Source organism: Tyto alba, unplaced genomic scaffold (genome assembly GCF_018691265.1).
Source record: "Tyto alba isolate M040663 unplaced genomic scaffold, T.alba_DEE_v4.0 Super-Scaffold_6, whole genome shotgun sequence".
NCBI classification, from domain to species: domain Eukaryota; kingdom Metazoa; phylum Chordata; class Aves; order Strigiformes; family Tytonidae; genus Tyto; species Tyto alba.
This window is the reverse complement of record NW_024881327.1, coordinates 46,910,712-47,054,890: the sequence shown is the minus strand read 5'-3', so window position 1 is coordinate 47,054,890 and position 144,179 is coordinate 46,910,712. Positions and strand designations below refer to the sequence as shown.

Below are 144,179 nucleotides of genomic sequence, written 5' to 3'. Positions count from 1 at the left end.
CCGCACTGCCAAAGGAAGCTGCATCCTTCCAGTGCTTGGATGAGGACTCTGCTCACCGTCACGGGAAGCCTCTGCATCTTGGCAAACACACCACAGAGCATGACAGTACATGCAACAGCACTTTTAAAACCTCTTTTTCCATGGGATCAAAAAAAAAAAAAAAACCAAAACATTGCAGCCTGATTTCTGAGAAACTAGGGAAGATCTCTGCAGTGTTGGTCTGGAGGATGGATCAGAGTGGGGTGCCCAAAACCATCAGCATGAGCAAAGGCACCTGCGCTATCCTGCTCTCAGGGCTGCACATCCTTTGCAAACCACTCCTGAGAGCCCACCTTGGACCACCTGGGGACAGCAACAGTTGTTGGGAAGCAGCTGGGGATGTTGCAGCACCAGCATCTTCCAACATACAAAATATAGCCTCAGGCTGCACTGTCGCACCCTGGATTTCTCCATGGAGCATCTAGGGATGTGTTTGGATAAAAGATACTGTTGAAAATAAATCTTGCTTTACAACTGTTTTTATTCTTGGCAATGGGTGGGCCATTGGAAAAGGGACTGTTAGAAAACAAATCTGAATCTGTATTGTTGGCCAAGGCATAAAATGATTCTCCAAAATAAAGCATAAAACTTGTTAACAAGCAAAGCACACTATCAGATTCAATGGCAACAGGAGCACACAAAAAAATATTAAAACCTGCTCCAGGCACTCTGAATGCAGCCCTTATGAACTAGACCCTTTCCAGAGATGTCATTTTATTTCTTTCCCATTTTTAAGGGCTTTGTTTTATTTTTAGCAGCAATCCTGTTTTTTCCTTTTTCTGATATTTTTCTGTAAATAATAATTGGTTCCTTTGTGGCAGCATTTCCACATTGGCAATGGTGTGTAGTGCTTTCTTGGAGGTGGCAAGAAAAAAGGGAGTGATTTGTTTCAATGGGTTATTGTTGAGCGAATGCAAATATCTGCAGCCACTGGAGCAAATAGGAGCAGGGGATTAGGCGCAGGAAGCTGGCTGAGTGGCATAGGCCATCTGTCCTGGTCCTGAGAAAAGAGGAATCTCGTTTGCAGTGTATGTTAATTAGTTAGCTGATTGGCTCAGCTGTCACCTTTGCAGAGTGAAAGCACACAGGCACAATTAAATTCATGTCCATATATGTTTATCAAAGCACATGTTTTTAGATGGCCTTGGTTTTTAGGTGTAATTTTGTCTTCTCAGGGACCAAGAGGATTCTTTGCCATTGTGCCCACAAATGGAGGGGAAGAAAAAAGGAAGAAAGAAAAAAGAAAGAAGAAAGAAAATACCTTAATTAAAACATGATCTGGATTGTTTGCTGAAGCGTCTCTGGTCGCATTCTTTAATGCACTTGAAATTACCCATTTGCATCAATAGGCATTAGCTGAATTTATTTCCATTCAAATGTATTCCCTTGATGTTTCTACAGAAGGTGGTAGGTTTGGAAATACATGTATGGCAAGTTTGGGCTCCTACGGTGCCTCCATTCGAACACAATGTCAATATCCTACACTTAAAAGGGACCCGTTAGTTAAAGTAAAACACTCCCTGGTTTGGGGTGGGTTTTGTTTTTGTTTTCATTACATTGACATCTCCAAGGCAGCATCCACAGTAACTTTCCTTGGGAAGAAGTTGTCCGCTTGCAAGCCCCAGGGAGTTATTTCCCATGGTGTCATTTCAATTATTTTTGATTTATTTGTTTACTGTCTTCCAGTCCTTGTCAATGCACAATGGGCCACGTCTCCCGCTCCACAGGCACACGGGGCCCTGCCTGCGGGGTTTCGGGATGCTGCAGAGTGCCGTAGGAGCCACGAACATCTGCCCGGTCACTCGCACGCTTTAGGGGTTTACGTAGAGAGGGCAGGCGAGGGGAGAGGGCAGGTCGGGGGCGAGGGATCCTCCCTGGTTGGGGACACCGGCATTGACCTTCACACAGAGGCATGAAAGAGCTGCAGACGCTCCCTGTCCCAGGCTGGAGGAGCAGCCAGGGAGCCGGTCTCCTGAGGCTGCTTTGCAGCAGTAGAAGATTTTTTTTCCTTACTGGCCTTGGAGGAGAAACCTGTCACTCAGCCCACTTGGCTCAGGCAAGTCCTGGGGAGAGGAGCTGCCTCAAAATGCTCCATCCCAGTGCCATCAGGCTGCGTTCACAGCCCCAGCTTCCCAGAGAAAAACCCATCCTGCCCTTCCCATCTTCTGGCAGTGTCTGGCCATGGCTCCTCAGGCTACCAAACCAGCCAAGGGCCATGTCTTCATGCGCTGGGGAGGTGCTGGGCTCCTCGCCTGTTTGTGTCTGCCTGCAGGGACTCCCCATAATCCAACAAGGCAGGGAGGGAAAATAAAACACCAGGAACTCCTGTTACTGAAGAAGAAAAAAAAAAAAAAAAAAAGAAAAAAAAAGAAAAAGCATTCAGAAGCAGAGAGGACATGTTTATATCCAAAATCACAGCTCCTAATTGTGAGCCACGTAAAAGAAAGACCCATCTCTATGATAGGGGCTCACATCCTGCCCAGGGATAATGCACTCTGTGTGCAGCCCAGGGTGAGGAGGAGCAGGGGTATGGGGGTATCTGCATGGTGATAGGGCTGCTTCCAGCTGATGGGCCATTTTAAAACCCAGCATGTCTGAATGCTCATCTCTGCAGAAATGAGACATCTCCAGTGTGCACACAAACTGATAAAACATGTAGCAGACTCCAGGTAAATATATGTAATACCTTCTCATCCTGTTTCATAGGGCTCACACCCTCTACCTGCTGAGGGCTCCCTCCCTCCCTCCTTCCCTTCCATCCTTCCGTCCTTCCTTCCTTGGGCACAGACTTCCAGCCATATGATGCCTCTCTGTCCTACTGGAAAGGTGATAGTTGGGTTGGGTGAACCCACTCTCAGAAATGCTGAATCTCACCAGCAGAGACACCTAAGAAATGTCACCAGTTTGGCCTTTGATGGGTGACACAGGCTGTCTTGGAAGTATGTTCAGCCCCTGGCAGAGTAAATTAAACACATACACGTCTCACCATGTTACTCTTTTATGTGAATCATGGGTCCTGGCCAATTATGATATTTCCTAATACCTTTCATTGGCATCATACTTTTACAGGTTGTGTGTGTAAACATGTGTCTTCTTCCTTTTTAAAACAAAGCACTAAATCAGTTATATTTATAGAGGATCAGCAGATGGCCAGAAAGCTGCAGGAAGATATATATTTGTCAGGTTTATAAATCTGAAAGGGGAGTTTAAGCAAAACTCTACAGCACTTGATGCAATTAATTTTTGGAATGGTATTTTGTCTCTGCAAAATTATCCCAGGCCTTCAGTGCACAAAGGGTGCAAGGAGTTACATGGGTGCCATAATGGCAGCATCTAAGTGCTCCTGGGGTGTCCTCGCAGCCCCCAAGGGAGGCATAGTGCTGCTCTCCTCACAAAACAGAGGGAAAAGAACTGGGCTGCTCAGGCCTGTGCTGAGGATCCCACAGCAAAGAGAGAAACTGAATATGGGCCAGAATTTGGGTTCAGTGTGACACAGGAGACATGGGACGAGCACAGCCCTTTCCATGCACCCTACACCATGTACTCATGGCTGGAGTGGCGCATCCGTGCTGACTTTATGGTATTTCACTCACTGGCTCTTCTGAATACTAGTGAACATCCCATGCCTTTGCAGGGGCTTCAGGGAAGCCTGTGAGAAGCCCCAGTGTGACAATAAATAGGAAAGCTTGTGAGGCTCAGGGGGGTAGACACAACTTGTGACTGTGGTCCACCAGCAAGGAAGAGGTAGGATCCCTGTAGAAGCGAGCAGATGTGCTCCTAACACGGTCCCAGAAATGGCTCAACTAATGCAAGACCCGAGTTACCCCTTTTTTCTTTAAACGCTTTGCAAAATGTATCCAGAGATTCATGTCACAGCACTGCTGTGTTTTCTCTCATGTACTAGATTAATTATAACCAGTTTTACTCACTTCCACTACTGGAGACATAGGGTCTGACTAAACAGGGCTTAAAAAATGCATATATTGTATTAGCAAAGATTGTCAAAAGTCATAATTAAGACAGGTAAAAGCTGTGCATTAACATCAGCCTATCAGAGTAATCCCTGGGAGTTTCCCCTCAGGAACACAGCAGGTGTGAAAATATAACTTATCCCCTCTACAGGAGGCTTTAGGATGCATTAATTGAAATGTTTTTAAAATACACTTTTCCTTATAATTTAAACCAGCTTGCTGCATCAACCTGCTTTGGAGTTACAGTTTTTACAAGCAGAGGGTCCAAGATGCTGTTTTACGAAGGGATTTAATGCACAGCAGAGCATGGGATGACGAGTCTGTTCAGCCATTGGAGGTGGGAGATGTCCTGTGCCAGCAAGCTCCGAGCACCCACTGGTCCTTCCTTGCAATTCCACTGGGGAGGAATGGTAATTGTGTGTCCAAAAAAAGCCAGTCCTCCATGGTCATTAGTCTTAATTACACTATTACTTGATTCAGGACTACCACAAAATTAGCCTGATTTGCCACTGCCTTACGTAGATGTTTATACCAGCACAAATTGAGTGCTAAGTGGGTGTAAATCAATACCAACCCCTGAGCAGAGATTTCTGTCATGGCAGTGTTTTACATTCAATTTCTGTAGCAGTAAAGGATACCATATACAACAGTGGAAAATTAGCTTCTCCCTCTTTAATTTTACCTGCGAGACCCCTAAGACGGGGAGCGGTCCCCACTTGCCAGAACACTCCCAGCAGTGAACCTCATATACCTACACACGGTTTTCCTTGAAAATCCTTGCTACTTCACTTTTTTCATCCTCAGCCCTCACATTTCCAACAGTAAGTGATAGCTCTGCACCTCCCAGGTCATTTGTCTCCCACAGAGATTGGCAATGATCCGTACTTCATTTAAGAGCCGCCTCGTAACAGCTAGAGTTTTCCTCTGAAAAAATAAATAAAACTCCTTTCCCCACCCCTTGGAGAAAAATCCTCCCCAAAACCCAGTGAGAATCAAAGCTGAACTATCCAGGAAACCTTTTCCTTAAAAAGGACCAGTGAAGTTATTTTGGAAGACAACTGCCAGAGGTACTGTGAGAACATTGATATCCAAAGCTGTCACAATATTTGACCCTCAGAAAATAGGAATGTCCATCCCTTGGGTAAACCGGGATAATATTAAACGGGGAGAGGGAAAGAAAACACTTGTTGTCTTTCGGAAGAGGGACGCAGAGCTGCAGCAGCGCTCCTCGGCCAAGCGTGCAGGCAACGCTGAGATCAAAAGCCGAGCTTCAAGTGCTTCCAGTCAGGAGCCTTTCATCTGCAGCTCTGCAAGTGTTTAGAGATGAAAGTCCTAGAGTTTCACTGGGAGTGACGAAAAACATTCCTTATGACCTCGCTTGAAAGCGTGGCTGTCTGCAGAACGGATTTATATTTGGGGTTTGTGCTCTTTTTTCTTTTTTTCCCCATCCCTAAGACTTAAATTATACATGCTGGGCCAAACGCAGAGGTAGGCCAGCTGCAGGCAAAGGAGATGGTGGTGGGACACAGGGTCTGCTCCACCAGCTGCGGGTTGCAACCCCAGCCCCTTTCACCAGACATGTGCAGGTAAGGTGGTCTTATTCCCCCCAAAAAGAGGGTCTTGGATTTAATCTACTTCTGTTGCAGGTCTACTACAAAGACATGTGGCTGTCTTCCGGGAAGCAGCTGGAGAAAGAGGCGACCAGACCACGGCTGCTGCGGAAAGCATCGGGTATGCAACTATTCAGCGAATTCTCACAAATGATGGTTCTGTTCTCAGAAATCAGGATCACTCAGCATACACTTCACAAACAGGGAAAAAAAAAGGCAGGGGGGGGATAAATTCATGGGATAATTTATTCACGATGAATAATTCAACCAGCAGAAGTGACTACTCCAAAGATCGGGTCAAAAGTTGAGTACTTGAATAAATGAATTGCCCTTTCACAAATATAAAAAGCAGAAATCTCAATATTTATCATTTGCAGACACACAAATATTCCAGAACAACATTTTCTAATGAAGTGGGGAGGGGTGTTAATAATAAATTCTATTGATAAAAGGAGTTAGAAAAGCAAATAATAACTGACTGGAACATGTTTATATATGAAAAGTGACTTTTCAAACAAACTGTCAACAGTGGGCTGCATTATAAGACTATTAGGAAATAGGAACTCTGTAAATAACTTGCCTACCCTGGCAACTACTGAACCTACTGCCAGTAAATAAGCATTACACTGGAGCATGAACCAAGCTGTCACAAGCTCAGAGACATATGGCAAAAGCGCAAGCAGAGAGGCTCGAGATCCACAGCTGAGACCAGACATGAAGCTGATCAAGGCAAAAAAATATGAACCATTGGAGACCTTTCTCAGTGTCACACCCCTAGGGAAGTCTCACCCCCCCCCGGCTGGGCATGAGATGGGTTTTGCAGCCGCTGCTGCCCAAGGACTCTAATGTGCAGCCCGGGCAGTGTCCCTGCACAGCTGCGAGAGTCCCCACCACAGGGCGACCAGAGACTCCTACCTCCAACCCAGTGAGCGTGGCCACCATATCCATTTCACCAGGATCAGCCACCTCTAGGCTGATTCTGGTTAGGACAGACACGTGTGAAGCTCTCAGCTGTGACATGCCTGTCCCATCCACTGCCTCTCTGCAGTAAGATGCCCATGGAGGCTTGCTGTGCTTTTTGAAAAGATGCTGTCCACAGCTGCTCCAGGATTTATTCCCACAGGGGTCCAGACTGGCACTGCTAGATGCTGTCGTAACACGAGTAGATGCTGAGATCCCCCTGCATGATCTGGAGTCTCTCCTCATGACGTTTCATTATTGGCCTGCTTGCTATACCATTGTGGCAAACCTGCTGTTTTCCAGTAATTAAGAGGGGCAGATCAATATAGAGGTAGGAGCTGATCTGGGTGCATCAACACATTTCACCCAAGTTACTGCCAGTCAGGCTTGCTCATGGCTGATCTAAGCCATGGCAGGAATTCATCATTCCTGAGGAGTCCTCTGCCACCTTGCTGGCAGCAGTAATTGAACTTCAGACAAACAAGGGGAATTTGATCCAGTGCAATTTGGACTGACCAAAATTAGGGTGCAGGTCCTATGTCTTGGCTTAATCCAGTCTTGAAGTCAGGCCTTGAGATCACATCTGGAAACACAAAACCACTGGCTGGAGAGTGAAATTCAATTTTTCCTTACACTGGGTATAGCTGTAGTGAGCAGAGCACTCAGCAGAGATCATTCTCTAGCACACTGGGCACAGGAAAAATGATGTGAGGCACCAACAACCCAAAAAGGGGGAAGGATGTTGATGAGAGACAGAGGCATAGCTACATAGGGTTGGAGCTGAGGTGCTATTTTCCTTTTACAGTGGAGGTACAGACTAAAAACACCCCAAACACCACCTTTCTATGACATCCTTCACCTGCCCTGAAGAACAGACAACTCCAGCTGCCCCTGAAAACCAGCTTGGTGTTACTGAACTACAAAGAACTGTGAAACACTGCCCGGATGGTTTGACAATGCAGGCAACGTTTATAGCCTGGAGCAGGACAGAGAAGCAGCTCTGCTGGAACAGGGAGCCTGGGAAGGCCAGCGTGCTGAGCATCACTTCGCTCTGAGGTGAAGCCCTGCCTGTTGTGACAAGCCATGGGCCATGCAGTGACTTGGTGGCCAAGGTAGGACTCTCACCCCACTGCTTTGGGGTCCCCATCCTCTTGCTGTAATTGGAGTGCAGCCTCTCCATCTGACCACTGACCCAGGCTGAAAGTTGGCTGGATTGGATTTTTTTAAAATTTGTATTCTATTTCTGGGGGGAAAAAAAAAAAAAAAAAAAAAAAAAAAAAAGGGCCGTTTTCAACTTGGCAATGGGAATAACAAGCACATGAGTACAAGAGCTGACAGCCTTAATTTGTGGTTACATTTCTACAACTTCATCTCAACAAGGATTCTGGGCGCAGGGGAGGCAAATAGTGCTCCTACACTATAAAAGAGGTACAGGGGGGAAGAATGTGGTCCAGCAATTATAGAAATGGTCTGGAGTCAGAAGGACTCCACTACGAGCAATTAAAAGGAAAATTAACTGTAAGAAAAGTTTTCTTACGGTTTTATAGCTAAACCTACAAATAGAAGAAATACTGTACAGTTGAACTCCAACAAACAAGCATGCCTGATTTTAATGAGCAAAATAAAGGGCTTGTTTTATGGGATATGTAATATAATAGTCCCATGGTAAGGGAGCCTATTCCTCCATTGCTCTGCACTGCATACAGTTATTCCAAGTGGTGTGAAGTGGGTATAAAATGCTACTGAAACCAAATTTCTTCCTTGCATCCTCCTTCAGTCATATCCTACACCCCTTGAATACATGTGTGCACCACTGTGCTGTGTGCAAATCAGCAGATTAAAGAAAAAGGACTAGTACTGTGGTTAGGAAAGAGGGGAAGAGAAGGAGGGAGGTTCTGGGTTCACCACCTTGCCACAAACTTCCTGCATGATCCTGGCTGAGTCACTTAATTTTGGCAGAAGGTGGGATGGCAGGGCTCTGACAGAGGTCCAGAGGTCCAAATCACTGGTGAAGATGGGGCTGGTGGATTATAAAGCACCCGTGCTGTGGCTGAGCCATGCATCTTCCCACTTGCTGCCACTTAAATGCCTCTGTGGAGCTGTAACTCTGCTCTCAGGGATGAAATACCAGTCCCTGTCCTTGCAGTCATGTTGTGTGCCTACAGCCATCCCAGCAGTCAACAGCACAACAGGGCTGGCACCAGATCTTGCAGGCGAACTTTGCTGTTATTGTGGCAAAAGATACTGATGTCTATAACTATAGAGACAAAAATCTGCCAGCAGCAAGGGTGCAGCCTCAAAATTTCCCCGGGGGAGCTGCAGATGGTTGGGGTCTGCCTGCACACTAGCAAGGACCAGGGATGTCTTGTTTTTCCACACATATGAGGAGCACACAGCACCATCACACACAATACAGCCTCATCCCCTGCATCACACACACCCCTGCACTCACTGAGCCCTCTCTCACACCAGAGTAAAAAAAGCCAAACTACGCTTATTCTCTCCCACCACTGCCACCACCCTTTGCCCCACAGACTAATCTGTTCTTACTTGCCCAAACTTACTGAAATAAAAAGGCAACTTGGTGTTTATAAATGCAAAAGAAAATATATTACTTGTTTGCCAAGGAAAAGGTCTTAAGGCTATATAGCAAAAATTATTTCCAGTTGACTCCTTCCACCCCATCAGTTTCAAAGAACCAATGCGTTGGCTACTTTGTTGCTTTATAAAAAGAAAAAAAATCCTTAGTTTTTTTATTCTCCTTCTGGTATTTCATGTCATTCTTCTTGTGGGCAAGAACAGAGAAGGGGCAATACCAGCACAGAGAAAAAGGGAGAAAGGTTTGACCAGCATCTGTGTATGAGTGAAAACAGTAATCTTCAAAGCTGGCTTTTGTCTCTTGTAGCCCCTACGATATGAGACAGTGATCTCACTGAGGGTCATGCTCCTTCTCCTTCTTTTACCTCCATTTTGGGTGTTGCCATGAGAGGCTGCCCTGTTTAGAGGCATAACCCAGGGTTGCACCCCTCAGGACATAACACATGGCAAACCTTGATGTGATGCTCATGAGCATCCCGGACTTTGCCTTCCAAGGTGGTGACATTACAGGGCCTTTTATCCAAAAGATGGACTTGGCCACACAGCGAAGCCAAATCAGCTCCAAACAGATTGCACCGGAGGGTCTGAGGGCCACAAAGCTTGTGGAAATGGGTTAAACAAAATTACTCACCACCTCATTTGTCCTACATCTGCCATCAGCAGCACGCTTCTTGCAATTTATATTGAACCACAAATATCTCCCACTTGCGTCTGGGTCTGTGGCTGGTGTTGATGAAGCGCATGTTGTGCCAGGTTGCAAACCACGTGGCACCTTCTGCCAAGCAGCATCTGGCTCTACTGGAATGATCCCATCTTCTGCAATCAGCCAACAGAACTTGATGTCGAAATGCGCTACGCCAACAAACCTGCTGGAGTTATTAGTCCTCAGGAATTTCTCAGTGATACCAAGCAACGATCTCACCAACTGCATCACCCTTCCTACATCCCCGCGGAGCTCCTTGCTTTGAGCTAGTGAGCAAGTCATCTTCTCTACCAGGTTTACTGGAGGCTTGGATTGATGAAAAGGTGGACAGGAAGGCAACATCAATTTGGCACTAACCTCCCAGCACAAGGGAAAAGCTATTTTGTTGTAATGGTTACAACAGAGGTTTTAAAGGCAGGGCTATCTACTGCCCATGTCCTGGGCTGACAGAAAGTCCATCTCGGGGTACCCAGCTGCTCTTCCCTCCCTCATTTGTGTCACAGCAGCATCCAGAACTGGTTCTCAAAGGTACCACAGGGCATTTTTTTTTTTTTTTTGACTAACTGCAAGTACACCAGAAATCAAAGATTTTGGAAGATGAAGTTCCTTGCAAATTCAGGGTGATCTGAGCTAATAGTTTCAGCTGGGGGGAGTAGGGGGGGGAGCGGGGAAGGAAAGAAAGAGAAAAGAGTGGGAGGGGAATTCTGAAAAAATTTCGAAACACATTGTTTCAACATCTTCTAAACAAAATGGACTGCTTTTTTTTTTTTTTCTGAAATACCAAAATATTTCATTTCAACATTTTCACATTCATGTCTCAAAACAGCTTTCTTGTTTTACAAAGGAATATAAATTAAAAGAAAACAAAGTGAAATTAAAAGGTTAATAAATACAATAAAACATTTTGGGTTTGAACTGAAGAAAATATTTGGGGTTGACCCTACAGGAATCTTTTCCTTTTTTTTATCCCTGTTTGTCAAGAAAACCCAAATAATTTGTTTTGGTTTGGCCTGAAGCAATTTATTTATCATTCTTGGAACCTGAAATGTCATTGTTTACCTAGATCAACTCATCAGCTCCCTGGCACCCTTTTCTTGGGGGAATTAGGAAGATCAAGGGGATTAAGAGAGACCACATTGAGTTGGCTGTGAGGAGGGTTGCTTTGGGGTCTGGGCTTTTTGATCCCAGTCAGGGTGGTTAGGTACTGTGGTACCCACAGTGCCCTCAGGACACAAACCAGATGTGGGGAGAGGTGAGATCTTTTATTAGGCCAAAATAAAAGATCTAATAAAAGATATTATCTGTACCCACAAGACTTACCTTGCCTGGATGTTGAGGCACAGTCACTGCTAAAGCACAGCTCTGTCCTGAAGGGCATTGTAGCATCCTGACTGATAGATTTTAGGAGTTTTGGAAAGAAAATCAGGAGGGCCAGGTTTCATGGCTTGCCCTCTGTTTGGGAGAAAAGGCAGTGAAAATCATCCCTGTCCATACACGAGAGATGTCATACAAGCACAGGGATCATGTGGAGGCCCCAGAATTGGGACTGGCCCCAGGTTGTACTCCTCATTGTGTCATGCCAGGGGCTCCTGCATACGTGCTATTGATTTTGGTTGCGTAATGCTGAGCTGTAAGACCTCATCAGCTGCTACTCATTACACAGGCACAGCCCTTCTTGAATAGAAACCATAGCAGAAAATAGATCTTGGGATGTAAAACCTGACATCTTGAATTAATAAACCAAGCGACAGCATTCTTGTTTAGAGTCTGAGGGTGGCCTGTTCTGAACTTGCCTTTTTTTATACCAGATGAGTCTAACCTCAGAGCCAGGATGACTCCAGCAAGTATCATTACCCTAAAGCAAAGAACATGACTCAAGCCTAGGAGTGCTAGAGTCGCTACAAAGCACCCAAGCAGGGGACACCGCGTCTGATTCTGCCATCTGTCCAGACCCATTGACTCCCTGATGATCTCCTCAGTCCCAACAACAGCAATCACAAAGGGTGTGATTCTGGGCTGCAGTCAGACTGTTTTCTCACATGTGATTTCCTAACTAGGGAAGTGCCTTGGAAAACCCCAGTCACTAGAAAGAGACAGAAAATAAACAAAGAAACCACCCTCCTCCACCTACCCCATTACCAAACAAGTTTCACTTCTGAAAGCAGGATGGACTTGTCCCATATCATGTACACCTCTCTGTTAACACCAGACTAAAGGAAGGCATAGTCTGAAGTGGTTTTCATCCAAAGAGCAGGCATAAAGACACAAGACCTTTGGAAGCACCAGCATCTCCTGGTGAGGCTGTAACAAAACACCAGCTCCAACACAGAAGTTGCATCTTCTTTGCTGCTCTGCTTTAACTCAACTAAGGAAGAGAAATAATTTGCCCATAGGTAGGTAGATGCCCAGTCACACCTTTCAGAGCATACTTGGCACACAGAAAGGCTGCAGGAATGAACACCCATTGCGTCCCTGACCCAGAGCCATGTAAAGGAGAGGGACAATGTCAACTGCTTTCATTAAGCAATGGAGGGACTGGAGAAAGGACTCATTGACCTTTCAAAGTCTTTTACAACCCAAACTTTTTACAGTTTCATATACCTGTTTCATTAAGACATGGGTTTGGAGAGATTGGGGTTTTATGACAGATCTGCTGCATGCGCCCAGGCAGGACTTCCAACCTCACCCCACCTTTCCAAAACCATGATAATGTGTATTGACAGACCCATTCATGTCAGTGAGTTACTTAGATAATGGTGCTGGAGACACTGAAGTATCTGGCTGGCCAGCAGGTATGGACAATTTGCAGGTATAACCTGAGAAGACACTAGTGTGACTTAAATACACCTTGTCACTGTCCCTAGCCTGCCCATATCTCATCTTCATCAGTGCATTCACTGACAACAGCGAGGTCTTCTCCTGCAGCTCCTTTTGCAGTTTCTCATGCTCTCTCTGCACCGTGCCAGAATCGCCCTTCCACAGACTCTTTCAAAGGCAGTGGGCAGTGTAAGTGCCTTTCTCACCTACTCAGTGGGAGGGAAGAAACCAAATACAAGAGATAAAAACTCACCCTATGCAGCAGCCTGACTTAAGCGTTCTGTCACCAGGTTCTGTCTATTTATTCTTTGTCAGCTCTTTCTACTTGCTCCATCTTTCCTCACATATTTCAAATCTGCATCTAATTCAAGTTTTACATCCATTTATTTTCTTAATACTTTTATTCCCCTGAACCGTGCTTTTATGGTGGGTAGCTGCCGTTGCAAGCACAGTGCTGAAATAAGGCACTTATTGGCTGCAGCTCTAGGGATTTTAACCGGATATCTGCCTTTGTTTAAATTAAGTAAATCAGGATGTTTCCTAAACACCATAATCATAGAAGTTTAGACTTCTACTGAATCAACTTTTTGACCTAAAGCCAGCAATGTTTCAGTCAAGGACATTCCCTGGATGTATTCAGGGAGTCTGAAAATCCCCTTCATCAGGTGCCAGTAGCTCTGAGACTCGCCCTGCCAGGGACAGCACCCCTGCTCCCTTTGGAGGGGGTGTCTACCCCTATAAAGTGACTACTCGAAGACAAACTTGTAGTCACTCAAAACTGAGTGAGATACATGCCACGATTCAAATGCGTTTTTTGATTCAAGACGGTAGTTTATGTACTTTGAGACATACTCACTAATGCTTCCTGATGAAAACAAATCTGCAGTGGTGGTGGGGTACAACTTTAGACAGCACTATAGACAGTGCTTCGATACGGGGTTTGACAGAGCCGTGGGCTGATGGATGTTGTATTCCTGAGTACCTCTTCCTACAGAAATGTTTTACCTTCAGTTTTTATTAGGTGAGGAGTTTCCACAGTGCTTAAAGTTAGTCATGATAGTGAACTTGAAGTAAAACAAAGATTTCAGCACTCTTTCTTACACAGATATCTTTCTGAAAGCAAAGAAGTTAAGCATACGTCTTCCATAAGCAAGAACAAATGGCAGATGGACAAATATTCCAAGCAGATTCATGGACTCCAAAGACTGGAGAACCCCAAAAGCCTTTAAAGGATCTGTGCATCCTCAGACTTGTATTTTTATTTTCTTCTGAAGAAAGCCAGATGTAGTCCATGGGCACCCAAATGAATTGGAAAGTAGCAGTGTACCCAAAGGAAACAGACTGCTGTAAATATCAGTTACTGGGGGAAGAGGGAAGGTGAGTAATTTCTATCAGAAATTGGTCCAATTATTGTAAATTCTGACAAAAGCTAAATGCACAATAAACTATGGTGGTTCCCAGTACTGAGATTCTATGAGCCAGCAGGAGCTTTGCTGTCCTTCAGCCACAAGCCACCAACAAAGAAAACAGAAACTGCTGATGAAATTAATAATTAATTGTCTTAATTAAACAACTGAAAAAAAAAAAAGCTTTGTAATCAAATATCCACTTTCCTTTTGTTAAGAAAAGCTAACACGTTTGCAACACAGGGTTTGGAGAAGAACAATCTCTCAAGGTCAGATTTAGATTGCTTGAACTGATTCCCATTTGAGGCTTTGAGGTCCTTAACTCAGTTGTTCCCATGGGAGAGAGACTCACCTCCAAATGTTACTGCAGCTATACTCTTCCAGCTTCTTTCCCTAAAGTCAGCTGGTCTATTTAAGGAAAGAGATGCTTCTCTGTATGACTGATGTTAGTAAAACATGACCAGCAGTACTGACTGTGACACATCTGTAGAGGTCACTGTCTTTGAAGGCCTTGTTAAATACTCTTTATTTGCCCGAGCTAATGTCATTGTGGTGATTCACCCTGTTTCTCTATGCCAGCAAAATGAATGAGCATCGTTAATGTTTTATATCAAGGTGCAGTGTGCGTAGTCAAATGCCTTCACACGGGCACTGACGTCACATGAGGATGTTTTCCTTCACCTCCCCTCCTTGGCATTGCCCAGGACTTCAGCAGGAGAAAAAGCATACATAGATGCAACACAGGCCTTATGTGGCTCAGAACCAGTACCCTACATCACTTAGATTTTACTAGCAGTGCATTTTTTTTAGATGAAAGCTGTACTGACATATAAGCAGAGCTCAAAATGTTGTCCAGATCAGCAAAAAAAGGAGGTTAAATAATTAGCTATAAAAAAAGAAAACTTAAAAAGAAGCCAGGTAGTACCTAACTCAATGTGATATTAGAAAGCAAAGGAATCTATGTGAGGCAATTTACATATTTGGCAGCAATATGCAGCTCAGTAGGAATGTCTGGAAGGAAATCACATCCACAGTCAGTACAGCAGTGTTAACCAAGATTTGAGCCTCCAAAATCTACAGCTTAAAGTTCCATCACTCAAGCTCCAGTTCATACGTTATTCCCATGTTAACAAACAGGAAAAACAAAAACAAAAACAAAAACAGCAAACCTCTGAAGGTCCAGAGAACCAGCTAAATGACTTTGGATGCAAACTTCTCAGGAAGAATGATGTATCTGATTAAATGAACTTATTGCAGACAGTGCAGAACTTGATCAAAGGCTCCTCTACAGTTGGGATAACCTGCAGACATACCTTGAAGCAGCTTTAAACATTGCACCAAAAGCAGGCTAACCAAGCAGCACAGTGGAGTAACTACCCACGTACTTACCCCTTCTTTGAGTGTGTTTTGCCACTATTTTGAAACTGTACCTGCTGCTAAAGATATATGGTCTGGATAGATCTGCTCTGCGTTATGGCCACAACAGTGATGGCAGAATGGACTCTTAATCAGATCCGAGTCTCCAGCATCACCCAGTAAGGGAGAAGCACACAGCAGATATGTGCTAAAAATGAAAGCAGAGCATCTGCAGAAGTCATCCTGCCACCAGGCAACTGGAAGAAAACACCGATAGGGATGGCTACAGGCCACTCATCAAAGCAAGCTGGGAGGGAACACTTATGGGGTTTAAGCAACTCTGAGAACATGCAAAGAGCAGCTCAAGCTAGACAGGGATGACCAAGAAGTTGCCTTACATGCCTGATGGTGAGGAAAGCATCCAAGTTCAGATTCTTCAAAGTCTTGTAAGTGGGTAAGCAGAAGCGCTGAAGACAAAAGGAAATAATTAATTTTTCAGCTTGTTTCCACTACTATCCTTCAGTGCCTTCAGAGCTAAAACTAAGTGACTGAAATTCAGCTGGGTAAACACAAACCAAACCAAAACCAGCCTGCTTTTTGAAAATATCACCACTAGCTGCTCATTTGCAACTAGTTTGACACCAGAGCCTATGCTGTGAGAGTGTAAAACCTGCTGGACCTCCAAGGACATGTCTGCATGGATGCAGACACGCTTCCAGCTGCTGGAGCAGCCTGCCTGGTCCTGCTCACCATATCCCTCCAGATGGATGCAGCCACAGCTGAGAGCAAAGGGCTGCCCCAGCACTGCTCTGCCCGATGGCCCTTGAGTAAACCCGCTTTGCTTTCAAGGGCAAATGCCATATCTTTTCTTTCACCTCTTTAATCTTATCAGTACTGCCTAAACCTGGTCTAACAGGCCATCCAAAGGACAGTGATTGCCTCAGGCGTGGACATGCAACTGGAGAGAGACTGCCAAGTATGCAGATGGTTGTTATCTGCAACAGCATTGCTGTGCAACAGGCTGAGCCGGGACTCTCCCGCCATCTCCTAAGGAAGAGCAGAGCATGCCCCAAGAGTGTGGTGTTTCTGTCCTTCAGCCTTTTGAATTTGGCCTCTGCAGAGGCTGCCTTTGATCAGAGCATCACCAAAGCCTTGCCAGATTAAATTCCACCAAGCAGATCCTCAGCTGTGGTAAATCAGCGCTGCTCCCCTAGGGTGGATGAGACTTATGGTGTAACTCCCCCCAACCCCTGTGGAGGATCCAGCTCTGTCTTTCATCCAGATCAGGCATTAGTGATAAATACAGCTAGTTTCGAATGCCTTTGTCTGTCTTGCTGGAAGAATGCTGATTGTGAAACGGGAATTTACAATGCTAACAAAATCTTGAGGAAAGGCTGCAGAGCAAATGACTGCAAACAAACAAGACCAAACCCTCTCCTCACTTAGAAGATTCACAGCATCCCGGGGGAAGTCATAGCAGGGAGATAGAGATTGACAATGTTTGAACCCTCCTCTCCTCTTCATGGGGAAGATCTGTGGGCAAAGAGCACCTGATGCTGCAGAGCAATTGCTGGCTGCTTTACTAGACCCCGAAGCATCAAACACCAATGCTGGCTCCAGCCCAGGATGGAGTTTTTGCACCATAACGGTTTGATGCCTGCACTGTTTTCTCCTCACATTTGCTATGACTTTGGACACAATCCTTGCCTTTCTTCTAAACTCTGGTACTCCCTTGGCGCCTTGCACCGCCAAAGTATAGCGTTGCATTGGTGGGTGGAAATAATCCCCTGTAAGGAATATGTTAGCAGAGACCCCCACTCCATCTGCCCACTCAGTTTCTCCCTGTTTTCTTGCACCTTCTCTCATTTCTGAGAAACTCACCCTCGGCTCAGTTCCTCTGCCTGCAATGTCTTTCATCTGGAATTAAAAATAGAGTTGGTACAGGCAATTTATAAACTCATTGTGAATATGAAGAGGTGAGAGGTGAAAACTGACTTTCCACCAATTCTGGACCAAATTGCCTGGAGCCCATTTCTTGTATTTTCTGCCCAAGTGAAAAAGCCATATTCAGTTTGGGGGAAAAGATGGGTTAGCTTTCATTGCCTTTTCACAGAACTGCAGTTCTCAGGCATTCTCTTCAAGGTTTTAGCACTCTCAGGAAGTAAAAATTATAATACAGACCAAGGTGGGAAACAGAAAACAGCAGGTACCAAATCAAGTACCCCGAAAGTAATACCAGGTGATTTTGGCAAGGCAAGGTCCCTCCTTTTTAGAGGCCACCTGCTTTTTCTGCAGACCTCAGCATGGATCTCTCATACCTCTTACCCCAGATCCTCTCTCATAACAGTCCTCAAGATGCCCCTATGCTCCCCACTGCCACGGGGCAGGTAATGCCCACCAGCATTGTTTTTTCCCCAAACAACATCAAGTCTTCTAACTTGGATTTGCCAGTGGTGACCTGTGGTGTCAGAGCACAGCCAGCTCCCAAAGTACAGAGGCTTTATATAAACAAAGGTACATCTGCAGACACGACAATGGCACAACCTTTTTATTCCCTTTCACGTGGGTCATCACAAATGCACAGGTGAGGTTGAGACATTTCAAATACAGGCTGGGAAGAAGACTGAGTGCAACAGAATAAAAGGAGCCAGAATAAGGACAAGTGGTTATTGTGCACAATAACCAAAGGAAAAATAACGTTTTTCAGTCTTCCTCCATCAAGTATCTTTGACAAGGAAACAGTTAAAGTCCAAACCTTTATCTTTTCTTTTCCCCAAATAAGTGTCACAGTCTCTTAGCAGAATGAATTTCGCCCTGCAAATTTCACTGACCCCACTCAGTTAAATTCACAGATCTTTTAAAGTTTTCCAACATCATCAGGCAAAAAAAATAAACACATACGTTGTTAAAAGCGCTGCAAGACACTGTTTGATTTGGGGAATTTTCCTTATTTCACTCTCAGGCCCAAGCATATGGTTAGCATTTCGGTGTCCATCGACAGCCGGGGACCGGCTGGAGGTGGGATTGCCCCAGCTCTGCTCAACAATCACCGGCCATCGCTGAGGCTCCCTGGACACAAACAACGAAGCAGCTGTTTCTCAAAGAACACTGAAAACCCTTCAACCACCTGCAAAACACACAGCGTAACATCAGCAGGAGATCACTAAAGGAAACAGCCTCCTCAATTTGACACTGATCAGAAAGGGAATCCAGAGAACTGGAAGAAAAGAAGGGGAAAGAGCAAGGAATAGAGATGTCAAATTACTATTTGTTGCCTTTCAGACCAGTGTTGGACTGAAATCATGGCCCTAAGCTGCCGTTTCCAACTAGATGAGCCATTGGAAATGTGGCCATGCTGTTTGATTAGTGTAATTCATGTTTTTACAGCAGTTGCCCACACAGATTCCCAGAGCAGGGTGGGCTCAGATCAGCATCCAGGCAGCTTTCCTCCTGGACACGGCAGAGCAGGTACACCCAGCTTCAGGGGCAACCCTCCATGGATGGAAACGATGCTCCAGAGCTTAAGTATTCCCAGGTGAAACATAATTTCCTTTAGGTATATCCTGTATTTTCACTTGCAGGTAGGCTTTGCTTTTGCTTTCAGCTGGGTGGTTCATTATGATAAGCTACAACATCTTATTTTAAATTGTGCTTATTACCAGTTTGACACATTACGCTAATATTTATTTTTCAAATAATTCCATGAAAGGCTTTATTGATACAATTGAAATGGATATTAACTTAATGTTTGGCCTTATCAGGACCAATATTCACCAGGTTTCTTAAATCTGTCCAAGGCTGCTTACAAAAGGAACATTTTTCAAAGCTGCAGTGAAGTAGAAGCAAATAGAATATATTTCACATGTTGTGAGAGACCAAGAGAACTAAAATTTAAACAGCTTAGCACAAGTCCATTTTCTAACACCAAACTCACGAATGCTCTTCTCATTTTTCTGAACGAAATATTCTTCCTGCAAAATGATCCATAACCAGCCATTTGTCAGACTTCAGACCTTCCAGTAATGCTTACAATTTCCTGAAAAGTCAACATTTATTTTCAAGTGGCTGAGTCAGGCCACAGGTAATTTATTGGCTGAAATCAAAACATGAAGTGAGGCATTTTGAAAGCTAATGTGTAACTCTGGATGAAACCCATAGTGCCACAATGTGTTTTAGATAGCAGTAATATTTATGACCAAGGATTGTCATCATTTGTTGTGTTTATGTCTCAAATACTGTGTTATGTCATACAGTCCTGCATAGTCAAACCCGACGTTTTCATTTCAGAATCGTTTCACGGCGTATGGTGAAAAAAATGTGTGAAATATAAGTAGCATACTTTAGTCATCTAGCATGTCTCTCCATCAACCTTATCTTTCTTATCTTTAAAGAAAACTATAATTGGATAATCTTTACTTAATGTAAACTTCTAAAAGCTGGAAGCCATTTCAAGATTACACAGATTAACTGTGGCTACCTGTGAGAACATGCTTCAACATTTCTGTGAATTCAGGGTGGATAAAATCAAGTGTCTCCAGTATTTATGAAACTATTTTGGCAAAGAAAAGATTGGAAATTTGTCACACAGCCTTCAAGAAAAAATGATAACTTTTCTGTAATGTCCTTGTCTTTCTTATTACCTTATGAACCAGCCAGTTAGCTGAAAGCAAATAGTGGTTTTAATTTTCTGTTGGTTTGCAGACACAGTACTGTCTGGCTCCCCGGTTAACTTTAGCACTGTCAGCTGCAGAAAGGAATATATTTTCAGAGTTCAGATCATTTGATTTTGGTATACTTTTTACATGTACAGATACTCCTTGCTATCTAGCTGCACAGCTGCCTGCAGAGAAATGAGCCTGACAGTGGATTATCCCCCCTTCCACTGTGCAGTAAGATACAAACTATTACAAATATTTTCATATTTCTATGGTTTGAGGCATCAACAGCCACAGAGAAAATATGCCCTTTTCAACCAAGTTCCTACTTGTGTTCTCAATTGAAAGAGGAGCTAATATATTCCTGGCAATAAGCAACTCTTTTGTCTTACCATGGCATATGATTAATACTACTCCTGAATTTTGGGGAAGGACACACATTTGCTGTCACAATCGAGTGACTCGTAGAAACCAGAGTGGATACAGCACCCGCCTGCTTGTTGTTGTCTCTGAAGTGCTCAGCTTTGCAGTTTTCCTCCCAGAAAATGAGGTTTGCGCTCCAGCACTAGTCTAGAAAGATTTCTGAGATCTGCACTGTTTGCACGCTGTCTCCCATAAGCCCACCATGAGCAATTAAGAAGCAATTATGAAGCAATTTCTGAGTAAACTACATTAAGCCTTTTGGCAATTATTGCTATTTTCCTGATTCGTTTAATCTCTTTTCTCCCCTCATTGCATCAAGTTCAGAAACTAATGACTAAGAGGAGTAACTTGATTTTGTCCATTAATGTTAGTTCCCAGTTACTGTCATAGTTACACTCCACATTGGGATATCATTAAATAATCGAAAATACCTAAACAATATTTAGATTCAGCCTTGGAGCAAACCTCTGTCCCCACTAACTAGCAGGTCCACAGATTCCAGACACTATAGAGACTGAAGTAGACAGTTTGTATAAATATATAGCAAAAAAAAAAATCATATTTAGTTACAGAAGAATAAGTATATAGTAGTTTTCAATCAGTTTCACTGTAGTTTGTGGGTGTCTGGGTACACTGACTTCTTCTGAATGGTCTAGAAAACTTAACAAGAAAAATAACCCTATTGTCAGTAGGCTTCAATTTAACTATAGAAGGGGCTGAAGCTCTGCTGGAAAAAATGTGGATGTCTGCAAATGAAAAAGATTGAAAACCACTGACTGAAAACCACTGGCTTTTTTTTTTTAAGGAAGACTGGAGCTACACTGTAAAAAATCCCTTCGGAAATAGCTCTTTACTTTTCACTAGTACTGAAGATACATTTGTGATTTGCAAAGAAATTGCCATCATGGGACTTGGACTTGATCGTTCCAACTTGAGATATTTTATGATTCTGTAATCTTTCAGATTTAAAGGTGATGCACAAATGTGAAATAGCCGTCTGTGTGAAACGGAGGGTGCAGACCCTGACCTCAGGCAAGGTGGTGGTTTAGACAAACAAAACCTTCAGCCACCTTGGGCCATCTCCCACCTTGGACCACCTCCAGCACTTCCAGCCAGTGCTCGTGGGCCAAGGGGAATCCTGTTTCTCTCTCCACCCCCACAGCAAAGTCTTGAAGCCCCCCTTCCGTCCACAGAGAGCAACACCAGAGGCTGCGAAAATGGAGTGGGCACTTCCCCCCTTCAGCAGCTGAGCATCCAGAATCCTTCCGTTATCAGCAGAGAGACAGGCACCATCAGGAGCAACTAAAGTTCAATAAGTCATATTTTGGAGGCGTCTAGCTCTCTCCATTGACCATAGGGACAGCCCAGGTCCATTAGATTCCTAACTCAGGTGGTTTTCTAACTTCATTTGAAGTTATGTGGGTTTTACAACCTAAGTAGAAATGGGTGACAAAGCGTTGCAGAAGCAGGAGATGCTCAAAGAGGGTGGGGAGTTTCTAAAGTCATGCAGTTAATGGCAAATCTGGGGGTAAACGTTGGGTCTTCTCCATAAATAAAAACCTTTGACCAGTCGGTGAATCTTTTACAAGGTGCTGAATATCAGCGGTACCTGGCATCCAGTGTTTCCAAATGCTTATTAATGATTTATCTGGTCTATTGACCTAAAGCAAAATTAGCTGTGAAAAGAATGGCAAAGCCATGCAGGCCTTGCAGGGCTGATTCTCAACAATTATCTGTACCCCAGCACTTTTCTGGACATGTTTTAAATGACTTCAGGTTTTCTTTCAGAACATATAGAACTGACCTGTGTTAAAAGTATACACAAAAAAACTGGGGCAAAATGCAACAGAGGAGGGGGAACATAACCAAGTTCTGGAAAAATGCATTGTGAGTAATTTCTTCATATAAAAGGATAATAAAGAAGAGAATTTCTATCCCAGGACGAACTCCCAGCACTGAGTTCACTTCTCTTCTAAGAAGCCTGCAGGTAGTTTGTCCAGTTTAGGAAGAAAGCTCTCACATTTATTCAAAATATTCATTTTCCCATCTCCCCCAGTGCCACCAGGACCACCGCCCGCCCCTGCCCACCGCAGCATCCCAGCTCAGCAGGCATTCCTCATTGCAAACTGCGCTATAACTTGAACAATCAATTCTCTCCCTAGGAAAGAGGCTGCTAGAGCATCGCAGTGTTCCTGGAATGTTTGGAAATACTTGTCAAAACATGACTCCAGTTTCATTGTTAGTTCTATTAACATTCAAACATTTCCCTTGTTGATTAAAGGCATTGGCTCCATGCAGCAACTTAAAGTCAATATCTACCTGCCTCCTATCCAATTTCTTATGTAACTGCTGCTTTCCACACCACAAACGTTTTTTTCTTAATGATGAATGAAATGATTTATGCCACAATTACTACGTAGAGGCCTTTCAGGGCTGACAGAGGCCAAACCTCCCTGACCACAGGTTGCATTCTTCATGATGTTTGATCTGGACATCCAGCACACTGCATGAGGGGAATCACATTTCTGCAAAAGCACAAGATCCCTGAGGTAGTTATCACTTTATTATGACAGAGCTGGACATGGTCCCACAAGACAAGCTGCAGACCAGGAGTTGTTATTTGGGAAGGCAGTTCACCTTCCCGGGCTTTGAAGCAACTGATTGTACCATAGGGATAACACTTAACTATCCCCTACAGAGTTATCTCTGTTTATAAAGTATCCTGAGACCCTCAATTGCTTTTCTGCTACAAAGCTGCTGGACGTGCACATGGGATCTGGAATACATATGTATGCTGCTTCTTGTTTTGAAGGCCAGTAACAGCCACCCAATTGTGTAACATGTCCTGTATATTTAATACACCGATATTATATCCACCTACCCTATCTCTGCAGCAGAACCTACCCAGAGTGAAGCCTGCTCTGTGCTCTTTGGAAAAATAAAACTACCACAGGAATTGCAAGAAGATAGCCATACAAATCAGGCTCTAGATGTGTCTGGGCTGGTGTCAGACGCAGCACTGTGTCAGCACTGGCTTACGGGAGCATGCAGGCTGTATTAAAGCAGAATTAAGAACTTGTCCCCATATTTGAGCCTTCCCCTGAACCAAGACAGCGTGCCACTGAGCAAGATATTGCCTAAAAGTCGTAGTAATAACGCCCTAACACTGACTCAAATTCTGCCATCCCTAACAGAGGAAAGGCCTCAGCTTGTATTTATTTTAGGATAAATAAATTTTCTGAAAGCTCCCATGATGCTCACTACGCATCCCTCTGCCCTCAGAGTGGGGAAGAGCAGGGGAAAAGGCCCTGGAGAAAGGAGGATAAGGATGTGTCCAGGACCTGGGGAGGAGTCTGACGTGTGACATCTCTGAAGGGCTGAAGACAAGGGGTATTTCTGTGTCCCCCTGCTGTAGATGGGCAGCTGGGGTGGACAGGTAGCGGCAAGCAGTCAGTACCCTTTGGTAATCTCTGGTCGCATCCAAGGGAGAAGACTTTAAGTACAGCCATCAGGCTCCCAGAAACTCATCTTGGCAGCGTGTGGCTTCTCCTCACAGCTATCAGCCTGCACAGGCTAGGGGGGGATTAAACAGGTTGCACCTCCAATTGAAATGCCCCCCAAAGTAAGGCGTACTGCTTCATCCACAAGTGCAACGCTCCAGCCCGTTTGCTTGAAATGTCCTACATGGTGATGGCATGAATAGGTCTGGCAGGCAGAAGTGATCTCTGTCTCCTCTCCAGGCTCCAGAGCATTGTCTTGGTTTACTCCAAGGACAGGGAACACCCAGCCTGTGTTGGCGGTCAGTGGCACCTCCGAGAGCTTCTCGTGACCCCAGTGCAGTCCCCCAGCTGCGCACACGGCTGCTGTGCTGAGTCAGCATTATTTCAAGGTCTGATTTTAAACCTTTGCTTCTCACACCCTCCACAGGCTCTTTCCAGTTTGTTTTGGGTTTGTTTTTTTTTTGTTGTTTTTTTTTTTTTGTTTGTTTTTTGTTTTTGTTTGTTTGTTTGTTTTGTTTTGTTTTGTTTTTGGTTTTTTTTTTTGTTTTGTTTTTTTTTTTTCCTCTCTGCTTTCTCCAGTCATCTACTTCATTCTCCAGGCTGCCAAATTCTGTTACCTCTGCCAGCACCTCCCTGTATGTAGCTCTCCAGAAGAGCCTCGTTGTGTCTCTCCAGCTCACTCATTCCTTCTTATTTCACTTCAAATCAAACAACTCAGCTCTTGCAGAGCCCTCTTACTCCTCGTCTGTCTGTGCTGTTAGGTGGGAAACAAATCCCACAGGTCGAGGTTGTGTTGCAACCAGCTCACTGAGGGTGCAGGCACAGAGAGAGCCTTCACAGGGTGGCTTAATCTCTCACAGTGTTTACCCTGATACTCATTTGGATCCTTAATCTTAGCAACACCAACTATCGGCTTGAAATTCAATAAACCTGCCTGGAATTGCAGTCCTTTGGGCTGGCTAGCTAATAAAAAACGGTTTAGCCATTTCAGTGTACCTTATTGATATAAACTGACAGTGACATGAGCTCTGGATAACATACCCCAGCATCTGCATCCACCGATGCTATTTAACCTTTGGATGCAAAGAGCGGACAGTTTGGGCTTCTACTCATGCACATGACACTGATATCTGAACCAATATTTCAATTCAGTCTCATGTGAACTTGTACAGTTCGTGAGGCTGAAAGAACAGCTTGTTACAGCACTGTGGGGCTGCAACACTCTTTCTGGCTCATAAGCTGGCTAACAAGTCCCATTTTTGATAAGGAATATTTGGCCATATTTATTGTGTGTACCTAACCTGATATGATTCAGAAACTCATGTGACCGCATCTCTAATCAAACTTGACAGCATATTAAAATTTGAATTAAAGTTTCACCTACTTCATTGTTTTGCTCCAACTCAGTGTTGATTCGGGAACTGCTTTCTGCCTGCTAAGGAAGCAAGTTCTGTGAGGATAGAGATGTACGGAGGTACCAGTCTCCAGTATCATTTTTGCAAGATCTTTACTGGGCTCCGCTGTCGGCTTTGGTAAATGCGACAGCTCAGATGTGCAGGCGAGTGCCTTGCAACGCTGCACCAGAGAGGCTGCGGGGAGAAAAGAAGAGGCTCATGCCACCGCACATCCCACACTCCCTTCCAGCAATATCACCAAAGGTGACTCATGAGAAGCCTCGGCCCCAAGGGCTTTCGGACAGGCACCTTACAGCCTGTCCCATCCTCATCTTCTGGATGGAGAGGCAGAAGGGACTCAAAGCATTCGCTCCTGGAGACGATTTTGCCGACAGCAGCCTGTGTTTAGCTTATTTTGAGACTATCAACAAGTTGCACTTTCAGAGAGAGAGATGAGCAGCCTCCCTCCCAGGCAGGGCTTTGGAGAAGCATGAAGAGAGAGAGGGGTTTTAGCAATGCCAATGCCCCCAGGGCATGCAAGGCCCCCCAAAACCTTCCCAGGACAGCTGCTGTCAGTGGCTGAGCCCCCAGCGGGGTCCGGGCAGATGGAGATGCCGTGGGAGCATGACAGTGACAGGCTTGGACACTGAGAGCACTGCTGACCATGTTGTCGGAAAAGGGCAGCCATTCACCATCCCTGAGCTGCTGAAAGGGGTTTGATTTTCATCACTGACAGCTCGGGATATTAAGGGGATAAACAAATACGAAGTTCTGGGAAGGGAATGTTTATAAAGGGTAAAAGGAGAACAAACACATCGGCACTGAGACTATCCCTGCACGAAGGGGAGTGGATTCTCCCAGCTTGAGGGGGAAGGAAAACTTTGGGGCTAATTTGTGGCTTATGGCATAGTAGTCCTAAAATAAATGCATTTGTGTTGTGCGGGGTTTACTAGTATATGTACATGGATTTTTTTGATAGTAAGGAAGTGGCTGAGACACAGTCCAGAGCCGTAGTTTTTGCTGCACAGCACTACATCCTGAGCTCTGTTACAGTGGCCACCGCAGTGACAAAGCAGCATCAGAAAATCCGCACTTAATCAGGTCTGTGCTCCTCAGCCCCACGTGAGTTTGCTGCACCAGAGGTTAATAAATGGGAAACCTAAAAATATCCCACTCTAGGGAAAACTGCAAACCTTGAAGTCCTTCATACAGGACTATCTCAATACCCCTTTGATTTCCTGTTGTAAAGGGCTTCCAAATGTTATAAGCTTTTAGTTTTCCTCCAAATGAAAACCACTTCAAAACCATTAAAGGGCTGAGCTGACTTGATCTGAGATGCAGACCTTTAAATCTCCCAGCAACCTTAAAATTCCCCAGGTTCAGATCGGCCATTTCCACCCTATCACCCCACTCGAGGAGTAACGCCAAAAGCGTTTGCCTTCACCCAGCACGGAGGAACAGTCGTTGTGGCGCTTCTGAAACACAGTCACAGTGCGAGAAACCCTGAATTCTCACTTAGGCTTCTATTTCAGCTGTGGGCTTAGGAAGGCTCCTGATCCTCCTTCGCTGCTCTCATCTTGTAAAATGGGGAGCATAACAGTAACAATAATGGGTGTTGCTCCTACCCTGCTGACTTTACGTGAGATCAGAATTTGGCCCTGCTTTTGCAAAAAGTCATCTTCAAAAGAATGACGGAAACAGCTCCCCATGCAGTCTTATAATTATGCCGCTGCTGTTGTCTTTATTTTTATCGATTTTCTGGCACCTCCAGCCCAGCAGTTGTGAGAGCAAACATCACGCAGTTTGACATGCCACCAAGCCATCTCTGTGACGGTGAAATAACCACATTTTATTTATACATCTGCTTTTCCCCCCATGGTTTTCATTTAAACCGATGGTGTCACTGGCGAGGGTCTCCGCTGACATGTAGGATTTCCTTGCAGCAGCCCTGTCTCAATGCTTCCCCACACAATGCGACGGTATTGAGATGTCAGAGTCTCTGTGCCTGATAAAGGTGTCAAGACAGATCCCGGTCGCTGCGACAACAGCATGAACTCCGAGCCTGCCACGGCAGCCACGAGCGATCCCCACCGCACACCCTCGCCGAAAGCCAGACCCCCGCGCTTCCCCCGGCTCTCTGCACATTTCTCCGAGCTGAACAACCTCAGCCTGACTGTTCCGCAGGTTGGGTTTTTTGGGGCCCCCCTACGCGGAGCACTGTCAGCTCTGATAATACTTGCATCTATTTTCAGTGAAAGAGCTGCTACGTCAAGGGGGATTAAAGCAGAGCTGTGACTTCTCTGTACGAGGCAGCTCGGATCGCTTGTCAGCAAGAACTGATGCATGTCACTTAGGCAGCTCGGCCATGTTGGGGGGCTCTGAGATGACCAAAGTATCCCAAACCGTAACTGTGATAGTGACTAGATCATTGCAATCGTAACTTGATACAAGTGACATTTAATCAGATTTTATTAAAGTAGCTAGTCTAGTTAGCGGCAGCAAACACGCAGAGCCCGTGGAGGCTGCGATTACTCCCATCAATAAAACACAGCGATTCTGAGTGGTGAGTGAAGTCAGGGTTCTCGAAGCTGGTTGCACGCTGGTGGCTTCGCTTTGGGGTACAGCGTGGGAACCCCGCCGGGGCAGCGGGGGGGGGGGGTTGGGGGGGGGTGTGCGCTGCCCGCTCGCTGTGCGAGCCCTCGGGCTGAGCCGCAGTGCCACACGCCGCTTCCCTGCTGCCCCCGGCCCACGGACCCCCCCCCCCCCCCAACCCCCCCGGCCTCCTGTCAGAAAGCGCGCTGTTAGCGGGCCAGAGCAAGGAAACACGCGGGTGCGTGTCGCGGCACACGGTGCCACTCCGGAGCCGCAGCGGGAGCGCGGCCGCGGGGTTCTGAGCCAACTTGAAGCTCACAGACGTGAGAAAAGGGTGCCTGCTTCACCCCAGGGGCCGGGCGGGAGAGCGCAGCAGCCCCCGGCCGCCCCCTTCCCTCCTCCCGCGGGGACCGTCCCCCCCCCCCCCCCCGCGCAGCGGCGGGGCCGGGCGCGGAGCGGCGCGGGCGGGGCGGGGCGGCCCGGCCCGGCGGGCGGGGACAGCGCGGCCGCCCCGCTCCGCGCCCGCGCCGCGCCGAGCAGACGCAGGAGCGCCGCGGCGGCGGCGGGAGGGCGGGCGGCGGCTCCGCGGGCGCGCTCGCTGCCTCCCTCCATGCGCGGTGCGCGGCCGGCCGCGGGGCTTGCGCAGGTAGGCGCCCCGCCGCCGCTCCGCGCCCGGGCTGCGCGTGTCCCCTTGCGCTTTTTTACCCCCCCCACCCCCCCTAACTTTTTTTTTTTTGTCCATTCGACCACTATTTTTCCTTTTTATTATTACTCTTTTTCCTTTTTCCTCCCCCGTCGCGGCACCAGGGGCGGTGGGGGGGGGTTCCTCCCCTCCCTCCCTGAGCGCCTCTCTCCCTCTCCCGGCAGCGCGGCGGCGGAGCGGAGCGGTGAGCGGCGGCAGCATGCGGCTGGGGGATGCCTGAGGCGGGCGGTGCGGCGGCGGCCCTGCCCCGGCGCCGCGCCGGAGGCATGCGGGCGGCCTGGGGCTCCGTCTGGTGCCTGTGCCTGGCGGCGGCCGTCGGCGGGCTGCCGGCGGGGCGGCGGGGCGGCGGGGCGGCGGCGGAGAGGAGCGGCGGGCAGCCGGCAGGTAAGGCTGCGCGGCCGCGCAACACGTGTTCCGCGCTGTGGAGTTGGTGGGGGGGGGGGGGAACCGAGTTTAGCGCTGTGATCTTCCCCCCCCCCGCCTCCGGGTTTTGCGGGGTAAAAGGGGGGTGCGGCTGGAAACCGCCGGAGCCGGCTTTTTGGTGCGGGAGGTGGGAAGGCGGCAGGGAGCGGGGCCGGGGGGCGGCGGCGGCTGGGCCGGGGGGGGGGGGGGGACTCGCCTCTCACCGCGGCTCGGGCAAGCCGCAGAGGCGGCCAGGAGGGAAAAAAACCGTTTTAAGACGATCCCGGTCTCCCAGGAGTTCTCTCCCAGCGGCTGCAGCACTCCGGGTTTGACCCCGTGGCTGTGTTTGCAAGAACGGGTGGGGAAGGGAAGGTGCCTCCGTACGTGGTAGCGCGCATCTTGAGCGCACCGTCCGAAACACTCTGGCTGTGCGTGTTCGAGCGGGGAAAGTAAGGAAGGGCCGTTTTTAGATCCGCATCTTGGGAGAAAAACCGGAGTTGTGACAACTCCAGGTGGGCACACGCTGCATCGCAACTTAAGAACCGGGGCTGTGCTGAGAGGGGACCTGCATTTCAGGGAGGGCAGTGAAGATCTCCCCACAAGTGGCAGCACTGCAGTTGCATGTGAAAAAAAGTTAACACGTCAGACAAAAGCTGTTGGGTTTTTGGTGGGGGGTGTTTTTTTGGTGGTTTTTGTTTTTGTTTTGTTTTTAATACTATGTGACGGGTTTGAAACATTGTATCTCTCTGATACGCTTCAGCTGCTACCTGAATCTCTGTTTATTTTTCAAAGCTCCTTAATGGAAGGGAGCCCCCTCGCAGCCCCCAGTCTTTGGGCTTGCATGTACCCAGCAGAAAGTTTCCATTGTTCAGGAAAGGGTTTGAAGCCTGTTTGCCAAAAAAGTGACAGGGGAATAAATGGGCTTCGTGGAGGCTGGGGGGTGGGGGCATTACTTTCATACCCCTTTTGGTTAAAGCTATAAATCACACCGGGGGTTGGTTTTGTTTTCAAGAAAGTCCTAATAAAACACCAGATTCTTAGTGTAACTCGTTTGGCTCATTTTTCACAGCCAAAAGAATTGATTTATGGGGCAACATCTCAGCGACTTGGTCAGAGCAGATGAGGTCGGTGCGCGGGAGGAAGCGAGCAGCCTGTGCTGGTCACAGGGGTGGGAAGAGGCAGAAGCGAAGTGTCCCCAGTTGTCCCTGGTTTAGCCTGGAGTACATATTGGCGCTGTCACTTCGGGCACAGTTGAACCCACGGGGGTGGGGAGCCACCTCGATGGTCCCCTGGGTTTCCACCCGCCCCTTCAGCCTGTAGCTTGGGGTTGGTGATGTGTTCAGGTGGTGCTAAACCCTTCCCGGGGCTCTTAAGACACCTTTGCAAGTTAAGGCTTTAGGATGCTGTTCGAATTGTAGCGTTCTCAGGGGTCACACTGAGGGAAACGTTCCTCCGGCGATGTCTGTGAGCTGAAGCAATGGGTTGGGAGTTTCAGGGGCTCTGGTGGAAATCGTCAGGACAGGCTCTCTTACCGCTCTGTCAGCTTTCTCCAAAGCCAAGGCGTCCCTGTCAGAGCCCCCCATGCTCCCCGGGAGCAGGGGTTGGCCCTGAGCGGAGGGCTCCCGTTAACCCCCTCACCCAGCCGTGCCTCCAAGGGTTGCCCCGTCACCTTGAGCTGCTGGAGGCTCCCGGGTCGGGGGGCTGTGAGGGCAGGGGGGGCTTGGCGATGCCGGTGGCTCTGCCACCACCAACCACGTGCGCGGGGAAGCGTGAAGCCGGTGCTGCTCGCCCGGCTCCGCGCCGAAGCCAGCGGCCCCGCCAGCACAGGGGCACCCGCTGCCCGTCCGACCTGGGGGGGGAAAGGTTATGCAAAAGAAACTGTAAAGAATATAAACCTTCAGAGCCAAGTAAAAACACATTTTACTTTTTCAGTCTTTTTGAATTGAATGGTAAAAAGCAAATTCTTTCTCCTAGTCAAATGGGCCATGGGGTATTGGCTCATTACTGAGGGTTGTTGTTCGCTGGGCTTTGCATTTACAGTCTAAGGCCTTATTTTCCATAAAGGGGCTTGGAAGGATTTTTCCCCAGTGATCTAATTCTCCACACGGGGCTGTGAAGGCTATAACAGCTACTGCTTTGTGCCTATACTCAGCTACATAAAACACACATTGAAGGGAGGCATTCTCGAGGTATGTGTATGTTTGCTAATATGAATACTCACTATTAGCGGAGGTGGAGGGGGTGCAGGTTTTAACATCTCCGCAGGGAGGTGTTCGGCTGTTGGCAGGAAGGAGGCAGATGGCGGGGCTGTTGCTGAATAGAAGCTAAACTAAAAACACCAGGGGCCTCATCTGGGCTGAGTTTCTCTTCTCTCCTTTTCTTGGGGCTGCCGCAGGAAGAACAATGTCAAATTTTGCCCCCCCCCCTTTTTTTTTTTTTTTTTTTTTTATGAATGAAAGTAGAGAGGCGAGGCAGGATTGAATGTGTATGTCATTCAGGGGCTATGACAGAGATGATTAGGGAGGTCAGTGAACTCCTTTGCAGTCTTGAGCATGCGGTCACTCTATTCAGCAGCAACAGAATAGACATCAATATAAAAAAGCCCGTCCAATTTGCATTAGTATTCAGATAAAGATATTACTTCGTACGATTTGTGAATGTCAAGTAACACTGGCTGTTTTCTTAGAGAGCAGACCAACTGAAACAGCAGCATTTCGGTTTTAAAAGCTTCTGATAACTGGCCTGTCTCCTGTAGCTGGTGTGTATGTGTCTGTCTGCATATGGTATACGTGAAAAAGGGAATCTCTGGACTTCTTAGGATTTGTTTTCTGCTATTTAGCTGCTAAAGATGTCTCTGTTCATTGAAAGACTTGTACAGCGAGCTGGTAACATTTGAGTAGGTTTGTGTGGGAAGGGGAGAGCTCTTCCAGTCTGTCAGAAGCAAGAACCAAAGTTGCCTTGTGCAGCCCTGGAGTCAGATTGTCACCCAGAGTTACTGCACAGGCAGTTTTCAAGCCGAAAGAACGGCAACGGGGCCACTTCAGGATTTTGCTTAAGTTGAACAGCAGGGCATGTACCAATTCCTGTGACTTTTCTGCTCGGAAAGAACTGGTGATGCACTGGTTGAGATGTTTTTCTTCATGCAGCTGATGGCAACTGGGCTCTTGTAGCCTTTCAGCATGTGCCTAGCGAGGGGTCCGAGGTGTAGGGCCCGGTGATCCGTGCCGCTTTGCTTTGCGTATCTGAGCATTTCAAAGTTCACTCTGAAATTATTAAGGGTACTGAAGTGAGTGACAAATGGCACTGACCATTGCTGGAGCTGGCCTCCAGATTTATGCATTAAAACTCTCTAAAGAAAGTGCCTCTTACATATTGATGGTGCTTCCTGCTTTGTGCCTGAGACCAGAAACACTTTAGATTCAGTGGGCAGCTATGAGTGATACAGTTTTGAGGTTAAAAGTTGATCCATTTGTTCTTATTAACAGCAGCAGTGTAAAAAGCTAATTAAGTCCTTAATGCTGAAACTAGCATATTTTACTGAGCAAGAAAATAAGAGGACGAAGCAAAGGATGATGAAATACGGCTTCTTTTTTTAAAAAATAATCTATTTCTTACCTAGCAAATAGCGAACTAGAAAGTCTGTTCCAGTGCAGAGATGGACTCGTTAATGTGCTCGTTACTAGCTGTGTAACGTCTCGTCTTCTACACATATTGACAAGGGTCACTTCAATTAAGTCTGAGGGTTTTTTTCTTTTAATTAAGACTTTATTAACAACCACTGAGCAGTGAATGTGATGAAAGTAAATCTGAAAATTGTGTAGCAAAGTGTTGATCTGCTAATTAAATCATGCAATTAAAGTAAGCCACTCTGACCAGCACGTTAACTTTTATGACTCCCTCCAACAAATCTTCAGTGCTGTTCGGGGAAAGTGTACCTGTCCTGAAGCCTGCCTGAGCGTGGTTTTTGAAGTTAAGCGAACACTAAAGAAGTCTTGATTGCTGCATCCCCACTGTATCTGGACTGTTTCCATCCACCGGGACACAGTCTGCTGCCTGGACAAAGCTGAAATTTTGCTTGAAGCTGGAGGATGACTTTTTTTCCCTCTATAAGGCTGGGAAACAAGATGTTTCCTCTAAAAATAGGTCAATAAAAGTGTACTTTCATATCCAACTGTATGCCTAGAAAGCTGTCCTCCCTGAAAACTTACTACGTACATCTGCTATTTCACTTAGAGACCTTAAAAGATAGGGAGTAAGGCCAGTTAGTAACATTTCCAGTTTACAAAAGCACATGACCAAGGTGTTTCTGACAGTGATCTGTCAGCTGGCACACAGAGCTGTGACTGAAGGCAATAGCTGAACCTTAATTTCATCTAAGTTTAGGGCATGGCCAGCTGGTAGGTTTTTCTGGCTGGTCACTGAAGTGTGTAGGATCCAGTGCAAGATCCTGGGCATGAGCCCTCAGGCTTCAGAATAGGCAGAGAAATGACTGTGTTGTCCTCATGATTTAGCTTTTGTCAGTTTGTAGAATATATGGGGTAGACCCAGCAGGAATATTACAAATTCAGATACTTCTGCTAAAAATACAGGTGAAATTCTCTCTGCAGTTCGGTGACTTTTTCCCAGCGAGGCTGAACCTGATACACAGACGGTCAATTAAGCCGACTTTTATTTTTATTCTGTTTCCTCATTTGAACAGACTTTTCTCTATTTCCTAGTGTGCTACATGCTTGTAACTTTTCCTAGGTCCTGGGGGCTTGTCTGGCTTTGCATACCTGTTTCTTCTGGTTTTTCTGACCTTTCAAAAAAAACCCACCAGCTTGAGATTGCCTGCTGACTCAGCAGCCTCTAAGCTATTTGATAGCGTGTTCATATGTAGCTGTTTCAGTGTTTGCCATTTAATCTCTGTTAATACTAGTTAGTTAATTAACTTTATTCTCCTCCATGTACCAGGCTAGATACCAGAGAGGATAGTGGCTTGGTAAAAATAATTTGACTTTACATCGTTGGTTTTTGTTTTTTCGGTTTTTGTTTTTTTCAGCAAATGGGACTGCAGTTCAGTAAAGCCATTCATGGCATGTGAAAGCAGGCAGCCTGGGCTGTTAGGAGGAGTAAAACCAATAGCACCCCCTATGCAAACGCTGGGCTAAAGCCGTGTCTGAAGACATGTATGATGCCAAAAGCACCTTAAAATACCTTTTTGCACCCTGACTTTTTTCCCTTGGCCTCCTACATAGCTTGGCAGTTTACTGTTTGCCCCTCTTTTGGCTGTTTATCTGGTGATCTTGTAAAAAAAATATAGTACTTTTCCTCAGAAGTAGTGCTGACTGTCCTGGTGCCCCTTTCCGATACACTCACAGCTCAGGTTGCCAAGTGCCGTAGATATGATTTAAAGCCCTGGATGTGTGAAGAAGGGCTTTTATTCCTGCGATGAATGTGGTATTCCTGGTGTGCTTACCCCTAAAGTATCTGTTCCTTGGCTTGAATGACCAGGAAGTTTCTGTAATATCAAAAGCAAACAAGAACTGTGAGATATGAGCTGAGTAAAACCTTTGGTAAACTTAGTAGTTAAAATGTGAAAGGTAATCAGATGTAAACCTGCCCTGTTATTGTGATAGGCTATCTGGGGGGTTGTCACGTTCAGGTGGATAGGGACTAGCCAGGTAATTTTTTTTTTTTTTTTTTTTTGCTGTGACACTCAGTTTACACAATGTATCAAAGTCTTTTTTTTTTTTTTTTTTAAGAATAGCAGCACAGTCAAGTGAGAAAACATTTCTCCAGTAACTGCTTCAGTTTCAGACGTGTTCATCTGAAAACAGGTGTGGTATTTATTGTGGAGGGGGAGTTAGGTCTTGTGTGCTGGCCTTGCTTTCTCAAATCCAGAAAGCAGGGAAAGATAAAGAGTTGGTTAAATGAAAAGGTTATATTAAAACTTGGAAGGAGATTTCTTTATCACGCAGAACTGTATGCAAAACAATTACCATGTGCTCACACGTTCAGCATCTTTGAGATTTTGGAGTTGTGCCATTTCTGCAGGTTGCGAGGGGTTAAAAGTATTAATGACTCAGAAGTGAGAAGGGTTCCAAGTTTTCGGGTGAGGAAAGGACGCACCCTAGGATCTCTCTGCGAGCAAGGGAAGCTCTGCAGGCTGTGGTGCGGGCTGGAGCTGCTCTTCCCCGGGGACGCTGCTGCACAAGGACATCGGTGTCGGTGTTTGCACCCAGGGCTTGTACGGTGAGCTGTGGAACTACCTGTCAGGCTGACACATGGCAGCGTGTTGGTTTTGGTTTGGGTTTTTTTTTGCCCTCTTTTTACCCAAGGAGCCATGCTATTGCTGTGTCTTAGTTTGAGTATAAGGGGCTTAGGGAAAGGAGGTAACAGGCAACCATGGTGCACCTTGACCTGTCAGAGGCCCGCAAGGGTGGCTTCCCAACTCCTGCTGTTTGATACCTGATGAAAGTATTTGTCGGCTTATCTTCATTTAATGCTTTTGCCCTGGAAAGTGGAGTGGTTTGTAGTTGTGCCTTTATGGCATCAAACTGCCTTGTGCTGTTCCCAAGGAATCTCACTACAGTATTTCAGCCGATGTAGTTAAATCAGTAAAGCTTTGGAGGCCACATCACTGCTAGGTTGTACAGATTGGGCTAGTACCCAGAAGTAATGGAGCTGAAGCATTTAGGAGTTGACCTGGGGCAAGCTGGGTGTAGGGGAGTCAGCAAAATAGCTGGGTATTGCTTAGGGGCCAAACCTTGTGGTGGTTATGCGGTGCGTAGGTGAGTTCTCACTGATGCCAAGAGAGAGGAGCGATGCAAAGTAGCAGGCAAGAAGTGAAGAACTTTACTGTCGTAGAGCTCTGGGGAGGGTGCCAAGGACGAGAGGATCTCTGAGGCTCCTCTCACAAAATGCAGGCAGCACCTGGCCTCTGTGGAGATGGGGTGCAGACACGATCCCCATAGCTGGACCCACGTCCCAGGAGCTGTCTGGTCCCGTGTTGCTTGTGGCAGCTCTGCAGAGGGACCTACTGGGGGGTTTCATCGTGGTGTGGGGCAGAGGAGATCAGGTGAAGCCCTGAAGGTGTTTTTGCTCTGGGCTTCACAGGGTACCGCGGGGTAACTTCGCAGGGTAACTTCGTCACCCTGGATTGACAACTCATCCCCTCTTACTTGCTCCCCCAGGGGAAAGCAAAATACCCATCTATGAAGGTTTGTTTTTTTTTTTTTGAGGAAAAGGGAGCTACAGGAGACGTTCCTAGATCCAAATGATGAGACCAGCCTTTATCAACCTTGAGCTTTCCCTGTCAAAAAACTGAAAAGCTCCCAAGAATTGGATTTTTGATTTTACTTTGATGCTTGGCAGAGCTTGTAAAGATCCTTCATGGCAAGTTTGGCTCCCGGTTTGGAGGGTTGTTGCTTTGTTTGGGGGTTTTGCCATTCTCTGCTGCTTGTAGTCCTGTGAAAATAATGAGGTCCTGATCTTGCGCCTATTGAATCCTAAGCAAAAAAGCCCCCATTGATTTCCAAGGGAGCAGGCTGAAGCCCTTCACAGATCGTGGTGGGAGCAGCTATTTAGCATAAGCAGGGATTGTTTGGAAAGTTTTCTAATGACCCAAACATTTTAACAAGCAGAGGAAACTCAGGGAGTAAAAGGGCTCCCAGGTTTGGGGGTGGGGAGATGCTCACAGGGGCGATCCCTGGAGCTGGCTTTCTGTGACCTCCCATTCCTCTCAACCTGCTGTAACGCAGACCTTCGCTTCCCACCATGGTTTTCGTCACTCCAGCTTTGACGCAAGTTGGCGGCAGCATCGCAGCCCCAGTGTGAGTGCCGGAGGCGACGGTGACGGCCACCGCCCGGGCCCCTCCGTGACTCTGGTGTGAGTCCCACGTGGAGCTGAACCGCTGAACCCAGCCACCATCCCCTCGTGCCCCATCCCCTCGTGCCCCATCCCCTCGTGCCCCATCCCCTCGTGCCCCATCCCCTCGTGCCCCATCCCCTCGTGCCCCATCCCCTCGTGCCCCATCCCCTCGTGCCCCATCCCCTCGTGCCCCATCCTCGTTGCCATCGTATCAGTGTCGGCCGGCATTAGCCTCCAGCGCCGTGAGCTGCAAGCCGCACAATGTGCTGGGGAAAGTGTTAATAATCCCCCGCGGGGGTCCGCAGGCGAGCCAGGGTCTTTCCCGGCACTTCGTGGGCAGGCAGAACAGGAAAAAAAAAAAATTTCTCAGAGGGTTTGGGGGGTTTTTTTCATATCCACCACCTTTCACGTGCAAGACTCAAGAGCAAGAAATTCCCTCCCAGCAAAATATTTCAGCAGCTTGTTCGGAGACTGTGGGTCTTGAATTAACCAGTGAATTGATTTTTACTTAAAATTTTTTGACTTCTCTATATAGATTCCCCCAGGCAAGCATTTTGTTTCTAACAGCAGGATCTGTGCAAGGTGAGCATGCTGATTTCCCAAGATGTGCTTTGGGAGATGGGGGTATCGGAGCTAAAAGTGAAGACGAGAAACCAGTTGCAATGGGAAGATTAGGGAGTTAAGAGTGTGCCCTGACAATTAGCATGTGCAGCCACAGATAAATCTTCCATGAGCCTGTCTTTAATTAAAGAATGATTGGAATTAGGCATAGTACCATCTCTTCTGATCTGTATCATGTGTATCTGTACAAATAAAGCATTTTTGGGGAGGGAGAAGAGAAAACCACCAGATTTTAATCTTCCTTTGGTAGTCGATATGTCTGCCTTTTGAAAGGGCATATTTCTCCCTGTTTTAGAGTACCCAGGCTTGTTGACAGTAAACAACTGTCACTTGGCAGTTTATGAAAGAAGAAGAATGTTTAAGAAAGCATGTCCAGTTTAAATAGTTATGTTAATAGGCTGGAGTGTCCTGCAGAAGTGGAGGGGCTGGTAAATGGACGTGCATAAATTATATTTACTACGTGAGAGATGAACTGTGAGTGAATGCAGTTGGAAAAAAAGAAAATTAAAAATACATTAATTTTTACAACCAGTGTGTTATGCATGATTTTGCAGCTCTGTGAAAGTTTTGTTTTTTGTTTTTGTTGGTTTTTTTTTTTCCCCCAGGGAAGACTCAGCCTCTTTTTTGCAGTGTGCAGTGGGTTGGGCCCGGAGAGGCCCCTGGGGTGGGATGAGCCCAGGGCTGGGAGCCCAGCACTCCCACTGACCAGCCCTAATGCTGCTTCACGCTCCACCGGCAGCACTTAGACCTTGCAGCTGCCCTGACGTGTCCTTAGCCTTTGCTTTGCAGGGGTGATCAGAAGAGGAGACTGCAAGGAAACTCTGCCTCCCAATTTGTGAACTGATTAATTACAGAAAGGAAAAAAAAAAAAAAAAAAAGTAGTAAGAAACAGCAGATGGTGTCCTCTCTGCATCCCTGCCCAAAGTTGCTACAAATCCATCACCCACCTTCTTCTGAGTTAAACACTCATGTAGTGAGTGATGAGCAAGTGTAAAGCATTTATTCCCGCTCAGCCCAAAGGCATCAGTGTTAAAAGTAAAATGAGTGAGGGCCTGGTGTTAGGCACTTCAAATCTGTAACTAAGCATAAAAATAAGTTTCAGAGTTTCCAGGCTCCTGATTTCCTGTCTTAGAAACAAGAGTATAAGCTGCTATTGGCGGGTGCTGATATTAATCTTGAATATACTGGGTAAAGGCACCCTCCTGCACCCACAGCTCCCATCCTAGCTGGGATACAATATATATACAGTAAATATTATGGAGTTTAAATTAATACAGTATAGATTCTGTGTTACAGATACTCCACCTTTCTTTCAGCCTTGGGCGTCTTAGAGGTAGGCACCTTGGCAGCAGTACCCTCTCTTGACATTTCAGGTAGAGCAGAGAGCTACAGTAGCAAATGGGAACCCTCAAGAGTATGGACAAAAGGGTCATACTTAATTTTATTTATTATTTTTTTTTTTGCCAGTGATTTAAATAGTATTGCCATTATTTGGACAGGAAGGCAAAGGAAACCCAAACCTGAAGCCTTCTGCTGCAGAAATGCTTTGCGATCAGTCAAGACAAAAAGGAAAATAACTCTTAGAATGTGTTTATTGAGTTGTACTGGGACTCCAACCTGTGTATTATTTAGTGAAAGAATGAGATTTCTGCCTCATTTTTATATGTAGGCATGCTGGCACCTTGGGATTTGAGAAGGCAGTGGGCTTCTCCTCTGAGGGAGATCTTCATGCAGGAATGGGAACCACAGAGGTGGCCTGGAGTGGGGGACAGCAGGGGTGCACATTTGCCCCGTCTCCATCAGTGTAAGGGCAAAAAGGGGCAGGTTTGTACCCACCTCTCTGGTTTCGGCAGTGGATCGCTACCTGAGAGACTGGGCTGCCCGCCTGACCCTGGATCTGGTGACCGCGCACAATGTAAATCCTTCCTGCGAGGAGCCGTCTATGCTTTCTGAACAAGGTCATCTTATGGGTGGAATGTGTTAGTCCTGGCAAAAAGGGCCTGAAAGCTCCTCAGGTGCTTTCAAAGTGCATGTAAATGTTTGAAGTGGAGACTTTCTCCCCCTTGCTCCCGTTGCATAGCAAATGAGGTGTGGACAAGCAGTGCAGTCTTTGCAGGAATAACTTCAGCGGGTGCTCAAGCCTGGCCCTTTTGGGCATGAGAAGGAGCAGTAGGAGGAGCAATGTGTGGTGTTTTGGGGCAGGGAGGAAGAGGAGACAACCCTGAATTAGCCACCCACCCTCAGAAAGAGAGTGGAAGGGCCAGGATGCCGCAGGCAGCTCTTGCACCATTTATGGGTGTATACATCAATGTGGATAAATAGCTGTAAATATGTGGGGAGGTTGTCCAACTTTGTGTCTTCACTATCGGTGCAAGGTGGTGGTTCATCCACCCATCCCATTCCAGGGAGTGTGGCAGGAGCTTAGCTTTGGTGCCTGGTTTTCAGGCAAATCCAGCCCTTAGGTGGCCACTGGGCTCAGTTTTTATCATCCACGTTTTCTGTCTGCCGGAGAAGGGTGGCCGTGTTCTTTCTGCCTTGGCTTTCCCGTTGCAATGACCATCCCTGCTGTCACAACAGCGTCCATCTCGCTCAGATGCTTGGGTCCTTGTTCTCAGAGAGAAAGAGGTTTTAGAAGTGTTTCTGGTGGAGGAAGGAAGGGCAAAGCTAGGAAAATCAGACTGTGGAGGATGGGGCAGGTGTCCAAAAGTGTCTGTGGAAGGTCCCTGGCTCATACAGGTAAGACCATCCATGCTCAGTTGCAGGACCCTGGAAATGTCCCTTTGCAGAGGGTCTGTATTTCCTTATGGCAGCATTAAAATAGCTGTGTACAGAGGTGTGTAACCTGCCTCATGGAGTTACTGGAGCCTGACGTAGTACAGTTTGTAGAAGATGATTATTTGGGAGCATTAAAACTGCTTGAAGGGAGTGGGAACTGAGACACGCATGACTTCCTTGAACTCTCTCTTAATTTATTACGTTCAGTCCAAAACCTGCCGTAATAGATATGGTTGCAGGAGACCATTAAAAGGTCCATTCTGGTGAACCTGATGCCCTGCTGTTGCTGCTGGAAATGATAAACTGCTGTGTTCGGGTCGGATGGTATGCGATGCCCTGTGTGTGTGCGCGTATGCATGGAAGCCGGTAAGTCCTGCTAATTTAGGGATTGTTTTCCAAGTCTGTTTTCTATAACTCTGTAGACTTAATACAAATAAAGAACCGACTAAGTTTCCTGTGAGAAGCATAGAACAAACGTGAAGCGTGGGATTTGAATGCAGAAAGGTGAAAACACAAATGTATACAGAAACAGCAAGTCAAACAAGCTGAAAAAATATTGTAAGGTTGATTTAACAGAGCAGTGAACTCAAAGCTGTCTAATCCCTTTAGCAGCCTTCTTTAAAGAGGAGAAATAAAAGAATTTTTGACATCTACTTTTTTTTTGCCATCTCTCCCAACTCCTTCTAATAATGCTGAAGGATAAGACTCGAGTTTAGCACAAGGACAAAGTGTTGCAGCTTTAGTTAGATGTACTTTCTAAATAACAAATTCTGTGTTTGTCATTTGCGACTTTAATTTAAAGTGGATCAGCCTTCCCAAAAGGAGGTTACTGTTAAACTTCTCCAACTTGGGTACCTGGCACCTAAATCTTGCCTGAGGCACTGAAATAACAGGCTTGGTTTTGAAAGATGCTGAGCCAGGCCAGGCTCTGCATTTAAATCGCTTAAGCACTCTCAAATCTGGCTATTCATTTTGATGCCTAGATATGGATTTCTGGGCTTAATCACCAACCTTTGCATTTCAAATGTTTGACCTTTGTTTTCTTTACTAAGTATGCAGACAGAGTGGCCCCCAAATTATTTTTTTTTCCTTTTACACAGCTGAAAACAGCTAGCAGAGAAGACTTCTGCATCTTATTACTGAGAAATAGGGATCTCTGAAAAATACCATTTTATGTAACTCAAGGGAAACTTACAAAAAAGGGGAATATTTACTTACTGTTATTCACGTGAACATGATCCATCATATATCTAAAACCCACAATCCGTTGGAAAAAAATCCACCCAAACTACCCTAAACCTTTGCCCTCTCTTAATCCGTGTACAGGAGGGTTGTTTTTTTTTTTTTTTTTTTCAGTTGTGTTTCCCCCCTCCCTGAAATAGGGCAATTGATAGGCTCATAAACAAATACCAAACATTAAGTCCTAATCTCCATATAGAGGACCCTGACCCTTTTTATGGAGAGAGAGGGTAGAAGGAGGAAACAGGGCCAGGAGTTTGAGGTTTAATGCTTATTAAAGTTTTAGTGGGTGGGAAAATGCAATCAATAAATTTTGTTTAATGCCTCGAAACTGGTGTTAGTTTTCACTAGCTACACTGGAGAGTAGTTTTCATTTTGAAACTAGGACACTCGTAGTTGGAATGACAATTAATGTGGAGTGAATATGGTCCCAGTTGGAAGCCGATTTTTTGAATAGCATGGAAACTCCCCCCACCTCCCCGCCTTGGCTCCGGAGTGGGGTAGCTTCCGTTTTTAATTAGTGAACCAGGCAAAATTTAGCTTATTGTGTCTTTCTGCTCCTTTGGCCCAGTGGATAGCTTGGATTTCTCCATCTTGCTGTCATGAGGCTGTTCTTTTTATTTTTTTTCTTCAGTTTTGGTTCGGGAAGGAAAGGGGGGCTTCAGGATACTTAGGATTAAAGTCATTGTTCGGGGGTATTTGCAGCCAGCTGCCTGCATTAAATGAAGATTAGAGGAGCACACATTAAAAGTGCAAGGGAAATGGAGAGGAGCTGGGATTTGGGAGCTGCATAGCTGTGAACCAAAGGGGAAAGGTTGGGGCTTTATGGCAAATTTTTTCTGATGCCATGTGATCTCAAAGCCCACTTCAGAAAAGCATCACAAGTACCAGAAAGGCATCACAAGTAATTGCCAGGGCCAGGCCTGCCTGGGAATTGTGAAGGCACCATTAGTCTTTGCATCCTTTTAAAAGTTCCCCTGAGGGAAACCTAAACTTCTAGGCCTGGTGTACTTCTGGATTGCTTAAAAATTCATCTATAAGAACACTTAAGAGGTAGTGAACATTTTGCTAGAATTCACTAAATAACTGAAAATGCACCCTGGAGTTCAAGTCTCCTGAATTAATGAATTTTTGAAGGATTTTAGGAAGGAAATGAGGGTGTAGAGGAGGAGCCCAGAAAAAGTAACCCAGAAGAATTCTTCAGCAATGTGTACTTATTCTTTTAAGGATTTATAAGAAAGCTTTAAAATATTTCCAAATATTCAGTTTCTTTCCTTTCTTATGCTTTGTGAAGCACTCATTTGTGTACTCTGTTGTTCTTGTTACAAACTTTGCTAATTGCTTAGTGTGCATCACCTACAAAATCCTGGTGGTAACCTGGTCCAGCGAAGCAGGAGGGATGGCGTGGTGCACTGATGCTGAGGAGCACAGGTTGCTCAGGGCCTCCACAGTCTAGCAGGACCTAATCCTGCTCCGATGGAGGCTGGGGACAAGCTTTGCCCAGTCCGTTGGGATGCTGGGAAGCCTCAGTCTCTGCCTCAGTTTCCATAGCTGTCTCCAGTGGCTTTGGAAAGGCGTTGCGGCGGTTGGTTGCTTGCGGCAACAGTGAGTTTTTTTGGACTTCCTCAAGCATGAGGAGCAGTAATATAAAGGATCAGCCATTTTGTGGTGTGATCTGTCTGTCGGGATCAAGCCGGGATGCCCCTGCTGTGGCGTGCGAAAGCTGGGGCCAAGTTGGCCACTGTTCTTCAGAGGCAACAAGAGGCAGACACCGAAAGGATGACAACCTGTTGGCACCGTCTCTTGCGCTCCAGCTAGGATCAGCCCCGTGGGTGTCCCATCACTCTGCCTGGAGCAGGGGGTGGTCCGGGTTGACCATCTTTGACCACTCTGGTTGGGTGAACTGGGCTGTGTGACATGTGGGCAAACCAGCTGCAACAATGCACTTGCCCACGTGCCGGGCTGGGACTGGTGTCATCCCCGCCACGAGCGTGGGCTGCTGAGATCTGATACAGCTCATTGCTGCCCTCCTCTTGAGTAAAGCACAAAGGCCTCAGCAACTGGGAGAGCACAAACCATCTACATGGGCATCCTTGAGGTGCTTCAGTACGAGGCAGGAGCCCTCACAGGACACATGGGGCAGCACAGCCCAGGGGCCCTCTCCGCTGCTTCTTGTCTTTAGGGACCATTGATGAATTGGAGAACATTTCATATCAGTTCTTTTATTTGTGTTTGTTGTTTTGGTTTTTTTGTTTGTTTGTTTTTGGTTTTGTTTTTTTTGGTTTTTTTAAAAGTGCAGAACTGTAAGATAGATAGATATGCGTTGTGGTTGCTTCCCTCTTCTGTGTTTTGAGTGGGGAATCAAGGAAAGTGTTTGATTGCAGAGTGTGGCCAGATTTTAAGGAAAACTCCTCATCACTGCCTGTTACTTTAAGCCAGCAAAGCCCCAGCTGAAGGCTGTTTTTGGGGCAGCAACCAAAGCTTTGTGTCTCTTGGGGTTTACATTCCCATTTTTGTTAGGTGTAGCCAGGAGACCCCTTTGATTTGTTCTCTGGTTTTGTTTTTTACCTCCTCAGGGCTTTCCAAGTGGCACAGGGAAATCCTCCTGGCCAAAGTGTTTTTGTAACTATTTGAGCTTTGTGATGATTTATTTCTTCTTCTAACTCTCAGCATCTGAATTGGGTGATCTGAGAAAACAGTCCATTAAAAGGAGGATACTGTAGAGTCCTGATGAATCCTGTTTTCTACTTGGCCGGTAGAACAGAAAGCTAATTGCCAGTAGTAAATCCATTCAAAGGAGGGCTGGAGGGAGGGAGAAAAGCTAATATTCCTCCTTGAATGCCATTTAATCTCTGAAACCTTTCATGCAGATGTAAATTAGGATTTGCACAACAGAGTCAACAGTTGCTCCGTAGATAAGGCAGATTTGCAACATCTGCTTTTCCATTCTAGAAGCTCCTCCAAAGTCGCTGCTGGGGACAGCCAAGCCAAACACTAGAGATTTTTTTTTTTCTTTCCATAATCTCTTGTTTATGAAAAAAACTGCGTATGACAGAACTAAACCTGATTATTGTTCTGCTAATTCTCTAGGAAAAAAATTTGCTTTCCTCTTAACACTGACATGAAAAAAACCCCACTGTGTGGTAATACAGTTGTTATCATCTTTGGAAGAAATGTTGTCTGGTAACAATTGCATAGGCCACTGCCGTGGTAATACAGTATAAACAGTTTACCTTGCATTATTACTAGGAAAGCTATTTTAAGCTTTTCCAGGAGAACTACCTCCCAGCAAACATGCACACTAGGTGAAAGATAAAGTGACACCTTCAAATGATGGAGGCAAACTGTTTTCAGATGGGTTTCTTGAAGGTACGTTTCTTGATCACAGTTTAGGCTTTTACAGAAGCAACCAGATTTTTTTTTTTTTTTTTGCTGAGGTATGAGCCCCATTGAGCAGGGGAGATAACCACAGCTGAACACCGCTTTGGGAAATTATGTTACTTTGGCAAAGCATCCCATGCTGCTGTGATTGCCAGAGTGAGCCCCTTCTTCTCAGGATGTCTGTAGCCTCACACTGGCAGATGTGCTCTGAGGAGGGTTCTTGACCTTGGAGGGGGAGGAAAGGAGGGAGAAGAGAGAAGACAGCATATATATTTTACATAATACCTGAAATTATATATATATAAAACATAATATATTATATGCATAAAATATACATAAAATACTATATTTAGTATATTTAGCATTTATTTTATATCTTATATTTTGTTATGGAAACTGGTGATGGTGGCAGGACCGTAGCCAGGCAGGGATGGACCGACACTGGCACCATCATGACTGCTGCAGGAAGGAGAGGAAGCTTTCCCTTGCACGAAGCACTGTCAAAAATACATATATAAGAAATACCCCGTCAGCTCCCCACAGTGCAGTGAGGATATGCAGTGACTTTAGTGAGCTCCTTTGCTTCGGGGGCTGCTCCCTTGATCTTATCTGCCCTGAAAAGGCAGGTACTTGGGTAAACAGGCGATCCCACGATCTTATCGTGCCCACCTCTCACCGGGGCTGCTGTAATTGCTGCAGGGCCTGGGACTGGTCTGGTGGTTTTCAGAATCCCCCCAGGGCCCGTCTGCCTCTCTGGGGACATGGAGAGAACAGGGACAGGGCAGGGTGCTCACGGGGAGGTGGCACTGGGGCTGCTTGTCAACCCTCCCAGCTGCTTTTTAAATTAAGGCAGGTCGCAAATGAAGAGCATTAAGCAAGAAAAATGTTTGATTTCCCACCTGGGCAACAGGGTTTGCTCTTCCCAGTGCAGAAGTCCCAAGATGAGATGGGGAAGTAGCCCCGTTCCACGAGCAGCCATTTCCTAGGGAGTGGGAAGAACACTGTTGGGGAGCTGGATAATACTATGGGCTCCTATCAACATGGGTGGGACACTTATTTAGCATAAAGCAGGGCCAAGCACGTATAGAGGACACGGCGCTGGTCTGAGCCTAGAGATAGTCTATGTGCTCTTTGCCATCATGGGCTTGTTCATCTCACCCATTCTGGAGTTTTCTGTATTTCTCCAGCAGTTAACCACCAAGTCAGTGGCTGTGACCGTGATCCCCCTGGGAACAAGACACCAACCTCAACAGGAGAAAGCTCTGGTGGGGTTGTTGCTCCGTGATCCTATAATACATCCTGTCATGGTGCATTTGGTGCAATAAAATACATAGAAATGAGAAATGTTTTTGAATTAACCTGAAGAGAGAAATGAGTGGAGTGCTGCTATCTTTCTGCTTCTTAACATGTTAAATATAGCTTGTCCAGCTTGAAAAGGGGAAAATATGATCGACTTAGAAATGAGCCTCTTAGTCTGCTCCAGCACCTGGCTGTGAAGCAATCTAGAAAAGCTTCTCCAGGATTACCATGGTTCAGGGTGGGGTAAGGAATATCTTGCTGGTGCTACTGAAGGTTCATGCCTCAAGCCCTCCGTGGTGAGAGTCCCAGTGGGATTTTGATTGTGTGGTAGATGTGCCCCAGCTGTGGGATGGTCGCTGAAGGAGGAGGTTGATGATGGGGGAGTCATTCACCCCATCTGAGCAGTTCCTCGAGGCTCCCAAACACTTCGATGTTTGGAAATGGAGAAGCATGGGAAGCTATTCCAGGAGGAAAAACATGGGTGAAGAGAAATAAGCAGATGGAGTGTCATGGAGCCAGGACCCAGCACCCTGTGAGGTGGCACAGGGCCCCAAAAGCATTTGGGCATTACTGGGCCAGCTGCTCCTCATGGAAGGTGCTTCCCAGCTAGTTGCTGCCACTTTGCTCCTCTGAACAGCTTAAAAATTACCTCTTTCTCTGTAGCATGTTTGCTACAGGCAGCAGTGATGATGCTGGTCTCCATCAGAAGTGTCTCTTGGTGATTCTCAACTCATTACTTCTTTGGCTAAACTAATAAATGGTTGAATTTTAGTCATATCTTGGGAGCCCACAACCTAGATTGCTTCCTCTTTTAAGAACCCATTAAAGCTGCAAACACGTTAATTGCTGCTCCGCTGGCAAGTGATTGAATGGGCTCCCATAACCCCTACATGAATTAACTCCCCAGTAATTTATACCAATGTCTTCTGTGGATTTTGAAAAGGTGCTCTTAATGTCAGTTAGATCCCAAATAGGAGTTTCCTTTGGGAGCAGGGGGGACCTTTGCAACCTGACTTGCAATAGAGACACTTTAGGAATGTTTTAAAGGGTGCATGGGAATAGCAGTCTTCCAGCAGCAAGGATGGTTTCCTTGGGAAAACAAGATCCATGAGATGTGTGTTTAGCCCCAGTAAATCCAAAAACCTGCCTCCTCGCAGTGCTGCTTTGCAGAGTGAATTTTTCTGACTGCCTCAGTCAAAGGTGTGTGACCAAGTGGAAGAAGCAACTGTGTCAGGAGAGCTCAGCTCCTGCTCTGCTGTACTGGTTTCCTGATGATTTAGCAATGGGAGATGCAGGATGAGGAAGGTGGCCAAACCCTCGCCCAGGTCCCCAGGAGGGCTTAGCCCATCTGTGTCAACTCCCTCTCAAGCACAGGCTGCACACACAGCTCCTGCCACTTTGTTCGTGCCACGTGGTTGATGATAGAGTTCTGCAAGTCAGTCTGATGGCTGGATGCCTGGCCTTAGAGGGGACAACTTTGTGTCTCCTTCATGGTTTGGTGTCTTTTGTTGGGAAGGTGTTGGAAACACCAGGCACTTGCATCTGGAAAGCAAAGTGCTGGGCTCTGGGCACCCAGTGGGAGACGAGCACTGGTTTCTCGCTTTAAATTCCAGCCGTTCTCAGCATGGAAACGAGACTGTTTCTGCTTTTGGTTTTATCATTGAATTTGAAAGCTATATGAGGAATAATAAGAATAAAATTTCATGCTCCAAGGTCACTACTGGGCACTTACGTGCACACTTAAGTCTCCAATTTGGGTCCTGTTCATTTTTTAAGCCATAAGCATATAAACTGAAATTTGAAAAGCTGTTTAAAGAAGTAAGATTAAAACCATTAGTATCATTCTCCTTTTAATTCACCATTCCATCTTTCCAGATACTACTTCCAGTCAGTAGGAATAAAGTCACTAGGACTGAGCTTTGCATTTAACAGGCATCACAATATCTGCTGGAGACTGGCTGGGGAGACTGAAGGCAGAGATGCCAAAGTATAAAATTGTCAGAAACAAGAGATGATGCTTCTTTCCACAGAAGAAGCTTCAGATCCCAATTGTTCTGCTCTGAAACTAAAGCTAATTTTGTCTTCATTTCAGCATTCCCTAAATATGTTTTATAAATATAGTTTGCCACTTTGTCATTAACCCAGGTTCATTATGGCTTTCAAAAAAGAGTGATTTCCTTTTAAATGCTTGAACAGTACAGTTTGGCTTGTGCTTAGTCTGGGCTTGTTCCTGTTTGGTAGGTTTATGATACAAAAGCCAAAATATACAAGTCTTGATCATTTGGCAAATAGCTTGGGTAAAACTGTGTATTTTGTATGAAGGGATTGTGTAGCTGCATGGGGTTTGTTTTCCAGTAGATTAAATTAGCAAGAGCTTCCGTCAGCGTCAACAAACAACGATCAGTACCCAGTCTTGAAATTACAAAGCTGTATACAGGGTTTTTTAATTGGAAGCCAAAGTTAGTATAATTGAAAAAATCCTTACGGTCTAGAAAAAGGAAGGAAAAAACCTGAAAGAAACAGTTAGACCAAAATATTTCTCAACTGCATTTTCCCCAGAGATATATCTCAGTTGAGAAGAGACCATGGGCAAACAGTCAATGTCTCAACAGTTGCTGGTCTGATAGGAAGGAGAAGCTGGAGTTCTGACTTCTTTTTCTTTTTACTAAAGGTATATGCTTTCAGGGAAAATCTTTTCATAAAAAAAAAAAAAAAAACAAAAACAAAAACAAAAAACAAAAACACAAACCACCTTAAACCTTTGACTGTAGGAATACCACAAAATTCTGGCCAAAACCTAAAATATTTGAGTTGGAATTGCTGCCAGGGTATCAGAGGAAAGGTTCTTTGTAAGCCCAATGAGTGTGGGCTTTGCCTCCTGTGAGATGATACCTCCCATGAAATACCACATTTTTAGGCCCAAGGATTCTTCATTTCTACCCTGCAAGGCTACTGACTGAAACATTTTTATATTTTAATTTTTACATTTCCACAAGAATAAAGACTTGCATGATAGGAAGAGAAAAGCAATACATTTATAACCTACTCCAACTCTTTCACTTAATGGCAGAAGAGGAGCTTGAAGCCAATGCCACATCCTTAGGTATCCAGAGCTGCTGTGATTGCGTTGGTTCCACTGTCAAATTGTAATCTATCATTATACTTAAGATGCAAAATTATGATTTCTATCCATATCTGATTACTATCAGAGATCAACTCAGGCCACCTGGATTTGGATCATAGGATTAGGTTCAGACTGATCTGTTTTGAATTACTTTTTACTTGGTAATTATGTAATCATAGCACCAAAGTGTCTTAGTCATGGAATAGGATCTCCCATTATATATATTGTACAAAACCAAGAGGACTCTTATGCCTGGTGGAGTGTACAGCCTCAGAGCCGGTGTAAGCCAGAAGACAGAGGTAGACAATGCCAAGTGCAAATACTGGTTAGCAAAGACAAGGTGGGGCAAATGGCAGTCTTGCTGTTGATCTAACTGGGTGGAGGGCAGCTGTAGAGGGCTAATTCTTCTTTATTAAACTGGTATAAAGGATGAATAAACCATTCAGTGTCAAGAGTGAGTTTGTATGTCACTAAGATGAGCCTTAGAACCATCAGACCAAACATTGTCCCACGCTACTCCATGGAGAAACTTCTGAGCTTGAACCTTTCCTCATGTCATTATCCTATGGTAAAACAAAATTCCCCAGCCTGTGGCAGGGTTCACTGTCGATCACTCGTGAAACAAACTGCTGCAGCTGGTAGATAGACTGAAGAAATAGGTGTTTCGGCTTTAACGCTCAGTCTTTGGTTCTGCACTTTATTGCACATAGTAACTCCAGCAGGGAGCTAGCAGTGGGTTTGTTTATTTTAGCTATTCCAGCCTATGTCTTCTGTCCAGCCTTCCCCCGTGTTTCCTTCAGCCCACAGGGGTTGCCTTTGTGCCACCCAGAGTCACTTGAGAAATTTTACCCCATTTCTGCTCCTTGTATCCCTTCCTTTCTGGGTCTCACAGTGGTAGGGGACAGACTCACAGAAATAAAGAAAAGGAGATCCAGAGACTAAACTGCCAGATCACCCTCCCATGCAACATTGGATGTTGCAATGACCCTACGTAGAGTTCTGTGCGGTTTGTTGTGATGCACCTGGTGGGGTGGCTGTGTTTTGGTCACTAGAGAGTGGAAGTCATCCTTGTAGATCAACCAGAGACCTGACTGTAGTGTGCACAACTATCTTTCTGCATTACTACCTGCCTGGGGCAGGCAAGGCTTACCTCTGGCAGGGAGGAGCTCTGAACACATGGAAGCATCAGTAGGGCAAATATAAGATGCATTTCTTTTATAAATGCTCTTTTGTTCTCCAACACCTGCTCTTACTTAGTCGTTTCCATTTCTTTCTCCCTTTGCAGAATACTTGAGGAGCGAGACCACCTTTCTGGAAGAGTTGGTGTTTGGAAGTGGAGATACCATTGAACTTTCCTGTAACACCCAAGGCTCTTCTGTGTCTGTTTTCTGGTTTAAAGATGGCATTGGGATTGCACCTACCAACAGAACTCATATTGGGCAAAAACTGTTGAAGATAATCAATGTGTCATATGATGACTCGGGGCTGTACAGTTGCAAGCCAAGGCATTCCAATGAGGTCCTGGGAAACTTTACAGTCAGAGTTACAGGTAAGTGCAGAAATACAGCTGCTTGGGTGATTTTTTTTTTTTTAAACCTTTTGTCCCTTCACATGTCCAGCACAACTGGTGCTTTGCAGTGTTCATCCGTACTTGGTATGTCTCTACCTCCCTGGTAATTCCTGGCAGTGATTAGACTGACAAAACAAGCCAATCGAAGAATGCTTGTGTGTCCATACCAAATGTTAAAGCTTGATGTTAATACAGAGAGAGACTTAGAAATGGTGCTAGTCCCAAATCCCCCTTAACACTCAAATAGATGCAATGCTACATGCGCCTTTGAAGTCTTTTGTGAGCAAGTGAACTGTGGCTCGGGGAGGTTAAGTGACTTTTTCCACTTTATGTGACAAATCAGTGGCTAAATTGCATGTAAAAGCTGGAGGTTCCTGAAAACTGTTTCACTGTTACAGCTGATAAATCTCTTCCCTCCCTCCCGGTTATCAAAAATTACTAGTTTGTTTCAGAAGTAGCTTATCTGAAAACTGTGTATAACTCAAATATGTGCTTCATCAAAGGTACTTACTGGGATTCATATATTGCAAACAAGTATGCTTTGTTAACAAAGCACATGCTGTCATTTGCTTAGCCATATTTTCCACGATTGAGACAGTAGGACAGAACATCTACAAGCTGTCCAAGCCTGGATCACTAAACAGAGAGTGCCAGAAAAATCTGTTGTTCCCAGATAGCTAACCGCTAACACTAAGATCATCTCCATGATTTCAGGCTGCTGCATTGGTAGATGGGTGCTCACCACCGTGAGCAGATAGAAAGCCTCCTGATCACACAGATTAAAAGCCTGAATTTTCAGAAAAATTAACCTCTTGTGGATCTAAGGTTTTGAAAATTTTCCTTTGCCCTTGTACAGTTGAGGCTTTATCAAGCATCTCTGAACAGTAGGTCCTTGCCTCCAAAAGTTGAGTTCCCTCAACAATTAAGGGGCTCTGTCTGAAAACCAAACACAGAGATGTTTGTGATTGTAAATCACATCCACTCCATAAAGGGCTTTCTTGTGCCAGAAATAGGATTTTGTGTAAGTGAGAGAATCAAACCATCGTGAGAATAAAAGCCCATTTCAGCAAGCCTTCACCAACATCTGCTTTTCATTGAACGTTACTGGAGATTGCTGTGAATGCTTCAAGGTCATATCAATTAAATGGTTAAAGAAGTATTTGGCCCTTGAAAGGCTTTCTTTAACTAGGTACGATGATTGGAGCTATCCAAGGAACTACAGGTTGTTAGAAACGTTACCTTTTTTTTTTTTTTTAAGTGACATTAAAATGCTTTTGAGTTCAAGGGGCAGCAAAGAGGCAGAAGAGGGCAGCTGGTTACACACTCAAATGAAACAGCTGCCAGCCCCAAAAGTTCGTAAAGTGAGAAATTGTTTTTAATAGTGGAAGGGCTGATAATCCTCTGCTTTTAAAAAGTTTAAGCCCCTGTGTTTTTCCTCTTTGTTAATAATAGCTAATAACAGCTTAAGAACAAGCGAGTAACCCGAACCTGCTTTCTGACAACATTATGAGTCTTTGATTCTATTAGCCCACTGTCATTACCACCAAAGTGCTGGTAATGTGGGAGACTCCATTTTAGCTGTCAGCAGCACTTGCTTTAAACTTTGAAGCCCTGCTTTATGTGGCAATAGTGGCGCCTCTCATATGTTCAGATATTTCTTCATAATTAGTATTGATCACTCAGCGTGGCACTGTGGAGATGAGATTGTTATCGGAGATTTGTGGTCTGTGTTCTCACTTCTTAAAGGTAATGCCAGTGATTAGCTCAGGTATCTGGTCTGGTGTTTCTGTGGATATCTAAGGTTTGGGGCTGGAGTTGTTCTCTGTGTTAAACTGATATAAATCTGTAGTAACAAACTGGAATTTCTCTGATCCGTATTCTTACGTGAGCAAAACTAGGCTAGGTACTCAGAATAGCTGATACACACATAAGTCCCATTTTGAGAGATGCTTCTAAATTCTAGGAGGATATTAGGATTTTCCTACATGGGATCATGAGTTTTGAGTTTGCTACAAATTGGTTCTTCTGCAGCGACTCTCAGTGCGCACAGAGACGCTTGGTGCTGAAGGTAGAGCAAGGAGATGCTGGAGCTCACATTTCAGGGTTGAAAATCAGGTTGATTAATAGCAAGGTTTGATCTCTTTAGAATGCCTCCCTTGACAGACATGGGCATGAGTGTTTTGCTGGTTTACAAAAAGAAACGTGCTGTTCTCTTAAAACCTGAGCACTTGAAGAAGATCACAAATAAAGGCTGCATGCCCAAACTGACCTCCAGCCCTGTTGGCAGAAGCTCCATTTCTGCAACTATTTTACGCACAGAACAGGCTTTGAATTTAGTGGCCGAGCAACACCCCAGTGATGAGCACAGACTGGAGGCTGGTACCTGCAAAAAGAACTTTCAAAATGCCCAAGACTGAGCTCTTCAAAACTGGCGACTAAAAGAATTAAACCCCTTTCCATTCATAATTAAAGCCCTTTAGAGAATAGCATCTAGTAGCTCTTGCTGATGCCAATACTCGTCAACTTCTGAAAAGGATTACTATTTTAGTAATTAATTATCAAATAGCTTATGAATTTTTAGTCACCTTTTGAAAAAAGGTGATGTTCTAGTAACCTGAATAATATAGTAGCTCTGAACATGGGATATTTGGTCTTAAAACCTAAATTGTATCTCTCATCTGAAACACAGGCAAGGTCAAGTGTTCCCTCAGTCTTGTGGAAATGTTTTTGAATTGGTTTAAAAATTGGTTCTGCTCCTCTGGTCATGATTGTTTCATTGGAAACCAGAAGTAAACTATAATTCCATGTTAATATGTGGATAACCAAATCTGAGAGTGCAGGGCTGAGAATATGCTGGTTTCTCTGTCGATGCTGGTGGGGATTTGGCTCGGTTTCTGCCTTCACCGGGACTTGAGTAAACCTGCTGGTTCAGCCAAAACACCTAAACATCCCCTTCACTTTCAGCAAGCCCTGTGGCATTTCCCTAGTTCTGCTGCCAGCGGGACCTGAACTGTGGATTTGCAGTTAGATACGTGCTTGAAGTCTTCCTCGAGACTTTGCCAAAGAGAAGGTGCAAAGCATGATGTGCCACTGCAGTCTAAAGCAGAGAGATTCTGGTGTTGCTTGCTCCTGTAGATGATGAAGATGTCTGGAAAGACCTTCCAGATTCTGCAGAAAAGTAGTATTTGTTGTTCCTTTTCCCCTACCTGTTGTTTTTTGTTTTTTGTTGTTTTTTTTAAATTTCTTTCTATTTTTCTCCCTTTTTTTTTTTTTTTTTTTTTTTCCCCCCACTCTTACCTCCACTGAGCTGGTCAGAGAACAGCAGAAAACTCAAGTGCATCTTGAAATGAAGGAGGTGCTGCCTGGCTTGGTCTAAAGTAGTGCTTTACATTTCTGGCCACATGTTGAGCAGTCATAAAGTTTCCTATTTTCTAGTGTTTACAGCTGAGTTCTTTTACTGCTGTCTCAGAGCATAAAGGCTGCTGCGTTGTTAGCATTTTGCCATGACTTAAAAAAGAAATTAATGGAGATTATATGAAGTCAGTGATGCTAAATCTTCTGGACGCTGAATTGTACTAAATCGTGTAAACAGAGTCAAACACTAAGCTGCTATTTCATCATGGGATTTACATTTACAGTAGTCATTTGGTGGGAGGAAGAGGGACTGAGACTTCATTGTGGGCTACTTGGAAAAGGTGAGATGTTAGACCACATTAAGAGAAACAGCTCAGGATGTTTTGGAGAGATACAGATGGAAAATTCCCACCTGTTAACCTGTATTCAGTTACAGCCTTGAGGTGCCTCCGTAGGAGGAATATAACCAAAGGGAACTGGTTCATGGAGTAACCATCAAAATGTTGATCAAGAGAGGTTTGATTGCAACAGGAAGTTTTAAAAGCTTTGGTCTGAGTGGTTGAGCAGGGAGTTAACAAGGGGAGATGTGGTAGGGGTGTACTGAGTTAAAAGAAAAATGCAGGGAAAGTGAATTTGAAATGCTGTCCTGTCATTTTGAGACTTGATGAAATAAGAAGTCTTCAGACTGAATGCTAGAGGGTGGGAAAAGGCAGGGGGAAGCTTGTTCTGCAGAAACAAACTCCACCTTTTGGAATTGCTTTTGTATTTATGAGGAGAAGAGCAATTTACATAGGGAGAAGTATTTGGCATTGGACCCCGGTCTCTGGTGGCAGAGCACTAGCAAACTCATTACACCTCTATCCCAGTTGAGAAAGCTGCTGCACAGTTGTCCCTGGCTCATCATGGGAGGGATGGGCTGGTGGAGCTGCAGGGAAGGGTGACCCATCACTTGGATGTCCTCCCTCACTGGAGCCCACTGGGGCACCAACAGCCTTGTCCAATGTGGTGTCCCCACGTGCCATCCTCTTCCTTCTTCACTTCTTTCTTATTTTTCTCCTAGATTCCCCTTCGTCAGGTGACGATGAAGATGACGATGATGAGTCAGAAGATACAGGTAATTTGTTTTTCTGGGATAGAGAGGCCTTTTCTTTCAAAGAGATGAGGCTCCCAAGTGGAGCAGTTCATCTGGATGTTCGCCTGGCCAGACAGCAGTTTTTTATCCGTGTTGAAATCGGTGACATTAGGATGGTACCATGATCATGTTTATCTAAAAATTTAGAAATAGCTTCAGAGATTTATCACTGCTATAATATCCAATAGGTAAAGTAGCGTAATTTTTTTTTTTTGAGACTTGATTCTGTGAATCTGACTTCATGATGCATGTAAATCCAGACAAACTCACAATTTTATTTTTTCTTTACTACACTGACATTACACCAGTTTTACACCATTGCAAACCTTGGCCTGCTTTATTTTCAGCTGTTTGGATTCTGGTCCTTACCATCATCTTGGCTGGAGTCAGAGCATAAAATTTATGCTAGACAATGGCCAAATTTACTGATGCTGTAAGTGGGAGAAACCCCTTTGGCTTTACTGTTTTTTTCTTTCACTCACATGGGGAAGGGAGCCCCAGGACGGAACCTCTCGGTGCTTTTACTCTGATTCTCTTTCAATCTCAGTGCTTGTTTCTTTAAGTTCAATAGCATTAATCAGGATCATTACATGCTTCAGAGGTGTTAGTGTTGTATTTTATTATGCTCTTTATATTTCTGCAAAGTGAGCTGCCTGTGTGTATGTGTTTTTAATAAATAAATGTCTTACATTCGAACTCCCAATCAGCTATGTACATTGGCAGAAGTTCAACATGACTGGAAAATTTCTCCTGCCCATAGTGTTGGACATGCAGGACTGTAATAAAACAGGTCTCCCACTGTAATAAATTCATACCGCTGTGTCGTGCAGTATGTGGACAGTAATGGTGAGTTATGGTGCCAGCCGACCCATCAGCAGCAGTTAGCGGTTTTCTGATAGCTTCTAATTAAAGGCCGGATCCTGCAAGGTGACAAGCACCTTTGCAGAGGTGCTCAGGGCTCCTGGTGGCTGCTGAAGCCTGGTAGAGGTATAGGGTGGGTGAGGTTTGGTCAGAATTTGTTCCTGCTGCAGAGCAGCTTCTGATGAGCACAATTAATCGTTCTTTACCTTTTTTTTTAATGTGGTTTGTAGTAAACTCCATCTCTTAGCAACAGGTATCACAAAACATCAGCTGGTTTATGGTACAGAAAGACACATTTTTCTTCACTGAAAAGGAAAACACACGTTTTGCCACATGTATTTATAGCCTGTAGTCTGGGTCTTCTTGACTTCAAGGCTGTCTCTTTTTTTAGACGTGAAGGTAACTGGCTTTGCTTACAGGTCTCGTTGTAAAAAGTTGGATTCTCTTCTGCTTTGAGAACAGTTGATTAGCTTAACGTCCCAGCACAGTGGAACCTTATGGCGTGTCGTGACATGGATGTGCTTTATGTTGCTTTATTTGACGTCAGACCCTCCACTTAAGTTTCACATATCTTCTCTTGAGGGTGGGGAGCTGTGTTGTTATTCCTGGCACCACTTCCCCCCGGACATCCCACTGGGGACAGGGGCTGCAGGACCATCCCAGGCAGGTGGACACATGGGTGTAGCCAGTGCCATGTCCTATGAACAGCCCAAAGACCTGTGTCCTCTGTCTCCTGTGGCAAAAAGATACCCTACTAATGAGATGTATGAGCCCCTGCTTGGCCATCAGGCATAGCCATGGTCAGTAGTTAGAAGAGCGAGGGCAATAAACACGTTTTCGTGCAAAAGAAAAATATAACCAATAGTTATTAATATTTAGGGGGAGGTAATCCTTCCAGGATTGTCTTACTGTGTGTTGCTGTATTGCACATCACTGAATAAAAGCCTTGTTTCCTGGTGCCTTGCAATGATAAGTTAATTGTCTGGCTTAATTGTGTTGTTCAAGAGAGTTTCTTATCCTCATATTTATAGAGAAGAGCTAGGAGAGCAGATTTCGATAGAGTCATGAGTTTGAAGGCAATCTTGTTAATTTTGGGGGTTTGACCCAAAATTGTTGAACAACAGGAGTTGGCAATAGCAAAGCAAGAGAACAAGAGGAAATCTGTCCAAAAAGAAATTCATATTTGGTGCAAAAACTCTTGAAGGTCATGGAGGCACCCCCTCTGTGTGGAGTGCCCTGCTTTGCTCACCCTCCTTTAAGCATCATCTCCAAAAGGCAGTACAGAAATGGGGCATCCCTTAGGGATGGGCAGCAGAAAAGAAGAAAGAGAAACTTCAGCAGCTTCAAATCATCGGCCCGTTTGTTGCAGCCTTGTCACAAACTGTGATCCGCCTTTGCAAAAAGAGGCTTTCCAATACCTCTGTTCTCTACAGCTGTTTTTCCTGGCCCTGAAACAAAAACAAAACTCCCTTTTCACACACTGCTCTTCTGCCCCAGTGCTCCCTACCCCTCTGTATCTGTTTGTTTGGAGCCCCTGCTGCGTAGCCCCAGCACCTTCAAAGAGCTCCTATAATCTCCAATTAAATCTGGCTGTGTACTTGGAGGCGTCAGCTGGGGAAATTACACAATTAGGGTTGATTCTGTCTGCCGCAGAATTTTGTGGCAGCTCCTAATTGCTAAATGAGCGCTCGGCTGTATTAATTATTCCAAGTATTGCTCTCGGTTTTTTTAATTGGTCATTCCAGTTGGATGGGTGGCCGGTGTCTTTGACGAACAAAACAGACTGTCGGGCTTAGTGTTTGATGATGGGAAAGGGCCGGTGATAATGTTTGTGGGTCCCTTTTTTTTTTTCACACCTGCACATGCAAAATCATTGCTTGTAATTAATTTAGAGAGAACAGGTCTAGAAATTTTTCCTGTCTTTCATCCTTCCTCCTTTCTCGGTCCCAAAACTCTCTGGAGCTTTGCAAGCTTTGCTTGAAAAGAAGAGTTAGCAACATTTTTACCCCCTCAAGAAGCAGTAATGAAAGGACTCTGGGGGCACAGCAAACCAAAAGCAGTGATGTTTTGTTCGCTGCTCCTGCGAGTGAGAACAAAGGCACCGTTTTCAATGCGTAGACACTTTCTTCCAGTTCCAGTTTGACTTGAGAGTGATGCTCTGGTCGTCTGAATCTTGGCACTTTAATCCAGGGGTGCCCAGCCCTGGTGAGCCCCGAATTGCATGGAAGAGCACCTAAATGGAGGGAAGGCACTCAGGGAAGAAGCCATGTCTAACTGCAGGAGGGAGGAGCGGATCTTGCCTTTGCTCCATATGGAGAATATCCCCAGCTGGAAACTTGCCTGGGCTGCGTCTTGCTCCTCTCTGATGTCCAATGGCAAAATCCTCCTTGGCTTCAGTGGCACTTTGCAGCCAGTGGGTTGATGGGTCTCCTGTGAGATTCAAACTCATCTTCTAAGTGAGAAAACATGCTGAAATGTCATTCTGCAGCACACACAGCCAGTGCAGAGAGGGGAAAATTCCCCAAAAGCAGAGCACAAGGAGGAGTCCAGTCCTGGCAGGGCAGCTGTGTGATTTAGTTACACCCCTGTGCCTGGGTGAGTGTCACCAATGCCATAAAATGGAATTTATTGTAGGCAGATAAGTTAATCAGACAATAAATATCAGGTTATTTGGCTGCTCTTCTTAGTGGCAGTGGAGGACTTTTCCATCCATGCCTGGCCTTTCCCTGAACTCTCCCCCATAGCCCCGTTAACCTCCTCTAAAGTCCCTGGGAAATCAGGGTGCCTTGCCAAAAGGAAGCGTTCAGCCAGAAAATAGCCCATGCTTCGGAAACCAAGGACCAGATGTCTCCCAAGATGGTTTCTGTAGCTCCCTCCTCTTCAGCCTTCTCAACACCACCCCAACTGTCCTCCTCCAAATTCACCTCCCTGCTGCTGCCTGGGATTTTGCCCAGATTTTGCTTGGTTTCTGCCCTTCCCAATGCATGTGATAGCAGCATCTTCCTTCACCATCAAGGCCTGCTCTTCCTTTAGGGGTTGCATCCACTCTCTTAACATTTTTTGGAATATTCCCCTTTTTTATGTAGTTCTGCCATTTTTCTAAGCTCAGATGTTGGAAGGTAGATGGCTACATGATGTCCTGCTTTAGCCCACATTACCATGTAGCATTTGAGGACTTTCCTGGATGTGCTGTGTGTTTACAGCAAAGTTTTTAGCCAGGATTTTGCAGGAGTACAGGAATTGCAGGAATTCCTCCTTTTGCTTTTGTTTGTTCCAGCCGTACTCCTGCTCCGGTGCCATCTGGGCAAGAAAAGGGCCTTAAGCAGTTTCATTGTTTAAAAAATGAGGTATACACAGGATGGGTGAGCACCAGCTCCTCCTGATACATGGAGCTGCCTCTGATAGGCATCACAGTGTGTTGTGCAAGGCAATCTGAGGGCAGATGCAAGCCCTCAGTACTGGATTTCCCTCTCTAGGATGGCCTTACTGAGGCACCTACATTCAACCATGAAAGCAGATGAGACATGAGAGTGATGTGCCCAGCAGGACCATCTCCAGCAAATGGAGGGGTTCCTGGATGTAGCTTCAGAATATCCAGTTCCTCATGGCCAGGTGGGCTTCACAAAGAGCCAGGGAGAGACATGTGGAGGGTGTTAGCAGGTGCTAAAAATCAGTGAGTGTGTGGATTGCCTGTGCTGAGCTGTATGACCTTGCCTGCAAAATTCTTGGAGCTGAAATGCAGCAGGAGACCTGGGGGGGGGGGGGGGGGGGGGGGTACGACACTGGAGACTTAGACCAAGATGGGGTCATCACGGGGTTCATCAATGACTCTAACTGGAATTGCAACGAGATGGGTCTTGTGGAGCCAAATACATCAGGGCTAAGTACCTTAGGGAGCTCTGGAGAAAGGGAGCAGCTCAGGTACATCCCAGAGAGATGCAACAAGAGGGAAAACTTTGTACACCCCTGCCATTAATGAGAAGAGGATTGTAGAGGCTTCAGAGTAGCAAACTTTGTACACCCCTGCCATTAATGGAAAGAGGATTGTAGAGGCTTCAGAGTAGCACTGACGTGGGGCTGTGATGCTGGATGGTATATCTGAGCATTGTCACTGCTGTGGGACAGGTCAGCAGCGATGCTTTCCCAACAGCTTTGGTAGCTATCATGTTCTCCAAGGCAGTTCTTCAAGGACCAGCACCTTCAGTTTGTCATGGCCAGAAGCACACAGATCTCTGTGACTGGTGGGTTTGGGTCCTCTGTCTGTGGGTACTTCCTTCCCATCTGGAGGAGATGCCAGTTATACTCCTTGGCCTCCTCTTGGCTATTTTGCAGCTCCCATCTCCCTTTGGCCTCTGTGTGCAGCATGAATCTGAGGGGCTGGATGTGGACCCTGGCATGGCAGGGGAAACACTCCACAGGCAGCTCTGCAGCGTTTCCTTAAGCAGAAATGAAAGCTTGGAAGGCTTTTTTGAAAAAAAAACTCTCTTTCTTCCCAGTATAATGAGTTTGCTGCTGCTGCCTTAATTTGCAGTTAATATGTAATGTTTGTAACACAGCCAAGAAACATCGCTGTACTTGAGGCAGATTTTAAAAAATATCTCATGCTAACACTGGTGTTTTAAAACTTATCCCTGTTCAAAGGTAACATGAATCTTTAAAACTAAAATCACTTGTACTTAAAGAACGTAAACATGATAAACCAGTTTAGCACTGGCATTTTTTTTTTCCTTCCTTCCCTTAAGGAGGCTACACTACATTTGTGCTCACTGAGAAGCAAAATTTTCCAGTGCATTCAACTAGCACTTTTTCTCTGCTCTCTTGCTGGCCCATCAACATTTTTTTACAGTTCCAACATCTTTCTGCTATTCATGCTTTTTATCTACTATTGTCACAAAGGTACATCTGTATCTTTTTACACACTGAAGCCAGATTCTCATCCTGATCTGGGATAACTCTCCCTGTTGATTTAAAAGCAGCTACTCTAGATTTATACTGGCATTACTGAGACAAGAACCTGGTCATGAACCTTTCATCACAAACCCAAAATGCAAACACCCTGTCTACATCTATGAGAGTCATTTAGCTGGAAAGCATTTCTGTGTCATCTATCTTAACTGCAGCAGGTAGCAATTTAACTGTCACTCTGCACATGCCAAAGCCTCGTCAAATGCATCTGCTCGCCAGCTGATATCCTCCATGGCAGAAATGGGCCTGTTCAACTTGGTCTTTCCTTTCTCAGGTGTCCCCTTCTGGACCCGGCCAGATAAGATGGAGAAGAAGCTGCTGGCAGTTCCTGCTGCTAACACCGTTCGCTTCCGATGTCCGGCGGGTGGAAACCCAACTCCTTCCATCTACTGGCTGAAAAACGGCAAGGAGTTCAAGGGAGAGCATAGGATTGGGGGCATCAAGGTAAGGCCTTGTTTTGGATCTCTGTTTTTATCAGGAGTTTTCTACTGACTGTAGAAAATTGTATTTCACTAACACTGGTGCATGTAAGAGCACGGTCCTGACTGTGAGGGAACGGGGGTGTCTCTGGCAGCCTTAGCAATTGCTTGACACAGAAGTGTTAAAAAGGGCTTCTGTCCCTTGGGCTTCTTGAGGGCTAATTCCCTCTGAGTTTGTCTATAGCAGTCATTCAGGGACTAGGTAAAAATGAGGCTGGTTTTATGGTTGTAGTGGACAGTGATGAGAAAGCAGGAGCAGAAACTTCTGTCCTAATTTCTGGAGATCAGCCCAGTGCATTGAGACATGTTAGATTGAGCTGTAGCTACTCGCAGCTTTCAAGGAAAACCAACTGCATCCTTTGAAGGTGTAGGAAGGACCTCACCAAAGAGCTGGACCGTTGTGCTGGTGGTCATTAACATTCTTGTGCTATAAATCACTGACCCTTGGTCAAGTGTTGAATTCCCTTATAGCCAGGGTAATAGCATGTGCTTCTTGGCTGCTTTTTTCTCCCTCCTTCCTTTTTACCATGTGGTGTTCTGGAAAATGCTCCAGCTTGTGTTTATAGATAGAGCTAGGGGACACAAAAACCCACTGCACTCAAATGATTTAATCAGCCAGAAGTTTCTGTGCTTCTGTATGTGACAAATTATGTCAGGATTTTAACAGGAAAATCAGTTTCTCTGATTTTGTTGTTGTTATTACTTTGTCCCCTTAAGGTCGGTGAGACTCCTTTCTGGTTTTATTGGGAGAGAATAAAACTGGCAGCAGCTGATTATAACAAAACCAGCGTAGCAGGAAGGACTCCCAAGCAGCAATTTTTGCCTGCACTCTGCCATCCCTGGCATATCCCTGGGCTACTGCAAAGGAGAAAGGGACATTTTTAGGAGGGCACCTTCATCAGTACTCTGAATAGCTGTGTGCTGATGCCTACCACATCTGTAGCATTTTGAAAGGGGGCTAGGCATGCAAAGCGTGCCGAGCTCCAGAAACCAGAAAAGGATTCAAAAAAGTCTTCCCTCCCTGCAGTTTTGGGCTGCTTCTTTCCTGTTAGCTCAGACCCGTTCCTGAAAGAGCCCTTTGTGATTGCTTCAGTGAAGCCTTTGAAGCTCCCTCCTCAATCCTGTCCCTGGACAGGCTGAATCCAGCCTGGACAAGGCTGAGGACACACTCTGGTTTGGATCTTCTGAAAAGTTAAGGAGGGGAAAAAAAGTGGGGAAGCAACTCCTGTGGGTAAACAGCCTTTCAGCAGATAACATTCACAAAGCACACGCATCTTTTACTAATTGCAGGCTGTAAGGATCATCATGAAGTGTTTTCAGGCTTGCGTGCGCTGTTCAAATGGCTTTTTACAAAACTATGTGACATCAGCTGCACTAAATTATGCTTGCAGAATAAAATCTAAAGCTGAAAGCAATTCCCCTACCCACTTCCCGGTGGTTTTAATCTATCTTTGAGTTTAAATTGACACGTTTCATCCTCTGCAACACGGTAGTGAGTCTTTGGCATCGCTGTGCTTTGTTTCTCTAGGGGCACCTTCCAGCAACAAGCTGATGCTTAAAAGAACTATTGAAGGCAATGTCAGGCCAATTATAGCAAGATTGGTTTAAGCTCTCTATCTGTCTAGGTGTAGTTCTTTGTCCCTTTCTTGATATAAAGACATCTTTCGCTCTCTATGATTTTCCTTCCCTTATTTGCTTGCTTTTGTTCTTGAGCCGTGGTTAGATGTGAGTAGTCCAATGTAAATCTCAACCAGTATAAATATACTGATAGCTATCAGATGAGATTTGAACCAGAAAAAGAAATTGAAAACCTGCTTAGTATCTCATGTATTTAAGATTTAAATACCCTGTTACAACTTAACTTCATAACAGGATTAGGCAGCTTGAAAAGAATGGGCAAGATCCAGATTTGGCAGAGTTTGGTTGGCTTACTTCATCTCGAGATCTGGTCTTAACCCAGAAATCCTTGAACTGGGAATGTTCTAATTTGTTTTCAGTGTGTGTGGAGCAGTTTAAATGTTGATTGTGAAAGGTCTGTGGTCAGCAGATGAAAGCTGACCACTCTTCCACTTCTGCCTCTTGCAAATGGCATTTAGATCCTGTGTCATTGTTGGATGTAAAGCCTGCAAGAGAGAAGGGTGAGTGTTGAAAACATGAAGTACAGGCTAACCTAGTTTTGTTACAGTTCATCCTTAACTGGTAAAGAAAAAAAAATTAATATGACTTATCATATGAAGTTTCCCAAAGAGCATTAATGGTTAAATCCTTGTAAAGCCTGCAAGAGAGAAGGGTGAGTGTTGAAAACATGAAGTACAGGCTAACCTAGTTTTGTTACAGTTCATCCTTAACTGGTAAAGAAAAAAAAATTCATATGACTTATCATATGAAGTTTCCCAAAGAGCATTAATGGTTAAATCCTTGTTGGAATCTCTAATATCGTAAACCTGTGTGTGTTAAATGACCCTAGAAGGGAAGATTGAGGGGGAGGGGAGGTAGAGGATTATCCCTTCCCCAGACCATTGCACTGACTTGCATACCAGTCTGGCAAACACGGACTGAGGTTCCAAGTGTGTCTGCAAATGTTTGTTTCACAAGGAGCCAAGAATGACAACACCAAATAAACCAAAGGGATTTCCAGTATCTCACCCACCTGATTAATGCCTGCACTAAGTCACTTTATGTTTCTAGTGTTTTATTGAGTGCAGAGACAATCCTAACTTAGGAAAGTCCCTTTTTATTATCCTTTAAACCTAGACACCAACCTCAACCTAAAAAAATAAATCTTGTTGCTTCTAGAAGAGTTTCCAAACAAGTTTGGCATCATGAGTCTGTGCCTCCAGGTTCTCCTCTCTGTTCAGAGTCCAACGTCCCCATCACAAACCTGACAAAGAGAAGTTCTTTGAAAGTGTCATAAAAGTGACTTTGAAAGTGCATGCTAATTAAAACACCTAATTTGGACCTGATTTTGTAATACAGGTCAGACTACGGAGTTGTCCATGTATCTGGAGCCCCATTTCCTTGGAGTAGCTCCTCAGGGTTCCAGACACAAATGCTTTGCAATGCTGAAAAGTGGATTAAAAGAAGTCTTTAGGCATAACTGTGAGACAAGCCAGTGTGGAAATGAGCCACTGCGCAGCCACAAATTTGCATTGAAACTTCCTTGACAGTCTGGTATGTTTAGGTGTGAACTCAGAGTCCAGACTTTCTGTTCTCAGAGCCTCTCTTACCCTGTAATTGCTGCACTGTTACAGAGGTGCACCAAGTGGGACGTTGCTTTACAAAAGGTGTAATGTTGGTTCTGCATTGGGCCCCATCTGTGCTGTCCTGGGTGGGCAGAGGGTGCAGTCAGACCAGGCCAGACATCTGCTACAACCGAGATTTCTATACAGACTGTTTAACCACAGCCTTCTATTACCTATAACCCGAAATGAAAGGAAATGTGGTCTCTGAAAAGTGGGGTGCTCAGCAGTGCTGTTCTCAGGCATGCAGAGATCTACAAAGCTTTGTTAAAATAACTTTTGCTTGCTTATCTTGCAACTAAGCTGTCTAGTCCTATGACTCTAAACTTTCTCTTTGCAAAATTCCAGTTTTAATTGCAACTTGACCCTTTAAAGGAAAGCATGTGGATGCAATTTACGTGTAGCAGAAGAGGTTAAATGACTTCATATTTGAGTTCACCTGCTGCAGCAAGAAACCTCCAGGAGCAATTACACCCTTGTTTTTTCCATTAGCCCTTGACGTTCTGTAGCACAGCATTATTATAATCTCCGGCTTCTGTGTCCTTGGAGTCACCTTCAAACTGTTTAATAAAGTTAAATGTTCTGCTCTGGGCGGAAGAAGGCATCAAATTAATATCCAGAGATTTAGAGAGCTTTCATATGCTATGCATCCTGAAGTCATCTTTGTTACTGTTGGTTGCTTTCTGTATTAACTCAAGATTTGCTTTCCATTTCTGTTATTTCCTTTATACTCATTAGAAACGAACGTTCTAGCTGGAATCATAGGGCAGCAGGTCAAGGTGGAGACATGGGTTGTGCTTTCCCTTCTGCTACTGAACAACTAACAACTCTGGACATGAGCCACACCCAGAAAACTAACTAGTATAAAACTTGGTGCCAAAAAAGAAGCGCTGACCAGGCATCCTAGGGACCAGACTTGAGACTGGGCATGTTTTCTCCTGTTTTTTACAGGGAATTTATGGGACTAACTCAGATGTAGACACATTTCTGTTCAGACAGATTCCATGACCTGTTGCCTCTATAGTGCACATCTTTAAAATATGTTGTAGATGGGTAACAAGTATGATTTCTGTTGTTTGTAGACATCTTATAGGTTATATGTAGCAGTTGATAAAGATCTGCAGATGAGAATACAGTATTTTGAGCTGACAGTCTCTGGACCAGAGTGATCTGTCAAAGGCAACCAGCGGATCAAGAGTTATCTTAGCTGATGCCTTCTGAAGTCATTATTCTAACAAGAGGTGCCACATTCAGCTGTCAGTTGGTTTCATTATAGTTATTATTGTGGAAGCATCTACAAGTTCCCCCTTACAATCTCAGCGTGTTACATTGTGTTGCACTGTTGGTCTTAATTCCTTTTCACATTAAGCCTTTAATGACCCTTGAAATGGGTTCTTGTGATGTTCAGGCCTACTCTGGGGTCCATTCATGCTGCCCAAGTGTGTAGAAACTCACTGATTGTTGACTGATTTGAATGGTCTGGTCATGATGGTACTTGACCATGAGCTTGACGGTTTGATTTCTTCTAGTTGCGACATCAGCAGTGGAGCTTGGTGATGGAGAGTGTTGTGCCGTCAGATCGAGGAAATTACACCTGTGTTGTGGAGAACAAATATGGCAATATTAGGCACACGTACCAGCTTGATGTATTAGGTGAGATTTCACTGTTTTCCCTCAACCGCTGATTTGTGATGATACTGAACAGGCATGTGATATGATATGGGAAGCAGGAGCTTGGTTTCTTGCCCAAAGTGCTGGATCACGTGTCTTCTAAAACCAGAAACAAGCTGCCTTTTGGCCAACAGTTCAGACTCAGATCAATAAAGTACTTAGCTGGTGTACAGAGTGGCCAGAGAAGGAATGGCAGGACGGAGATGCTTCCTCCATTCCCAGGTGGTTCTTCCCTGTTTGGCTTAAGAATCACTGAATAGAGCAGTGGCCAGGACACCTAAGGGACAATCCCAGTCTGCACCCTTTCTGCTGAAAAGACAGGAGATGAAGGGTTCAGAGGAGAATCCTTGCTGGAAAAAGGACAAGTAAATTAGGATTTCCCTCTCTTCTGTTTTTCAGAAAGGTCACCCCACCGACCCATTCTGCAAGCAGGGCTCCCTGCCAACCAGACCGTGGTGGTAGGAAGCAATGTGGAGTTTCACTGCAAGGTCTACAGCGATGCCCAGCCTCACATCCAGTGGCTGAAACACGTGGAAGTCAACGGCAGCAAATATGGACCCGATGGGACACCCTATGTCACGGTGCTGAAGGTTGGTACATGCTCCTTCTTCTCACGCTCAGGGCAGTCCTTCCTCTGCCTTGGTCTCAGTGTTACAGAGACAGCAGCTACATTGTGGGGATGCTCCTCAAATAAATGCGCTGCCATACTCACGGCAAGAGAGATCAGCACTGAGTAAAGGTGCTCACCATCAGTGGAAGCCATAAACTTTATTTACATATTTATAAACAAGCCCTAGACTAACTGTGCAGTGCAAACCAGAAGCTCCCAACAGAGTATGTTCAATGCCACAGTTCCTAGAAGGGTAATCATTATTTAAATAAGATTTTAGGGAGCTCGAGGTCTCATTTTCTGTGTTTTGTGTCTATAAGAAAAACGTAATGAGTATAAGCCAAGCACCGCTGTTAGGATTGTTCTTTCCTTTAAGCCCATGCAGTGGAATACTTTGCTTTTTGGAGGGGGTACAGCAAAAATGTCCTAAAGTTGATGTTTCAGACTTCTGTTTGCCAGAGATAACACAACTACTGTAGTGGCACGGATAAGCAAAGTAGTTGTAAGAGCTGAGGCAACTGTGAGAAATGCAGCATAATAAAAGAGAAGCTGTCAGATTGCATTTGACCTAAAATTGTAAAAATAGCCTTTTTTTTACAGCTTCAATAGAGGTATTTTGGGGGCTTATTAAAATAAAAGGCTCCCAACTAAAACACATTCTTTCCTTTTCAAGAAAACACACTGCAGCGTGCACATACTAAATAACGCTGAACTACCAGCACCTGAGAGCTGCTAAGATTTGTGAACATTGCTACTACCCATGCTCAGGAAACCCTTTTTTTTATCGAGCAAAAACTCAGTAAGACTACTTTGCTAAAATGCTTTCTTGAAAGGGAACTTCCAGATTATAGCCAGAACAAATCCAGTGGGCCTGGTTTCACCTCAACCTATGTAAATATAAAAAGTAGAGAATAGAGAGTGAAAAACACATTGGACTTTTAAAATCCCCCCCCCTTTTTTTTTTTATTTTGATAATGAAAGGTATCCTGTATTGGTGTTTATTAAAATATATAGGGCCAAATGGGATTTTTCTGGCCCTGCAGCTGAAAGGAGATTTTGCCCCTGCAGTTTCAAGCTGAGGTTGTCCTGTGCATGGATATTCCCTGTGCACATCCTGCTGCACACACCCTTCTTCTCTTTGTATGAAGTTTTCAAAAAACCCCACTTACCAGACAGCATCTACAAAACTGTAACTCAGCCAGATACATGATAATAAAAGCCAGAGACCCTGGAAATAATTACACAGATTGAAATAACAGATTGGTTGGAAGAAATGGTTGGAGACAGTTCTTCAGGATTGGCAACACGCGCTTCTCGCGAGTTGATAAAACTTTTTGTTTTCTTGCTGTCTCTCCAAATGTGTTTGAATTATGCATATTTGAATTTCCCCTGGTTTCACAGCCCAGTACCAAGCTCTGAATAGCTGGCTGTGTCACATGCCATCTAGTATAGTCTCCGAGCTCCGTGTGTGGTCCCCATGGGATAAAGTGCTACCTTTTGGAAGTTTGCAGAGCCGCTGCGAACAGTGCCTTGTGTCACAAGCACAAGCTCCCATTTTTCTGTGGCAAAGAACATATAAATAGTCTGTATAAATAGTGTTTTAAAATTAAGTTGGAGCAGCACCGGGGTGGCTAGGTAATTAGAATTGCCAAATACCTTCTCTTCTGTGGACGGCAAAGGCTCTGCATTCCTCGAAGGGGAGCACAGGCAGGCGTTTGAAAGCACAAGTTTTGTTTGGTTTTATTTTTTTGCTGAATAGGACCAGCACACGTCTATTTACTACTTCTGGTTAATCAGGAATGCTTTGAATTGTATTAATGCCGGCATCAGCGCTGGGGCACAGAGCATTTCCATTTTGGGATGCATCTTTTGTGCGCCAGTACTGGGCCTCTGTGGAGCTGCGTCAGGCCCAGCTTTGCAGTGATTTTTTTTTTTTTTTTTTTTAAATATGTGTGTGCTTGTTTTTTAAAAGTTAAGATCTGATAAAATTATCTCACTGTCATCTTGGGGCCAGTCTGTTGTCTTTATGGACTGGTTCCCCTCATGTCATGCTTTGTCCCAGCGTCCTGGCTGTGCCGCTGGAGCAAGATGCTGTTAAAAGCCCATCCCTGCCCACAGCTGCTTTAGAAAAAGTTCTCTCCTGCCCAGGGTTTTGGTGCCTGCAGGGAGATAAGGTTTTTTTATCAGCCCGCCCTTCCCTCCTGCCTTCAGGAGATTTTTGTGGAGTGTGGGGGCTGCTATGGGGCAGTTTATATATGGGGAATATCCCAGTCTCCATCAGAGTGAGGGGGACAGAGAGGTGCCCAGTACATTAAAATGAAATTCTCCCCTTCACAGCTAAATGGGGAGGGAGGGGGCAAAACCCATCCCAGTCCAGATGGATAAATTGAATGCTTTACTTTCAACCCATTTTTCAAACAGTCTGACAAAACCAAGCCATCACCTGCATCAATTCCTGAAAGCATGGGCTAATTTGTGATCAAAGGAAACCCCTTTTGCTTTGCAGAAGAGCACTAAATGCGTTCCAGTTACGGAGGGGGGGCTGGCAATGCTGTGCCCAAGCTTTGTCAAAGACTAAATTGTATGTTCTGCATTGAAACATGCCCAGCTTAATTATAAACAAGGCAGCAACAGCAGGCAGGCACATTTACCCACTAGTCAGGACAGACAAACTTGCCAGCACGTAAACTTTAGAGATGAGATCAGCTCAAAACCAGCGGTGTTTGTCATCAGAAGTGGACACTGGGGCTCCTCTCTGATGCCACCTCTGGGTTCAGTTCCTAATAACCATAACATCTGGCAGCCCTCTTGGTTTTAATGGGCTGCGAGTCATATTGTCAGGATCAGGCCGTGAAATTGAAGGGACTGAGACTGGACTGGAGAGCCTAAGACCAGAAATGAGAAGACCAATTGTTTTATTTTCATTTCCAGAGCTGAAGCTGATATTTTTTTCTAGACTTTCCCTAGGCTGCTTCTGAGGTCACCCAAAACAGTTGTGTATTTTCAACCAAAATAAAAACAACTGTTTAGGGAAAAAAATGATGTGCTGTTGTGGCAGCATAGAAGAAGAGAAATAAAACCCTTGCTTAAGAGTCTGAAGTTTGTTTGATTTATATACACCACTTTATTTAGTAAAGAAGAGGCTCCTATAAGCAGTGGAAAAAATTACAGCTAATTTCTGAAAGGCAAAGTCAGCAGCGAGTTTCAGACCGCCACTGCTTATATTTTGTTTCCAAATTCTATTTTGGAATCTGATAATTGAAACAGTATTTGCTGAGCCTGGTTGCAAACACAGATCTCTGCTTAAGCCCTTTCTCTGGTGCTCCTGTCTGCAGAGTTATTAAGAAACTGTAGGGCCTTTGCTGTCAGATGGGGAAGTGGGAAGTTGGTCTGTTTTTTTTAAAAAAAAATTGCATGTGTGAAGGGAAAGGAGTTCACTTGCACGTGGTTTGGGGGCCAAATGCAACTTCTCTTCTTCACCCAGATCCTGGGTTAGGTCTCTCACCACAGGGTGAGCAGCCAAAAAGAAAATAGCCATGAACAGTCAATCCTAGCTAATATAGGTGCAATGGAGGTATTGTTTGGTTTACTGAAGTTCAGGTTTCTGTCTATTCCTGCAGTCTTGGATCAGTAAAAACGCTGAAGCCGATGCTAACCTAAATCTGTTCAATGTGACAGAACAAGATGAAGGAGAATATCTGTGTAGAGCCAACAATTTCGTAGGCATAGCCGAAAAACCATTTTGGCTCCACATTCGCAAACCAAAACCAGGTAAACCACAGACTCTGTCCCAAGGCCCTGGCAACCGCAAGAATGAGCTATAACATTTTTAAGAAGCTAGTGATTAAAATTACTATTCATTTTATATTATATCCTGTCAACTGACGCTGAATGGCTTTATCTTATTTTCTTGCTAATTTTTTTTTTTTTTCACAAGAATGTAACGCCTATACAGCAATTGCCATGGAAAAATTCCCACAATAAAATGACTGTCAAATTTTGCTATCAACTCTTCACACTTTTATTCCTTTCCCTTCCTTACAATTGAGTGCTGATAACAGAATTGCATGTTAATCACCTGTGACGTTCAAATCTCTGGAAAACCAAGCTGTTTCAAGATTTTCATGTGTAAAACTGGTATAATCAGTTCTGTCCTTTGGAGAAGTCTTGGAGAAATAAATGTCAACATTGGCTCATTCAAATAAACATGTTAAATAGAGAGCAGCAGCAATCTCATGGGCTCTGGGGTTTGACTCCAGTGTGGAGGGTTTGGCTGCTGTGTTGCTCAGTGCCACTTCCTTACAGGCACCTTCTTACAGTACAGTATTGAGGGCTGTGTAATCAATATATGGCTTTGAGATGCCCACTCTGAAAAAAATTCTAAAATTCTATATTTTTTAATGAAATAACAAATCAAAATGTATGTTCCTCTGATCAGCACTTGAGTCTTTCCCCACTACATCTCCCCTCCTTTCTCCTTCCTTTCTGTCTTTCCTCACCTCTTTTACCATCTTTCTTTCCCCACTCCTGTACTCACCTTACTAACCCAAAGTCAGTCATATTGTGGGGGCAATTTTTCATTTGGATGCTTTTGCTTGCATGCTTCTTTAGTGGGACAGAGTAAGAACCTGGTGAAGGGAACTTTTTTTGCTTTTGACTACAGGTTGCAGAGGGGAATGAATAAATAAATGTGGAAGATGGGCCATTGGAAAAAAAAAAAAAAAAAACCCGCCTTAATCTGCTTTTGAAATTTGCCTGTGGTGTCCTCACACTTGCTGGGAATGTGGCTTATTCTCTGTTTTCCCTCTTTCTATATGTGTGTGTTTTTTTTCCCCGTAGACGGCAGGTGTTAACACAACGGATAAGGAGCTAGAGATTCTGTACTTGCGAAATGTTACTTTTGAGGATGCTGGGGAATATACTTGTCTCGCAGGGAATTCTATTGGGTTCTCACATCACTCTGCTTGGCTGACGGTGCTACCAGGTATTTCCTCTGTGCTGGCCTCTCCTTCCCTCTCCAGGGTGCCTTGACGTTTTGCTTTAGAAATGCCAAGTTCCTGCAGCCTGCCCCTTGTTTGGAAGAGGGGGCGTTACCCAGGGAGGGCTTTCCTCTGGGATTTGCTGCAGACCCCTGTTGCATACTCACAGCTGACACTTTTTGCATTGCATATCAAGATTTAAATTATTATTGCAGTAATGATACAAGTATCTCCTTTGATCTAGAACACCTCATAGGGAGGTGTTCACAGCCTCTTTGTTAGGAGACTTTTAAGTGTCAAAATTAGGAGCTTTGTCTTTTTACGCTGCCAGTGGGAAAAGGAAGCCTCCCCATCAGACGATCACAGGGCACCTAAATTGGACATGGACTGTGGATCATCTTTTGGAGGAACCTTTCTGTTTAACCTCATATCCTAACCTAAAATTAGATGCAAAAGTGGTTGGTGTAAGTACACCTTTCCCTGCCTGTAGCATTATTTCCACTTGATGGATGAGCAGGCCAAGATAGCGATCTCAAACAGAAGGTCGAGGAGAGTCATCTGTAGACAGACCCCAGGAGTCCTGGCTCCCAGAGGCATTGCATGCTGCCTGCTCCAGCTGGGATCGATGAAAGCGGCAGTGGGCTTGAAACCCGAGGCCAGAGTGACCTCAATTTTGTGGTCCTTTCATGTGCAAAGCTCTTATTGACAATGAAGTCAGCACAGAATGTGCAACAGAGGGGTCTGCTCTCCGAAAGAGGGGAATGAGGTCGTGCTGTCCCTTCACTTGCAGAATCTGCCTCCAGCTATCCGGCAGGCTTGAGCACAGTCCAGGAAAGCACCAGCAATATTCATATTGAATCTCCGTGGGTGCTCTGCCTCGCAGAGAGTGCAGGAACAGACCTGGAGTACGTTCAGTACATCTTTACTGAAAGGGCACCCAAAACCCTATACACCCCACTTTGGCTCACCCAGTCGTAGACCACATTTGGGTCCATTTCGCAACACATCTATCTCAGGATGTGTTTAGGAACTGGAAACTTTGGCATTTCTAATCTTGACTTTATTTATGTGGGTTATTTGGATGTAATTGCTTTTATTGGGACTCAAGGTCTCCTCCTTGCCCAACCCTGCTGCCAGTAGGATCTGCTGGTCTTTTCTCTGTTTATTTGCCAGCTCTGTAATAGCTGATCTGATCCTGTTTCTGCTTCTGCCATCCACTGGCTGAGAAATTGTTTCCTTTGTTTAGAAGACTAATGTCTCTGTTATTTTGAGAATCTCCTGATACTATCTCATCTGACTGTTATGCTGTTTTTACAATGTATGAACTCACACCTCTTATTTAAGCAAAGAATAAGCAAGAGAAAACCCACCAAAAAATCGTAAAGTGGAACTTTATATTGAAGTCAGACGCAGTGAAGGACAGCTGTCTGTGCAGCAGCAGGCCTTGAAGCGCTACACACAGAGAGGGTGCAGGATACAGCCCGTCTGGGGAACCTCTTCTTGTAAACCCCTATCCACGCTACGGGAGGAGAGACATGGAGCAGAGGGCAAGACAGTGTGAACCAAGGCAGCAGAGCTGCGGCACCCACCATAGTGCCTGATCCTGGGAGATCTGGTAACCCTTCCTTGTAGGAGGAGATGGCCGCATGGCAGGATCAGGCCCTGCACAGCTGGCACACAGGCTGGTGCAGCCCCCAGTGTCACCGACAGCCCTTTCCCCATGTCCCCCTCGACACAGCCACTGAAGACCTGACACAGAGCCTGCTGCTGCCAGGGGAAAGCTCCTGCTGCTTGCCGAAGATGCTGCTTTGGGGCAGCAATGATGTACATGAGCTGTTAGTGAGCTAACCACGCTGGCATGACTTCATTATAAAGTTTCCCACTGCTGACTGTTCCTCTGATGCCAGCACACCTTGCGGGGACAGAGAATTAGTCCCACCGTGGCCCCTTCCTCTGGTCTACGTGCCTGTCCTGAAAGGAACAAGGGGAGAAACACAACTGAGATTTTCTGGTCCCCAAAAAAGTCTCGCTAGCAGGTAGCCACTGCTGGTGGGCTCGGGCCACCACCCTCCCATCTCAGCTACCTCTCTGGGCCAGACTTTCTAGCCTCTTTCCAGCAGAACTAAGTTTGAATGAAATAATTATGCAGACTGCTCTGGTGAGGCTTTTTCCCTGTGTGATGACTCACCCCTGGGTGCCCTTCAAGCCCCTTCGTCCCTCAGGGCAGGCACTGGTCCAGTAGAAATGTTTGCTGGAGAAGTAAAATCAGCGAAGTGCAGCAAACCCCAGTCCTGCAGCCTTTACATATCTGAGGCATCCAGATATGTGGTGTGGATATTCAGGGAAAGCAAGATCTGGGTCAGAGGGACAGCACAGATGTGAAGATGCCTTTAACCTAGAGCAGTGGTTTTCAACCTGTGGGCTGAAGACTCATAGAAACCCCAGGCTGGCATCAAAGGGTAGTAATTACCCCCCAAAAAAGGCAAACTGCACTAATGTTTTAACTACAGCAGCAGTTAGAAAACCACTGGCCTAGGACAGTGCCCTCACTGAAGTCACTCAGTAGATTGGCATAGATGAACAAGTCCTCCCCAAATTTCTTATTCTGCATGTGTGTAGTTGCATGTGGGCAGCTGCCCACCCTGTTCTGACTGCCATTTCTTGTCACCCCGCAGCAGAGGAGCTCATGGAAATGGATGATTCGGGTTCAGTGTACGCTGGCATTCTCAGTTACGGCACTGGCTTTATTCTCTTCATCCTGGTGCTGGCCATTGTGTTTATCTGCAGGATGAAAATGCCAAACAAAAAAGCCATGAACACCCCCACTGTACAGAAAGTCTCCAAATTTCCACTCAAGAGACAGGTAACAGAAAGTAGATACAAGATTCCTATTCCCCGCTATGGTCATCCCTTTTTGTTTTTTCCCTCCTTGAAATTTTCTCTCTAGGTGAGAAGCTCTACCAGAAAAACATTGCCCAAGAGGGACATAAGTTGGCTGCAGTTTAGGAGTTTAACCCCTCTTATTCATCTTTTTCTGTTCCAGTGGAGCAGTAGCTGGTAGCAGCTGACTCTGATTCATGAGCAGCTCCCAAGCAGCAGCGTTTCTGTTTCTCTTGTCCAAGAGGGGCTGGAAGTGCAGCTGTGGATGCCACAGAAAGCACATCTTGCAGGGGAACAGTTTAGTCCAGGCTCTCTGGTGGAGCAGGGATTTGGGGAACAAGTGCACATTGAGTTGTGCTTGTTTCTGCTTTCACAGAGGTCACTGGTGAACCCGAACCAATTCTCATGGAGGTGGGAGAGGGTCCTCTTTCTCCATGCAGTTAGAGATGCTCTGCCACATGTACATGCAGAGGGGCAGGAGCAAAAGGCACTATGTAAAACCACATAGTGAAGGATATGAATTTCATGGCTTTGGCTGTGCAAGCAACGGTGGGCATTCAGAGTGCCAAAACAGGGGAAGTCACTCCATAGCCTCTACATGCTATGGAGATGCACAGAGACTAAATGAACAAATTATACCTCCTGCCTGCTGGAGAGTACTGGCCGACTTACCTTCCTTTCCACGAGCTAAAAACCTGACTGCAGGTGCCTTGATCAGTGCATTTCTTCAAGGATGGGGGGAGTGGCGGTGGTGAGGGGGAGTTCCCCATTTAGAAATTACCAGAAAGTTGTCACTGGGCAAAGATAGCTCAGACCCCCTCAGTGATCCATCTCAGTCACTGCATTCCCTAGGAATACAGTTGGCAATAACACTTCATTTGCTCTACCCAAGCAGGTGTCGTTGGAGTCCAACTCTTCCATGAATTCCAACACGCCCCTGGTCCGGATCACACGACTCTCCTCCAGCGACGGGCCGATGCTGGCCAACGTCTCCGAGCTGGAACTGCCTCCCGATCCCAAGTGGGAATTGGCACGCTCTCGGTCAGTCAACCCACGAGTCGAGGTCCCTGCGCCTGTCGGTAGTGTTGCCACCCTGGTACCCACTAACGTGCCTGCTTGTTCCTCCTTCCAGCCTGACCTTGGGGAAGCCGCTTGGCGAGGGGTGTTTTGGCCAAGTAGTGATGGCAGAAGCGATTGGGATTGATAAGGACAAACCAAACAAAGCTATCACAGTTGCTGTCAAAATGTTAAAAGGTATGGGGAGTCCACGGAGGGCAGAAGAGCATTTTGCACGGGGGTTTCCTCTCTTCCCCCCTCTTAAGTCTTTTATACAAACAAATACCATAGAAGAAAGCAAGAACAGCCTTTCTTCCCCTTCACCCACATAGCCTGGGGGTGAGGGCTGTCTCCTTGGAGAGCATGTAGAAGTGCAAATCCCATCAGGAAGAGGGACTGGGAATTAACCCAGTTCTCTGCCAAGGGGTAGTAGCATCCCTGAGAAGAAGGGGAACCCCCTTCACTTCTAGCCAGCTCCATAAATCAGCCCACTCCTTACTCCTCCCATAACCAGCACTGCCTGTTCTAGCAAAAGCTTATGCAACAAGCACAGGCAGAGTTCGCAGAAATTCAGTTGACAAACCCCTTCTTGAGGAATTTCTTCATTGAAGAAACTTGATCCCAAACTCCTGAGAGGTTAAAGGGAGGCCAAAAACGGGGAAGTCACTGGGCATTTCCAGCTGAGTCTCTGTTTCCCATCCTTCCCCCGTGCACAGTAACCACAGACAACACACGGACAAAATCACTCTGAGGAGTTCAGCTGGGGCAAGCAGAGCAGATGCTCCAGCAGCAAGCAGCCTAGGGTTGAGGTTACTTGGGGTGACATCTTTAAAAAAATAATATTTCTTATCAGAAAATGATTAGTTTAATTTATATTACCTTTAGTCCATTCTGAAGTTGTTTTTGGAAGCAGGAACATGTCCATCTTTCCAAACCAAAGCATTAATTTGGGGAGGTTTTCCCCCATTTCCTTACTTTTGTAGAAAAAATACAGCTTTCCGTGCAAAAAAAAAAATGTTCCTTCCTCTGGTCTCTCTCCCAACTCTGACTTTCCTCCATCCTTAACTCTTTGCCCCTGGGCATGAGGGAGGGAAACATTCAGAAATAGAAAATGGTGCCAGGTACCAAACCTGACTATTTTTTCTTTGATACTTATTGGGATGAAACAGAAGAGGAAAGGTTTTATTGATTTCCATATGAACATTTCTCTCCATCTATTTGTTTTTATTTCTTGGAGTCTCTTTTTTTTTGAGATAGTATTTTTGGTTTTGTTTTGATTCTTCTTTCCAAAGTAGAATAAAAACAAACACTGCCATATTTTGAGTACTGTTTCCCTATCAAAGCCCCACATGGCTACACAGCAGTTGTATTAACTACTTCACAGAACCCATAATTTATTCCTGACGTTTTTTGGTTTCCCTCTCTTGCTTTGTCCAGATGATGCCACAGACAAGGACCTTTCTGACCTGGTCTCTGAGATGGAAATGATGAAAATGATTGGGAAGCATAAAAACATTATTAACCTCCTTGGTGCCTGCACACAGGATGGTAGGTAGCAAAGCAGCCCAATGATCGCAAGGCCGTGACAGGTTCAGGTTTGACTGTCCCATCTGTATAATTACTCACTGGCTGCCCAAAATGTCCCAGAAGAGATGTCGGTGGTCAGCTGTTCCTCCACTGGATGCTGATGTTCTCTTGCTTGCAGGACCGCTCTACGTGTTGGTGGAATATGCATCAAAGGGGAACTTGCGGGAATACCTCAGGGCACGTCGCCCACCTGGCATGGACTATTCCTTCGACACCTGCAAGCTGCCTGAGGAGCAGTTGACATTTAAAGACCTGGTTTCCTGCGCCTACCAGGTGGCCCGGGGCATGGAGTACTTGGCATCTCAGAAAGTGAGTTGAGAAACCTTGTTTGGTAGAAGCATCGGTCAGACCCACGTGTTCAAAGGCATGCAGTGCTCTGCGTGTGTGTGTGCAGAACAACCTCAGGCAAAGTGTTGCAGGCTTCTCCCTTTAGAGATCAGATTTTTTTCCGTATGAAGTGTCTTGGGTTTTTTGCTGGAGGCTTCATTCGTATGCAGAAGTTCACGTATACTGGCTGCATCCATGAACTGTACAGCCCTCGCTGTTGTCTGCAGGCCTGTTAGCATTCCCAAAATGCAATTAAAAGCACAGGCAACCCCGACCTTGGTGTCTGCCCTCACCAAGTCAACCTCTGCCACTTGTAGAGGTAACTGTCTTTCAGATGTGCAATCCTGAGGCTCTGACAGCAGCGGTCAGGGGGAGCGTCACACCAATTTGCGAGCTTCCACTGTGGGAGATGTTACATTAATCAACAGTCAGGAGTTACATGCGCCCCTGTCCCCACCCATCTCCATTCTGAGATTGCTAAAGATGGAGAGTACCCGCAAGGAAGCTGAGATCCTGGGTGTAGCTCACGTTTGCAGCTGTCACCAGCACGTGTAGTCTCAGTGGGAGTGGAGCCGGTGGTGGATTTGGCTCGATGCATGGCCATGCCCAGGATGCTCCCTGGGAAGCACTTTGCTGGCTGCTGTATTTGCTTACATCATGCCCTGGGATTAGTCCTGATTTACCCTGACATCAACAAGTGGGGAGTCAGGCTTTGGGTCACGAAACTGTGCATCAGCTAGCATGACCTCTTTTTGTGGGCAGGGAGCACTATTTTAGCTTCAGATGTCAGATGTGTTTGTCCTGTGACTGCAGTTCAGGGTGGATGGATCATGGTGGCTTCTCTTTCTGCATAGTGCAGGCTAATTTAGCTTCTTCCTCAGCTAACAACTATGAAGTATTTTGGATGTATTAGGGATGTCTTAATTTGAGGATTTTTTTCCTTCAAACTTCAGCCTGCGCTCCTCTTCCTGGAGGAAGCAGGGCAGAAAGACAGCCTCACATCCCAGTAGGCGCCCACAGAAGAGGAGTGTTGGCTTTCTCATCTGTGCATCCCTTTTGGAGAGAAAAGACGCGTGGCTGTGTCAGCGCTGAGGCTGATGATTAGGTGTTGCTAAGAGGTGGCTCCCACCGAGCATGCACGATGGGGCAGTGACACAGAAAGCGAGGAGTTAAGCAGTGCCCATAGCTTTATTAGCTTGGGAGTCAATGAAACAGCAGCTCATAAACCACACGGTGCTGTTGGTTCCAGGCACAAGCAGCTAACAAGCCATTATTTATTGCCTTGCTCACCTTTCACAGTGCATTCATCGCGACTTGGCAGCCAGGAATGTGTTAGTCACTGAAGACAATGTGATGAAAATAGCTGATTTTGGCCTCGCCAGAGACGTTCACAACATCGACTATTACAAGAAAACCACCAATGTAAGTACAGAGCTGACAAGCACATGCAGTTCTCCTTCTGGCAGGGAATTTGGCCATCCCTGCAGTAAGTGGACCTTGTCTCACATCTTCCTTTCTAGAGGGGCTTAGGAGGAAGAAATCTGCTGGGAGCCTTACCTAGTGAGGAACTGTAGATAGGCTGTTCCCAGGAACCCACCCTGCTTTCTTCCTGACAGATACTGCTGCTGCTAGCAGCTAGTCTTTAAACTAAGAGAAGCCAAGGGTTTTACCAAAGGGGAATGGAGCCCTTTCCAGTCTGCTGCACTACTGTTCATAATGTTCTCAAGGAGCTAACCCCTGGTCCTACCAGAGCCCATGACAGAGGAATGTCACTTTTTGTATTCCTAGAGCTACCTGGATTTCATGCATTTCTCTCTCTTTTTACAACTGAGCTCCTTGACTCCACTGTGAAGGGTGAGATGGTTCCAGCCATGGGCTGAGTCCTGGAGCCATTCGTATTTTCTGTACAGATTAATTTAGGAAGGAATGGCTAGAGAGACAACCCATGTCATGGTTCAAAGTCCTGCAGTAGATGCTGAGCTCTGAGCAGTTCATGGGACATCCTCCCCAGCACTGCCACATCACAGAAAACAAAGCACATCCCAGTGCTCTGCAGCAAAAGAGCAAAAGGCACAACTATACAACATAGTGTGGAGCTGGAAGTGGAGGAGGTTGAAGTTATTGGAGAACCTGAGGCTCATGCAACTGCAAGGGGTCTCAATGTCCAGGCAGTCCTACAAAGCCTACCATGCCCATAGTGGTAATTTCCAATTTCATATCAGAAATCTCTCTTAATTACCAGGATTTCTTAATCATAAATTAAGAAAAAATCTTAGGAATATTAATAGTAAATCAGATGGATTTTCCCTGTTTGAGCTGTCTTGGATAGCTGAGAGCATAATCTCATTTGTGCATCCTGCCTATGTCCCATCTCTGGTTGTCTCCCCCAGTGAGACAGTGGGTGAGAAGAGGACAAAACCCTTGCATAGCCAAATTATACCTCAAACACGAAACAGTCCCTTCTCACTCCCTCCAGGGGACAAGCAAAGCCCAAAAGAATTATGATTAATCTAGTCATTCTAATATCATATTTCTCATATGCAACAACCCATGTTTATGACCCTGATGTAGGATGTTCCCCGGGAAGCCTGGGATCAAACCTCCCCCCTTTAGCCTCCAGCAGGATCAGGATTTGTTTCTTAGAGGGTCTGGCCCTTGCCTTCATTCACTCTTGGAAGTTTCCCTTCAAGTTCAGCCTAAGCCAGGTTTGGACTTGGAGTCAAACTGCTTCTTCCAACCAAAGAGATGGAAAGTGTTGTCCCATGCTCTGCTGCAGAACTTGTTGCATTTGTGAGCGATGGATGCTGTTCCCATGCAAAGATTTATATGCACTGATACTTTAAACCTGCCTTGGCAGTGAAATACAGTCCTCTACAGAGAGCATTTACTGCAAAGATTGTCAGTGAAGATCCAGGGATCAAATACTCTAATCTGTTTATATGTGGCCACTACTGCTTTGCCCAGTGACTGGGAAGGCAGATGTAGTTGTTAATGAAAATGTTTCAAACTGGATTAGAAAAGAAGATTCAGATGGTGCCGTTGTGGCTGGGGGAATATGCTGATGGGATGTTCCCATTGTCTTCCTAATTACAGGGTCGGCTGCCTGTGAAATGGATGGCTCCAGAAGCCTTGTTTGACCGGGTCTACACTCACCAGAGCGATGTGTAAGCATACCCACACTTTTTTAAAAAAAAGTAAAATGACAGGGAAATCAGCACTTATAGTATCTTAAAGGCTGAGCACAAGCTCATTCACTCCTGGGGCGCCTGGGGATGCAAAAGCAGATGAATCTATTCCAAGCTGCAGCTTTGCACACATGGTTTTATTTTAACCATTACTTAGCTACTTTCATCCGAGGATGTCTAGCAAGCTGCTGAGAAATTATTGGAAGGCAGTCAGTTATTTATTGTCCATTTTATAGATGAGAAGATCAATCCTGAAGTCAAAAAATATCGTGCAAAAAAAATTACTCACAACTTCCTCCATGCTTTTGCCAGACAGTTACGCTTCAGTTGAGTGCATGGGATGAGCTTGAAATATTCTGTTCACTGTTAGTAGAGTTGATCAGAGAATATTCAACAAATATATTCTTGGACTAATTTTGCCACTTCATTTACTTGCTTTTATTTTTCCTAATTCTGTCTTGTCCATTTTGATGCTTCTGCACAGTAAGCAAACAGCAGAGCTCACAATACGTGTAAATCTGTATCATGTCTGAACTTAACAAGGTCTGAAGTAGCTCAACATGCACACCAGCTTTTTTATTTCAATATTTGGTTGATAATGGCATTTTTTACAGTAATTCAACAGCTAGCCTGCCTGCTCCTCAAGGCTCACCGCTTGCAATTGGACAAATGAATCTTTCTATTTCTGTATTTTTCACATACTTTGGCTTTTATTGATCTTAAGTCATAGTTTCCATGCTTAGGTAATGCTGCAGCAGGCATGACGGATAAATCAAAGCTAGAGAACAGGAGAGCGAGTGTGCATGAAAGCGGAACAGAGACAGATAATCCCTGTTTTTAAAAAGAAAATGAAGAAGGCAAAAAATATTTTTGAAAAGGAGGACTTTTAACCAGAGCACAGCTGCAGGACTGGAGTGTGTAACGTTAGTGCTCTGCTGATTTTTGTTGGGGTGTTTTTCTCCTAGCTTGGCCAGTGAAATGAGTGTTGTAACAAGCAAGTTTTGGTATCAGCTTGCACAATTAGTGGCCTGTGGTTCCAAGCCTGCAATTCAGTGAAGCTGTGCATGAATAATTTGATTTGTTCCATTCAGTGGAGCTGGTGGAAGACCTAACAAAGAGCTGGGGGTGATAGATGGGCTGTCACCTATCTGATTAAATGCTCATTTCAATTTCAGACTTGGTGCCTGGGATTTCTTTGCTATTGAGTTGGATCAGCAGAGATCTCCAAGTAACTAGTAAAAATGGCCTAGGCAATTAGTCATGCTATTGATGACTTTGTTAGCTATGCATGGCTGCACAGAAATAAAGCCAAGCGGGGGGGGAGGGGATATAGAGGGGGCTTGGAAAAAAAAACCTCATTGAATTTTAAAGATCTTTCTTCGGTTTCCAGCTGGTCTTTTGGAGTGCTACTATGGGAGATCTTCACTTTGGGAGGGTCTCCGTACCCAGGAATTCCCGTTGAGGAACTCTTCAAACTCTTGAAGGAAGGCCATCGGATGGACAAACCTGCAAACTGCACCCATGATTTGTGAGTGTGTTGTAAGGGGTGGATGACCTCGCCCCACTCCCCCCTTTCCTCTGTGACCAAATACCACCACAGGCCATAGGTTTAGGTTGTTGGAGCATCCCCGCTGTGAGATTGTGTGTCCACCTCCAGGAAGGATCACCCACCCCAATTCATTGCAGCTCAGCCCACGACTGCTGAGCAGCATAACGTGCCTGCTCTCATTTGGCAAGTGGCTGTTGGGTGGGTCATCTTCAGGACAGGTCCTCCTCCTGCTTTGAGAGTGCAGACACGCATAAGATGATCGGTAACGAGGAGCGTGGCTCCACAAAACCCTCCTCCTTGTCCCCCCCCAGCTGACCATGGACCAAGGGCACCGTGGCTGAAGTTGCACTGGCCATAGCTGTTCTCTCAGGCAGTTCGGGGCAAGGTGGGCAGGCGGGTGGGTGCCAGTTAGCTCCACCATGGGTGACGATCCCCTCTCCTCTCATGCAGGTACATGATCATGCGGGAGTGCTGGCACGCTGTCCCCTCGCAGCGGCCCACCTTCAAGCAGCTGGTGGAAGACCTGGACAGGGTCCTCACCGTGACGTCCACCGACGTGAGTGTGGTGGCGTGGGTGCGGGGAGGGGCCGCTCGGGGGGGTGGGGGGCACCCAGCATTGATGGGTCTGTCACCCTGGCAGGAGTACCTGGACCTCTCGGTGCCCTTCGAGCAGTACTCGCCGGCCGGCCAGGACACCCACAGCACGTGCTCCTCAGGGGACGACTCGGTCTTTGCACATGACCTGCTGCCCGACGAGCCCTGCCTGCCCAAGCACCCCCCCTGCAACGGTGTCATCCGGACGTGAGGACACCCCCAGGGCGGGCAGACGGACGGACGGACGGACGGACAGATGGATGGGTGGGCAGCATGCCCATGGAGGTGTGAATGTGGGGCGCCGAGGATGAAACCGTGGTGAAGGATCTTCCAGTGGAACTGCGTGGTGGTGCCCGGGGATTTGTGTTGTTGTCAAGCTGTTCAGGGTAAAAAAAAAAAATATTTTTTTTTGTTGTTTTTTTTTGTTGTTTTTTTTTCCCGTTTGCTGTATAAAAAGTCAAGAAGCACTGTCTGGCCTGAAGGAACTAATCTCTTGCCAAGATGATCTATCATATATGATTTTTTTTTTGTTTATTTTTCATTTTTTGGGGTGTGTTTTTTACTAAGCAGAATGTTGAACCTGAGAGGCGCTGACCTCTCAGCCTCCACGCTTGTGTTTTGAGTGCCAGAGTAGCCGTTCTGTGCCTGCAATACGAAGAAGAGGAAGAAAAAAATCTTACTTTAAAAAAAAAAACAAAAAACAAAACAAAACACAAACAAAAAAAAGTGTAAAGAATGTAGAAATTCTTTGCTTATGCAATCTGTACATGAACCTTTTTGGTGGAGCTGAAAAGCCACGTTGCCTGCAGGGATTCATATATTTATAAAAATATCTATATTTTTGTTGTCGTCGTTTTTATAGCTTCATGATCGTACTACCCAGCTACATAGAAGGAATCTTTTTTGGAAGGAGAAAAAAAAAAATTAAGTAAAATGCAAATCGTCATGGAGAAAGGAAAAAAAAAAAAAAAATTAGTAAAAAGAGACAGTCAAGTCATCTGAAATGGCGGCGCTTTGGCCGGGCTCGGCAGCCACCAGCCCTTGCGCTGGGCTGAAGGCGATGGGGCCGTGCCGAGGCGGGAGCAGACCCCAGGGATGGGCAGAGACCCGGCGGCGGCCACAGGGGTCCCCGTGGAGGAGAGCATCACCCACCCCAGAGAGCGGCGGGGGACCTGGCTCCCGGGTGCCCGTGCAGCATCTCAAGCCACATCCTGACCTTTGGGAACAGCCGTTTTGGGGAAGGAAAAAAAAAAAAATTAAAAAAAAAAAAAATCTCGCTTTTCGGGGTTTGCATAATTTTTCTTACCGAGGGTGAGCGGGAGGGGAGCAGCTCCTCCATCCGCCCCTCGACGCCAGCAGTTTGGCTCCATCTACGTGCAGTGACTCGGAGAAAGAAGTTACGGGTACCTGTAGGCAAGAGCCTTTAACTTATATCAAAAAGGTTTATTCCAGAGAATCTGTGTATATATCTATAAATATATCCTGTATATATATAAATAAATATATTAAAAAAAAAAAAGAATGTATAATACTAATGCAACATAAAGCAGTACTGAGAGAGAGTCTCAAAATACGAGCATTGCAATCTAGGATATACTGATCTGGGCAAAAGCAAAGAGTTTTTTGTTTGTTTGTTTTATATCTTCACAGTTTTGTTTTAAAAATTGTACCTTAACATGTATATTTGTAAAGTTATTTATAGACATTAACATATCTGTTCATCAATTTAAATAGTGTAGCATTACTGTAAACTTTAAAGTTCACCAAGCTTAAGGGTGGGGTTTTTTTAACTTATTAAAAATGGAGAAAAATTTTATTAATCAAGTTTTTCTTTTGTGTTTATGGGAAATATTGAAAGAATGTATAGATGTACAGTCCTTTAACAAATTACATTTAATGTTATAAATATATATATATATATGTATTCATTAAAAAAATATTAGTTTATCCTGGATTGCAGTCAGCAAAAGTAGGTTTATTTTTCAATACATCAGCAGTGGTTAAAACCAAACAAATAGCAGCAGAGAGATGAGTTTTACGTATTTCAGAAAAACAGGGCTAAGAATTCTTCCATCAGTTTAACCACTGTGCATTAAGGGGGTGTGGGTGTTTATTTTTCTATTTTCAAATGAAGGTATTCGTTGTGGTCGATTTAATAACAAGTATGCAGCAAAGCGAAATGTTGACTTTGGATGATGCGGGGTAATATTTTTTTCCCCCCCTTTGCCAGTACCGTTGTATTTTAGGCTTCAGAAATGCCATGTGAGCAAAATAGCAAGAAGAGTGACACTGTTTGCAGGAGAGGTGCAACGACTGCCTATTTCTTTTGCATCTAACACGTTGGAAAATGCCAGTGATGCCTGATTTTCTGAGTTTAAAATGCTGTGCTATTTTGTTCCTCGATGTCAGATAACTATTTAAAAGCACAGGAGTGAACTAAGAAATTTTAGCATGGCTCAAGCTGACAAGGGGGGAGATTTGGGCTGGGGGGTTTTTGTGGATGTTTTTTTTTTTTTTGTCCAGAAGACTTTTAACTGCTACCACAAAGAGGCAAGGCAAATTGCGTCCTAAATTCTTTCTTTCCATTTTTCTCTGGTGCATATTACATATCAATGTTTCAGAATAACAGGATGACAGCATCTCATTTTAAGATTTTTTTTTTCTTCTTAGAGCCACAAAATCCTTATCCTAAAATAAATAATTTATAGTTTGAGGTTACTTCAGTGGAAGTTTGAGAAGGTAGATTTCTATAGTTTTTTGTTTTGTTTTCTTGGAATAAAAAGAATTTTTTGGTATTTTCTTACAAATGTCTGCTAATTGTGTACATTCCAAGTACTCGAAGCATTGAGGTTTCCTGTACTGAAAAAAGAAAATGTACAAAACTGTGCATGATTTCAAATGTTACTAGATATTATAAATATATATATAATTTATTGAGTTTTTACAAGATGTATCTGTTGTAGACTTGTTGACTTTAACATTTCTTATTCAATGCTTATATAGTTTTATAGCCTGGACTATTATCTTTAAAAGCTTAAAAAAATTAAAAATTCCAATTTTGTTACATTTTATACTGTTGATGTTACAATCCACAGGTTTGCATAGCGTGATTTTTTCAATGAGCAACTCTGTTCAGTTTATTTTAATACTGTATTTCTGTGCCTGACAGCTGCAGCTGTCGAAGGTGTGAGATGAACACTAAATAAAACTATTCTGCTTTTGTTAACATGGCAAACTTACTTTTACCCCCCCCCCCCCCCCCCCCAAAAAAATAAACAAGTTGTTAAATTTGGGGGTTTATTCCCACTTGTGAGGGTCCTTTGCAAAACCAAGTCTTCTAGGCTCTGGGATTTGTAGTGTCAGGAGGATTTATTTTTTACAGTGCTGCTTTGCAAGTCCTGGTCAGCACAGGTTTTATATTCATAATAAATTTATAACAATTTTGTTTTAAAGGCAGTATTGTTTCTTTGTTAGTGGGTATATTTATATCCACACAAGCCACTGTGTGCATGCAGGTATAGAGGTATTTAACCCTCGCTCTCGTACAGGATTAAGCATATAGCAGTAGCACAAGGGCAGGAATTGCTCATTAAACCTCTGTTGCAGATTTCATCCAGACCAGGACGTCTTCCAGTGTGGCCGTGGTGGTGCTCATGGTGTTGGGTTCAGCTGGTGGAGGTGCAAGGGCCGCTGGAGGAGCCCACCACGAGGAGATGGGGAAGATGGAGGAATCCAGCACAGGCAGCCTGGAAGTGCCAGGTGGGACAGGAGCAAGGGACTTCATTCTGCCCAGCTCCCAAGGAGCAAGGGGAGCCCAGGTTTGGTTTTGGCCTTGCAGGGGTTGAGCAAGGGGACTCAGTAAATCCTTGCTTTGCTGGTAGCAGGCAATGCAGGAAGATATTTCAGCTTGAGAAAAAGCCAATCCTACCAGCACTTCCATATAATATTAATGGATTCCTACAAGTGATCCTGTTGAACTTCATCCCAGACACCTTGATTTTTGCATGCAAGTTTATCTACCTACCTATAGCCTGCTTACAGGAGCAGGCATCTGTAGTTTTAAGGAGCCGGGCATGGGAGTGCATGCATCTGAGCAGGTTCCATCTGCGGCGTTGGGACTGCCACCACCATGGTTACATCCTAGTAGAATTAAAAAAAAAACAAAAGCAAAAACAAAAAACACACACACAAAAAAAAAAATACAACAACAAAAACACCCAACTAACATGTTTTTTAGGTCATTTCCTTGCCATTGTGAGGAAAAAAATAAAAAAAAAATCATTCTAGGATGTGGAAGGCAAAGTCTTGCTACCTGGAATAGGTTGTTTCCATGCTTTGAGGAGACACTTTGCTAGCCAGCCCCGCACCCTGCCCCAGCAGGAGTGGCGTGGGCTGAGCAATGATCCCCGGCCAACCAGGGCTGCAGTGGAAGCACAGCTAAACAGCCCTTTGCTGGCTCCCACTCAAATGGCTTCATCATAGCAGGGTGGTGAGGATGCTGTGCACCATTTGCCACCAGGACTTGAAAAGCAGTAGAGGGATGGATCATTTGGCAGTTAGCTGTGGTGTGTAGCATACCCATGCTTTATAGCTGCCCAAAAACAAGTCCTCCAAGCACATAGAGACCACAGAAGTCAAAGTCTCAAAGACTCAAGTCTCTGGCCTGGCACAGTGGCTGACCCACTCATGGAGCCGGTGTGATGTTTGCTTTCCTCTTGGGTTTCATGATGTCATTCTTCCCTTGCTGACCTTCTCCCACAGCAGTGTTTGCTTGTGGGTTAGGGAGGAGGGGTAATATTTTACTTTAATTGCCCTACAATGCAGCCAGTTCTTAGCCGAGGATGAATGTTTGGCTGCAGCGTGTGATGTGCATTGAGCAACATGCAAAACAATCTCAAAGAACATTTGCAAAGTTTCTCAGCTGGGCTGCATCACTGAGCAAATGTCCCACTGCACCTCATTCCTCCCCTTCGGTGGCTGCAGCCTTCCACCCAAACTTTATGCCCTTTCAACATGAAAGAGGTATTTTACAAAGCAGAACAAATGTCTTCTTTCCCTCTGTGGGTGACTACACAAATAGGGCCTTGCACTGGACCCCATGACCTGTTTCATAGCAACATTCAAACAAATTACTAAAATAGTGATTTTAATTTATGTGCTCCCATTGGCCATGACTCCATGGTGAAACAGGGAGTATTTGGCAAAAGGAAGGGAAGGCTGAAGGCCTGCAGGTGTTAGTAAGTGATGGCAACTAGAACTAAAATAGCAAAATTTCCTGGTGGCCAGTGCCATTTAAAACTCTTGAAAGAAGTGTCTCCTGCTGGTGGGCTTGTCAAGCCCGTTCATCCCTCCCAGAGGCTACATAACCTCCAGAAAGGGAATATGGAGATATGGGTTGTGTTGACATGAAAAAGGAATATAAATGGTGAATGACGGATCTGCTCAACACCAGTTGAGTAGCTAAAGCTACTAGCAATGGAGGGACACAAGAGAATGGCCAGTGAAGATGCTAGAACATGAAGTGCTTTCTAGGGCTTCACAGCCCAGAACCATTGGCTCACCAAGAGACAGGGAAGGGATTTGTTACTCTTGCCTGTACCCTTTTCTTCCTCCACCTTCTCAGCCACGCTAGCTCTAAGCATAGTTTCATTTTCTCATGCCTCTGATTTAGTTTCTCTGTTTCATCACCATCATGGTGTTTTTCACAAACAGCATCTCGGGTGTAGGCAACATGTCACGCAGAAGCAGCATTGTGTCCTGCCCCAACAAGATTATTGTCTAAAACCAGGAAAGAAATGAATGTCCTAGCACACAGTGATACCATCAGCTCTGAGCTCTGTGGGGACATTTCTGCCCACACATATCACTGTGTCATCAGGTCTCCTGGTTGGTGCCCACCAAAGTCCAGACCATAACCACTGTACCTGTCCCAGGCCCCTTTGGAGGGGGTCTGGCAGCATGCAGGAGTGGGGGGTAGGAAAGGAAAGTATGCAAGCAGAAGAAAGGTATCTTACCAAATGTGCAGGTGGGATTGGCCCAGGAGTGACTTTGCTAAAGGTCAAAGTCTTCATGCATCACTCACCAACCATGAGTTGCTCCAGGTTCCTCACCAGTTCAGACAAAACTGACTTTTCCACCAAGGAGGAAGGACCTCAGTTGGGAGGGGAGAGCAAGGAGAAGGGGCACAGTAGGGTGCATCTTCCAAGCAAGAGCTACATTCAAATAGGTATTGAGTACCAAACTCAAGCCATGAAAGCAAGAAGTTTGGCACCAGCCAAACCTAACAGTACCTAATGGTCCCTCCACAATTCTATGGCACTGGGGTGCACTCCCTACGCATTCGGCCAGAAAATCAGGCAGCACACAATAAAACCAATGCTGGACAGAAGAAGATAATGCCATGGATAATCAACGCACAGCCTCTCCAGTGATAACACACACTGTCTGTCTTTATTACTGACATTTAGCTAAATGCCACGCACGCTTGCCTTTGGGTCTGCCTCAACACCCTCTGTATGCTCTCAGGGCATGGAGACTAGGACAGGGATGGAAGGTGGTGCCACTGCCTTACATCAAAGGTAGGCACTGGGTTTGGGTTCAGTCTACTCTGAGCCAAAGTCAACATGGATATTAGGGTAATCAGAGACTTCCAGATGCTAGAGACTGTATTAAAGATCAGGTTGCAAGCAGGGGTGGTGAGGCTTGCTACCTTTTGACTATTACTGACAAGACCTTTTGCTAGGAGAGGAGCACAATTTGAAGTATTGATGGCATAAAATCAAGGCTGAAAAAGGCAACATAAAACAGCACATTCCCTGAAGACTCTGCCAGGGTGGTAGGACTGGGCAAAAACCGCAAATTCCTACAAGCCCTCACTGAAACTGCCTCAAGGAACTATCCGTTTTGGAGAGTAACTTTGCAAATATGAAGTGATCACAGCCTGCACAGACATAGCATGAAGCTCTGGGGAGAAGTGCTATCCTGACATGCTCACACACACCCAAAACGGCTGCCTGGACAATCAGGACCCAGCCAGCAGCTTGCCACTTTCCCAGGGGACATCATGGTTGCTCTCTGAGATAGGTCTCATCCTACAAAAAAAAATCTGAACCCAATCCAAGAAAAATCATTTAATGCCTTTCCTGGGTAGCACCACAGGTATCTTTTTTTCCCAATATAGCAAATAACTTGTTCAGGATATGGTTCTTTGTGCTGATCTTCCATCAGACACTTATCTAGTCTGCTCAGCAAGGCAGAAAACCCATTTATTGGTTCTAGCCAGTCAATGTCAATTTTTCCACTTCCACACCGGTAATATGGAAGAGACAGACAAATACAATTTCCCCCCACAGTAAAAATCAGCTAGACTTTGCAGAAGTTGTTTTCAAGCAGACCGTGGAATTAAACCTGCTTTGGTAGTACTGGCAAGTAATGTCTTGCTATTGAAGGAGAGAGAGATCTGTTTTCATTCTCTTGTGCCTCCCTGCAGCATTTAGCTCCCTCAGCTATTTCTGTCCTGCAGAAGATGTCAGACTCACAGGTGATGGAGCTTGAGGCCTTTCTGGGGGAATAAACTCAATGAGCACTGATAGGAACTCATTTCACACCCCCCATTACAGGGTCATCTTCCTGTCCTGGACTGACACATACACATCTTCCACATGGGAGGAACATGCACTCAAGCACTGACATTACATTCATGATGCCCACCGCACCTTCACTGTGCACCACCATGAGGGCTGGGCAGCTGGGCAGGATCAGCTCTTGAACATGTCTAATAGATTCAGTTTGGCCAGAAGCTTCAGAGGACTCTTAGTTCTCTGTCAGTCTTAAGTTTTTGCCTAATACAGTCTCCTAGAGATGTCTTCTCCCATTTGATGTCAGTGAAGAGTTTGTCTTGTCTTAGCAGACACCAGTCCGGCCTCCACTACACACCACCTGGTCCAGTCAAGGGAACTACAGCAGAACGACAACTACATGACTATGGACCTTGAGCCCTTAGGAACTGCTGAATAGGCACTGCTGAAAACATCAGCAGGAAGGCACCAAGATGTTTGGCTGGTGTGCTATGGAAACCAAGAGAGAAGAGCAGAGATGAGCATGTGGATGGCAAAAGCTGAGTCATCTTTATAAGAAGAGGGAAAGGACCAAGCTGCCAGATGGTTTCCTAACAAAGATGCAATACCTTTCCGGGTACTTATGAGTTCACACACTGGGAATGTGCTGCTGTCAGAAAGAGGCACTCATTTACAGCCTGCACGTGAGAATTTCAAAGTCATGGCAGTCTGAATGTTATCTCAGAGCTCTTGTTATACAAGTACATTGGATTTCTGGTGATTATTTTTCCTTGGACAGAAACTATGCAGCCAGCTCTAACCTATGTAAGAGATGAAGGAGGTAAGTTTTAGGACTGATAGATCTAGGCATTGTAAAATGCATTTGTGGAAATGCCCTCAGCAGTATATACATTCCTACCTAATGCTTCTGTTGGAGGTTTGTGGCTTGCACATGAAAAACTCCTGCAAATACCTCCCAAAGGCATTTATGGTCAAAATCCTGTAGAACACCAGGAAAATCTAGAATTGGACCATCTTAATGGCACCCTGCAGTCTCCCTGTTCAAAAAAAGCCATTCCTCAGAATAACCCTCATCACCTCAGCCTGAGGTATATAAACACCCAAATAATAAAAATCATCTGCCTAGTAGCCCTTCACAAACTACCCAAGGAAATATTCATACCCCAACAGGAGAAATTACAGAAACCCCTGAAAATTAGATAATGCCTTTGCAAGTATTATCACCTTCCACATGATGACCAGGGACTTTCATCTGTGAAGGCAACCACCAAGGTCTGGATCCATCATACTTGGCTCTTGAGCAGAGCGGTGACTATTACATGAAAAACCATGCAGATAAATGCAACACACATCATGAGACTGACGCTAAACAAACTCCAAGATCCAGGCAGGGGTGCAGGTCCCAGGCTGCAAGTGAGGAAGGCAAAGGAGCTTTCAGCTCTCCTTGTACAGGCTGAGCAAAGATGTTTATGGTGGGTGAGTGGAGCTGACTAAGCTCTGACCTCCTCCAGCCCAATAATAGCAAAAAAAAAAGTGGTGTTTCTGCTCAGAGTAGTGTCTATGGGGAGGGTAGGCCAGTGTACCTGGAGCTGTGCCAGGTGGGCATCACTCCCCTTAGCTCTGCAACAGTGTTTTTTTCTGCTAGTTAACAAACACATAGTTATTAACACATAGTTATATCTATATGTTTGCTAGTTACAATTTCAGCATATAAACTGTTTTGCTGTAAGGTAAATATTCTGAGAAAATGGATACTTTTAATATTGCTTACCAGCTTTATTGACTTTTACTACTAAGATTGTAATTCTGTCTGGAACTGGAGGAAGTCTTAGACGGGATGAAACATTTTGGATACACCTCTTCCACCTCTTCCTACATCCCCTCTAAATAGCTTGTAATGAAATTTTTCATTGAAGGGGTCTCAGACCATAGCAGATACCTGCACCATTTTTTATTTTAATTCCAAATTATTATTTATTTGTAAGGATAACATTTTTTACTCCTTTTAAAAACTAAACAGGAGTTAAGAACCTTCAGTCAGTGTGAGCCTTTGGATACCAAGTCCATTTCACTCAAAGCCCCACTATCACCTTTCACTCTTTGAGAGTGATTTTAATGACATTTTCAGGAATTAGGTTTGCAAAAGCAAAGCTGTTAAAGGATATTCAGAAAACAGAAAGGTAAGTGCTGTATTCATTACAACATTACAACGCTATGTTGGCACAGAAAGTCATGACTTTTCCATCAGCCTTGTACTTAAATATAGAATTTAAGAAATTTTTACAAGGTAGAGAAAGGGCAAGAAATTATTGGCAAAAGGGGTGGTTCTGAGTTTACAGAATCCAAAATAATTTTGGTTGGCTGACCAAAAGCTAGTTAATTTTTCTGAATGCACCACAATCCTCATGTAGGTGGTACTAACTCAGATTTGCCTTGCCCAGGTCAGTGTATCACATAGATTTTATTAACAGGGAGGTAAGTAAGAGCAGTATGAGCCCAAGGAGAGTGGGCAGCTCTCCAGAAAGGAGACATTCACCCTTATCACTTAAGTCAGTCTTAAGAAACCGTGTAAAAGGCCATCATTTTAGTTGTTAGACAAAATCTCCAGCAAAGCCAAGGGAGGTTTGCTTGTGTGGGAGGGACTGGAGAAGCAAGGCCTCTGTGCGTGTGTAAGCATGTAGAACAGGCCAGAAAAACAGTTGTTTATGCAACATTAAAGTTGAGAAATGAAGCAGTCAAGTAATGCAGCGTTAGGGTTGAATGCTCAGCTGTAATGTTGCCTCCCAATATTTAGGTGTTGGCAATGGTGGTTTTGCACATTGCTTTAACTCCATGGAGCAGGCAAGATCTGTGAAATATGCCATAGTTGGGGTTGTTCAGTGACAAGTCAACCTCTGATCATCTTGCAAAGAGAAAAAAATAAAAAAATAAAGCAACACTTTAATTTGAGACCTCAGCATCCTTATGGCCCCATACTTTGTCCTTGATCTCCAGGTCTGTGTGATCTGTGCCTTGGTGCAGGGCTCACTTCACAGTCTCAGCAGCAGATAATTACACCTAAAGTAAGACTGTCACTTAGCTAACCACATTCTGGATGCAGGAATCCAAATAAGAGTCTAAAACTGTCACCGCTGATTTTAGCTCCTGCCTGCTCTGCCGGTGGGCACCAGGGAGCTGAGTGTCCCTCACTGCCTGTGCAGCCCTGCACACAGCACATCACAGGACCAGCTTTTCATATTGAGCATCTCCTACAGAAGCTTTGTCTCCACTGCAGTACCTGATTTTTCCTTATTCACTCAGTAATTAGCTGTTTTGTGGCTTTTGATCTAGGAAGCTCCTCATTAGCTGACACATATCAAGCCAGTGCAGGAACACCTGAAAATGGTGCTGCAGATACTCCTTTCAAAGTCCACATCATCTCTCAGGATTCAGCAGTGCAAGACAGCCAGAGCAAGCACAGTCCCATGGCTTATGATGAGAGCTCTTTTTTCACTTTGAGAAATGAGAATCTGTGGTTACAGAGGGACAGATCTTCCACGTCCCTGTGCCTTTCAAACTGTCCAGCTTATTTTGCATATAATTACAAGTGATCAAATCTAACGCTGATCTGACCTTTGTTTACTTTTCTTTCCCCAATGTCTGAGTGATTCGTTTGTCTCAGAAAATGGATTTAACTATCATTTCAAACAACCGCTAATTACAGTGGCTGAAACCTAATACATAATTCCAGCCTCAAAGGAATCAATGGCTCGCATTAAATATCAGATGAAGCGAAACATCTCAATTTAGTCTGGCTACACATTTGTCAGATTTCTGTGCAGAATGCATGCATGAGCAAGGTACAACCAAGACAGAGGAAACCAGATATCACCAAGCACTTGGTAACACTCAGGGAGCATAACCCACGCCATTCGTCTCAGGTACCTTGATGTTCAGACACCAATGAAGCAGGTTTCAGGTGGGATATCTAATGTACAAAAAGTAGGAACTTCAACAGAGAAATAAATCATTAATCCTCAATCTCTCTATTTTCACATCTTAAAGGTGTTGAAGCAAGAAAGACTTTTGCAAATTTAGTAGAACAAGAGCAATGCTCTAAATGGTGGCATGTCTCCCAGTGACAAGTGGGGGCACATGAGGGGTTTTTCAGATCTCTGAGTAATCTTTTAAGATGGTGTCAAAGCTGCCAGACTTGAGAGATGAGTTTCTACAGCTTACACAGTTTCTACAGCTTACCACAGTTTACAGACACTGAAGCTAAGGCACATCTTTTCAGAAGGGCTGAGAGCACAAGCTCCCAATATGGTACAAACTAAAGCAATAGGTTCGTTAACTATCTGATCATATATGCAAGACGTTGCAGCAGTGTCCCTAGGAGCGGGGCACAGAGACCACACTGTCATGCAGTGGAGGACTAGCTTCTTTCAGTCAATCTTGCCTGGGTGAGGTGGCAGAGGTATTTCATATTTTTTGACCACTCCCTTATAAAATATAAGAATTACAAGCCAAAAAAATGGCATTTTACTATTGCCAACTAACATGGATTTAGTTGGCTCATTTTACTATTGCCAACTAATATGGATTTAGCTGGCTCATCTTCAAATGCTCAGGTTTGAAATTTCTCGCCTTTTCTTTTTACAGGCATTTTTCTGCCTGACATTAAACCTCACATTACTCAGTGTTTGCTTCAGAAGACCAAACACTGTCATTTAAGAGAGGCTACAGACTGGACACAGATTATCCCAGTAATTCCATGTACAACTGTCCGAACCAGTTCCCTCAACAGGAAACCCTCACATGCAGCATTTCAAGGGTTCAGGCACATCCCAGCAGCTGTTTTTCCTGCAGTCCTGTTGCATCTGTGACTCTTATGTTGGAGTAGGGCTAACGCATCCAGCTGCCCTGGAGCCAGGGCTTTACCTTTGCTCGTTCACCATAAAACCCTGTTGTTCTGTGGGAACATCTGCTCATTTGTGCTCCACCCAAACACCCCACACATTCTTCAGAAATTTCTCTTTCTACAGGTCTGGTTGCTTTTTGCCAGCAGCAATGTACACACTTGACACGCTAAGAAAAAGTATTTAACGGGAGGGAAAGTGCTTTCCTCATAAATTAATCTCACTGTAGGATGAAGAGGAGCAAACTAACACTCCTGTACTTTCTGAAACCCGTTTGCAAAAGGAAAGAAGCCTAACTGAGTCAGTAAAGGTGAAATACCTGCTATTCCTTCTCCATAATATGCTTCAAAAAATGTTTATGGTCATTTACCCATGTCACTACTGGACTAACTGATCGGGTGGCTGTACATCACCCTGGGAACCACACTCCCTCCATGTGAAACCATGCTCAGCGAGAGACCGGGGAATGGATTTTTACCTGTGCTTCCACCTTGGCTTCTGTGAAATGGGCTGTGACTTTGGGGCTGGTTTCTAGACAGCTAGGACAACTCTCTTTCCTTAGCTCCCTGGTGGTGATCCATACCTGACATCAAAGACTGAAATTGCATGGAAGAGCAGAAGTCCTGCTCTGGTGGGAATGGAAGAAGACTCAGCAATGTGCTGGACAAATGCAGGGTATGGGGTTTATGGCAGTTTTTTATACTAATGGACCCCTACAATTCCAACCCAGACAAGCAGGACTTTTCTTATTACTTTTCAGTCTAAGTCACCAGTTGGAGCTCTTTTTTTTTGACTTCTTATTGCTGAATTTGGAGGGTATTTTCCAAGGGCTGTTTATAGCTTTTCTTCACGACTATAAAATCTAACCATCATTTAATATCATAACCCCAGCATCTGAGGTTTCAAAGAAATTAAGCAAATATAACAGTTACCAACTCTGCTTTTTGCTTGCATTTAAGATAGTGTAAAATTATATCTTTTTTTTTTTTTTAAAAAAAAAGACAGTTTTCAGACATGAACATATCTGTAAGTTTTGCAAAACTAGCTAATGGTTCCATTCTGACTGCACTTCCCCCCTTTTCCTTTGCTCTAACATTAGTATTGTCTGGAATAGAACAACCTTTTAGATGTGTGGTGGTGACTGGCCACTAAAACCTCTGTGAGAGCTCGTATTTCAGTCACGTCTGTGCTTCACACTTGATCTTCAGCCATATGAAAGCAAGTGAGTAATACATTAATATTTTGTGGCCAGTTGTGCTGGATTCCTTGATAGAACTTCTTCTCTCATATGACCCAGAACTCTTCTTTGGACCTTCATTTTGAGTTTGCAGTTTCTATGTGTTTTTCTCATCGGGATGCAAACAACAGTCTCTGAGCAGACACAGGCAGAAAACTTTTCCTGCCCTTCTTGGTTTTAGTGTCACTATTTTGTTTAAGTATAACAAGACTGAGATCTCATGGCATTGGGCAGTGCACAAATGCATGACACCCAACCCCTGCCCTCCATACATCTGCCCTGACAGGGGCTGAGATGGAAAGCCAGGATGAATACAGGACCAAATAGCATAGACCCTCCAACATCCAAAAGGCCCGACTCTGGCCTCTAGACCCTCCTAGTTACATCTCAGCAAACCCCTTTACTTAGCCTTTTACAGAGTTATCCAACTGGTCTGAGTGTTAAACAAAAGGGGTCATTTGTAGGAGATACCTTCAAGCCAGCTGGTTACTCATGAGTTGCCTCTGGTTGGATGCTCCATGTCAGGGAGGTTTGGTGGAAAAAGTTTCTGTAAAACCTGTTCAAGCTGCAGCAGTGTGCTTCTTCCCTTTGCTCCTGCAGTTTCAATTAATCCAGCTTGATCTAATCTCTCATAATTGTGCAGTGCGTTTTTATTTAAATTTGCCTCCAGTCTCCTACCAATTAGTACATCCATGCATAAGTGATGTCGGTACCTCAGATCTTGCCGGACTGCCTCACTCACTGTTTCATCATCTTCAGCTCCTAAAATGCTCTGAGTGGCTGCCAGAAGCTGAGCGAGGGCATTTCTCCCTCAAATTCCAGACCGTCTCGTGGAAAGCTTTTTGCGATCATGAGGACTGCCCTGAAACAGCTCTGCATGCAGGGAAGCCCTATTAAGTGACCCACAGAGCCATGCATCTTATCAGCCACACTTTTCCCCTGTGACTCTCAGAAGTGGTTCCCATAGGCAGCAATGTGCTGATTTTGGCTTGCAGGAGAAAGTTAAATCTGAACAACTGTTAGCAAGCTGTTTGAACTCAGTTCCAGCTCTGTCTCTGCCACTTTAATAACCTTCATAAATTGCTTAATTCCTCTGTAAGATTCAATGGCTGGCTATGCATGGGTCTCTCTGGCTTCCCTGGTACTGGACTGGTAATGTTGGAATTTCAGTGGTGAGCTGGGATGAGCAGCTGATAACTGCCATGCAGATACAGGCTGCAGATGCATGTAGGGGCCCTTGTGCCCATGTTGGCCTTGGTTAGGGAAAGAGTTTGGTGAAACAATCTTCAAAACCCACTTTCCTGACTCAAGCTAGATTTATCAAGTCCCTTAAAATTATATGCATCGCACAGGGTTAGGCCAGCAAAAGCAAGGAATGAGAGGCTGAGCACACATTTCGCAGCTCCTCACTTTACACCCACAGTGACCTTCACCTTCCTAATACCTGCATCCCACCTGCCCTGATGTTGGAAGAGAAATTGAGGGAGCAGCAAGTTTTTCTCTAAATTCCCCTACCGTTCCCACTAACAAGGTCTTTGAAATAAATGGGTGAATTCTGTCCCCTCTAACAAAATTCCCTGTAAAGGCAGCTGGTAATTACAACTATAATGAATACAGACACCAACTAGAGATGAATCAGTTATGTATTTTTTACTTGTCTGGAACTACAGATTATGTCTACAGTGGAAAAGTTCATCTTAGAAAATATATTCGTTAACATGATTAGATCAACACCACCACAATATTCAATATTACTTTGCCTTTGGCAGCAGCAAGGACAGCTGGGCAAAGCAGCATTTAACATGATGCTAGTTAAGGCATGTCAGATAATATACTTTCCAACACAAGGCAGTCTCCCACAACAGACAAGCCATAGCAAAGGAACCAGTTTTGGTGGTCACTGAGTAAATTAAAGTCTTTCTGACGTTATATATATGGGATGGGTCAACACCCACCCCAGTAGAAGCCTCTCATAGCAAGGGCAGACCTACACCATGGCAGCTTACAGGAACAAGCCCTAGAGCACCAAGTCACTGGCAGCAACAGGAGCTCTGCACGCTCCCAGAAAAGTTTGAAATAAAAAATTGGGCATTGTTGGGAGCTCTAGACTGTCTGGGGAGCTCTTGGAAGTTGGTTTCCAGCTAACTAGCAAGGCATACCCACTACGAAAGGCTTCTTGGACTCCAGATTAGTCTGTGTCCATGCACTTGCTGCAGCCATACTTACAAGCATGGCCCTCCTCTCTGTGCACTTCCCCAGACCTGGAGGCACCCTAGTTTTATCAAACTCTGCTCCTTCCACCCTGGTCATGTTTTCTCAAAGTTGACGTTGTGAAGGATTTAGTCGCAAATGCTGTCTCACATTTTTCACTTAAAAATCATTCTTACTTGAAAACACTCTCACTCGGGTGGTTACAGGCACTCTATCTGTGCAAGCAGGTCGCTGATGAGGTGCAAATGCTCTAGTTGAATATTCAACATACTCAGAAATAGTTTCTTGGTCTTAAGGAGCTAACAAACTTTGATGTGCCTGTAAGAAGTTTCCTCAGGTTGCTCCTTATGCCTTACACACACAGAGACAAGTGAAAAGTGTCTCTTAGGTCAAAAATACCCCACCACCCCACCACCCATAACCCATACAGGACATGTAGAGACATACAAGTTCACAACAGTGCATTATTGCAGCAAAGAAACTATTCTTCAGATGTGGCAGAGATCAGCACGGGTCTGTCAACACAGCAGCATTAGAGCAGCACTGGAGATCCAACCTGTAAGCATCACAACCATTTGGGCTTCATTCAGTGAGCTACAGACTATGCAAAGCCAACTCTGCCAATGCATAGGCCAGCATCAGAGGTCTCTGAAGGCTGCTGTCATCACCTGAGCTACATCTATATAAGTTCACCTATCATGCATCAAGATACAGGCACCACTGGCACTTTCCCCAGCTATAATCCAGTCCATGTGCTGGCAGTGGGAAGTGTCCTGCACTGACTCTGTCCCACCAGAGGATTCCCCAGTCCCTGGGAACACTTTCCCTTGGCAGCTTAGCCAGTTTTTCTGGTTTGCTTTGCCATGGTGGAACAGAGCAGCTGGTAAGGCTACTCTGGCTGACTGACTCCTACCCAGCTGCCTAGGAAACCTCTACCATGCTAGCAGACATGAAAGTCAGTGTTTCAGAAAGATTTTCCCTGGCTTCAGAAAATCCAGAGAACTGGTGTTGCAGAGCCTGGGGCAACACCCTGAAAAGTCCATGAAGCAGAAGTTACCTTTCCTTCACGGTCAGGAGAGAATTCTAACCAGCATTTCAACCTGTGCCTTATCTGCCAGCCTAGGTGCTCTTACAGATCCCCTCAGCAGAAAATCTGCACACTTCATAGGTATACCTGGGTTAGTGCTTTCTCTTGCCTTCATCTTAAAGATGGCTAAATGAAACACAGGCTAGACTAGATAAAGGACCAAAGACTCTAAAAGAGCCTGTAGCAGAGTGAAGAAGGGAGCTCATCTGAGCACCACTTCAGGACCCCCACCCAAAATCTATCTATCCTCCACAGTGGAGTACCTGAGCACACTGCCCAAATACCTACAGACACAGGATATGCTGCTACAGGCTAGCACTCCATCTGTAGACACAAAAGGAGAGAAAGTCCTCTTCAAATCTTTATGAACTCTTTCTGCCTATGAAAATAAGTAAATCCTGCATTCCTTGCTGTTAAAAGACAAGACATGGTTGGTTATCTGCATGGATACAGCCCCTGCAGGCAATCATCTCCCTTTGCTCTCTAAGATTAACTCATTTACACCTGTAAGTCTTTTTCCCCATGACAGGTATCAAATGTTACCAAGAGGTCTACAGAATTCTCAAGAAACCTGAGTTCCCAGGTTGCAATGCCAGAAGACGAAGCCAATTTAACTCATGATCTTTGAAACCCTGGTGCATCACATTAACCCCACACCCCATCTCCCCTTTCCTAGCCACACACCCTTACTCTGCTCTCTATCATTCTTCCATGAGCCGATTCAATGCACTTGACCAGCAGAAGACTAACCTACCTCTTAAATAAAAGGGAAGATCACTGCTGGCCTAGGACTGAACAGCTTGGAGAGGGGGCTGGCAAGCCCCAGACCTCCACAGGGGCCATGAGAGCACATAGCCTGGGGCAGAGATAGAAAGAAGGAGTGAGCTAGGAGGTTGTCCTAGGTGAGCTCTTGGGTTGTCATTGGATTGGATCTTGAGTTCTCCTAGGAGGAAATCCTGGGTTGTGCTAGGAGAGGTTTTCCTTGTCCTTCAGCTGTTCCCCATATGAATGGATAGGCAGGGTTCACCATCCTGTGCCACCATCGCCACACCAGGGGCAAAGCTTTTCCCTCTCTATTTGGGGACAGAACGGGAAGCAATAAGCCCCACACTCCAGCAAGAGCTTGCAGCCTGAAACTAATATGGAAAGTGTCCCCAACAGGGTCATGAGCTATACCAAGACGGCTCCCTCGCAGCATCAGAAACAGCAGTCCCACAAGAGAAATGTCTTTCCAGTCACAAGTCTCAAAATTATTTCTATTTGCATTGCAATGAATTTGCCACTGGCAGGGTTTGAAACTCAGGAGTTAATGTACTGCAGGTTTATGGTAAACGAATGCTTCTGGAGCCATAATTCATGTTAATTGACAGGAGCTGTCTACAACACTATGAAATATGCACATCAGAGCTGCAAAACAGGAATCCCTGTGTGCATCACAAAACAAACAGTGCCTTTTGCTTCCAAGCGCCGTGATTATTTCTCTTTTTCACATCAAATAAAAACTGCTAGTTACGTCTGCATCTGAAATGAGGTGTGAACAGTCAAAGATGCATCTGTAACAAACCAGCCAAATACAAGAAATGGAAGAGGAATATATCTGAGAAACAGCCAACCATTCCCATCCATGCCACACTTTGAACATAAAGCACAGTGACCAACCAGTGAGCTCAGGGCAATGAAAATCATCAGGCAATTACCATTTGTGTGACCCATTTTCATCACTTCATTTAAAAAAGGGGCCAACTGGGGCAAACTGACTTAGCTCCACTGACTAGAGCACAATCAGCCCCCTAAGATTTATCTGCTCGGAAAATGCATATATTCTGCAAATGAATCCATTTTTAATGATTGTACTGGATTTACAGCCTTACAGATATGTTTAGGAGAAGAGGTTCAGTTTCTCAGTGAGAGAATCAGTGAAACTAACGAGGGATTGTACCCAAGGATCTTTACTGGGACTGCTGAGCCATGGAAAAGTTTGTTAAAAATAGAAGTTTGTGAAGTGAGATTTCAAATGTTGAGTACAGAGGAACTTCAAGGCAGCAAGGGAAACACGCTGAAAATCTCCGTTTTGTCAAAATGTGTCACCACATCAAAGCAAAGTCATCCTGCAAAGACGTATGGATTTGACAATGTATTTGGGGAAGATTTTCTGGAAGTTTGAGGAATCTCTATCCAAGAGAGGCGTCACAGTATGGTGTGGGTTTCTTTAAAATGAGCTTTTTGACACCAAACCAGTAATGTTAAGAAATTCCATTTTAGGACACCATTCTAAAACAATTCTGTCCTGTTCCTATGAAAAATGAAAACTAGTTTTGAAGCTATGAAAGCTGTCACAAACAGAGTTATCTGCTTACATCAATAGCTGTAGGGGACAATGTTTGGCCTTAGAAAAATCCATCCTAGACCAACAAACCCAGCTAATGCAAGTTAGCTCTCACTCCAGTTGTAAAGAGAGTATTTTTCCTTGTTCCTTTCCCTGATAATAATACTGAACACTAGTAACTTCAAGGAAATGTATTGGGAAGTAAAATTACCTTTCTAAATTATACACAGTGAAGGGGTTTTTGCCACCACTGAACATATGAATATAAGAGCCTAGGGGTGGCCTTAAGGAAGCTGTGTTCACTAGGTTTTGGGGTTTTTTTGCAATGATAAACAACATGCCAGCTAACCCCATCCGGTCCCACCATCCAAAGCATCTTTCCATCACCTTCCCTAAGACCTGTGGAAACCCCTATGGACTTCTCGTTGGCTGGGATCCCCTCCCAGCTTACCCCACCATGTTCAGCAGAGCTCCCACCAACGCAAGGTGCTACTCAACTCCAGACTGGCAAAGCAAGACCTTGGCGAATGCGGGTTGAGGCACGGTGTGAAAGAGGGGATGGCAAGAAGTGGTGTTGCTCAATCTGGGAGACTACACAAGGCTGGGGAGGTGCTGTCACAGGAAGGGTTGTTCAGATAGGTTCTACCAGATTTTGCCCTGAAATAAATCTTGCTGTAGTCCCCAGGGTCCAGCTTTATATCTTACACTCCTTACGCATGGGGAGGAGCAGTGAGTATCTCTCTCTTCATTCACTAATTAATGGCAGGACTTTGTCAGTCTCCTTCACATCAGGTTGTTCCTTATACCCAAGAAGGGACCCGGTACATTCAACATGAGCATCCGAGGATCAAGGCACTGTGAGTGAGCTCACTGCAGGCAGGATTCGGCCCAGACAGGACATCATTACTGAGCCTTAACTTGCCCTTTTCATTAGCAGAGCCGTTCTGCTGGTTTTTTCCTGTGTAACTGGTGAAGAAAAAGTTGAACGATGATTCCTTCATGAGCCCAGCCCTGCAATCATCACTCCCACAGTTCTTCCTTGACTTACACAAGCAGTTCCACGTGTGGATGAGGTTGGAAGATTTTCAGGATGAGACCTCAGGTAATCCTGACCTGACCTGACTCACGAACGGGGAGGAAGGAGCTCAATCCAACTGGCTTGGGTGGCAGTTCATCTTGCCAGAGGTACCTAAGGCCAGTTCCTTTGAAAATGAAGAATTAATCATCTTTCTGATTAAGTTTAGATACACTTAGATGGGCAAGGAGAAATGAGTCAAAGCTGAAGACACCATAAGGAAGAAGTGTAAGAGGAACAGTAGATGTTGAGACAAATTGTATTCATTTGGAAGCTCAGCTGAAAGGAGGTGTTAAATTGTAGGAGGTCGGTGTTTACAGCTAACAGCCTGGCCTGTGAAGCTTTTCTCTCCCACTCCAACCCAGATGCTGAGTGAAAGCAAACAGGGCTTTTCACTCATTTTGAACCTAATCCTGCACCATTCAAATCAACCAGCCTTTGTCATTAGCCCCAAGTTCACAGGTAGGGAGGGAACAGGCCCCCTACATCCTGCCTATCCTGACATCGGTGAAAAGAGCATTTCTGAAACATGTCAGCTGAAATATTTGAACGAGCAGGTTTTCAAATCCCAGCGTGGAGAGAAGGAGCTGCTTTTTAGCAGGTGTTAGGAGGAAAAGATAAAGCTGCTCAGTTGAAAATATGTCATCTTTCATTTGGAAATGTGTCAGTACTAGTGTGTTAGCACCTTCACGCCAAGTCTGGACAAGCCCTGGAGGAGGAAAACGGCCGAACTAGCAAGGAGAGGGAGTTGAGACTTGCTCTGGGGGCAGCCCAGTGCTGTAGTACTTTGGGCAGGGGAGAGAAAACAGCTATCCTCTAACAGCAACATCTTAAAGCCAAGGGGTTTAGAAAAGGAGTTTGCAACTGCCAACATTTTACCCCTGCTCCAAGCAAAGTCTGAGGATTGTGTTTGAAGCAGCTGTGTCTACGTGGAGTCTTTTCTGCATTAGGATTCCTGAGGCTGATGTTACTGTGGGAGCTAAACTGGGTTCAGCAGCAATGGGGCCACTACAGGAACCAGACCCAGATGGACAGAGCCAGAGAGGAATGCGGCCAACTCCCAAGAGCTCAATCTCTTCTTGTGCTAGTCCCTGCTGCTATATCTGCTCTAGCATCTGAGCTGGCATTTTAGATCTTGCATGCTCAGAGCAAACCCAGCCTAGGCATCTTCATATCCCTCCATCAATATCCATAGCAGAGCTTCAATCACAGGGTTTTGCTTGGCTTGATTTTTCTCCATGTAAAATGACTGCACAGTCCCATTCACTTGGCATTTACCCAAGCAGCTGCTGATACAGTCCCGAAGAGACACAATAAAAAGACTGAGGGAATGTACAAATTCAATTTAATGAGGAATGAGGGACCAGTTAATCTGATCCCCGAGGAACACAAAGATATTATTTTCATGATGGTGTTGTGAGGGCTCCTATTCTAAGACAAGAGCAGCTCTCATCCCTTGGATCCACACTCCTTCTGTCCAGACATGACCAAACGTCCAGCTTTGAAACCAGCTCCCAACTTGCTGCTTGCAACCAGATTTTGTATTTTGAACCACCTCTTTCTGACACAAACAAATGGGTAAAAACCTAAGCCACAGAGACACCTAACAGCAGCAAGAACAATGTGAATTGGGATTCTCAGATGTCTATCCTTTTTCCCAGGCACACCATGGTTCCACTCCCATCCCAATAAATCCAGTGCAACACACCAGGTGGAATGTCCTCTTGAATGGTTCTAAAGCATTATTAAACATATTCATAAGGTTTGACTGAAGTTATAAATCATAAATGGTCAGTGACAATGCCTCAGTATACAGGACAGATTTCTAGAGCTATATCTCAATCCACAGGTTGCAGGAAGAAACATTTAACCCGTGTACAGGGTGAGCAGAACTATGAGTATATTAATCCTGATGGTTCTCTGACTATAAACATCAGCACTAATTACCATCACCGCAGCTTTCACTCCAGCCTGTTCCTCCAGGACTGTACACTAGTTCACAGTTTCCTGAGCACTACAGCTTTCCCTGCCTTGCTGCACAGTCCTGTCAGATCTAACCCTCCTCTCCATGCTTTGTGCCACATGTATCCGGATCCTGCTGTGCCAGCCCCGCATTGGGACAGCTCTAATTGTGTTGCCACAATATTGGATTAACAACACAGCGACTCTGAAGGTACATCAAGTTTTTAATTTCCTATTTGATGAAAAAATGATTGCTGAAATCAACTACATTTTCATCATATTTAAGTGGGTGATCAAAGTCTTGTTACTGTGCATGACCAGAGCTACCTCCTCCTTGGATAAAACAAGAAAAAACAATTTCCTGCCCAAATCTACTTGGGATACACAAGACCCCTGAACAGGAACTTCCACCATCATGTAATGTCAGGGCCAACTGAACATGGTGTGTCAGCACGGTACACAGCAGCCACTGGCACCTTCACCAAAAACACATCCCGAGGGGGAGGTGGAAGTTCTCAGCACCATGGCAGCCATGGCACTGTGCCAAGAAACAACAAACTTTGATTCAACTCTTTCCTCAGGGTGAGGGGATTCAAAGACATTGCTCCCATGAGCCTGCCTCGACCACTGCCCTGAGGAAAAGCCTAAGGGAGAAACCTCCATCATGGGAGTCCAAACCTCTGTGCTAAGCGACAGTCAAAAATCACAGCAAAAAAGGAAGAGTTGTCTTTAGCTTCCTGGTTGCAGCACTCAGCCCTGAAGAAAGGGGAAATCAACATAATTTGAAAATCAGCCCTTTGGGAAATACAAGACAGCCTCAATTCTTCATCTCTAGTGATTTTAATGGAATTACTCAGACACTTCAGGTGCCTCAGACACCAAAATCCCCTGAGATACTTCGTAAAGGTGATGTGTGGAGAAGCATGTTTCTAAGAGCAGGCAGTGACTGTACTGGGAGTTTAACCCTTTGCAGCAGTTCTGATTTCCACTTCTTTTAGGAGCAAAAAGTAGTTTTTAGAGACAAATTAAACCAATTCCAAAGAAAATCCTTCTTTCTGGCACCACACAGGGCTCACACAAAGATCCATGCAGTGCTGGCAGTGTCCCTGCAGAGGTAGGACAAGTTGGCCATGGGCACCAGCAGAACAGAGCCAGGCTGGGCATGCTGGCTTTTCTCTGCTCAGAACCTACATCTGGCAATGAGATCTTTGGACAGGTCATTGCTGACACTATGAAGGAGAGGAGAAAATTCCTATGGTTACCCCTGGGCCAACATTGCTTTCTCTGCACATAGGAAAAGTTCTCAGCAGTTTTGGAGAAATTATGTAGCAAGGTCTAAGCATGCCACCAACCTGAGCCCAGTTGAAATAATAGAACAATGCAAGCTCAGACATAGACCCGGGCCAACATGCATGATCTTACAGGAGAAAGATCTGAGCCTGAGCATGGACACCAACCCATCAATACATCTATGATGATAGAGAACCCATACCACAACCCTATCAACCTTTCTGAGCTCAGTTCTTTTTGCGGTGCTTTACATGTGATCAGACACTCTGACCTCCTGCATTGGTTCAGCATGCCCAGGCAGCCTGAAACACCCTAAATATATTCTCAGTAGGAGACAACTCCTGTTTCCAAGGAGTTTTTAGCCTAAATGCACCATACAAAGGGTGAGCTTCACACCACAATGCACAGCGGGTCCATGGTTGGAGGCTATGCTAGTCAGGCCAAACACCAAATCCCATCCAGGAGGTCACACTGGTCCTCCAGAAGTCCAGTGACTCAAGAAGATAAAAGGACCTTCCTCCCCTGAGACAAACAGTCCTTCTGAGCCATCTAGGGACAGATTTAAATATGTGGAAGAGGCCAGACAAAGCCAGTGTGTCATCTTTGTGGCTATGTGTCAAGGCAAAGCAGCTTGTCCACCACTTTGGGACATGAGAAGGGGCAAACCCTGCTGTTACACCCAGTTATCCCAGGTGCAGTATGAGCCTCATAAGGCATAACTGAACAAGTTACACTTTCTAGGGTATAACTGACAAAGCCCCTCAGACACTGTGGGCTGTCTCTAGTCACTACATGATGGAGCTAAAGCAGATAGATTGAGGATCTAGTCATCAAGGAGACAAAGGAAATTTTGGGGGGTTTAATGAGAAAAATGATGGAGCATGAGTTGTTTAAAGGAAGGATCATCTTTTTTCTTTGCATTGTGCAGTACAGTGGGCCACAACTCCTGACTGGCAAATATAAGCACTTGTGCAATAAAATGAGAGTAATAACAACAGGTATGGTTGTTTTAAGGAAACTAAATGAAATATAATACATTTAGGTTGAATATTAGCTGCTGTTTCCAGAGTTCCTTTAATAATGGAGTAATTTGTCAAAGGAAATTTAAAAAGTCATGTTTCAGAAGTTTTTATGGACACTGGGTGAAAGAAGACAAAATATATTTTAGATAAAATCCTATGTTAATAGAAGGGAGTGGAGGCATTTGTTTTTTTTTTTTTTTCATTTCTAGTTTCTGTGTATGCTCAGTCTTTTACCCAGGGGGATTACCTCTTTCTTAACATGTTAACATTAAGACTGCATACTTCTCTGAAAGATACAATTCTGTGAAACACAAAGTTTTGAGCTTAATACAAAAGTGAATGGGTGAAGTTCTGTGACCTCTGTATTTTATAGGGGATGGCACTAGATGATCTAATGGGTTCTTCTGGTCCTACTGGCTGTAACTCTGTCAATGAATGACTGTGTAGAAGTGATTTTTATTTTTGGATCCTATGTAATTCTTTTTGCGTCTTTCCTAGGAGATAAGAGGTTTAGGGAGACCAAGTTGAATTAAAGATCCATATAACAACAAATAAATAAATATGCAGTGCTTTTGCTGACAAATTGAGGGTATCATGGATCAGCAGTTTTATTATAGTCTCAGAGAGAAAAGATCAAAAGACAGATCAATGCATTAGCTTTTAGTTGGTTTTAGGTGGCACGTTAAGGGATTAAGAACTCCAAGGATTTCTCTTCAATCTAAGAGAGTTTCCAGAACATGTAACAGTTTTAGGTCAAAATATGATAATTAACTTGAGATAGCATGTTGACTGGAGAGGAACTTTGCCAAAAACAATTTTGCACATCGCTAAATACTGACGTTTGAATTCAGAAGGGAAACTTGCTTTAGCTCACTCACAAGTTTATACAGGTTCAACCATTAAAAGGGAGGTTGGTCTTCAAAAAACAAGAGCTAAAGGTTGTAACGCTTCCCAAGTCAGATGAGGAGTAGTCCCAAGAGGATGATGTGTAATGCAGCAGAAAGAATGTTTAAACATACATGGGATCATGATGCCGTGCAGATAGACATGGCCTCATAATACTCTGATAATTAATCAGTGACAGGATCGTTAATCAGCACTTTTATGTTCTTAAAAGATCCTCAGGAAACTGATAAATGTGAACGCCAGGACTTACTTTAGTAGACAGCTCATCCTTGATAATGAATAGATGGACACTTGTTGGGAAAAGAAAATACGATCTCAGCCCATAGTTGAACTTTTACAGTCTTATTAAAGAGCTGCTGTATCTCAGCCAGATGGTATGGCCCTGCTGCAGGAGTTACCAGGTGATACCATGCAGCCTGCAGTAGATAAAGAGCAAGGCTGTATTAAGAGGAGAAATAGTCAATTTTAAGGTCATGAGCATCTGTTTTTTAAACAGAAAATATCCATTCCCCGTTGCTCCATACCATATCCAAGCAAGCAAGCGGAGGGGAGCTCAAATATCTGCACTGACCAGCCATAAGTTGTATTCAATTTTAATTCAACACACATTCCTCAAACTTCAAACTGTCATTACTTCCTATCAACCCTGCGGGCTACTTCACCCCTTTAGAGGAGACAGGCAGCTGGAGAAAGTAATTTCATTAAAATAAAAACACACACACACACACAAAAAAAAAAAAAAAAAAAAAAAAAAAAAGGCGGCATCTAGGCTCCGGCTTGAAGAATTAGACAGTCCAACAATCGCCGGGTCAATTCACATTAAGCTGAACAAAGAGCAGACGGCAACAAGAAGATGAGTTAAATGGCTCGGTGTCCGCTGCCTGTCCCTAATTCTCTGTTGACTTTCGCCAGCGCCTTGTCAGAGGGGACCTGCAGCATTTGACCCCCCGTTTCCAGGCACAGGCAGGGAGCTGGGGACACATGCGGCAGCGTTAAATAGGGGACTCCATCCCTGCGTGCCCCGGCCCTGCCATGGGTGACTGCTCTCCCAAGTCAGCCTATCAGGAATTTATTGCCTCTTCTCCATCACCCGGCAAAGAAACTGTCACACAGATGTTGGCATTGTAACTCATTCAGTGTCACTGTGGGGTTCTCCACCATTGTGTCCCTGCACAATGGGGCGGCTTTCAGGGAAGGGCATGGTGGGGCTGCAAAGGTAGCCCGGGGCCGGGGACGTGCTGATGCGCTCTTTGTTGCAGCTCCTTCCACGAGGGTATCGCCTGCCCTTGCACTCCCCTGCGCTGGAGGCAAGGCCTGGAGAGGAGCAGGCAGGAAGGAGGGATTTTCTGCCTTTTGTAGGCTTTTTCTGTGCTATTTTTGTTCTCCGGGACAGCTTTTGTTGCCCAAGGTAATGATCCTTGGCCCTTATTCATATCTCTGCTTTTGTCTGGGGGCCTTTGTGGGCAATGCACCGGGGGTGAAACCCACCAGACACAGCACCAGGGCCAGCCACCGCTATATATATAGCTATAAATAACTAGTTGTGAGTTATATAATATGAAATCATCCTTGTCAGAGTATTAGCGACAGGTTGTGCCAGAGGTTTCACTAAGATACAGCAGATACATCCCCGGCCCCTCAAAGCATCCCCAAGAACACAGTCCACTGACCGCAGAGGTGACAGGGTGATGAGCAGCATCCCAAAGCCTGGTCAGGACAAGCATCGTCACAGGCTGTCCCACAGCCACATACTGTGGTCCCCTGGGCTTCTTTAAGTGCATGCACACTCCTGTCTGCAAGGAAGGCCAAGAAAAAGGGGTTCCAGGAGTGATGTAAACCAAAGGAAAACCTTCCCCTCGAACCTCTGCTGAACCTCCTGGGATGATGCTGTCACCCTTTCTGCGTGTTCTTCCCGTGGTGCCTGCGAGGGGACGAGATGGCAGGAAACAAAGGCACGCTGATCTTCGGACACACTCATTTATGTACATAAATATAAAAAAGTAAAACCAGCTTCAGTCCTTAAAGAAGAGGAGCTCCAAGGCCACATCTTTCCTCCCCACTGCCAGCACCAGTGGCATCTTCACTACACTCGAGCCAGAAAGGCAAAACATGTGGGGGACAGCCCACGGTGACACCACTCCACACCAAAGCTTCTCCCAATGCCCAGTGAGAGCTTTGCTTTGGTTCCCTATGCAGAGCTCCCCCCTGGGCTCCAGATTTGCAAACAGTTATGCAAGTTCTCACATGCATACTATTAAGCATATTTGTTTTTGTTTTTTCAGGTTCAAGGCCTCCGAGTGTAAGCTCCGGAGGGTAGGGAGGCTCTGCTGTTCAGACATCTAAGGCACCACACCCAGCCATGAGGAGGAGGGATTTTTTTTAATTTTCTACTTTTTTTTTTTTTTTTTAAACTCCCATCCATCAGCTCAACAGCGACAATGGTGCCAAATAAAGTCTTTCCACTCGTGCAATTTTTGCGGTCTAAAATTCACCACGTGTTTAACCACGATTCCTTGGCCAGTCCCTGCAGCACCCAGGTTCCCAGGTGGTCCCCCATCCCAGCACCAACCAAACCTGCAACTGTTTAGTTTCTAAGCTCAGGGCAGTCAGGCCAGAGTGGATGCACGCCAAATATAATATAGACACACACAGGCCTATATTATATAAAATATACACACACACTTACACATATTTTATGTATATACATATACATATGTATATAAAAATATATAAACTCACACACAATGAGTGTGTTTAAAATAGAACCCCCCAACCAGAAAATAAAATATTTTACTGCAAAGTGAATGGATTTTTTTAATGCTTAGAAAAACGTGTTAAAATAAAACTAGAACATTAATGAATCCCTGTTCAAATGTCGATGAAACACAGTGCTTCTTACTGACTGCATGAAAAATTTTTACTGTTTATTTATATCACTGCTAATAGGAAAATCTCATTCGGAGTGAAATATTATACTTGCTGCAGAAGGGGCCTAAGTCTTCATGGCCCACCAAGCTGTCCTCAGCAGCAAACCTATGGTACAGAGGGTCTGGCAAACTCGTCGTCTCACTGAATACAAGCTTGAAAATTAAAACTGAACTGGAGCACATAAAGTTCACCCTTCTGGTGGGCTCCTTTTGTCCTCGTGAGACTCCTGAGCCAAGCAGTTGTCCCTGAGCTGAGGACACACCACACCAGCCCTTTTATTTTGAGCTTTCCCCTCAAACAGGTGCCATCCATTGTGGAGAGCTGCTGGGTGTTTCCACAAACAAGATGACTTCCCTGAATAAAGTATTTCTCCGTAGGACCTAACATACTGTCCATGATGCTTTCATTTGAAGAAATCTCCTCTTAACACACCCTATTATTTGGTGGAAAGACCCTGGTGGGGGTTGGTAACCCAGCCACAGAGGGTTTCTTGATGGAGGTAGGCTTTGAGATCTCAGACCTTCAAACAGAAGCCACAAATTGTGTGGGCACGTTTCCTGAATCATTACACCCTGTTTTCAGGGCTTTCAGCTGGGAAGGAGAGAGCCCTGGATTGTTCCAGTAGCAGTTTAATTATTTTATACAAATGGGAACATCTTTAAAAGTTTTAGAGCCTGGAAGAGGCTTTGAGATCTGCTTTTGGACACTTCTTTGGGAAAAGCAAGTTCAAGTCCCATCAAGCAGAGGAAAATCACTCATGGGAGCCTTCCATATCCCAGATGAATACTTTAATTATTGGCCTGAGCACAGGGGTGGGGAGAGGGGGAAGTACAACACTACTGCTTTCTCCAGTTCTCCAAGTGACAGAACTGATTAACCCTTATTGGGCACCAGACCAAGTCCAAGTTTTGGGCCTCCCATCATAACAGGGACTTCTAGTCCATGCAGAAGTAACATCCAAGGGCAATGGTAGACACTGCTCTGAGGTAGTGAGGATGATAAGAGTCCCATTAAGCTTACCCTGTGGTCAGTGGACAGAGATGGCCTTCTCCAGAAGGCAAACACAACTACTGAAATTTCAAATTTCCCTCTAGAGGGGTCTGTCTCTTCCCACTGAAGGAAGAGGGATTCCCAACCATTGGAGTCTTAAGGCAAGAAACCTTTTCTGGTGCTGAAACAAGGTGAGATGAATCATAGAATGCTTTGGTTGGAAGGAACCTTAAAGACTATCTAGTTCTAACCACCCTGCTGTGGGAAATCCTGTCACCAAACCTGTGTTTTCCCAGCCCTTCCCCTCCTGAAATTCATTAAACCCATCCTGTACAGTGCTCAGTGCATTGCATAGATGCTCAGTTTCCCTGCATAAAAGTTATTCACACAATGACCCATAACTTTGACCAGATGAGAGCACTGACATATGTAAAGGATTGAGTTAAGCTCTTGGAAGCTAATGGGAAAGAAAACAAACTAATATGCTGACATCGCTCTATAATGTGGAGTAATCAAGAAAAAGAACAATGCTAACATGGTTTGAACAATACATGAATTATATAATGCTGACATTGAAATGCCTGAGAAATGGTGGGAGGAATCCCTTTTCCTCAGAGTTCAGAAGAACGTGGTGCCCTCGACTAGCTGGGAGTGGCAGCCTGCCAGCACAGGACAGCAGACCCCTTCCAAGTCTGATGAGTAACTAATTTTCACCACTTTAACAAAGAAACCTTTCAGCATGTAGATATATTGACGGCACAACCCAAGGAGATAAAAGGAGAGGGCCAATGTTCACAGTCAAAACAGGCTAGTCTCAGTTTGTTATGGTGGACGTATCTGAGCTCAGTCAAAGAGGATTTTGAGATTCCTTGAGTAGTTTTATGCAGCAAACCTATCTAATGGCTGTGCTCTGGTTTTGTGTAAGTTGTAATTCATAATCACCATTGCATCGGGAGGAAACATACATTAAAATCATTTTGCTTTGTACAAGTTAGTCTAGAACAGCAACATAAATACTGAGGTTCCTCAGGGAAAAGACTTTCTTAAGCAAAATTAATGAGCACAGCAGTCATTGATTAGGTACTTTAAACTCCCAAGAGGAGATGTCAGCTCAGTAAGCCAGGCTTTTCACCAACAATTCTTGCCCAGGACCATCATTTGAACAAAAGTAGATCAAGATGAAATGAGAGCAAAGCAGTCCCAACCATAAGTGGCTGCTGGGTGACAGTCTTTTTGATACCTTCCATCAGTGACCAGAGCAAACACCCACTGAGTTGGTGGAAAGAATTTCACTCACTTCAGTGGTCTTTGGATCCTGTCCCAAAGGGAAAAGCAGTTTCCATCACAGAAATATGTCTGCCACCTTGCTCATTGCTCCTTTGTTAAATGTACTATAAAGACTCACACAATAAAGTTCCAGAAATCATCCAATATCAACAGGTTTCAGCTGGTGTGATTAACTAAAGCCCAGGAACTTGGAGAGCAGGCGTATTAATGTCTTCTGGCCACTAAATCTTTCTTGCCGAGCAATGAAAGAGCCAAAAAAAGCTAAGCAATTAGGAAGTTAACACAATAACTCCAAATCCCAAAGAGGGTTCATTAATTGTTTACAGAAGATAGACTGCAATAAAGGGATGATATGTCAGCTGCAGGACTTTGATAGCAGCAAATCTGTCTTGTCAGGGGGAGGAATAGACTACAGAGAGCAACAACAGCCAAATAAGAAGAGGGCAAATTACTGACTGCTCAGCCTCAGAGATTTTGCAGTCCTGCAAGCATCTACTATATTGGTCTAAATGTACGATAGCATCAGACACGCCTGATACTTTGCATAATGGGAAACAAATTAAAAAGAAGTGGACATGTGGAGCCACGGTGTTGCCTTTCAACCCATATGGGATTACCCATCCAGCTGATGAAGCAGAGGCACTCCTCAGGAGCAGCACTGTACGTAGCTGCAGTCGGAGCAGACTTTGGGCAGCAGTGACTCAAGGCAGCTTGTGTCAGGGCAGCCATGAGAAATGAAGATGAACTTGGGCAGCCTCTGATTCTGGTTTTCTGGACCCTGTTGTGCTATTGACATTAGAAGGCATGGGGATAGCCAGAGGACAAGCTCGATATCTGGTGTGCTTGCTCGGTATCATCAGTGACTGCACAGTAAAGTGAATTTTTACAATTGTTTTCATACGTTTGGATGAGTGCAATATATCCAGAGCTGTGGTCCGCCACAGTCCTGTCTCTTGCATGGCTGCAGCCTGCTGGTGTCTATAAACACCTATGGCTTTGTGCCAGATCATGCAAACTGGAGCACAGGACAAGCCTAAAGGAGTGGGTGGAGAATTCAGGGCCACTTTATCTATATGAAAGGTCAAGGCCAACCACCATCAGTCACACGAGCACCTCTGACGCACCTGACCACTCGGGCTGTGTCAGGTACCATATGCAGAAGCTTGAGGCATCTATCAGAAGCACAGCTGAGCAAACACACACACAAACATCCCCATACCAAGAGGCTGATAACGTTTTCTCGATCTTCCATGGCTTCCAGATCCAATTGGCTCTGTTTCTATGAAATACTTTATTTTTCTGATTTTCAATACTGCAAACCCTGCCTGGAGCCCATTAAACTGGCTCCATATATCCCAGGACTCAAGGCTGTTCACAGCAGTTAAGTACGGGCTCTCAAGAAAGAGAAGAAATAGAGATGAGTTGTAATAAATACTAACAGGGCGCTTTAACGAGGCCCCTGGGCAGAGGTCAGTGAAGCACTCTGCACCTCAGTCTGACTGACATAATGTCTGTGCCACATAGGGTCCCTCTGGACCAAGCAGTGCCAGGCTCTCCAGTTAAACTGGCCATTTGGAGACAAGGAGCTTTGCTCTGTTGCAGCTCCTTCAGACACACAGACCTCATAGCTCGTACTGGGAATTTCTGCCAATGACTTCAAAGAAGACAGGATTCAACTCATCGTTTGAAGCCCAGCCCCATTCTCTGTCCTTAGGCAAGTGGAGGAACCATGAGAACAGCTCAGAAACCTCAGCTGCTTCAAAGCACATCTGCCTACCTTGGGAATCAAGAAGCTCCTTAAAAACACACCTCCCCTCTGCACCTGCAAAGCACTGGCGACCAGTTCACGCTGCCTGAGTTGAACACCCGTGCCCTACTTGCCAAGTTCATGGTCCTCAGATGTCCAAATCTCTGCCACTTCACATCACATCACATTACAGTTCTTCCCCTTGCATACTGCCACAAATGCTGTGCCAGCCCAAAGGCTTTACCCAAGTCAAACACCCATAATCAATTGCGTAAAGGCATAATCCTGACTAGAACACAAGGCTTGATAGTTCAACTTCCCTGACAGCAATGGAGGAAAACCAGCACAGAAATATTTTTGTTACATTATGGCAATCTTCTTAATTAATACTTTATTGCACTAATTCAGCCTGCTTTACTGCTTGCAGTTCAGCATTATGAAATCACTCACCCCCAAAGGGGCTTGCAATTTAGATGTTATTCCCACGGTAAGGCATTCCTCTCCTCATCCCATCCCACCCGAGAGTGAGGCCAAGCACAATCTTCATTTCCCCAGGAAGTCCACAGGGACATTTTGCAAATTAAGTGATACAGTGCCTAAAAGGCCAAATAAAACAGGGCAAGGGGCTGTTTCCCTGCCCTGGGCACACAGGAGAGGCTGACAGAGTGCATGTTCTCCTCATCCCAAGAGGATGAATTTTGGGAATAGCACTGAGCTCACACGTTCCCTTGGATGGTGCCAGGACACCAGCTCAGAGTGTGAGTTAATGCAGGTCAAACCTGTGCCAAGGAAATTGCTAACACTGAAACTGTGTAGATGGTCACAAGACCACATGTTGGTCATGCATGTCTACTAGTGACCATGGAGGAAAGAGACCTGCCCATATTGACCTCTTGTTGCCAGCTCAGTGCATGACTTTTTACAGACAGAGTTTAGAAAAACAAAGGCACCAGATTTCCTCTCTGAAAAAGACCCAAAGGGAAGTTCTGAAAGAGGCTTGAGACACTTAATGACTCCTTGGAGGAGATGGTTCAGGATGCCACTGCATGAGGAAGCACGTCGACTTGGGAAAGCTCCCTTTTGTCTCTGGGCCTTCATCCCCCACCTACCCAATGGGAAAAACAGCACATTCTCTTCTCTCATGGGTGTTGTAGTGTTGTACATCAAAGACCACAGGGTGTCCAGGCACTGTGGGGATGGGAAACAGATGAGCACCCAACCTGAGATGAAAACACGAAGAAAGGCATTTTCAAACCAAAGCAATCCAGGTCAATTTTGTCATCTTCGACTTCAAAGATACAAGCTCTATTATTTTGTCTGCTAAGGAAGTGGAAAAACATTCCTCTTGTCCAATACAGATTCATGCTAACTGCAGGCAAAATTTTGGCCTATTGAACTAATTAACATAATTTTTAATTGAGGTTCCACATTTCACCCAGCCTGGCTTAAGACATGTCTACACAGATGGGTGCAGACACACGTGAGCTTCTCTGTCTGCCTTCCAAGCCAGCTTGACTCGAGCTGGCTTCAGCATCGCACCATGCTCACATAAGCGATCTGGCTACTTGAGGGGAATTAGAACACACTGGCTAACAGACAGGGTGTATTAGTTAAGCCCACCACTTGACTTCATGAATGTGGCTTCATGGCTTCTGGATGAAGCTGGATTGTGCCCAGTTAACTTGGAGAGCAAGACACAAGCTCACATCTGTTTGCATCCATCCATGCAGGCATGCCCTTATATGCCTGTTTTCATGTTTACTAAATATCTTTTTACTTGGCCACCCACTAATGGAAGTATTTTCATGACAGCTTTTAGAAACTGTACAGCTTTCCGTTTTACTATTTCCTTGTACTGTACAAAGCCAAAATATTGTGGTGTTCACTATAATCAGCAAAAATCAGGAATAGAAACATATATTATTATGACAGCATTAAATAGCAACAAATTAATTACATTTGTAAAATGTTTTTGTTTCTGATAATCACAGGTGCTATTTACAACACAGGTTTTATTTCATACGTGGGTGTGTTCAGTGATCTATTATTTCGGCAGATTCTTCTAAAAAAAGCACATTCATCAGTCCTTACTTCAAGAAAATACTCAACCAGAGTAAAATCTATGAGACATGGAAGTATCCATGGAACGGATGCAGTCACAGAAAAACAAACCATCCCCATTTCATCTGTATTAACGTTCAGCCAAGCTCAGGATAAATACACACACAGAGCCACAGCTGAAACAATCTGAGTATTTACTACGATCAGTTTTCGGCATGGGCCAGAGATATGTTCAGAGTGAGCCCAGACACTGGAAAGAAATTCTCTGGACATGGAATAATAGGAAGTGCACGGAGTGTACAGAGGAAAAACCTTTTCACAGGAACAAAAATTGTTCAGAATTCTCAGGGACATAATTGACAGTGAATGTAGCAATTTAATCAAAGAAGGAGGAAATTTGCATTAATTCATCTGAAGTGGTTTTCTTTGCATAAACGCTGACCAAGATAAAGTTTATCAGAGGCATTCTCATAGCTTTTGTGTGCAATTGTAGTAGTCCAGGGAGTATTAGTTATTTGGCAGTTAACATGTTATTCTGATATAAATCATACAAGCCAATCAAGTATATTTAACCATTCACTGTCCACTGCTGGAATAATGTCAGTGTTCCTCATGACTCTCAACCAAAGTTTTTGCTTATGCCATGATGTTGTCAAGAAAAGAAAAATTAAAAGTTCCTATCAAAATAACATAGCCACTGGAAAATGAAATTATAAGGAGAGGCTTGCAGAATTTTTCTTGTTGAAAAAAAAGCCTAGGAACACAAAACACATGTAGTAGCAATAATAATTTCTCCTCAACAGCAGCATTTCTAGACCTTTACTCAAGGCAGCCTCATAAATTCAAACACCCAGGCATTCCCAGGACACGGCAGCTTTCAGAGCCACTTTGTGAACTATGGAGATCAAATAGATCTGTCAGTCAAATGAGAACAGTTTTGCTGCTTGTGTCAGTGCCAGACAGCAACAATTTGTACAGTGATCAGGAGAGGCATTGCCATTAACAGTCAGCCCTTACAATAATACAAATAGGAATTGCAATAACAGATCAAGGCAACATCTAGCCCGTTACTACTGTTGAAAAGAAACAGATGTTTCATAGAAAGATAAACAGAACAAACCCACCAAAACTCTTGTGTTTTATACTCCTCTTGTAACCTATTCCTCTGCTGTGTGTCTGTACTATTCATCCTACCACGACCCTCTGAAATCAGTTAGAAACTTGCACGACTAAAATAAATTCAAGTAGGTTTGACCCTATGGGAGACCTCCATCCATCCTCAGATGCTGTGTGGACAAAAGATAGGAAAGGTTTATTCCCTGAACATTTATTGGGAGGCAGGAGGTCTTTCTGCAGCACCAAAACCATGCAGCACTCAGCCTCGGAGAGACAGGAAAAATTTACTCTTCTATCATGTTTGCTATGGTCACCACTTCTTGGAGCTTAATCCAACCTCTTCAGAGCTCACAGAGAAATAAATTAACAAGGCTGGACACTGCAGCTGCCAAAACAAAAGATTATTCTACAGTCGTGAGGATTAAAATTACTTATGAGCTCAGCCAAAATCTCTTCTAAGGGGACAAATTTTCTGATCATCTGTAATAGAGGACTGTAACTTAACAGCTATTCAGGTTTGGCTGAAAGGATTTGGCCAAAAGGATTTGGCCTGCAGAGATTATCGATTCCTTGTTTATAGATGATGTGCCTTATAAGACCAAGGGTTCAAAGGCAATGTGAACAAGAGGGCTTGAGACAGTTAAACCAACAAGATGACCACATGGACCAAAGCTGAAGGTAAAACAATGTCTTTAACTATCATGGGATATTTAGTAGCTCTGATGAATTTCAACTTCTGACCTTGGTCTCAGAATGGCAGAGTTTGATGTAAGACGAAGTAGCAGCGGTACCAATATTTTCATTAGTTTCACTGTATCTTCTGTCAAATCCTACATTTATGTTTCAGCTATTAGCAAGCACAGGCTGAAGCCCATTCAAGACCAAGCTCACTAGTTGTCTTCATCGCACAGACTCCAGCTCATGTTCAGGTTCAAGACAAGCTTTGGGAAGCAAATGTTCTAGTGTGCAACCACTTATAGCACGGACAGACTGGCCACCAGAGTGTTGTACTGTCTACCACCTTTTACTCCTCTGTTGAGGTTTAACATCAAAGACCTCAGTGGTACCTCCCACTCACATGACTGGAAAATATAAGTTTATCTGCTGTTGTAGAGCAGGAGCACACATGTTTGCAGACATTCAGGTCCTGTAGCTGCTGTATGGAGGTGCATATCCAGGTGGAGAAACAATCCAGGCTTTGCTCATAGTTTGATTCCTGCACCAAAGCATAGTCTGGCCTCTCCTGCTGCTCAAGGGACACAAATATACTGAGGATATCTACAGGGCTGTTAGATGCTTCTTGCTATGTCATCTTTGCTACTGTGGCCCAAGCAAGGGAGGCTGATACAGCAACACCCTCCCAACTCCTTTGCCACATAAAGGGACACAAAAACAGAAGAACAGATAATGCTGCTTACACAACACTCCCACAAGCTTTTGCAATAAAATGCTATAAGTAACTGTTAGTCTGGATTAGCTCTTCAAAAGACCTTTGTAAGATGCTCATTCTTTGCACGTCAATAGAGAGTGTCAAGAGGAGGATTATTTTGGTGTTGCACTTCTCTTTGAGCTTGATATTTGTCCCCTATGAGCACCAAAGGATGGTGGAAGCTGTACCAGGTTCTGCAGGTTTTCCCGCCTGATAGGTAGATGAGTAGACAGTTGTTGTCAACCATCACCCAACTCACAACAGCCTTACCTTGCTGCCTTGCAAAAAAACCACATCTGTGCCTTGTCTCCCAAAGGATCTTACAGAGACATTTCTGACATGTGTAAGTTATTACACTGCAAAAACAACTCTGTCCTTTCTGGAACTGAATATAAGTCCACATTCACTGTCAAGCTTTACCCAAATCTTCCACCAGGATTAATTTCACTTACAAATACCAGTCTGCAATTTTCTATCTGCTGTCAAGCTAAACCAGGCATCCAAAAACGTTTTTCCATGGTTTTAGCAAGAAAGTATTGTCCTTCCATCTCTGAACTCCATCCATTGCTCTCAGGAAACGACCCTGTCCTATCCTATCCAGGCGGCTCTCTCCAGATCAGGAAAGATATGCAATACTTACAACTGGAACATTCGTTTTTTTCTTCACGCTCCACAGTTGCCAAAATAAACTCTTCAGGAGATAGAGGCAAAAAAGTTACTAACAGAGTGAATTATGCCTTGATTGCTGCATTCCTCTCAGCATTCCCTGGGGGCTGGCTTGCTGCACAGCCCTTTGAGGAAGTGCTTTGCATGCTGGGTTTGTTTGTGTACCCTTTTCAGGATTTAACTCTAGCAATACCTTAAGGCAGCTCATGAATGAATGAGTGAATTAATGAATACAAAATATGAGCAAACAACGTGTGCTCAGTTCAGCTTCTGATTTGCTTTATCCCATGCTCATTGGGCAAGTCTGAGGGGTGGGGGTATGTATTTGTGACCCACCAGGCTTATGCCTCATGAAAGCATCCACCTTCCTATTGGTCTTTAATTCCTCACGATTTCATTTTACTGAGTCTCCTTTTCTTTGTCTGCACTGAAAAGAAAACCAAAAACTCTCTCATGACCATGGTGCTCCCTTTCCTTCATCTTACCAGAGTAATTCATCTGAGCTCCCTCTACAAGGTGTGGTGGCCAGCACCTCAGACTGTGTGCATTATGAGGCCATGCCACTCATTGTAACAAGCAATACAATATTCTCCCTGTTTAGTCACCACCTCATTCCTTTCCCTCACATCTATTTGTTTTCTCAGCTCATGAAGTGCACAGAGCAAAGCTTTTCCTCGCCTACAGCCCTTTCCTGGTTAAAGCAGTTCATTGAAAACACTTTTCATGACCTGCACTAACCAGAGCTTCTCAGATCACCATATTCAGCTTTTTCATTCCTGTGGCTTTAGTCACTTTTTCAAGTGATGTTTCACCACTTTGCACAATTGGAGACATGGGTGACTGGTTCATTTGTTCCCTAACTGTCCTTACAGTCTTGTTATATTGCAGTGTGCTTTGAGCTACACTTCACTCCTCTGGAGTGTCATGATGAAGGATCCACACAGCCTCACTGCTGTTAGTTTCTCACTCTCAGCTCCCTGGGAACTTCCAGCTACCCAGGAACTTTTTGGACAATCAATTTTATTCCAGTGGCCTGAAAAGCCATCTCATGGAGGTGTATCTCCCTTCCACAGACCTAATATCCTGTGCTGGACAAAACTCATGACTCCAGACTCATATTTGACACCTCCTATGAAATGCATGATTCAAAGCCTGTAAAGATTGAAGGCATGTAACCACCACTCCCCTGTCCCTTCAGCAAGTTCAATACATGTTTAAGGCTTATAAGGGCAATACCATAACATGAAGAAAATACTAAAATCTACTTTATGCAGGACAACAAGAGAGTCATATCACATAGATGTGACAGTCATTCCCTTGTCATGGCAAGATTAATTCCTTAGCACACTATTGATTATGCCTATAAATAGCACCATCCTTCTACAAACAACTGCAAGAAGCCAACTAGAAAAGCATCTGCTTTGTGTTCCCCTTCTGCTTTGTTGCATTTGTGCTTGGGATTGCCTCAACCCATGTTCAAGACCTTGAACTTGGTCTTGTTGAATTTCATAAGGTTTGCATGGGCCCACCTCTCAAGCCTATCAAGGTCCCTCTGGATGCCATCCCTTCCCTCCAATGTGTTGACCACACCACGCAGCTTGGTGCCATCAGCAAACTTGCTGAGGATGTGCTCATTCCCGCTGTCCATGTTGCCAATAAAGATGTTAAACAACACTGTTCCCAATACTAAGCCCTGAGGAATGACACTTGTCACTGCTCTCCACTTGGACATTGAGCCATTGACCACAACTCTTTGAGTGCGACCATCCAGCCAATTCCTTATACCTCAAGTGGTCCAATTTAGAGACAAGGATGTTGTGCAGGACAGTGTCAAATGCTTTACACAAGTCCAGGTAGATGGCATCAGTTGCTCTACCCTTAAGTTACTAAGATAGTAACTTAGCCACTTCATCTGCAAGTTCCCTCGAAAGCTACCTGTCCTTGCTTCCAGCCTCTGTAGGCTTCTTTTTTGTTTTTGAGTTTGTCTAGGAGCTCATTGTTTATCCATGCAGACCTCCTGGCATTATTACCTGACTTCCTCTTTGTCTAGATGTATGGGTCCTGAGCTTGGAGGAGCAGATCCTTGAATATCAACCAGCTTTCTTGGGCCTCTATTCCCTACAGGGCTTTATCCCATGCTACTCTGCCAAGCAGATCCCTGAAGAGGCCAAAGGCTGCTCTCCTGAAGCCCAGGGCAGCGAGCTTGCTGTGCCCCCTCCTTTCTGCCCTAAGGATCTTGAACTCCACCATTTCATGGTCACTGCAGCCAAGGCTGCCCTTGAGCTTCACACTCCCCACCAGCCCCTCCTTGTTGATAAGAATAAGGTCCAGCACAACATCTCTCCTCATTGGCTCTTCTATCACTTGGAGAAGGACTTTATCATCAGTGCACTCCAGGAACCTCCTGGATTGCTTATGCCGTGCTGTGTCGTCCCTCCAACAGATATTGGGGTGCTTGAAGTCCCCCACAAAGACAAGGGCTTGTGAACATGAGTCTGCCCATATCTGTCTATAGAGGGTCTCATCCACTCAGTCTTCCTTGTTGGGTGGTCTGTAGCAGACCTGTACTATAACATCACCCATCCCTGCCTTCCCTTTAATCCTGACCCACAAGTTCTCGGTCAGCTCCTCACCCATCCCCGGGCACAGCTCCATGTACTCCAACTGGTCACTGACACAGAGGGTGAAACCCCCTCCTCATCTCCCCTGCCTGTCCTTCCATTCCAACACTCCAGTCATAGGAACCATCCCACCATGCCTCTGTGATGCCAATAAGATCGTAGCCCTGCAGGAGTGTGCATGTCTCTAGCTCCTCTTGTTTATCTCCCATGCTGGGTGTGTTTGCACAGAGGCATTTAAGCTGGGCCCCCAGTGAAGCTGACTTACTGGCTGGAGCAGCTTACTGCTGCTCTTCAGGTGCTCTCCTGCTGACGTTTGATCCCTCTCCAGGCTCTGACATCTACTGCTGGCACTGGCATCAAACTGGTAGGATTGAGAGGGATTGAGGCTCCCCTCCCACCAACACCTTTAGTTTAAAGCCATTACCCCTTGTACTATCACTATATGCCCTTATAAATAGTCACTCTGGCTTTCCTAGAGCCCCCTTTCAGTACTGGAAGGCCACTATAAGGTCTCCCCGGAGCCTTCTCTTCTCCAGGCTGAACAGCCCCAACTCTCTCAGCCTGGCCTCACAAGGGAGGTGCTCCAGCTCCCTGATCATCTTCGTGGACCTGCTCCAACAGGCCCATGTCCTTCTGATGTTGGGGTCCCAGAGCTGGACACAGCACTGCAGGGGGGGGTCTCACGAGAGTGTAGTAGAGGGGAAGAATCCCCTCCCTCAACCTGCTGGCCCATGGCTTCACTAATAGATTACAGTCAAAGTTAAGAATCCATTTCTCAAGCAAACAGCAAAAATTTTAGGCTGATAAAAAGTTTCTCCTAATGAAAAACTGTACCTTCAGTGATACTAAAAGTAATGCTGAAGATCAAAATTGTTGTTTAGGAACATGATCTGTGATGAAGCAGCTTTTTGAGTTGTCTGAGGATTTTAAGTTTCACAAGGCTGAGCTAAATGAGGTATGTGACACCATACAGAAGCAAATCACCATTAGTCTAAATGGGCACGGGGGGATATATCACATGTTGAAACTCCTGAAGCCGTCAGTGGCAGAGGTAAGAATACAGTTTCCAGGTCTGCATTTTTAGCCATTAAAGAAAGCACTCAGGTTATTACCCTGGCTCTAACTGGTGTGATAGTTAGGCTGTGATATTTGGTGGTGGACCTGATTCCAAGAGGGGAAAAAAATATCCCGAGTTTCCAGTGAGGGCAGTTATTTAGAGTCTGGGATCTTTGCAGGTCTGCTTAGCAAGGAATCTTCCTGCAAACCAGGCATCAAGCAAGAATGTTCCCACCAAGTATGTTTAATCAGTATGCAGAAACTGTATAAAAAGAAAATTGGAAACTTAACCAAGGCAAACAAAATGAATGGCAGATAGCAAATAAAAACAAAGATCTAATTTTACGTATCACTGGAAAATTCCATCAGCTCAAATGTCAAGATCCGCATTTAAATGCAATTTAAGCAACAAGGGGCTGATTTTCAAACCAACTTTCACTGTTCTTACCATCACCATTTGAACATCTTACATTGGGTTTAAAACTATGGTACTAAGAGTACAATAAACCCATTAAATTAATTCTGACTGGCTTTGATATACTAGAAAATATACCTGGTGCAGAAATAAATAGATATTATTTGAGCAGCATAATTACATTAACTTTACATTAATTCAACACACACACTCTCAGTGCTCTGTTGAGCTTCAGTGCAGGAGATCATAGTTAACACCAGTTTGGCTGCACCCAAGGACGCAGGCAAGCAGAAATGCACTCTAGCTGCTCAGTTGGGATGGGGAGGTGTGTCTCCAAATAGTCAGATGGGAGATTAACTCATACAGGTGCTTTTTATATTAAAAAAAAAAATATGCTTAAAATAAAATGTAAAATGAGCAGGTCATCATTAGCACGCCTTGGCTGTGGGTGCAGCACAGGGGTTTCCATCACACAGAGCTGGTGTGCGATGGGCTGCTGCAGAGCCCAGGTGAGGGGGGTGTTCCAGCCAGCAGCAGCATCCCTGCAAAAGCCTCCATTACTGCAGTTACCAGCACTACATGTCCTCCCACTTTGACAATCTCACTGAAGTTTGAAGCTATTCAAATCAATTTTACATTTCTTTGCCTGGGCAGACCCCAGCAGTATGTCCCCATCCAGGCTGTGGCTCTGCAGAAGCACTGCAAGGCAGACGAAGGAAATTCAGTGGCTGCCTGATGACCTCTCCAGCTTCCAGAATAATTTATTTTTCCTGAGATTTTCTAGACAGAAACATGTGCTGCGCTGCGCACACTGAGAAAGCTCCAGATTTGGAGGAAAACCTCCCAAATCAGACATGCTCCGCACATTGCCTATATACATACTGTACAGACCTTTTGGTGTACACTTACCAGCAAAAGAGGTTTTAACTGCCATACACGAGAATTGGAGGCTTTGTCAATGTTTCTACCCTGTGTCTCCCCAGTCAGCCCTCCTGACATGTGCCAGTGGACATGCGGCCTGGAGAGACACGTTTTGGGGTTCAAATGTCTATTATATTGCTTCTTGCACTACGTGATCCAAATTCACCAACCCCAGCGATCAGTTCAGTTCTAGGTCTCTTCATCCTTGTTGACACACTACTACAAGCAAAATTTGGTCTTGCACTGACAGAAATGAGCATTACAAGGCCAGTGCCACAGGGCTGCAAGACCTAAGCTGACTGCCCTCTCTGGGGAACTGCCTGGGACACATCCAAAGGAGAAGGAGCTGAGACACGGGGGATTTGGGGCAGAATTTCCTGGGGTTACTCTTTCTAATATAAATAATAATAAAAAAAATTCCTGAACAATTGATGTACTCTGAGACCAGACTTTTGGCTGATTGAACTTGCTAGCTTTTCAGACCTAAAAAAATTAAAATAAAATTAAAAAATGGAAGAAAACCTTCAAAAAAACCTGATATCAGGCCCCATATGTGGGACATGTTTGGCCATGCTATTACAATATGCACTCTGCACACAGGTTACTTTATGAGGCAGAGAATGACCCCTGTGAGAGAGTTTTGGGAGATGAGATAATATTCCTCTTTATCTTGCAGATGGTGGAAGGTGCCCGATGCAAAGGCTCACACAAGGATATTGTCACAGCCCCAAGCTACCCTAAATAAAGTCTCAGGAATGCAGGCTCAGCTTTTCAGCTCCTTGCAGGAACCTCTTCTCTCCGCCTCAGACTCAGACGTTTCTAAGTGATATATAACAACGACATTTATTATGCTTTTCATTAGGCATCAATTCCAAGGCTTCCTTAGCCGAAGCCTTCACAGACTCAGCACAAAGTTATTTATTACTTTTGCTCTGGTACAGGAGCTTTTTGTGGACACCTTAAAGTAAAGATCTGTGCTCCAGAAGTCATTTGCAGCTCAGCTCCCCAACAGTAACTTTACTACATTGCAAACTTATAATGTTATAACAGATTTATGGCACTCTTCTAATAGAAAGACACTGCTTTGCAAGGACCATTCCCAGACCACTCTTCAACATGTAAAACCAGCTGTGTGTGCTCTATCAACATTCATTAAAGGAATTGTAAGAAATAATAATGAGATAAAGTTTCCTATCTTTCCTTAGATGCAGAGATGACTTAGTAATATTGGGCTTAAATAAGTATACACACATATATATGCTTTTCCAGGTAGAAAACAAGCCCAGAAAATTTCAGCCCAAAAGCTGAAAATTGTGACAAAATTCTAATTGAAAATTAATTAGAATGGAAACAATTATGCAACTTTATCTTTGTTATGCTAATTTCCAGCTACTATTCCCTTAGGCTTAATATAACGCCAGACTCTAGTCTCTTAGCAATCTTTCCCTAGGACAAGAGGTTCATGTGGTCTCTTATATTAAAATATTATGCAAAAGAGATACTGTGAATTTTTGTTCAATTTTGTAACCCTATGTGTTCAACTCCTCTTTCTGTACTGTTTTAGAAGAGCAAGAGTCATTGGAATGATGTTACAAAAAAGTTGCCTTTCTCTGAATTCATGAACCTTGAATAAATATGCAGGCACACTGGGGCATGGTATGGGAGTCTGCATATAGAGAGGAAAAATCGTACAGGTCAGAAGCATACAATATGCTACAGACTAACTATATATTTTGTATTAAGATTTTAGTAGCTCAATCTCATGACAATTGCAATGTGGAAGAAAGGGAGCAAGTTGAATCTACCCAAGGTGACACATTAATGGAGACCTCGTTCATCATAACTCTACTGGTGCCATCCCAAAGGTTTATCCACGCCACCCTTCCCTGAGGGACTTTTCCTGCACAACGTCTGCCAGGCTCCCCTTCCTTGCCACCCTCCCAGAGGGCTCCCATCCCACCCCTGTTCCTCCCTTCACTGGCACCAGCAGGAGCACTTTACATCTCTAAGTTGCAGATAATTTGCATCAGGTGGAGAGTGTAAAAGTGATGCACACCTTCCATGGCTATTCTCAGCTGCGTCCACCACCCAGTAAATGGCCAGGGCAAAATTGCTCCAGGTTCACCTTCTTGAAGGTGTTTCTACCCCAGCAGCATCCACCAGATATTTCTAAGCTCTGCCTTTTCTCGCCAGGAACATTAATGTGCATGCAGTTGTATTTATGAAAAATGAATAAAAGCGTCTGTATCGAGCATGGAGTGGGTGAGGGGAGTGGAAAAGGGGGAGGGAAGGGCAGATTTAGAGCAAGGCCCAGGCAGCCTTGCCATCAGAGGGGGCAGAGGGCAAGTGGTAACTTGAACGTCCACCATTCAGCAACGTGGCTTCCTCTTGAATCAGCCATTCACTTGATGTTGTGTGGGAATGCCCACGGGACACGTTTTGGAAGGGTTAGTGAACAAGCGTGAGCAGCTGTACACACTCACTCTGAAAGCTTATCCTTTCCTTTACAGGACTTTATACATATCAAGATTTAGCTCTATCTCATAATCCACTCCCTGCTCTAAGGACATCCATCGCTGGCCTTTAAAATAACAATTCACCATTACATAAATGATGGGCTGATTCTCTGCAAGCAGTTTAACTTGTTTTCCACCCTTTTTTCCTGCCTGTTGAACACAAGAGAGTTATTCCCTATGTGTAGCTGCTCAGCTGGTGAGTTACCAGTGGTGCCTGACTCCATCTGTTTGCAAACCCACGTGCAAAAAATCCAGCCCCACATGCACTCAGCATTGCTCCAGTCAACACCTCTTGCACCCTGTATGCTGCATATTTCCTCCAGAAGCTTTCCTCTTACTTTAAGTTCAAGCATAACCTTTTTTTCCCCCTTCACATGAGCTCTAGATGTAAACTTGCTCATCATCCATCTGATTGCTCTGGCTAGTGGTTGCCCCTGAATAATTGTGCTGCCAAAATGGCAACCAGCTATTGTTCATCCACACCACGTCTCTCTAATTAAACCCCCAGAGTAGGGAGATACCTGTTAAAGACCTTTAAATGAAGCTTTCTCCAGTCAGTATTCAGTGTCTGATGCCAGGGCAAGGGTTAGGTTGCTCTATTTACCTTAATTTCAGTGACCTACCTGGGACCACCAACTGACACCATCAGCTGTGATAATGCCACAATAATGGCAGTGTTTGGGACTACACACGGCTTAAAAGCAAGGAACGAAGACATAAAACTGAGCTAAGCTTTTTCACACTACTCCTGTGATAAGCACAAATACATCTGCATGTGTCTGGGATTGAACGACAAAATACCAAAACCTGGATATTTTGAACAGAACAGACTATTTCAGTTGGAAGGATCCTACAACAATCATCTAGTCCAAGTGCCTGACCAATTCAGGGCTGATATCTGTTGGGGTGCTTTCTTTTTTCCTTTAAAGCCATTTTGATGCACTTGAACAAAAATTATAGCAATTTGCTATCTAGTAGACTGTCATCTTACAAATACTTCACAGTCATGCCTGATAACATTACAATTCCCACTATAATGGAGCATGTGCTGTGCCCACAGAGGTGTCTCTGCAGGACTGGATTTCTATATTTAAGCCTCTGAAGAAAGAGGACAGGTTGCAGATAGACCCCTGCCTGGGGGTTATCCAAAACAGCAATGAGATAATCCAACTGACCCAACAACCCAGTTGTTTCTGTAAATCTCCTTTGCAACAGTGGAAATGGGTAGAAATTGCAAATTGGATTACAGGAATGTCTGGATCAACAAATACTTTGCCAGAAACATGAAGAGTAGTATCCCCACAACTGTCAAATTGAGCTATACGTTGTATTTGTGGACTGACAAACAGCATTTTATAGGAACTGTGGAAAGAAGCATCCCGGCAGAGAACAAACCCAGCCCTGCAACTGGCATGTCCAGCCACAGTGATTCACATTTAATGCAATGTCTCATAGTGTCAGGGTGCACAAAAAGCAGTGCTTCACCCCAAAGACATTGTCCCCAGGAACCTCAAACCTTTGGGGCTTCAGCAGAGCACAGCTGCATGCGTAGCGGGGAGCAGGGACCATCCTGCCCTGCAGCCCAGGATGTAACATCAGATAAGCATGTATAATCACAGTAATCCTGGGAATTTATCACAATTTATTCACATGAAACAACTCAGCTGCACTTGCTGCGATTCCCCGTAATGGTGGAGGGTTTTCTGTGCACCAGGGTTTGAAGTGAATGAAAGAGGGACCCCAAGCCCCACCTGGGAACCACACGGCTTATTAGTCTTTAATTTGTACACGACCCCCGGCCACGTGGCACGAGGAAGGGGAATGGACCCGAGGGGCTTCCTGACCACATGAGAGAGATTCACCTTGCTGAGGACTGCTGGAGACAGGGCTGGTGTCCTCTCCCTAGTCATCTTTTTCCTTTTTTTCCCCTCCTTTTTTTCAATTTGATGCAACCAGAGAAGACCCTGTAAATAACCTCAAATTTTAAACCAAACCAATCCCCTCTTCCTCACACACCCCTATACCACTCTACATAATTTTTAGAATTGTTTTTTTCCCAAAAAAGTCCAATAAGGCAAAAATATTATAGAAAGAGAGGGTTTTTCTTAAGAAACCAATTCTGCATCATTTCTAGCTTGTATTCTTTCCTTTCTCTCTATTTCAGAGAAAGCAACTTTCTTATCCCTGCTGCTGCCAACCTCTTACTTACACAAGAATGAATCCAAAATAAACTCATTAATTTCAGTGAAGATACTTTGGAATTATTTCGTTTAACTCCAAGTACAATTTCCCCCCGATCTCTTAAATCGCTATATGCATTCCTGTTATGCACTCAGATTTCAGCCTGTGTTCAGCATGCTTAACAACTCAATGTCACAAAAACTCAGTTATATTAGAATTTAAAGCAGAAACAGAGGCATTGTCACTGCCTTGTCTCAAAAAAAAACCCACAAACAAACAAACAAACAAAAAAACCCAAGAAACATGTTTCTCTATAACCGCCTTATATTTAAGGGCTTTTTTCCTGATTCATGACAGTGTGACACGGGGAAATGCAGATAGCTGGACCAGGCTGGTGTCAGGGAAAAAGTATTACCTCTCAGAGGTGTAGGCTATGCATTTCTGTATCCCCATTTTCGAAGTGTAGCTAGCAAACGGAAACATTTACATACTATTCATATACCCAGCCAAGAGAATTTTAATTAGGAGATTTGATTTGCTGGTTTTACCTTTATCATGAAAAGATATTTTAAAGAAATCAAAGGCAACAATCCATATTATCATTCAATCCAAAATATTCAATTTATACCATCCTGAAATTTCCTCTAAGACGTCAGACACATTATTCATTCCTGTTTTGGCACAGGGCTCTGAAACTCTACTTTACTTCTCTTGTGTAAAATTATTAGGTACTGAAATTTGTCTCAATTTTTGTTTATGAGAGCAACACACTGCAAAGCACACAGAATACCCAATAACGGCTGCACTTAAGCTGCACGTGATCCCTACGGAAAATGGGATTGCTTAGAAGGACATGTACCAACATACAGACAACAGGATTTTTTCTTCCTAATTATCCATCCGCATGCAGGAAGGCAGGGTGTGTATATCAGTATATCTCTGAAGTTTGGAGGAGAGTTAATACCCAGGATTAAAACTGTTACAGACACGTTATTTCTTGCCATACAACATCGAAATATCAGAGATCACACCCAGTTATTTTGGATGATCAAACCAAACACAGATGGCAGAACCTGTCTGTCTAAAAAGAACACCTTTTTGGGATTCATGTTCACTACGCTGAAGCGCCTGGATGGCTTTTTTTACTTAATTTTTAATTCTTCCTAATTATGTCTAGGTGATGCATTAAAACAGGGAAATTGCAAGGGCACTGCACCACAGTGAGGATAAGGAAGATGGAAACACCCCCCCAACTGAATGGTCAGTGTTTCAGGACGTGGCCCCCGTAGCTCCATCCCTCCATTTCCACCCCTGCTACTCCCAAACCCCACCCAAAGCCTGGGGAGAACTGAGCATCACACACAGCATTTCTGCGTAGCACTGTGCACCCTTTCCCCAGTCTCAAAGAGTTTTATTGCCCCTTCAAAGGCTCTTCTTTTCCCCCAGTGGGAGCAAGTCAGCTTTCTCGCCCTTCCCTCATGGCTCAGCTGATTGAGACCAGCTGTACTTGTCTCAGCGGCTCAATGCTTCCCCTCTCCTAAGCAAAAACATCCTTTTCAATCCCCAAGCCCATCCTCCAGTGGGCCTTGCAGCTTCTGTGCACGGCTCCGAAAAAAGCGGCTGCTCACTTGATAATAGCAAGGCTGGCAGAGTGTGGGAGGCAATGCTCCTTCACCCTGCCTGCTCCCTGATGGGTTATTTAAATCATCTTAATTGGGCGATGGCAAACCATCGCTCCCCGAAAGCGGTTTTCCCATTTCCCATTTTCTTTCTTCCCCTTTCTGAAGGACAGGTCTTTCTGCAGGAGGGTGCACAAGTATTGGTGCATTGGCACTTGCTTGCCTGCCACACAGCAGGCACCAGGCACACTGATACAGCCAAATTAAACAGATTTAATGACTCCTGCAGCAATAGTGCCAGGGCCCTGCACACGTGGTCTGCTTCCGGAGCCTAACAGGGAGAACCTCTCTTCCACTCAAAAGGCAATTTTTTCCCGTCAATTATGATAAAAGCTCAAGCTGGAAATGAACTACAGAGATCAGGCTGGATGGTTCAAGGGTTGATAGTCAGATTAGAAGAGCTGCTTCTGCTGGAAGAAACCTGGGAGGAACCAGTGCAGACAGACTGCATCGGGAACCAGCCATCCTCCGAGGTCTTCTTGGTGGTTTTGCTTTCATTCATCCCAGTGCAACGTGTGTACCTCTGCCAAGATTTACTCTAGCTGAAGGAAAAGAGGGGTTTGAGGAGAGGAGCCACAGGAACAACTGTGGGCATCATCTGCTGCCTGCTAGCAGTGCAGTTTCTAGCCTTTTTGATTTGTTGACTACATTTGCACTGGGGTTGTGGAGGCCTGCAGAGGAAAATAAAGTATTGGAAGCCTTCGGAAATAATACATGGACATGCTAAGGACCACACATCACCATGTCATGAAGGACAAGTTATAGTTCCAGCCGTAGCATGGGCTACTGACAGGAACGGTTGCATCCAGGCATTTTGGCCAGCTTCAGACTCATTGCAACATCTTTTTTCAAATTTCAAAGTCTATAAATCTCCCCTTTCCCCTCCAAAACACCAGTTTTGCCTATCAGACCTTTGCAAGCCACTGACAGAGTGAAGAGACATTGAAGGGACATGAGACATGACTGAGCTGCTGGTGCAGAGCCTATGCTGTGCTGCAGATGTGGAGGTCACTGGAACAGGGTGGCCCACACCACCACTGGCTGTGCAAACCTCCCAAAACCAGCAATTTGCCAGGTTGCTGATCCCATCTGCCCCACGGCTACCAGATCTACAGTTTCCCCTGAGGTGAAGAAACTGACCTTGGCAGCACCCCAGGATGCTTCCCCAAGGACACTTTGCAATTTAAGAGAAAAAAAAAATGCTTTTCAGAAATGAACAACCAGCACTCCATGAGGTGCCCACAGAGCCTCAGCTTGCTGTTTTATTGCCATCCTAATAATTTTATCTGCTCTGAAGAAATAAAAGCTCCCCTAACAAGTGGAAATGTGCCTGGATGGAGCAAGGGGGGTGGTTCATGGACCATCTGGCCCCTCCAAGTCTTGGTTCTCCTTCCCAGGCCCTCCAGCACCTCACCAAGAAACTTTCCCAACTGGGACATGGTCTGCTCTGCCAGGGGCTGCTGGAGAAGACGCTTGCTTGCAGGTGGAGACATGTCAGGAAAACTGCCAGGCAAGGCGTTAAGCAATGAATTACAAGCAAATAAGAGAGCAAAGTGCCCACCAGCTGCAGGTAGGAGTGGTGCCGAGGAGCCAGCTAATGTCCCATGGCTCCTGTGTCTTGCAGCAATCCTAAATCCTCCTCTGTTGGTGTTCTGCCTTCCTCTGCCCACATCTTACTCCTCTGTAGAGCTGATGCTCAGATTTGGAAATCTGAGAGGTAGGATTATTGTCTTGATTTGCTCTGGTGTGGCATCACAGGGCCCTGGGAGTATTAAGGTACAAATGATGGCCAATTGCCCTTTTCTCGGACCCAACGTGTAGCTGGCAGGCAATGTGACAACACACTGCCTGGGAGCAGTGCTCACTGTCACAGCCTCTTCTTGTAGCCAAAACCTCAGCACAGGCAGAGTGGATAGATGGAGGTCCAAGTTGTGCATTTCAGACACGAGGTCAAACCACCTTTTTGTACCATGCCATGGAGGAATGGGCATGGGCTTCAGGCCGAGCGGCCACAACTCTGCTTCACCCCCAAGTGCCCCGTCATGCTGGGACCTCCAAGAAGCCTGAAACGGGGCAACCCAGGGGCTTATTGGGTTTGTGCTCAGTGTTAAAAAACAGGTTGAGCCAGGTTCAGTTGCTTCTGCTGCCTCTTCTCCATTACTTTATCGGGAGCCAGTCGGCCACTCCAAGATCAGGAGAAGAGCCCATGGAAGCAGTGACTCTCTGATGACCCTGCTTTGAGCTGGAAGTCAGACTGGAAAACTCCAGAGGTCCCTGCCAGCCCAAATTATCCTGCAACCTTATTAATTCCCCATTACCCTTCCACCCCATACTGTGACACTCTGCAGGAAAGGCCTACCCAGGTGAGGACAGGGGCACTTGGAAACCCTTTTCCCCACAACCTGGGCACATGAGATAGAGCTCTCATCTCAGCCCCTGATGCTTAGAAAGCCTCATGAATTTTTATCAAACATTAATGGTTTAATTCCTGCTCACATATGTAGAAACCTTGCCATGAGTCTGAGCTTTTTTGGGGGGGTTGTTTTGTTTCTTTTTAAGTTTATAACAACTTTAATTTTACAAGTTCATAAATCAAGTCTTCTTCCTTGCTCTGCCCCACACCTCCTGTCTGGGTGTGGCTATAAGCAAATGAGACCATTGAATGAAAATTACCTTTTTTCTTTTCTTTTTTTTATTTTTTTCCCTCCTTCAAGAATTGCTCATGTCTCCTCACAGCCTCAAATATTTCATGCAGGTTGTGCCATGTATTTCACAAGCTAAGCCAAGCAAAACATCGCCTTCCATATACATGGCAAAAAAATGTTTTCCAGGACTCAAAGCATTTCTGTCTTTGGCAGAATCTTTTCTCAAAGCATACTGATGGAAAAGTATGGAAATGAAATACAAAGAGTGGTTAAAACAATATTTTGGGTAGAGATGAGCCCAAACCAAACCCCAGATTGGAAAGCCAGATACCCCCTTAGATACCATTCCCAAAATGAGAAGGTTTGTTGTGATATTTGGAGAACAACTGGGAAACATTGCAGGTCTCCCACTGAGTTTAATTTATTAATTGAACTTATAAATTACTTAACTCCTACTGTTCCTCACAGCTAACACAGATCCTATTATATTGACATAATATATTATATTTACCTAGACTGGCTCTGAGTGGGTTAGATGGGCAGTGGGCAGCCTGTGGGGGGACAGATGGGGGTCCAGCACGGCAGAGAGGATCCACAAAGCTTAGGGACTCCGCTGAATCTGGGCAGGAGACCCAAATCTTTCCCAGGTTTTAATGTGGTTATATCTACTATTTGGATCCAGCATGTCACTGACGTGGGCACAAATTGTGGTATAATTTGGGGTTTCAGACCCAGCATTTAGGACTGGATCCAAAACTCGAATGGAAGAAATTTGGGAAAGAGGCTTTTAAGAGTTTAATCTGAAACATAAAACCCGTGAATCTATTTTTGCTCTGGTCTTTAATTGAACTATTTTTTTTTTTTTTTAATCCTCTAGTATGCCCAGGCTGTTCAGGCATCCAACAGCAACTTCTCAATATTAAATAAGAGGCTTTATGCTATACGAATGGTGAACAAATGACAAACTCAGCTCTGTGTGCACTCGCTGTTCTGGAGAGGTGAACAAACAGCATGTTATGACTCGGTGCATTTACTCAACAGCAGTCAAAAGGAAAGCCAACTTTAAACAAAGCCTATGTTGACAACAGATTTCAAGAGAATAATTTCACCTACTAATTCATAAATACTCTCAGACACCGATAATGCAAGCCTTAGACTCAGAGACATCTTTACCTTCTGTGTCCCAGTAAAGAGTCCCTGTGTGTGACTGTAAAATTAAGAAAATTTAATCATGTAATGTGTGTTTTATTCTCTAGTTTAATATTTTTTATAAACCTTAAAATAACCTCGAAAATATCTGTCCTAGTACTTGACAGGATTTGGGTTTGTTTTTCCATTGATTTAGTGGTTGTAACACAGGTCTCGAAATAGACTATGCAGGGGAGGGAGGGTGTTTTTTGCGCCAGAAGCTGACTGTATACCCAGCATGTCAGCCTGCACCAGCCCCAGTGTATGAAGCACCTACTATCGTGAGCCGAAACCACTCCAGCTCCCCACCAGCCAAGGACAGACGTGCCCTGGGCTCCGGCAACAGCTCTGCTCCACCCCACACTGGGCCGGGGCTGCTCGCGGCTGGTACCCACAGCACAGGCAGGTACCTGGACAAATTCTCCTCTAGCTTCAGTAAGCCAGTTAACCACGCCTTTGTTCCCCCACCTCAAAACCAAGCACAAGACTCGGCTAAAGCAGTGGACCTTTCTGAAGCACACGGGGTAAATGGATGCTACCTGCTACTAGGCAAAATGAAAAGTATGAGGCGTGAAGGACCTACAAGGCAGAAGAGGTGATTCATAAAAAAATCCCTTTTTTCATGAGAAGCAACATGCATTTCTAATGTTTCATGTTGTTAAATCCTTGTCCATCACGGCTTGACAACTTTTGGTCTGCAGGAGTCATGTACCAACTTTAATGCACACAGGGTCCCCTCAGCACAAGCCCAGCTTTGCCCCAGCAGCAGTGCCAGCACCCCCCTGCTCCCCTCCCCAGACCCCTGCTGCCACGGATGCACAGGGAGGCACTCCTGCCTCTCTCAACCTCTCCAAGCAGTTTTGGGAACCACAGGCACCCAGTCTCAAAAGCAAATACTGAAATCCAGTTTTGTAGCAGACAATGTTCCTGGACTCCACCAGCAACTTCTTCAGACTATGCCACCTTTAAAAAAAAAAAAAACAAACTAACTCCATGAACACTGCTCACATATACATACATGCACACGCAAAAACACTTATTAGCTTAATAGGGTGAGTATCAAAATGTAACAGTAAATTATCTGACATCTTTATTGCTTAGAATGACAGATTCAAACAAAGCTAACCCTTTAATTATGTTTATATAATGTAATTTGGCATAAGTCATAAAGCACCCCTTTGGCAATGCCAGATTAAATATTTTACATTTGCTTGGGCAGCACATTACAAGATTGAAAGCGGTATTTTTGCCTGATGCTCCAGAGCAGCCACTGCAGTAGTGTGGATGGGAACAAGGCTCAGCACAGAGGCTTTTACTGGTGGAAATCACTCTGGGGCCACTGGGACCCCAAGCCCACACCCCACTTTGCACAGCCCCACTTCACATCCTCTCACTCAGGAGACAAGCACTGCTGGTGTTTGCCAAGAGCAAAACAAAAGGCTCAGCTGATGGTAACGGCACCAGAGGTGCCTCCATTATTCTGGTGGTGTTTCCTGGGGCAATCATCTTTCAGCCCACTGGGGCTTCTCCAAATCCTCCTTTTGTGTACAGAAGTGGGACAAAATATATGCCACAAAAATTTAGTCTAATGGGCTTTGAGAGAGATCATACCTGAGATCTCAGAGAAGATGAAGTACCTTGAGATGTTCTGCAACAGGGCAGGGAAAATAAGCCTCAATGCTCACATTCTCAGGGCCCATCTTTCTCATTGTTCCTAAATATCTTTCAAAGGGAGTTCCCCATGCCAGGCTTCCCATGTCTGGGTTCCCCTGTAGGAAACTCCCCAAGGGCCCCACATCCAAGCTCTGTGGCCCTGTTTTTTACTGGTGTACTAGAAATATTAGTGATGCTCATTGCCTATTTCAAAGGGATGTAAAAGAATAAACATGGCCCTCGCTCCCAGAACAGGTCCTATGAAGCCACCCCTCTGCTGTCAGCACATCAAGTAAGTCGATGTAGCTGAAGCTAAAAGAAAAACTCTCGTGATTCAGGATAGCCATTTCACTGGCAACAAACTGGCTGCACTCCTCAAGGATCTGCATTTTCCACAAGTCACCACGACCACTCTGGGGACCTCAGTCTACTCACAGCCCTCTGAGATACACCTGCTTACTCTGACCATAACCACCTACCCCAACATATGTAAATCCACCACTCCCAAAGACCATACTTGTCCAGCCTAACCACATGGGTCCTCCAGAGATGTTTCTTTGGCCAGGTTATACTGCTACAATTACATGGTAGCACAAAACTGATATTCATGAGCAAGTGCAACACAGTAGGATCTAGCCAGTCCAGGAAGAACGTGGTTGCCCTTAGTAGATGTTTGATTGTTTGTATTACAACCTGTTCCACATTCTTCTTTTAACTTTATTCCATCCTATATACCTCAGTGGACTCTTTACTTAGTACCAGTAGGAGCTTTAGACCATGCATCCACATGTTAAAACACTGTAAGGCTCCAAAATTAAACAGAACGCATTCAAACTTGTGTGCAAGGCAGACCTTCACACACCAGATAAATGGTTTCTGGCCTGCACGTCATTGTTACACAAGGCTTCTTCCACGCTACAAGAAGTCAGGCAGCAGGCACCCTGCCTTGGTTAGCCCACGAGCTCACACTTCACTGCCCCATCACTCCAGTGTAGCCTGTTAACGACACCCACGCAACTTAGCTTCTTTTTCAGATGGTATGTGCACCTCTTTTGTCTTGCCAATAGATTGTGGCCGAGATGGTTTTGCTTCCCATTTCTCAAGTCTGCCCACCTGACCCCTAGGTGTCAGCTTTGACCCATGCAGTATCACTTGGCCTCTGCCTTCTGCTGTACGCTTTGTTCCCATGGTCTTGTAGTAAACATGAAGGCTAATTTCATCTGATTGCCTCTGTAGGTAAAGGTAGAGACAAGGCAAGACAAGAGTCTTGCACCTTTTCTATAGAAAGTCCACTGACTCCTTCAAAACTCCAGAGATGCAAAAAGTTGGGAGAGAAAGATTTCACCCAGCCTCCATCCCAATCTCATACAGTGTTGAAACCTCTTAATGTAAAAGCATAAAGGTCATACCTTGTAGGAGATGGACAAAGTGTTTTTGTTTGGGTTTTCTTGGGTTGCTTTTTTTTTTTTTTTTTTTTTTTTTTTGTGTGTGTGTGTGTGCGCGTGTTTGGGGTTTTTTTTTGCCTTGACATCTATGCAGTGTGAGATTTTATCAACCATGGTAGGATCTGCATTTTTCTGAAGCTGCCACCAGTACATAAAAAACAGGCACTGCGCTGCTGGGGGAGATGGGGAAAACAAAATCAAAACAAAATTGTGCAAGCATTCAGCCCTGCAGAGAGCTGTCTGCAAACAAGGAGATGGGAAGTCACATTCGCAGTCTGCTGGAGCACCCAGCATAAACTTAGTATAGCCCCACTACTTTGCTTAAGTTCAGCCTTTACTGTCCAGATCTGTAGAGCGTTTCACACACACATACTTAGTTTAGTGTATTCTCCGCATAACGTAAAGGAGGTAGCAGTTTGAATTGCTCATTATGCACATCAGTTTACACACTGCGAGTGGTACCCAAGTCCCTCTTCACTGTCATAATAAAGTGATGGCTGTCGAGACATCAAGAATGAATGAGGATACAGCACAGACAACAGGAACTTGAACTTCTTCAGTAACATCTGGAGGCAAATGGTGAAGACTTAACATCGAAATTGAAAAAAAAAAAAAGTAATAATAATTCAAGTGGTCCCCAAAACAATGCATAATGTACAATTCAGAATAGAACATTGGCTAATGGAAAGAGAAGAGACTTTTGGAGCATTAAGCAGAGCAACAGTTTACGAGTTCTGGAGTATGCCATATTTGCATCAGTGTTAATTACAGAATGAATAAATCTACCCAGACAAAATTTTCTTGGGTTTTTCAAAGACAGTCTTGACTGTTTCGTCAAAGCACTTTCCCTTTTTGCCTTCATATAAATTATTGTGTGCAAAAAAAAAAGTCAGTTAAGAGAGAATATGAGTTATGAAATATTTCCCTGTGCATAAGCATACAGGCTTGCAAATCTCATTGAAATTCTTTTGAGTTGTATTGCCCACACAACTTGCAATCTTAGTGAAAGCCACACAAAAGGCTTTCCTTCCCATTGTTTACATGAGCATTTTGGAAACAGGGCATATATTGCTATGCAGAAAGGGAAATAGAGACAGGACTGAAATGCAGTTTGTGGAGCTAATAAAACAGCAAGCCTTCCATTTGTTTCTTTAGTCCTATGGAGCCATTTCTGTTTAAGGCTTACGTGCTCCCCTGTTAGCAGAGCTGGTGACAAGCACTTTCACTGCACTGTTAAAGTGTGTGGGCTAGTTTAGTTTTAACTATGAGAATGTTTCCCAGCCATTATTAATGGTAGTGAATTAATTAATTACTGAAGAGGTTGATACATAAGAACAAAGGGACAGAAAGCCCTGAAGAGACTGATGTGACATTCACCTAGCTATCTAAGCTCATCTAAAGACTACAGCAACCCTAGAAAAACATGAAATTAATTTGAATTCTGGGGCTTCTGATGTTTGTAATCTAATTATTTTCATATTCCTTTACATAAAGTTACCAGTACTGCCTAATTACATGAGTAATAACAGACAACAAAGCCTCCTTCTCACACATTCAGAACTGTGGAAACACTCTTTCATGCAGCAAGGAACGGTATATATAAGATAATTAAGACGGACATCAATGAAAGCAAGAAGGGGCATGAGCTTCAGGAAATCTGCCAAACCACTGGGGCTTCTGGCAGAACATCCTGAACATCTGCAATCTTCTTGTTCAAATACGGGTGTCAAACATCTTAGCAGAGACACGTCACGCAGGTCAGCAGTGGCACAAGACCACACGGCCGCAGCTCCCTCCTGCTGCCCATACAGATTAGCTTGCCCACTTCAGCTCTAAGACAGCAATGACAAAGAAACTGAAAACAGAGAAGATAAATTCTGTAGTAAATAGCTCTTAAAAAAAGTTATCAGAGATGCCCATCCTTATGTCTCAAGAAACGTGGTTGCTGCAGCTCCATCCATCCATCCATTTCTAAAAGGTCTCACGGACCATTACTGAAGACACAAGCAGATATAGATGGGAAGAAAAGCCCAGGTGTCCAAGGGTTTCTTGTTTCCCCTTGCCCCCAAATATTCAGATTAAATGAATGAGGGAAAATCCACCTTTATTTTACATGTACCCTTAGACCATCATGGCTGCAGCAGCTTAATGCTGCTCCATACATTTGCAATGCAGATACCAAACTTTTTCACTACTCTGAAACCTACTAAAGGGAAAGGAACACCTTCTTCTCAGAGAGGGCTGTGGGCCAACTCCAAACTGTTTCTCTTCCCTCTTGGAAATCCCAGTTCATCCCCTCGTTGTTGAGGAAGGGGAAATGTATGAACAATTCAATCTAGAACTTCAGTTGATTTCAGTAGGATAGTGATCATTTACAAGAGAAGATAATTCCACCAAAAGGTGAATTAATGTTTTTCCTGATTTACACCAAGCAGGGATGAGATTCGCCATCAGCAGATGAACCATCAGAGTATGGATGAGACCTTTTCAATAACCAGGTTATTTCAGTGTGTTTTACTTATCAACCTCACATTGACATCAGAGTAACAGGAGAAGGTATGCTCCCTGCAAAACTTCATCTTTACATGGTTGCGTGTGTTTGGGGATTGGGTGAAGCATCCTGAAAGGTTTTCAGAAGAACTGAGCAAAGATCCTTTATACAAGAAGAAAGACACTTTCCCAAGGAACAGGGCTTTGAGCACAGCCCCAAACAAACGGAAAGTGTGTTAAAGTCTGCAGCTGAGCTGGTGAAGGTCATTGAAGGTAACTGGGCAGCTTCTTTTTGGCTGTGCAATCCCTTTCCTAAGTACTCACACACCACCACGCTCCTCCAATCCAGCCTCAGCACAAACACCTCCCATGGAGCAGTACTTCAGAGCTGGGGGTTTGAACCAACTAGGGTTTTTTGTTTTGTGGGTTTTTTTTTTCTCCCCCCCCTTTTTTTTTTCCCCCCCGCTCAGTCCTTGACTCAGAGTCAAACCTCCCTTCCCATGCTTTCTCCTCACACATTCACACAGCATTCCCAGCTGGTTTGGTCCACACCAATCTCGGGTGGGTGGTCACCTCCTGGCTGCAGCAGCAGTTTTCTCCGGTGCCTGCAGCCGTGTAAGCTGCTTGCCTGCAACGTTGGCAGATCAGTGGCTATCAGGGAATTTGCAAATCAGAGCGATGAACTGTAGGGACTCTCTGGGGAAAGCGCTTCTGGTAAATGCATGCTTATGCAGCTGGAATTAAAATCAGGTTTCATTTCCCTCTCTGTGTCAGACAGAGTAAATCATCATTTGCTTAGTAAGCAAGGAACCTGGGACAGCAGCTTCCCCAGCAATAAGCCTTAGCGACAGAAATATATACCTACCAGTAGTGAAAGATCTTCTTTCACTTACAGTATAAATGCTTTAACCTCATCCTTCTTCCCCCACCCCTGCATGTTTTCTGCTTATAGCAATTAATTGCTTCATAGCTGAAGGCAGGGTTTAATCCCACAAGTATAAATTCACACGTACAGTGATGTGATCACTGAGGTTGGTGGACCCAAGGACTTAATCCCACAAAAAATTTTCACAGGAGTATAATTATAATCAGACATGCAGCTACATGAGTGCTTAAAGGTAAGCACATGTGCAATTGCTTGCAACGTGTTGCAGTTTTTAAAATCGGAAAAATTGTTCAGCATCAAATCAATGTGAGCTCTCTGGGCAGACATACAAAGAATAAAGCAGGTTAGAAAAATCACTTTTTAGGGATCCCCCTGTTGATTCTTTACCTAGTCCCTCCTCAAGCCCCAGATTCTTTCGAAAGTGACTTTTCTCCACCAGGCTTTACGCTGTTGCTCCTCCTGACCTGAGCCCCTCCTGCCACCACTACATTAGTCCCGAAACTGAAGGTTTTGACAAAGATACTAAATTTTTTATCTATGCATGTCACTGTTTTTTCCTTGCAGCCCAAATGACAAATAAGCATAAACATGAAGTTATAGTTTCAATAACAATATGCTTGTTCACCTGAGCCCCTCCCATTAACCCAGAAACTAGGAAGAGGAAATCTTCATGTTATCTCCAACATGACCTGCCTAATACAGCAGTTTCCATGGCTCAAGAAACATCTTCTTGCCCTCTGTTGAGAACATATGTCTCCCACACTTTGTTCAGTCATGTCCTGTCCCCTCTGCAGCTCAGAGAAAACCCCCACTGGAGGCTGCTTGCTACTAACTGCAAGCCACAGACCGAACAACAAGCAGGCACAGCACTGGGAAGCACACCAGAGGACTTCCCGGCAGCAAACTGCAGCTTTTCATGCCAAGGTCATTAAGGAAGCAACATCTAAAAGATGTAGTTCCTCAAGCAGCTCCTTTTGTAAAAACCCTTCAGTCAGACACTTTCCCTTATCGCCTGGCTGCATCCCCAGAAGCTGCTTCTGATCCACTCCCCAGGTCTGCCACCAAATCCATCTTTCACATCTTAAATTTCCCACATCACTGTCACAACTCCGGTACTTACAAGAATCTGGCAGTACCAACCCATGCTCCGCCTGGCTAGCTGCCTGATACTGGTGGAATCTCCCACATGCTTTTGATCCACATTTTCAGC

The 144,179-nt window shown here is 44.8% G+C and overlaps 1 protein-coding gene and 1 long non-coding RNA gene across 7 annotated transcripts; one reads left to right on the top strand and one right to left on the bottom strand.

The window, feature by feature from the left end:
- Positions 1–28,614: 28,614 nt before the first annotated feature.
- Positions 28,615–86,684, top strand: FGFR3 (fibroblast growth factor receptor 3). Of its 6 annotated transcripts, none has more exons than XM_042807889.1 (18): positions 28,615–28,670; positions 28,892–29,111; positions 50,706–50,969; positions 55,405–55,458; positions 61,577–61,746; positions 66,550–66,673; positions 67,091–67,281; positions 70,922–71,072; positions 74,956–75,143; positions 76,053–76,201; positions 76,293–76,414; positions 77,654–77,764; positions 77,922–78,112; positions 79,430–79,552; positions 81,224–81,294; positions 82,706–82,843; positions 83,315–83,420; positions 83,505–86,684. In XM_042807889.1, exons 2-18 carry the CDS (start codon positions 28,940–28,942, stop codon positions 83,667–83,669), a joined length of 2,490 nt encoding a protein of 829 aa, XP_042663823.1. In that variant the 5' UTR covers positions 28,615–28,670; positions 28,892–28,939; the 3' UTR covers positions 83,670–86,684. The 6 variants fall into 6 exon arrangements, with proteins under 6 accessions (XP_042663823.1, XP_042663822.1, XP_042663826.1 ...); XM_042807888.1 differs by having other exon boundaries at positions 74,956–75,149; positions 76,056–76,201; XM_042807892.1 differs by lacking the exon at positions 70,922–71,072 and adding an exon at positions 72,141–72,285 and having other exon boundaries at positions 28,616–28,670.
- Positions 86,685–86,709: 25 nt separating this feature from the next.
- LOC122154881 lies at positions 86,710–117,169 on the bottom strand. The gene is made up of 2 exons (XR_006167016.1): positions 117,111–117,169; positions 86,710–87,598 (listed from the first exon to the last, which is right to left on the bottom strand). It is a non-coding gene; the product is annotated as an uncharacterized LOC122154881 (long non-coding RNA).
- Positions 117,170–144,179: the final 27,010 nt, after the last annotated feature.

Bases quoted from the DNA above. Each gene is read 5' to 3' on its own strand.
- FGFR3 (XM_042807888.1), top strand. From the start codon at position 28,940: ATGCCTGAGGCGGGCGGTGCGGCGGCGGCCCTGCCCCGGCGCCGCGCC. The intron at 71,073-74,955 runs GTAAACCACAGA...GTCACCCCGCAG, and splicing joins CATTCGCAAACCAAAACCAG to CAGAGGAGCTCATGGAAATG. The intron at 83,421-83,504 runs GTGAGTGTGGTG...TCACCCTGGCAG, and splicing joins TCACCGTGACGTCCACCGAC to GAGTACCTGGACCTCTCGGT.